The sequence below is a fragment of the Chelonia mydas genome, chromosome 1 (assembly GCF_015237465.2).
Source record: "Chelonia mydas isolate rCheMyd1 chromosome 1, rCheMyd1.pri.v2, whole genome shotgun sequence".
In the NCBI taxonomy this organism is placed as follows: Eukaryota; Metazoa; Chordata; order Testudines; family Cheloniidae; genus Chelonia; species Chelonia mydas.
The window spans coordinates 135,368,406-135,500,266 of NC_057849.1; the positions used below are offsets into that span (position 1 = coordinate 135,368,406).

At 42.8% G+C, this 131,861-nt stretch overlaps 2 protein-coding genes across 4 annotated transcripts; one reads left to right on the forward strand and one right to left on the reverse strand.

Annotated features, from left to right (window-relative positions):
• Positions 1 to 1,420: 1,420 nt before the first annotated feature.
• Positions 1,421 to 60,816, forward strand: TXLNG (taxilin gamma). Of its 2 annotated transcripts, none has more exons than XM_037901016.2 (10): positions 1,421 to 1,825; positions 12,390 to 12,699; positions 13,512 to 13,603; positions 45,718 to 45,888; positions 46,915 to 47,109; positions 50,082 to 50,201; positions 53,843 to 53,917; positions 55,584 to 55,676; positions 56,301 to 56,396; positions 57,365 to 60,816. In XM_037901016.2, the coding sequence occupies exons 1-10, from the start codon at positions 1,685 to 1,687 to the stop codon at positions 57,680 to 57,682; spliced, it is 1,611 nt and encodes a 536-aa protein (XP_037756944.1). In that variant the 5' UTR covers positions 1,421 to 1,684; the 3' UTR covers positions 57,683 to 60,816. The 2 variants fall into 2 exon arrangements, with proteins under 2 accessions (XP_037756944.1, XP_037756952.1); XM_037901024.2 differs by lacking the exon at positions 1,421 to 1,825 and adding an exon at positions 1,836 to 2,062.
• A 22,250-nt stretch (positions 60,817 to 83,066) lies between these two features.
• On the reverse strand, positions 83,067 to 97,774 carry RBBP7 (RB binding protein 7, chromatin remodeling factor). Of its 2 annotated transcripts, XM_037901038.2 has the most exons (12): positions 97,311 to 97,774; positions 96,807 to 96,951; positions 96,065 to 96,210; positions 93,915 to 94,088; positions 93,318 to 93,433; positions 90,646 to 90,806; positions 88,423 to 88,549; positions 88,145 to 88,222; positions 86,726 to 86,802; positions 86,060 to 86,117; positions 84,693 to 84,803; positions 83,067 to 83,623 (listed from the first exon to the last, which is right to left on the reverse strand). In XM_037901038.2, the coding sequence occupies exons 1-12, from the start codon at positions 97,324 to 97,326 to the stop codon at positions 83,555 to 83,557; spliced, it is 1,278 nt and encodes a 425-aa protein (XP_037756966.1). In that variant the 5' UTR covers positions 97,327 to 97,774; the 3' UTR covers positions 83,067 to 83,554. The 2 variants fall into 2 exon arrangements, with proteins under 2 accessions (XP_037756966.1, XP_037756975.1); XM_037901047.2 differs by lacking the exons at positions 88,423 to 88,549; positions 90,646 to 90,806 and having other exon boundaries at positions 97,311 to 97,562.
• Positions 97,775 to 131,861: the final 34,087 nt, after the last annotated feature.

Consider the following 131,861-nt stretch of genomic DNA (forward strand, 5'->3'; position numbering starts at 1 on the left):
ACTACAGCTTTCTCATTTTTCCATATTATAAAGTAAATCAATTGGAATATAAATATTGTACTTGCATTTCAGTGTATACTATACAGAGCAGTACGAACAAGTCATGGTATGAAATTTTAGCTTATACTGACTTTGCTAGTGCTTTTTATGTAGCCTGTTGCAAAACTAGGCAAATATCTAGATGAATTGATGTACCCCCTGGAAGACCTCTACGTACCTTAAGGGATATATGTAGCCCTGGTCGAGAATTATGGCTCTAAGCTGAGGGGAGAAAACTCCCGTCAACTTACCTACAGCTTGCAGGGGCTGGTGTAATTATGTCAGCAGGAGAAGCTCTCCTGCTGACATAGTGCTGTCCGCACAGGTGCTTAGGTCAGTGTAACTGACATCACTGGGGGCATGTGTGGGTGTGTGTGGCTTATTTAAATTCCTGACCAACATAACTTACACTGACCTAAGCTGCAGTGTGGACATAGCCTGTCTGTGGAAACTTTCATCAGTTTAAAATCAGCGTACAACAGTTTAGCTTGCCCTTGTGTCCACTCTGCTGTAAACCCAATTTAAATCATTTTTAAGTGCCCACTAAAAGTTGCAGCACTTTAAATTAGTGCAACGTCACACCTTTAGTTAAATGTGATCACTGTAGGGGCCATCGTTCAGGGGGAGGCGGGGATCCTCCACCAAAGACGCTTCTAACTGCTGTCGGTTGTCTCTATACGAGGGGGTTACGGCGCCATAGCTATGCCCGCATCATCCACCACTGGCCTAAGTCCCTGCACTGTAGTTTTAATTAAAGTTTTGCCACTTTGGCTGCAGGTCGGCCCCATGTTTCTAACTTCAAGAACAAATATCATCTTTCACTGGCAACGGCGCCTCTCGGCTCCGCCCGTCCGGGCAGCTGCACCCTTCCTCTCCCCTTCTAGCGCTCACTTCGCACAAAGAAGAGAAGTGGTGCTGCTGCTGCTCGGGCCAGACGGCCACGTACCCTGGGCGCAGCCGCTGCTCTGGCCTTGGGCGCAAGGGCGGTCGCCGGCTTGGCGCAGCCCCCACACACGCCGTCGGGCAAGGACCCCCACCCCGTCCCCGGCCGCTGGAGGGGGGCCGGCCGACCCGCGCCTGTAAGGTCCCCTAGCGCCCCCTGCCCAGTCACCTTCAGCGCTGCGGGTTCGCGGGCCGGTATCAGGGGCCTGAGCCCCGCGGAGCCTCCGCCTGAGCGCCCGCCGCTCCCCCCGCCCTCCAGCGTCGCGGCGTTGCCAGAGCGCAGCGGACCCCGCCGTCGCCCCGTGCGGGGCCGCATCCCGCGCGCCGGGAAGTTCTCCCGCTAGAGTCGCGCGGAGACTCCACCGCCCGCTGCCCCGCGCGGGGGAGGCGGGTGGGGCGGGGGAATTGCACGACAGCTCCCAGCATGCTCTGCTCTGGCGTGGTCCAAAGTGAGAGAGCCTGATGGGACCCGCGAGCCGCGTCAGCCGCACGGCATGCTGGGAACAGCAGTCCCCCTATCTGGGCTGGCGGGAGCCGCGCTGAGGGCGCCTGGGTCCCGGGGAGGGGGGGAGAGAGAGTGTACATCACGTGGCCGGGAGAGCTGCGCGGTGATTGGCTGCGGGCGGGGCCGGCACAAGCGCTTCCGGTGTCTCTGGTGCGGACGGCGACGGCAGGCTGCTTGTTTGGATGCTGCCGTCACATCATGGCGACGCGCGGAGCCCAAGCCGCGCGCGGAGGAGGCAGTAGCAACAGCCCTGTGGGGTCCGGAGGGAGCCGGCGCCATAGCCCGGGGCCGCGGGAGGAGGAGGAGGTGGCGGCGGCAGCAGCGCGGGGCAGCCCTGAGGTAACGGCCGGCCGCGCGCGCGCCGTCGGGCTCTCCCCACCAGCGAGCGCGTCCACCGCCCCACGCGGCGTCCGCGCGTCGGGACAGCGGCTGGTGCGGGCGGCTCCGGTGTGCGAGGCAGCGCCTCAGCCCCGGCCTGGCGATGGGCTCCGCTCCCGAGGTGGGGGAGGCAACTGCCCCCAGCCTACGGCTCGAGCCCGGCCGGTCCGCGTGGGGCCGGTGGCGCCTCCGCAAAGCGTAAGAGACGGGGGGGGGGGGCCGCCCCGGGCACAGCCTCCGGGGGGCCCGGCTCGCACGGTGGAGAAGGGTCGAGCGCGGCAACTGCGCGTGTGACCGGCGCAGCTGGGTGGCTGAGGCGAGCTCTGTAGTGGCTCCCAGGGGGCTGCGGCACGACCCGGAGCCCGCTCCGCACGCGATACAGGCCTGCCGAGCCAGCTGCCCAACTGGGGTCCCGCTCGCAGGGCTCCACGCCCGGCACCGCCGAGACCCCGTGGGCCTGTCGGCTGAGGCTGGTCACTCATCCGCGTGGGGGCCCCATTAGTTCCTGGCACTTTCCCCTGTGGGAAGGAGGCCCGCCCCCGGCTCGGGGAATAGCTGGGCAGGCTTTAATAGGAGCCAGTATTGTCATCTAATGGGTCACGCGGTCATTTCAGCCGGAGGTTGGGGGGGGGGGGGAATCTGTATTGTAGTTGTAGAATACTTGTGCGTGTTAACTGTTACCGGGTAGGATGGCCTTTGCCCATTTCTCATTTTTGTACCATTTGTTTTAATTACAGGTTTCAGAGTAACAGCTGTGTTAGTCTGTATTCGCAAAAAGAAAAGGAGTACTTGTGGCACCTTAGAGACTAACCAATTTATTTCTCAATATAGTAGTAGAATTGATCCAATATAAAGTGTTCCTAACTTGTGTGAGTAGTCCCATTGAAGTGTATGAGCAAAGGTTGTGTTTCCTGATCCTATTTGTTTGTCCAGGGAAAGTAGACTTTTATATAAAATATGAATCAAAGGGAATGCTACTAGCTTATTTTTCCACATCTTCTAAAGCAAAAAAGGCAACATTCTTAATAAAATCTTACTAAGAATGATACTGTAGCTCAGTGAATTTACAAAGAGAAAAGAAAAGGAGTACTTGTGGCACCTTAGAGACTAACCAATTTATTTGAGCATAAGCTTTCGTGAGCTACAGCTCACTTCATCGGATGCATCCGATGAAGTGAGCTGTAGCTCACGAAAGCTTATGCTCAAATAAATTGGTTAGTCTCTAAGGTGCCACAAGTACTCCTTTTCTTTTTGCGAATACAGACTAACAGGGCTGCTACTCTGAAACCAGTGAATTTACAGTATTCCTTGTTTCTATTTCTTGCAAGAAAACCATAATGCTTCTCTTGTATGGACTTATAAAAACACACTTGTTTGAGGACAGAGTACTCTAAAGATAGAGTGCTGTCTTAAAATCTGCCCTGATGCCATTTGTATATACATATTGAGTGTAATACAACTGTTGATCTAGGTATATTATCACTTCTTCTTTTCTGCTCCAGTATCTCATGTCATACTCATATAGGTTTTCTGGTGGCTGTCATGTCATGTTACCTGTAGTAGGAAATGTAACTTTCCAAGGTGCAAAGTTTTCTGTTGTATCCGGTGGAAAGTTCTCAAGAGGCCGTGAAACTATTCCTCCCCAGAATCACAAGCTATCTTTTCTGCAGCATACTGGTTTTTACTATCCCAGTGAACATTGTGTCTTATGGTTAACTTTATTTTTATATAGTGCCCGTTACCGAAGCATTCAGAATTTTAATAACAATTTTAAAAAGCAACTTGCTTCATAATATTTCCTTCCTCTTAAAATAAGAGCATACAGCCAAACAAAGGAATCAAATTTGATTAAAGAACTGAAAGGTAGAGCAAGAGATATTGGGCAAACAGTAGTTTTAAACAACAGTTGAAAAGCAAAACTCCAAATGTGACAAGCAATTGGGGAAAAACTTGTTATGATCTTTTTTGTGTAAAGAAGGCCTTAAAGGGTTTTTTCATACGCTGTCACTTTTTTACGTTGGAAGCTCAAGTCTTGTCTACCCTGTCTTTGAGAGAGATTTGTGGATGACCGGAGAACTAGTAGGATTATGGCATTAAGGACGTGAAACCTGATTGAGGGAAAGTGAGTCACAGTTTAAAAGTGTTTCAGCTTTTTTGTTAACACCTGTCACAGACATTTGAGTTAAACAGCTAGAAGATTGGTTTGTTAAACATTCAACACTTTGTCTTTAATTCAGTTAAGGTCTGAGAGAGTTCCAGTTGAAGCCCTCTGGGTCCTCCAAAGAAATCTTCTGCAAACAATTGATATTGCTGATATTTGTAATGTAAAAACCCTGAGAACAATGGGGTGCGGGTAGGAGGAACCACCTTTCAGGCCTTCTTTATGCAACATAAAGAAGCAATTTAGCCCATCCCCTTTTTGCAAATCCTTGTTGAACATGTGTTTTTGAGAGGGAATAAAAATTAGATGTTCAGTTTCAGCTGAGTTTCGTACTACAGGGCACATCACAGAAAAAAACCATACTGTTTAGTAGGCTTTTGAGGGAATAGTAGGATCCTTAAACACAAGAGGTGTGTGAGTGCACATACTTGCCTGAACAAAGCTCAAGAAGCAGGCCTTGAAGGTGGGGGTGGAGTCCCAGGGGGTGGTTTGGGGCAGGGGGTCCCAGGAGGGGGCAGTCAGGGGACAAGGAGCAGGGGGTGGTTGTATGGGGCGGGGCTTCTGAGGGGGGCGGGATGGGGGCGAGGGCCAGGCTGTTTGGGGGACACAGCCTTCCCTACCCAGCCCTCCATACAGTTTGCCCACCCCTGGGACAAAGCACAGTTTTCACATGTTATCAGGGTGAGGTAAACATGGCGGGGTCAGGGGGAAGGGATGCCAAGAGTTTACCTCAACCAACTAATGTGTGAAAACTGAACTGTCTAGGATTTTAATGCATTGGCTGACACATGATAAAAACACCTTTTTTTCCTAGTGAAGACCAGGCTCTTGTATAGTCATAAGTAATGCATGTGTGACAGGATTAAAGACAAGTGAGCAGTATAATTGAAATATTCCTTCAAAGAAGTGGCTGAAATAGTATAGTACACTTGCTTTTTGACTGGTGTATCAGCATAAAGGTATTCAGAAATGATTCTGTATACATTGAACAATACAAGAGGTTCAGTCTTTGGCACGTGCTTCAAACTCTTCTGTGATGATGAATTATAACCATTACAGCTCGCTGACTGCTATTGTCTAAATATGACACTGCCTCATTTTTGGACATGCACATCTTGAGTAAGGTCCAGTATGGGTTCTGGCCTTTCCTCTGGAGTTGAGACTGCATTTGTCAAGTTTTGATAAATTAGTCTCCTGGGTTTTGAGAGCAGTTGCAGAGGAACTATCAATCTCTGTTGGTTATCAAAGCACCAGGTTGTCTGTGTGCTGTGCAACTTCAGTCTCCTTCCCCAAAAAGACTTGGTTTGAGAGTGGATTGGTAATTGACAAGCTCTTGACTGTGAAGAGAGATTTTTTTGAGGTGTCTGGTGGTAGCTAGTGTCTCAGTATTTTGGGGCAGTCTGTGATGTTAAACTAAGTGCAAAGATACAGGTAGGTCCTGACTAAACTATAACTTTTACATATGTTATAATCTCGTCAGATGATAAGCAGTATCATAGCCATGTCCTGTGACTTGTATTACTGTTGTAGGGTAGATCAGATTTTAGTTTGACTATAAACAGTGTAGTTGCTGCAAACTGTATTCTGTCCAGTAATCAGTCCTAAGCTTTCAGACATCCTTCTGTTCTATATGGTTTCTGTATAATTTCTTACATGGAGAGTCCTTTGGACTCTGGCACTGAACAGATGCCTGCTTAATTGCCTATGTTTTAGATTGCAATACAGTTGTGTTTGAGAATCTTAAGTTTCTGAACCTTCTCTTTTCTAAGAACCTTTTACAATGTGAGTAGCAGTGATGCCAGCGTAAGCTTGTAGGTAGCCTGAAATGATAACTCTGAGGAAAGTGGGGAAGTGCACTCTGAAGGCTAATTTTCATCATCTGATACATACCCTTTCCCTGGTCAATTCAGAAGTTCAGAGAGCAGCGTGAAAGACTGTGCCTGGAAGCTTTGGGGTGAGCAGAAGGGAAGTTGCTTTCTGACTCCAACCAGTGATTATCATATGTCCTTAAGCATGACGTTTGAACTTTGTATCTCTTTATCCTGACCAATTAACCTGGAGATAAGTCTTATTTTAAAAAAAGTCAGTCTTTTTTAAACACTAAGCTATTTGTCTTGCCAGTAGTGAGTTTCACAGCTTAGTGTGGAAAGAGAGAGATTTCCTCCTATTCTTTCTTAAACTTTTGCCTTTTAACTTCATCAGTTCCCTTTTGCTCTTGTATTATGGGGCAGAGTAAAAAAGTGTCTGATTTGCCTTCTCCTTACTATTCATTTTATGTATCTTCTCTTATTGAAAACTTTCTTAAACCATGCAAACATGCCACCTTGGACTGATCTGTCAGATCTTAAGCCTAGAAGCATCAAATCTAGTTTGAAGCTGGTGATGAGATTTCAGTAGATGGTACTTTGCCTTAATACTGAATTAGCATTTATTAGACAACATGCTGTTGGAAGTGTTGCATATCAGGTATCTGAAATGATTGTGTGTAGAGAGCTTGCAAAGCACTTTAAGATGAAGGACTCTTTTACCATTTGTTGCTCATCAGCTTAGCACTCAAAGCAAATGAACCAATTTCACTCTTTTTCATTTTTACTTTTTAAATAGGTGGCTAGTCATTGCTCTAGACTGTCAAGGTTCCTTTCCCACTCTGAACTCTAGGGTACAGATGCGGGGACCTGCATGAAAGACCCCCTAAGCTTATTCTTACCAGCTTAGGTTAAAAACTTCCCCAAGGTACAAGCTTTGCCTTGTCCTTGAACCGTATGCTGCCACCACCAAGCGTGTTAAACAAAGAACAGGGAAAGAGCCCACTTGGAGACATCTTCCCCCAAGCCCTACACCCCCTTTCCTGGGGAAGGCTTGATAAAAATCCTCACCAATTTGTACAGGTGAACACAAACCCAAACCCTTGGATCTTCAGAACAATGAAAAATCAATCAGGTTCTTAAAAGAAGAATTTTAATTAAAGAAAAGGTAAAAGAATCACCTCTGTAAAATCAGGATGGTGAATACCTTACAGGGTAATCAGATTCAAAACAAATAGAATCCCTCTAGGCAAAACCTTAAAATTACAAAAAGACACAAAAACAGGAATATACATTCCATCCAGCACAGCTTATTTTACCAGCCATTAAACAAAAGGAAATCTAACGCATTTCTACCTAGATTACTTACTAACTAACAGAAGTTCTGAGACTGTATTCCTGATCTGTTGCCAGCAAAAGCATCACACAGACAGACGAACCCTTTTTCCCTCCCCACCCCACCCCCAAGCTTTGAAAGTATCTTGTCTGCTCATTGGTCATTTTGGTCAGGTGCCAGCGAGGTTATCTTTAGCTTCTTAACCCTTTACAGGTGAAAGGGTTTTGCCTCTGGCCAGGAGGGATTTTATAGCACTGTATACAGACAGGTGGTTACCCTTCCCTTTGTTTTTATGACATAGACAAACATACAACAACAACTTTTGCAGATCTTGCAGGTTAATCGTGAACTTCATCTCAGATTTTGCTAACAAATATCTTCTGCATCCCTTTCTTAATTTGTCACCCTCCCAGAAGTCTGGGATAATAAAACTTGAAAGAAGTATGTCCTAAATGTATTTGGATTCTGGCTCTGTTGGACTAACAGTGAGGAAGACTTCAGATCTGCGGGGCCATCCTCAGAAAGCCAGTGCAAATAACTGGGTAATGTGTTTTCTGTGAGAAGCATTGATAAACAGCTCATTTGCCATATTCTGCACTTAGGGGCATTTCCGAATCACCTTTGGGGAATACCCATGTAGAAGACTGTTCAGTAATCCATTCTCGAGTTGAGACAGGCATGGATTACTGAAAGAAGAGGTCATCACCTTCTAGTCACATGCAGGCTTCTGCAAAAGCGATTTCCTTCTTCACAAAAACTGCAGCACTTTGAGGGGTGAATAAAAGTGTAGATGCTTGGTGTATGTAGATTGAACAAACGTAGAAAGTTGAAACTGTTTACTGTCTTTCATTATAAATCTATATGAACAAATGCCAGTTCTTAGAATAGGGGTCTCTGGATGCATTTCCTGATGCCCTTTGATCATGCTGGCATTCATGAGAGTTGCAACTGCTTATTTTCTTTGATCACACTCAGTCTCACTGTCAAGGCAAAACTTCAAAAAGGATCCCCTGTAGAATGCAGGCAGAGAGCAATTAATGTGCATAACATATATTCGGAAAGAGCTGCTGAGGCCAGGACTTAGATTTATAGTGTGTAGGTGCTGCGCAAGTCAACAGTCACAGCATTTCACGTTGAATTACCCTCTTACTCAGACATCAGGCTGCATGCAAATACTCTGGCTTGCAATAGAATCCCAGTCCTGCTGCACGTGTGCATGTGATTTCGTGGAGATCCAAGCCCATCCCTTCAGGATAACAGCTGCTGCTGTGGGGTAAACCGCGGGCAAAAGGAAAATCACGTTATCCATGACTTTTCCCCCCGCCATGACAAATTTGTAGCCTTGCTTACAATTGCCCAAGTTGTGTGTCTGCCCTGCAGTTTGATATGTGCACACTGTGGTCTATACTACTTTGATTGTGCTGAAGAACACACTCAGTGAATGTCTACAATTATGGGGGGGTAGAAGCATCACTACAATTAAGACTGAGACTTCATTACCATTTATGAGTTAATTTTTCTAAGTGCTCTGAAATCCACAGACTTACTCTGATTGTCTTGATTTCTTATGCCTGAGATAGGGTTAGTGGTCCAAAAGTTTGAGGCCATTTGAACAAGGGATTCCCCAAGATGCAGTAGTCTTTTTTTAAAAAAAAAAAAAAAAAAAAAAAAGTCATATGACATCAAAATGTTATTTTAACGTTTTTGCACAGACCTGGGGCTCAAACTATGGCTCGGTGATTATTTGGGGGAAGATCCTTTTCAGGCTTGATTTCAACTAGTGTCTGTCACCCACCATCTCTTTGGGCAAGAAATATTTTAAAAGCTATTCAAGATAGAAGTTGGGTTTACAGCCTGGTTCTAAGATGACAAGACAGATGTGACCAGGTGTGCTGGATTGCAGCGGTACTCAGGTTTGGCCCAGCCACCCCTCTATCATGGTCAGCGGTGTGGAGGGCCAAACTGGAGTGGCATTGCAACCCTGACGCCCAGGTCACAACGCCCGGCGTGGGGAGCTGAGCCCAGCCCTGTGGGACGCAAGAGCTGCCACTGGCCCAGCCCTGGAGAACACAGGAGCTGTATAGTGGTCCAGAAATGTATTAGACATTACAAAGTCAAAGGTGCCACTGACAGGATATTTTGTAGATCTGACCTTGTCAGTCTGTTTGCCCTGAGACAAGAAATGGATTAAATTGATTTGGTTTATGTGCATAGATGAGATAACTATGTTCTTAATTGTTAAAGGGTTTATATTACGGTATGCTGCATCCTATTAATAAACATGCTTATATGCAGCCTATGAGAAGTGTGGTTGAGGTTTAACTAGTTTTTATAGCTGATGACTGGACCTGTGAGGAGTTTTTTTTATTATAGGCATTTTCAGGGCTCTTTACCATAAAATTACAGTGACAGATATTATATCATTAAAACCAAAGGTTATATTTTTTCTTAAGACATAGGAGGAAGCAGAGGTTGAATTATATGTGGACTCATACTGTTAATGATAGCTTATGTTTCTTTGAACAACTCTAGTCATTTTTGTGAAAAAAAGAAAATGGCCTTTTCTACAGAAAAATTTGCACCAGATTATTTAGACCAGTGCAAATCCATGTGTAGACACTTATGTTAAAACATGTTCCTTATCAAATTAGTCTGGAATAAGTCTGATTTAAAACCAAAATGGGTAGCACACAAGCCATTTTGCAACTTCTAAACCTTTTAAAATCAGTTTAAAGTCACACCTTAAGTGTATACCAGTGCAACACTGCATGTAGACATACCCTCATAATAACTTGGTGATACATTTACCCTTGCAAATGTCATGCTGGTTAGTCCGTATCATATTGTACCCCCTGGCTTATTTCTCACCCCTAAAATTGGTAGTCAAGTTAGGTTTGAGACACAGTTTGGGAAAACTTGTATTGCTACTACCCATGATGTACCTGTGCTGTGAAGAATAGACTTCATTACTGTCAAACTCTTGCTTTCCATCACTAAAATTCACTTAAACGTTTTAAAGGGTTTTGGAAGAAGATTTACTGTTACAATCATGATTCCCTTGAATAGCCAGTATGTTATACATGTTGTAATGGCATGATCATGAAAAGCAGGAATTTTGTCTCAACTATTCATTTGCCGAGGTATTGGCCTGGCTCTTGATTAAAGCATACAGGTTAGAATATTCAGGCTCTGATATTGTCTATCCTTAAATGATTATGGTGACTGATTATGTCTGGTTTTTTCATGGATGAGAGGATTCACTGGTAATAGTAGTTGCATTTAGACTTACAATTGTTAAGGGCGTGGCCACCATCTGTTCAATTCCAGAGGTCCACAGTGGGTTTCAGTATGGCACCAAGAGAACTATGTCCCACAAGTGTGGATTTAAGCATAGACCAGTCACCAGAGAGAACTACCGCTTACCTTCCAGTTAGGTGCTGACATTCTTCTGACTTCATATCCGTTTGAGGCAGATTTTTATGAATATTACAGAGATGGCATTGTCTACCCACAGAATTACAGGTAACGTGTCTTTATATTCTAAACCCAGAGCCAATTGGTATAAGTGATTTTTTTTTTTTTTTTTTTTTTTTGCTACTGTAATGTTTTCAGAAAGGTGAAATGTGACTGAAGATGAAATGGCACATACTCTTTTTCCTTCTCCATATTTTTAACTGTTTTTTGTAGCATGAGTTTTAATATCAATTTCATTTTAATTTAATCAGCTTAGTAGTGTGTCTTGCAAACTCTATTACTTTTATTTTGCAAAAACCATAACGTTCCTGTTCCACCATATATTTTCCAGGAGGATTTTTAAACACTTCAAATTATTAAAATGTCCTGTTTCTTCCTCCTCTTTCCCCTCTCCCTCCTGTAAGTGTCCTTGTTCCATTTTTGAACTATTGTTTGAAATGTTAATATCTTTAATCTTTGAAATTGAGTCACAAAGTAGCTGTCAGACTTCAGTAAAGTTCTGCTGCTGGCATTTACTGGTGCTGCAGAGTATACAGGATGGCGTCGACCTGTGTTGTAGTTTAGTCTCGCCTGTAATCAAGGACCATCTAGGTGTGGGTTCAGCATTCTTGCATTTGAGTCTATATATTGTGATTTGTTTTACTAAATTAGGAAAAACAGCTTCTCAAACTGACGCTGGGGATGCAAAGGTCAGAAAAAAGAAAAGGAGTACTTGTGGCGCCTTAGAGACTAACCAATTTATCTGAGCATAAGCTTTTGTGAGCTACAGCTCACTTCATTGGAGCTGTAGCTCATGAAAGCTTATGCTCAAATAAATTGGTTAGTCTCTAAGGTGCCACAAGTACTCCTTTTCTTTTTGCGAATACAGACTAACACGGCTGTTACTCTGAAAGGTCAGAAAGTTTGTGTTTTTAATGCGGGTGTACATATTTTTGAAATTGTTAAATATATGTGGCTTTCTGATTTTTCAGTAATCTTTACATTGTGTCACATTTTGAATATAGGGTGTAGGCTGGTTCATGATTTATTAAATTTCTTGAGGGTCCTATTTGAGTGTTGTTACTTGAAAATTAACTTAATACTCCTGCTTCCTGTGTCTGACAGTGTTTTTCATTTGATTCCAAATACTTTGACCAATGTGTCCTTATTTTAATACTGTAGTCAAAGCTGCTAGAACACTATAGCTTTCTCTCAAATAAAAAGTTAGCATGGAAATATAATTTTAGTATGTAACTCTTCTAATACTCCACTTTTGGAATGACAAGCCATTGAAGATAATTCTTAGCTTGATTCATTCTTAACAGGGTGATGTTTCAGTGACATACTCTCTGTGTTTTGGGGAGTGTCTCCAGGTAGTAACTACTTCACCTGCTCCATGAGTTTAAAAAAAAAAAAAAAAAAAGCTGGAGTCCTGTGTACCTACATTTTTCAGGTTACTTTCTTATGAGAGAATTATTGTCAAGTGTAGTGCCTGCATTACTCCTTAAATATTTGGGGGTAAGTTGGTCATCTTTAGATGTTGCTTTCAGTGAAAAGCAAAATTGCTTGTCTGTGTGTGTGTATACACACACACATACATATACACAATATTAGTTTTTCTAAAAATATTGACTATAGTTTGCAGTTCAACTTAATGATACAGTAGCTTTTTGGATTCTTGTTTAAGCATACTGAAAATAGAGTAGAGGTTTTTTACTTCAAGTAAATTTTTCTTGGTAGCTGATCTGATTACTTCTTCCCCTTTTCTAGTTTATGATTGGTACAACCGGTGAAGCTGGAATTTGTGGGATCGGAATGAATACTCAGGATCAGTTGGTGAACAGCAAATGCGTTGAATCTGGCACAACTTTGCAACATCTGCAGTCCAATTGTGATGGCATAGAAAGTACAGCTGCATTGGAAGATGAAAATTATATCTCAAAAAATAGAAAGCCAGTGGATTCAATGTACTGTACTCAAGAATCACGTGAGGAGACTCCTGGGAGAGAAGAAGCCCGTACTGAGCCACCTGATGGCGAGCAAGATCCAGAGACTGAAAAAAACAAAGAGAAAACCTTAGGTATGCACTGTTTTAGGGTTTGTCTTCTAAATTACAGCAAGTTCTAAGTTTTGAAAAAGATGGCAGTTTTAATGTTTCCTTAAAAATGGGCTTCACATTTTACCCTTGCAATCTCTGAGTTATTCTCAGGAGCTTTAGTTTTGTTGCCAAATGGCATTTTGTCTTCCTTATCATGATGTGTGTTGGGGGAAGTGGGAAGACATGTTTTAAAAGGTCACTGGTTAAAATTAATATTAAAAAGTCCCTCACCTGTTAATATGTTAAAATCTAATCCACTTGTCACAAGTTGTTTTACTTCTTGCATTTCACTCAGTATGATCAATGGAAATAGACTAATCGGTTTAACTTCTGGTTTTTAAAAACTATGATGCTGCATTATTTGGGTTACATACACTGAAGATGACTGTATATCAGACCACTTTTTACTTTTTACTCATGAATATTTTTCTGTATTTCATAACAAAATCTGAATTTTAGGTCTAGGGTTTCAAAAGTGTATTTCTTGGTTTGTATCTTCTGAAAGAGAAATTATGAAAGTCAAAGCATTCTTGTGGTCTAAGGCTCTGTGCATACTGCAGTTGGGTTAAATATACTACCACCCTACATGTTATACAACTCTACAAACAGCAAGATAATTATATGAATTTGTTGTTTTGTAGGGACTTGTGTTGCCATTCTCTAGTAAAACAATATACAGCTATTAAACTAGCATGCCATTAAAAACATTCTAGCTCATCATTAATACAGAACTCTTTTCAGAGGAAAAGCTTTCATAGCATGTTTTCAGTATTTAATTTTTTTTTCATCCATAGGAAAAGAAGTACTGTTATTGATGCAAGCCTTGAACACACTTTCTACTCCAGAAGAAAAGTTGGCAGCTCTCTGCAAGAAATATGCTGATCTTGTAAGTATTATCTATAGTTAACAGATACCAAGAGTACATCTAAATTTCTATTTCTTGTAAAATGGTTTTGGAAAATTATTCATCTCCTTAAGAATGTGAAAATACCTATTAACTATGGAAGAACAGCAGATTTATTTATTTTTTTAATTCAAAGATGTTTTTAACTGATTCAGCTATGTCCTTGCCTTAGCAGAATGTATTGGTTGCAACATCCAGGTTCCTGATGGAAATTGTTGCAGTCAAAATAAAAATTCAACACTTGAAGTCATTTTCACTTTTATCTATGTCTCCACAACTGCTCTATAAATCTAAAGAGGAATTTCATTATAATAGTATTCTGATAATGAAGTACTGCAGCATACAATGATAAAACAGATTTCAGTGCTACTAGCAATAAAATCAACATCTGTAGTCCAGTGGTAATTAAAGTTTTTCTAGTGGGCTAAGAGAACATTGTGCCCCTATTCTGCAATATTTCTAATTTTTTATAAGCTTGTCAATATCTACTTGTCTCATGCTGGAAGATTATAACTTTCCATTGCTGAACACATCAGCTAGTTGTGAATATGATTGATCTTTTCCACAAAAATAATCCCACAAAAATAGTGTCTGGATTGGATGTGAGGCAGGGCAGCATGCTCAAATGTGCTCAGCATACTATAACTTTCCAAGACCATACAATGCAGTTCAGCCATTAGTGATAGAAAATGACAACCTAGTAAAATTTTTGGAAATTGGGAACAATGTAGGTGGACCTTCTGTTTTTCTCCAGTATGTCTTCTGAAGATTTAGTTTCTTCCTTGGTTTTAGAACATTGCCTCAAGTGAATGTTTGTTATTCTAATGACTGTAAATCGCAATGGAAGCATATGGTCTCTTTTTCAGAACCAGCCCCAAAAAAGGAAAACTTTGCCAGTTCACTATCATAGTTTTTTATTTGGGGAGGATACTACACTGGTGATTGGGAACAGGTGTTTATTATAGAACAGGTTTCAGAGTAGCAGCCGTGTTAGTCTGTATTCGCAAAAAGAAAAGGAGTACTTGTGGCACCTTAGAAACTAACCAATTATTTGAGCATAAGCTTTCGTGAGCTACAGCTCACTTCATCGGATGCATTCAGTGGAAAATACAGTGGGGAGATTTATAAATCTTATTATAAATTATAATTATAAATAAATTATAATGTATAGTATTCTTATTATAAATTATTTATAAATCTTATTATAAATCTCCCCACTGTATTTTCCACTGAATGCATCCGATGAAGTGAGCTGTAGCTCACGAAAGCTTATGCTCAAATAAATTTGTTGTTATAGAACAATGTATTCTGACATAATTTGGTACTTAGAGAAGGAATAAAACTGGCTGGCAAGGTTTCTATTTGGATGAGTTTCAACAAGGGCTGTCAAGCAATTAAAAAACTTAATTGCAATTAATTGTGCAATTAATCGCACTAATAAACAATAATAGAGTACCAATTATTTAAATCTCGGATGTTTTCTACATTTTCAAATATATTGATTTCAGTTACAACACAGAATACAAAGTGTACACTGCTCATTTTATATTTTTCTGATTACAAATATTTGCACTGTAAAAAAACAAAAAATAGTATTTTTCAGTTGACCTGATACAAGAACTGTAGTGCAATCTCTTTATCATGAAAGTCGACTTTACAAATGTAGAATTTATGTACAAAATAAAACTGCATTCATAGATATTAAGGTCAGAAGGGATCATTATGATCATCCAGTCCGACCTCCTGCACAACGCAGGCCACAGAATCTCACCCACCCACTCCTGCGAAAAACCTCTCACCTATGTCTGAGCTATTAAAGTCCTCAAATCGTGGTTTAAAGACTTCAAGGAGCAGAGAATCCTCCAGCAAGTGACCTGTGCCCCATGCTACAGAGGAAGGCGAAAAACCTCCAGGGCCTCTTCCTATCTGCCCTTCCCAACCCCAGTTATGGCGATCAGCTAAATCCTGAGCATATGGGCAAGATTCAGCAGCCAGTAACTCAGATTCCACCCTATCTAACATCCCATCACAGGCTATTGGGCCAATTTACCATGAATATTTAAAGATCAATTAATTACGCAAAATCATGTTATCCCATCATACCATCTCCTCCATAAACTTACCGAGTTTAATCTTAAAGCCAGATAGGTCTTTTGCCCCCACTGCTTCCCTTGGAAGGCTTTTCCAAAACTTCACTCCTCTAATGGTTAGAAATCTTCATCTAATTTCAAGTCTAAACTTCCCAATGACCAGTTTATATCCATTTGTTCTTGTGTCCACATTGGTACTGAGCTGAAATAATTCCTCTCCCTCTCTGGTATTTATCCCTCGGATATATTTATAGAGAGCAATATCTCCCCTCATCCTTCTTTTAGTTAGGTTAAACAAGCCAAGTTCCTTGAGTCTCCTTTCATAAGACAAGTTTTCCATTCCTCGGATCATCCTAATAGCCCTTCTCTGTACCTGTTCCAGTTTGAATTCATTCTTCTTAAACATGGGAGACCAGAACTGCACACAGTATTCCAGGTGAGGTCTCACCAGTGCCTTGTATAACGGTACTAGAACCTCCTTATCCCTACTGGAAATACCTCGCCTGATGCATCCCAAGACCGCATTAGCTTTTTTCACGGCCATATCACATTGGTGGCTCATAGTCATCCTATGATCAACCAATACTCCAAGGTCCTTCTCCTCCTCTGTTACTTCTAAATTATGCATCCTCAGCTTATAACTAAAATTCTTGTTGTTAATCCCTAAATGCATAACCTTACACTTCTCACTATTAAATTTCATCCTGTTACTATTACTCCAGTTTACAAGGTCATCCAAATCTTCCTGTATGATTTCCTGGTCCTTCTCTAAATTGGCAATACCTCCCAGCTTTGTATCGTCCGCAGACTTTATTAGCACACTCCCACTTTTTGTGTCGAGGTCAGTAATAAAAAGATTAAATAAGATTGGTCCCAAAACTGATTCCTGAGGAACTCCACTGGTAACCTCCCTCCAGCCTGACAGTTCACCTTTCAGTAGAACCCGCTGTAGTCTTCCTGTTAACCAATTCCTTATCCACCTTTCAATTTTCATATTGAGCCCCATCTTTTCCAATTTAACTAATAATTCCCCAAGTGGCACGATATCAAACGCCTTACTGAAATCTAGGTAAATTAGATCCACTGCATTTCCTTTGTCTAAAAAAATCTGTTACTTTCTCAAAGAAGATCAGGTTGGTTTGGCACGATCTACCTTTTGTAAAACCATGTTGTATTTTGTCCCATTTACCATTGACCTCAATGCCCTTAACTACTTTCTCCTTCAGAATTTTTTCCAAGACCTTGCATACTACAGATATCAAACTAACAGGCCTATAGTTACCCGGATCACTTTTTTTTTTTTTCTCCTTTCTTAAAAATAGGAACTATGTTAGCAATTCTCCAATCATACGGTACAACCCCTGAGTTTACAGATTCATTAAAAATTCTTGCTAATGGACTTGCAATTTCGGGTGCGAATTCCTTTAATATTCTTGGATGAAGATTATCTGGGCCCACGATTTAGTCCCATTAAGCTGTTCGAGTTTCGCGTCTACCTCAGATATGTAATATTTACCTCCATATCCTCATTCCCATTTGTCATGCTACCATTATCCCTAAGATCCTCTTTAGCCTTATTAAAGACTGAGGCAAAGTATTTGTTTAGATATTGGGCCATGCCTAGATTATCCTTGACCTCCACTCCATCCTCAGTGTTTAGCGGTCCCACTTCTTCTTTTTTTGTTTTCTTCTTATTTATATGGTCATAGAACCTTTTACTATTGGTTTTAATTCCCTTTGCAAGGTCCAATTCTATTTGACTTTTAGCCTGTCTCACTTTATCCCTACATGTTCTGACCTCAATAAGATAGCTTTCGTTACTGATCCCTCCCATCTTCCACTCCCTGTATGCTTTCTGCTTTTTCTTAATCAGCTCTCTGAGATGCTTGCTCATCCAGCTTGGTCTACAACTCCTGCCTATAAATTTTTTCCCCTTTCTTGGGATGCAGGCTTCCGATAGCTTCTGCAGTTTTGACTTGAAGTAATCTCAGGCCTCCTCTGCCTTTAGATCCATAAGTTCTTCAGTCCAATCCACTTCCCTAACTAATTTCCTTAATTTTTGAAAGTCAGCCCTTTTGAAATCAAAAACCCTAGTTGCAGATTTATTTTTGTTAATCCCTCCGTTCAGTTTGAACTGAATTAGCTCATGATCACTTGAACCAAGATTGTCCCCTACAACCATTTCTTCTATGAGGCCCTCACTACTCACCAAGACCAAATCTAAAATGGCATCCCCTCTAGTCGGTTCAGCAACTGCTTGATGAAGGAATCCATCAGCTATTGCATCTAGGAAAATCTGAGCCTTATTATTATTACTAGCACTCATCCTCCAGTCTATATCTGGGAAGTTAATGTCTCCCATGATCACGCAGTTTCCATTAATATTTACTTCATTAAAGAGGGCTCTATCCATATCCAGATTAGATCCTGGTGGCCTATAGCATACCCCAAGCACTATCCCCAGGGGAGGCTCTAGTAGTTTTCTTCCCAAGTGTAATTTTTGCCCAGACGGACTCTGTCGTATCCATTCCATCACTTCTTATTTCTTTACATTCTACCTCATCATTGATATACAATGCTACTCCACCACCTTTACCTTTATTTCTGTCTTTCCTAAACAGCACATACCCTTCAATACCTGGAGTCCAGTCATGACTACTATTCCACCATGTTTCTGTTATCCCTATAATATCTGGTTTCACTTCCTGCACCAGTAGCTCTAGTTCCTCCATTTTGTTACTTAGGCTCCTCACATTGGTGTACAAACATCTTAATTTTTGCTGTTTGGCCTCGCTCACATTCTGTACCCTATTAGGCACGGTCATTCTACAGCCAGTATAACCTATTAGACTGGTATCCACCCTGTCCTTCCTCCTTATATACATTCTCCTACCCACGGCTGTATCCTTTCTTACTTCGTTTTCTTCCCCCTCAATGCTAAAATCCAGCATGGAGATTACCTGGTCATCTCCCAACCTTCTCCCCCAAATTCCTAGTTTAAAGCTCTCTTAATCATTTGTGCCAGCCTCCATCCTAGAAGTCTGTTTCCTTCCCTACTCAGATGAAGTTCATCCCGAGAGAACTGTCCTCTGTCCATGAATGCCTCCCAGTGGCCATACATCCCAAAGCCCTCCTTATAGCACCACTGCCTAAGCCATCTGTTCATAGTCATAATCTTGTCACACCTTTGTTGCCCTTCTCTAGGAAAAGACAGAATCTCACTAAAGATCACCGGAGCCTCGATTTCCTTAAGCATCTTCCCCAGCCTAGCATAGTCTCCCTTAATACTTTCCAGCGAGAATCTATCCGTATAATTTGTTCCCACATGAAGGCTAATTAGGGGATTCTTTCCTGCTGCCTTTAGGATCCTTTTCAACCTCAGGTCTACATCCTGTATCTTAGCACCTGGAAGGCAGCACACCCTTCTATTCTCTGGATCATCTCTGGTTACAGGCCTGTCTAGTCTTCTCAGTAGAGAGTCCCCAATCACATAGACCTGCCTTTTCTTGGTGACAGTGCTATTCTTCAGTCTATCCCCTGTTCCCTCTGGCTGCAAGTTCTTTCCATTCCTATTCTCCCTTGTAATCCTCTTCAGCCCATCCTGTATCCTCCTGGGGCTCATATTTGATGTAGTCTCCATTGGCTCTTCCCCTTTTCCTGTAGGACTAATCGCTCTTCTCTTCTTCCTTGCCCTTCCACCTTCAGTGACTACCTGCTGAGCCCCTTCTTCATTTTCCAACTCTGCAAACCTGTTCTTGAGCTCTGTTTTTCCTTCACTAGCCTGTCTTTTCCTCTGCCTTGTTTTTTTAGTCACATGCTTCCACCGACTACTTTTCTCACCCAGTCTCCGCTCAGAATTCCTCAGTCCTGCTTCCATCTGCAAGTCTGAGCTTTTCCCTTCAGATACCTCATGTCTTTGCTCCATAATCTGCTCGAACCCCTTCCTAAACTCAACCAAACTTTCCACCTGCATCTCCAAACCTCGGATCTTTTCCTCCATCAGCTCTAATCAGACGGCATTTCATGCAGACAAAAGTCTTACCAGGTACCCCCTCCAGGATCATGTACATACCGCAGCTTCCACATCCAGTCATCTTCCTTGTGTCTTCCACTACATGGGTCACTCCTACTGCTGCCTCTGTATCTGTCATAGCCTTCCAACCTAAATCCTGTTAATCTGGGAAACACAAACCACACCAAAACACCAGCTCCCACAGCAAAAACAAACCCCAAACAAGCACCACAATACAAACTCCCCTTTCGAGCTCCCATTCAAACTTCCCTGTTTACAGCTCTGTTTGCTGGCTCCTGTGCCGCTGCAGCTGTAAAATTTTAGAGCCTAGACGTCCACTCAGTCCTATTTCTTGTTCAGCCAATCACTCAGACAAACAAGTTGTTTACATTTGCATGAGGTAATGCTGCCCGCTTCTTGTTTACAATGTCACCAGAAATTGAGAACAGGCATTCGCATGGCACTGTTGTAACCGGCGTCACAAGATATTTACATGCCAGATGTGCTAAAGATTCATATGTCCCTTCATGCTTCAACCACCATTCCAGAGGACACGCGTCCATGTTGATGAGGGGTTCTGCTCAATCACAATCCAAAGCAGTGTGGACTGATGCATGTTCATTTTCATCATCGGAGTCAGATGCTACTAGCAGAAGGTTGATTTTCTTTTTTGGTGGTTCGTGTTCTGTAGTTTCTGCATCGGAGTGTTGCTCTTTTAAGACTTCTAAAAGCATGCTCCTCACCTATTCCCTCTTAGATTTTGGAAGACACTTTAGATTCTTAGACCTTGGGTCTAGTGCTGTGGCTATCTTTAGAAATCTCACATTGGTACCTTCTTTGCGTTTCGTTACATATGTAGCGAAAATGTTCTTAAAATGAACAACATGTGCTGAGGCATCATCCAAGACTACTATAACATGAAATATGGCAGAATGCGGGTAAAACAGACCTGGAGACATACAAATCTTCCCCAAGGAGTTCAGTCACAAACTTAATTAACGCATTATTTTTTTAACGAGCGTCATCTGAATGGAAGCATGTCCTCTGGAATGGTGGCCGAAGCATGAAGGGACATATGAATGTTTAGCATATCTGGCATGTAAATACCTTGCAATGCCGGCTACAAAAGTCCCATGCGAATGCCTGTTCTCACTTTCTGGTGACATTGTAAATAAGACGTGGACAACATTATCTCTCATACATGTAAACAAACTTGTTTGTCTTAGTGATTGGCTGAACAAGAAGTAGGACTGAGTGGAATTGTAGGAGCTAAAGTTTTGCAGTATTTTGTTTTTGAGTGCAGTTATGTAACAACAACAAAAATTCTACATTTGTAAGTTGCACGTTCACGACAAAGACTGCACTACAGTAATTGTATGAGGTGAATTAAAAATACTGTTTCTTCTGTTTTATCATTTTTACAGTGCTAATGTTTGTAATCAAAAATAATATAAAGTGAGCAGTGTACGCTCTCTGTATTCGGTGTTGTAATTGAAATCAATATATTTGAAAATGTAGAAAAATATCCAAAATATTTAATTTCAATTAGCATTCTACTGTTTAACAGTGCGATTTAAATTGCGATTAATTGCGATTAATTTTTTTAATCATGATGAATTTTTTTTGTTAATCATGTGAGTTAACTGCAACAGGACCGAAGTAGAGACATTAACTGAAAGTAGATTTGAAAATGTATATTTTTTTTTAAAATCTACAACTACTTGAAAAAACAAAAGATACTAAGTGGTAATGAAAAGAAATGTGGATGGCATAAAAACCCATGTGAAGTCTCCATTATGTTACCTGTGCTATGAATGGAGGTGAAAACAGCATTATGGTTGTGTATATTGTCATACCTAGGCTTTGCAGAATTTAATTTTTATATATTTGATTATGTGGATGTTTATTTTTAAGTATTTTAGATTGATAAAAATCTACTTTTTCACTGTTGAGAGATTATGGATTTTAAGCTTATTTATATCCATTACAATTTTCATTTGTGGGGAATTATGGGGAGGAAGTTCATTGAGATTCAAAAACTTAAAGCTTTAAACCAACTGACAAATTGTCAATGTCAAAATATACAAAGGAAATATCCTTAAATCAACAAGACTTTTTTTCATTATTAATTTGCTAATCCGTTTGTAACCAGCCTTATTCAAAAATCTTCGTCCAATCTTAGTCATAACATTCTGTAACAACAGGTTTATTCCTGCACCAGGATTATTGACAGCACAGCTCTGGAAATGACTTGCTAGCTGAGGCTGGAAAGTGAGCAGATAAAGTAAAAATGCTTTTATAAAAACTGCAAAAATAATGACTTAAAGCTAAAGCAATCTAGAAAGATGACCTCCCTCTACACCCCATTTTTTAGGTCAGATCTGGATCTTAAAACCTTTAGTCTGTACATGTGATCCATTAGTGGTCCAGTCTATCTCCTTCACATCTTAATTCGTCCCATCTGGAGAGTCCAGTTTCTTAGACTAATAGTCACTCTAAGATGGTGGCTCAGCACACCTTGTTTCAAGAAGGGATTTTCTTACAGTTTCTAAACCAACATAGATGCCAGCCTCTGGGGATAGGGAGCTCACGCAGAGATTAATTAAATACAGGGAATTTGAATATTGCAGGAGAGGAAATGATAAAAATTGATTAGAACTTGTGCAATTTGCTCTGACTTGGCTTTCTCCTATGAGTGAGCAACTCCCTGTAATCATGACAGAAATCACCAGTTCAGTGGCCTCCGTCAATAAGGAGGGTGGGAAGGGGTGGTCATCCTTGCAAAGGGTAGTCCACGTTCTGATGCTTCCTGAATGAAGCAAAATCTCCAATCCAGCAGATTTCTACATATTCAAGGAAAGAAATACATCACAGCCAACTGGCGAAGCAGGGAACAGCTAGATCATACAAAATTGTTTCTCCATCCAGAAATCTTTTAGTTTCTAATGAGGAAATTTGGAGTACCAGAGAGAGATCTATTTGCATCGTGAACAAGCCGTGAGGTGTCTCCTTTTCTCTAAAAGTGATATCCAAGAGCAATAGGTGAAGATCAGGGGGGAATAAACACAGATAGTATTAGTGGCTCTGTATTGCGTGAGTTAGGCCAAATGTTTCTGATCCCAGTGGGGATTCCATCTCTGTTGTCAACCCTTTAAGACAGGATCTGTTTTCTCAGGGACTGATTTTGTAACCCAGAGCCAAAGTATCTCATAACTGCCTGGCTTTTGAGCCGTCACACATGAAAGCAAGAGGCTACTTGGAAGACATGGTCTCCACTCGGCTGGTATCTAGAAAAGCTTCCACTATTTTTTTCAATTCTGGAACCTGGCAGAAGTTCAAGCAGTGATGCAAGAAACATAGTATGTCTCCGTCACCATCTATATCACAGACCTTCGAATTTTTCCAGTAGGATCTAATAAAGAGCTTCACAGCTTCAATGTTAGAATATCAAGTGGCTGCATTTTCTAGCATATTTTCTTCCACAGGCAGAAAGAGGATCTCTTTACAGTGGAATATGAAGTATTTCCTCAGAGAAAATTTTCTCTATCATCCTCTTAGGATTCATCGAGCTCCGCAATGGGATCTCAGTTTGGGTAATCTGACTCAGAACCTCTCTGAATCCATCGGAAAGCTATCCTTGTATTTCCTGTCAATCAAGGTGGCCTTCCTGTCTACCATCACCTCCACCCATGGGGTGTCAGAGCTTGGGCTCTGATATTGAGAACAGGACTACATATTCCACAATAAGGTTTTATTCCCCAAACAAATCGACCCTTATCCCAAAAATTAACACAGTTTTTAAGAGCCCTTGAAATCATGCTCCCCACTTGTCTAAAACCATCTCACCCAAGAGAGGAGCTCTGGTAAAGATCTTCTTAGAGCCCTGAGTGTCTGTCTCCATCACACATCGGTTCTAATGCTGTATTTATTTTCTGCCATTGGGCACCTAAAGGAAAGAAGTCAAATCTCCTATTTCAAGATTGTTGAGATGGTGCATCCATTAATCCTATAAGCAGGGTGGATAAAAATCATATTTAATTTTCTTTTTACTATAATCTATTAATATCATGTAAGTTAAAAAGAAACATTCAAGCGGTATATATTTACTGTCAAGTTTTAAAGAAAGTTACGCCATTGAAATGGTGTTGGGCATTAAACACCTGAAATTAAAGTTTGTTGTAGTGGTAGATCAACTTTGACAACGCTAGCTTCTTCTGCAGGTGCAAAGAGCATATTTTCTTCATTTCAGTTTCTTCATCTAGTTCAATTCAATGACTAGCTTATTCAAATTTGAGAATCCAATTGGCAATTGAGCAAAAACAACTTGTTTTATTTTTTTTCCAATCTACAAATAGAAACAAAGTGTGAGACAATAAGGTCTTAGTTTTAAAATCTTTAAGGACAAAGTGACCAGAAACAATCAGTTCAAATCACTAACTGCAGATAATTCTTCCTTTGTTTAATGTATCCATTTTAAATGCAAAACATGTTTTGATAACCTACTTTTTTCTTAGGTATCCAATCCTGTAAGGTAGTTTTATTTTACTAATAAAAATTAAAATGCTGTGCATTTTAAATGAATTCCAGTTTTCATACAAATGCAGCTTTACACAAATCAAGAGTAAAAAATGAATCCTTATCTAGTAAATAAGAAATGCATCATACATTATTTCTAACTGTAAAAATTAAGAATCAGCATAAATCTGCTAAGATATATAATTGCTTAAATAAGTGTGTATAGTAGGACTGTCGGTTAATTGCAGTTAACTCGTGATGTGATTAAAAAAATTAATCTCGGTTGATCGCAGTTTTAATCCCATTGTTAAACAATAGAATACCAATTGAAATTTATTAAATACTTTGGATGGTTTTTCTATATTTTTTAAAGTGTACACTGCTCACTTTATATTTTGTATTACAAATATATGCACTGTAAAAATGATAAAAGAAACAGTATTTTCAATTCACCTCATACAAGTACTGTAGTGCAATCTCTTTATCATGAAAGTTGAACTTACAAATGTAGAATTATTTTTTTTTTTGTTACATAACTGCACTCAAAAACAAAACACTGCAAAACTTTAAAGCCTAAAAATCCACTCAGTCCTATTTATCATTCAGCCAATCATTAAGACAAACAAGTTTGTTTACATTTATGGGAGATCGTGGTGCCCACTTCTTGTTTACAATGTCACCAAAAAGTGAGAACAGGCGTTCTCATGGGACTTTTGTAGCCGGCATTGCAAGGTGTTTACATGCCAGATATGCTAAACATTCAAATGCACCTTCATGCTTCGGCCACCATTCTAGAGGATATGCTTCTATACAGATGATGCTCGTTAAAAAATAATGCGTTAATTAAATTTGTGACTGAACTCCTTGGGGGAGAATTGTATGTCTCCGGCTCTATTTTATCCGCATTCTGCCAGTATTTCATGTTATAGTAGTCTCGGATGATGACTCAGCACATGTTCGTTTAAAAACGCTTTTGCTGCATATTTGACTAAACGCAAAGAAGGTACCAATGTGAGATTTCTAAAGATAGCTACAGCACTCAACCCAAGTTTTAAGAATCTGAAGTGCCTTCCAAAATCTGAGAGGGATAAGGTGTGGAGTATGCTTTCAGAAGTCTTAAAAGAGCAACACTCCAATGGGGAAACTACAGAACATGAACCACCAAAAAAGAAAATCGACCTTCTGCTGGTGGCATCTGACTCAAATGATGAAAATGAACATGCGTCGGTCCACACTGCTTTGTATTGTTGTCAGGCAGAAACCGTCATCAGGATGGACGCGTGTCCTCTGGAATGGTGGTTGAAGTATGAAGGGACATATGAATCTTTAGCGCATCTGGCATGTTGATATCTTGCTACCCCGGCTCCAGCAGTGCCATGCAAACACCTGTTCTCATTTTCTGGTGACATTGTAAACAAAAAGTGGGCAGCATTATCTCCCATAAATGTAAACAATTTGTTTGTCTGAGCGATTGGCTGAACAAGAAATAGGACTGAGTGGACTTGTAGGCTCTAATGTTTTGAATTGTTTTTGACTGCAGTTACTTTTTGTGCATAATTCTACGTTTATAAGTTCAACTTTCATGAGATTGCACTACAGTAATTGTATTAGGGGAATTGAAAAATACTGTTTTTGTTTTTTTCAGTGTAAATATTTGCAATCCGAAATATAAAGTGAGCTGTGTACACTTTTTATTCTGTGTCATAATTGACATCAATATATTTGAAAATGTAGAAAACATCCAAAAATATTTAAATAAATGGTATTCTGTTAACAGTGCAATTAATAACTATTAATGTTCTTAATTTCAGGATTAATTGTGATTTTTTTTTAATCGCTTGACAGCTGTAGTATATAGATATAATGTATCCTCGTGGTTAGCAAATAGTAGTACAAGATTAGGTTTTAAGGATCTATTTAGCTACAGATCAACATGGTTTAATGTTTACCAACCAATGAGAGTCTGCCTTTCTTTAGGAAACTAAAAAGTATAAATGCAAATCAAGATGAAAATTTATTTAAATCAATCCACCCAGCCCTATAGGTCAGTCCTTTTCCCGTAACCAGCATAAAGGGCAGTAGCAATCTCGTGGGCACAGCGATTTTTATACACCATATGAAAAGATCTCTAGAATAGCTATCTGGTCACATCTATTCACATCTTTTAAAACTTTACAAGCTGGATATTCAGGCATCAGCTGATGTTGCCTTCAATAGGAGCATGCTCCACACGGTGGTCTCTTTGGGCTTCTCTACACTACCACTTACTTTGGTATAATTTATGTAGCTCAAAGGTGTGAATATTCCCTACCCCTGAGCAACGTAAATAGCACTGACCTGCGCCGGTGTAGACAGCACTGTGTCGGTCAGAGAGCTTCTCCTGCTGACGTAGCTGCCGCCTCTTATGGAGGTGGAGTAATTAAATCAACAGAAAAGCTCTCTTGTCGGCGTACAGCTTCTTCACCAGATCCGCCACAGGGATGCAGCTTCTGTAGCGCTTCTAGTGTAGACTAGTCTTCAGTAGTAGAGAGAGAGAGTTTAAAACCCTGGGTATATAGTTCTCTTTGAACCTGACTTGAAGGCAGGAAACCATTTTAGGGTTGGACATTTGACTACAGCAATAGTCAAATGACAGTCAAATGTTGGTCAAATACTGTGAAATGTCAAAAAAGTCATGTGTATATTAAAGCACTAATTTTTTAGAACAGTGTAAGAAAGATAAGATGTAGAATTAACCTTATTTAAGCAACTGATTACCTGTACCACCTCTCTTAAGGTTCTTTTAGTTTCAGTTGCATAACTATATAAAAAGGGCGTGAAAGCTAAATTTAGTTTTATAAAGTTTTATTAACTATCCTTAACTGCAAATAATAATAGAGGGTATGAGAAGACAAAAATAGTATTTGGACTATAATTGGTTATAAAAAATTTTCTAGTTTTAGCCATTCAGGTTTTCAGAATTAAATTACATAACCTCAATAGAAAATAACATTTATACTCAATTACTATCTTGAGAAGATGACTTTTTAGATTTTTTTAATAAGGCCATGTCTGCAATATAAACTGTGGTCAACGCAAGCTATGTTGGCATACAGCCACATAAAGCACTCAGGCGCATGCACACTTGGCTGCTTGCGTTGTTGTAACACATACTCACCATGAGTGCTTTTGTTGTTGTTAAGTGCAGTGCAGTCAGAGTAAGTATACCAGTGTGTCACGCCACCATACTGTGCGTTGTCTTTCGGGAAATTTTCATGTTTTGTGGGATACAAAGGCTAGCCCAGGTATCTCTGGGACCTAGTGATCAAGGTCCCAGCATGCAACTTTCTCCATCCAAAACCAATTTTTTTTGTGCCTTTTAGAAAATATCTTACCAGCCTGCTTGGCACTTTTTGGTGCCTGCTATCTTTGACAGAAGCATGGAGTCCGCGGAGCTCTGCATTATCTCATGAATGAACATTGCAAATACAGGATGCACAATTTTCCTGCATTTGCAGACCCAGAGGAGTATCTCAGCAAAAAGGGACATGATGATTTCTTCAGCAAGAGATTGCTGAGGGGAATTCAAGTTTGTTGGGTGGCATTCACAGAGTAGCTTCAGATGGAGCTCCGGTTCTGGGCGCGAGAAATGAGCACTGATTGGCGAGATGGCATTGTAATGTAGGATTTGAACAACCAGCAGAAGCTGCAGAACTTTGGGATGAGAGAGGCTGCATTCCTGGATCTGTGTGCTGAGCTCACTGTAGCCCCCCAGTGCAGGGGCACCAGAACAAGAGCTGCATTGGCAGTGGAGAAAAATGAGTGAGATTGCACTCTAGCCTTGCAATGCCAGATTGCCATTAGGCAGTGTAAAATAATTTTGGAGTTAGAAAATTCACAGTGGGAGCCATTGTTATGCAAGTGTTTACGGCCATTAATCATCTGCTATGTAGGACTGTGCCTCTCGGCAGCGTGCAGAAGGACATAATGGATGGATTTGCAGCAGTGGGGTTCCCAAACCTCAGTGGGATGATAAATGGCATGCATATCCCTATTTTGCCTTGCTACGGAGTACATCAGCAGAAAGGGCTACTTTTCTATGGTTATGCAAGTCTTGATGGATAACCAGTATTGCTTCACCTATCAATGTGGTTTGGTCAGGGAAGCTGGATGACCCTCGCATCTTTAAGAACACAGGACTCTTCAGAAAGCTACAAGCAGGAACGTTCTTACCCAACTGGCGGATTACCGTTGAGAATATTGGAATGCCAGAAGTGATTCTGGGGGACCCAGCTTACTCCTTGTTCCCCTAGCTCATGAAGCCATACGCTGGCCACCTTGACAGCACCAGGGAAGATTCAGTTACCACCTCAACAGGTGCACAATGACATTGAATGTGCTTTTTCTAGATTGAAGGAACACTGGTGGAGTTTACTCACTAGATTGGATCTCAGTGAGAAAAATATTGCTGTGGTTATAGCTGTCTGTCGCATCCTGCATAATATATGTGAGGTAAAGGAGGAAAAGCTGCCGCCCGGGTGGAAGTGGAGCATGTCTCCTGGCCTTGAACAGCTAGATGCCAAAGCTATTATAAGAGCCCAGCGTGGAACTATGCATTTGAGGGAGGATTTGAAAGAGCACCTCAACAGTTAGTCACAGTAGTAACAGTTAGTCACAGTAGTACTCTGTGCTGGAGTGTTCACTGGGCCTGGAGCTTTGGGTGCTGCTAAGAATTGTCGTGTTTGATGTGCATTTATAAGTGTCCAGGTTTTTCCTGAATCTATTAATTTTATGTGGTGTTTGGTTTGTATCTTTCATATACTGTTTGCTTTGTCTGCTGCTAGGCACTCTGAAATATTTGTTGTGAACCAACAGAAAATTTAATTCTCCAAAAATAGAACTTCGTTGAGTGGGGGGAAAACGGTGCAGAAAATCAATATGGGGGTGGCAATGATATACAAACTGTTAACCTAGGTTAAAAGGGTGAACATTTAAAATTAGAAAGGGAGTAAACATTTGTCTATTTGAGTGCACAAATGTAGTGTGATTGTTGCTAGACATACACCGATTGTGTGGTTCTCACAGGTCAGGTTATGTGAAGTTGAGGTTTTCCTTGCTGTCCCCTGGCATAGAGTGGTGTAGGGGTAAGGATTCGCCTGTGATGGGATATGGTATGTTGTGGGACGGGGAGGTGTAGGGAGTGGCCACCATAGTTTTCCAAGGACAGCAAAGGGTGGGGAGTCTTGAATTTTGGGACTTGTAGGTCAACCATGGTCTGCAGCATTTGGTTTGCTGCTGGAGAAGACCCATTATCTGCAGGTGTGTTTCCATCCCCTTGTCATGCTGGGACTCCTGGGCCTTTTTCCTGTCCTCTTTCTCCATGCTGTCAGTCATGTCGGCTTTCCAAGCCCTTTGTTCACAGTCCAGTGCCGCAGTAGTTCGTGTAATTTTGCTGAACGTGTCCTCCCTAGCCCTCTTCTTTCTCCTCATGAGTGTGAGGCGTTCTGCGGGCATGGATGGGGCACCCCTCAAATTTGCCATGCCAGAAGCTGCTGATTAATAAGACATATGTACCATTGGATTAACAATCACCATGGAAAGGGATAGATAACTTTAAAATATCCCTTCCCTTATTCCCATAAACACTTTTAATAAGAAATGCTTATTGACACTTCAGCTTTGGACTCCCTCAGCACTGCAGTGCTCTCCAGCCCCAGGAAGTATGGCAGAGCAAGGGTGAGGGGTAGGAAGGATTTTCTGTTGCATGAAGCTATAAAACTTCAAGCCCTGTTCCATGAGTATAGGGCAGTGACACTGATTACTGGCACTGTTTTCCACAGGGAGCAGTGGTTTTAGTTGATATCTCACTCCTGAGGTTCACAAAGGCACAGAGAACACAGCTGCTACTGGAGTCCTGAAGCTGCCTGTGCCTGTAGCCCATATGCTGCAGTGGTGCCAACTAAACTCATTACTGAGTGGTGTGGGAAAGTGTCCTACAGCAGAAGAAGAAAAAGTGCTGCAATCCCCAAAAACCTTTGGGAGAGGATTGCAGAGTATCTCCATGAAAGTTTCATTGAGATCTCTCGGAAAATAAAAAGGACATCCCTACTAACATAAACAAAGTGCACTGCATGGCCCCTGGCTGCATAATCGAACAGCAGAATGAAAAGCAGCTTCCAACTCTGCCTCTGTACCTTTTTATCGCTTCTTGTGCAAGTAAACAGTGAAAAGTCTATACCTTTGTCTTAACTTAGGGGTGGTCTAGGGGCCATTTTTAAATTTAAACATTCTAAGGAAAAGTGTGTGCACACACTTAGCTGAGCTTCCTCCCTCTACATCAGGCTCATCTATGCTCACCAGACAGGACTGGCTAGACTGCAGCAGAATCTCAAACAGCTCCTGGCTTGTGGTATGGCTGGAGTCCCTTCCCATATAACAACCCCCACCACCTGCTCCTCTTCCTTCCTATTCGCTGTTCACATCAGGAGTGTCTGTCACAGGCTCCTCTGTGGTACCCACAGTGGTCTGCAGGGTGCTCATGGGAGTCTCTGCCAAATATGGCATGCAGTTTGTTGTAAAAGCAGCAGGTCTGTGGGGCAGCACCAGATCTTATTACGCTCACTGACCTTGTGGTATTCCTGGCAAAATTCCTTCTTTCATATGGCACTGTTGCTGATCCCTGCCGTGCCCGTCTGCATACATCTCCTATGTAATCTTCTCATAGATGTTCATATTTCTACATCTAGACCATAGTTGTGCTTGCACAACCTCCTCTGCCCCGGAGATCCAGTAATTCCTGTCTGCTCCTGGTAGGAGTGCTGGTGTGTAGTTGGTTGGGCAGTTGCACACAACGAGGGTGGTCTGATAGGTGTGCTTGCCGAGGTGGGCAGTCAGTGAAAAGGCATTTCTGAAACACACAGGAGGCACTGGGAGGGAGGGAGAGGAGTTGATCAGCGCGGCCGATGGACCCAGACATAATTCCACACCCTCCTCCGAGCCTGCCGTGTCACCGCTCCTCCCCTGCCCTCCCAGTGCCTCCAGCACGCTGCTGAACAGCTGTTCCCCAGTGTGCAGGAGGCACTGGAAGGGAGGGGGGAGTTGATCAGTGGGACCAGCAGACTCCTTGTTTGAGAAACACTGATCTACGCTATCCAGTCCACATTACCTGTTTTTCCAATTAATGAAATTAGCCCTAGGATCACTGACTATCTAACATAAACTCCTACATTTATGAGACTCTGCAGTTCAAAAAGCTTGCACATTTGGTCTCATTTTATGTCTGCATACAGCTAGAACTTGAAAGGCAGTATGAAATACTAACTGTGATAGACATATGCAGTGCTCTGTCATGTTAGTTAATAACAAAAAGAAAAGGAGTACTTGTGGCACCTTAGAGACCAACCAATTTATTTGAGCATAGGCTTTCGTGAGCTACAGCTCACTTCGTCGGATGCATTCAGTGGAAAATACAGTGGGGAGATTTATATACATGGAGAACATGAAACAATGGGTGTTACCATACACACTGTAACAAGAGTGATCACTTAAGGTGAGCTATCATGGTTTTTTTCCCACCGCTCTCCTGGTAATAGCTCACCTTAAGTGATCACTGTCGTTACAGTGTGTATGGTAACACCCATTGTTTCATGTTCTCCATGTATATAAATCTCCCCACTGTATTTTCCACTGAATGCATCCGACGAAGTGAGCTGTAGCTCACGAAAGCCTATGCTCAAATAAATTGGATAGTCTCTAAGGTGCCACAAGTACTCCTTTTCTTTTTGCGGATACAGACTAACATGGCTGCTACTCTGAAACCAGTTAATAACAGTAACTTGTTCAGTTTTAAAACTACTTTACAGCAATCTTTGATTTAAACATGTTACAAAACAAGGACAGACACTATAGCTCTCCAACAGTCTTTAAAACATACACATAAGCATGTGCACTTTCTTTACTAATTACTCAGTTTCAGGAACTGGTCAGTTGACTGACTTGGATCATCACCCAGGAGAAAATCTGTATATTACTTATCACAAGATCTTTGCTCAGCTTTCAGCTCAGTTATCATTCACAGCAGGAGTTGACACTGTTTAACTACTGTATATGGCACATATAATATCAGTGTTTGATATTAATATTTTAATTCATTTACTTATTCACAGACAGGGAAAAAGGGAAGTCTCTCAGTTTTGTGAAAGGATGCTGCAACTCTAATTTCTTAGATTATGAAAAAAATCTAGCTGTTTGACCTTGGGTTTTTATTCTGTTAGCTGTCTGTTCTGTCTTTCTAAAAGGCTTTGATACCTGGGCAATTCTTAAATAGTAACGACTGCTAATTTTGGGACCTTAGTTAATACAGCAGTACCGAACAAGAGTAAGACTTTATAGTCTGCAGTAGGTTTAGTCTTAGATACTTATGCCTGTGTCCAAAAAACAATTAGTTATTTTAATTCAGAGAAATGTGAAATGGTGAATATCACACCAAAAAAAAGTTATTACCTTTTTTAGCAATCTTAGGTTAATGTTTAAATGTTCAATCTTGAATAAGGTTCATAATTGCAAAAGAAAAATGAAATAAAACAAACATGGCAACTATAAAAGAAAAAAGTCAATTTTAAATGCAGTTACGCTAGGTTAGCAACAGGTTAGCACTTCAAGAATCACGCTGTTCATTATCTTTTCATCATTAAGCATCAACTGTTTCATCTATATTTTTGTTATCAAATTCATCAGTAACTCATTCTCCCTCTTAACTTAATATTCTTCAGATGAACTTTTCATCTGTCCTTTCTTTAATCATATTTTGATACATGATCACCAGCTTCCCAGCAGTGGAGGTCTTCAATCTATTTCTGTTTCTTGAATGATGATTCCCCAAACCAACCAGTTTTGTTCCTCACATGCAATACAGTGCACAAGTGTTAAAAGAATATCTGCCACTGTAGCAAGAAGATGAGGAGGATACAACCCTTTCCACCATGATGGAGCATGTTTTTATATTCAGCTGCTGGGACTGCACTTTGCATTGTTTTACAACCGACTGGGCTTCTTTTTTGCTTATATTTTGCTGTCTCCATCATCATTGCTTGTTTGTTTGTATTTCCTTTAAAATTTGCAACAGTCACTGTGAGATCACAAGCTGAATCAGATTCATGGTCAGATTTTGGCCCTGGAAGCATGTGCAAGAGTGATCACTTGATTTTTTTTTTTTTTTTTTTTGGTGATATTATCTTCTCTCTTTCTCTTCTGCTTTTGTAAATAGACTGTGTTCAGTATTCTTACAGGTTTCTTAACATTGAGAAACTCGTTCTTGGCATCAGACAGTGTAGAACTATTATTTTTCATAGTCTGACTTAACTACAATATGAAGCAGTTAAATGAATTTGTCTTTTCACATCCAAAAGACATCATGTCATAAATATAAAGGGAAGGGTAAATCCCTCCTGGCCAGAGAAAAAACCCTTTCACCTGTAAAGGGTTAAGAAGCTAAGACAACCTCACTGGCACCTGACCAAAACGAACATTGAGGAGACAAGATACTTTCAAAGCTGGAGGGGGGGAAAACAAAGGGTTCTCTCTGTCTGTGTTGTCTTTTGCCGGGACCAGAGCAGGAATGCAGGTCAGAACTCCTGTAAAGGGTTAATAAGCAATCTAGTTAGATATGCGTTAGATTCTGTTTTGTTTAAATGGCTGATAAAATAAGTTGTGCTGAATGGAATGTATATTCCTGTTTTTGTCTTTTTGTAACTTAAGGTTTTGCCTAGAGGGATTCTCTGTTTTGAATCTGATTACCCTATAAGGTATTTACCATCCTGATTTTACAGAGGTGATTCTTTTTCTTTAATTAAAATGCTTCTTTTAAGAACCTGATTGCTTTTTCATTGTTCTTAAGATCCAAGGGTTTGGGTCTGTGTTCACCTATGCAAATTGGTGAGGATTTTTTATCAAGCCTTCCCCAGGAAAGGGGGTGTAGGGCTTGTTGGGATTTTGGGGGGAAAGACGTTTCCAAGTGGGCTCTTTCCCTGTTATATTTGTTAGACGCTTGGTGGTAGCAGCAATAAGGTCCAGGGACAAAAGGTAAAATAGTTTGTACCTTGGAAGTTTTAACCTAAGTTAGTAAAAATAAGCTTAGGGGGTTTTTCATGCAGGTCCCCCCATCTGTACCCTAGAGTTCAGAGTGGGGAAGGAACCTTGACACATCATCATCAAAAATGTTAGTGCAGACTACTCAGAGAGAACACCCAGCCACCTCTTCTTCAAGAGCAGCTGTATGAAGTCTTTTTGCATATTTGAAGTTTGAGACATTTAATAGAAGATGCCCATCGAGTAAGACTAGGCTACTCAGTGTGAATGAAATTGAGTGCTATACTAACTGATGCTGAAAAATGTTTGCTGGTACTTGTTGCTTTTGAAAATTTTGACTGCGCTTTTCACTTGTAGCAGGTGGTGCAAAGTTGTCAGATCTTCAACATCGCAAGTGAAAAACTGCATAATATGGTGTGCCCACAAGGGCTGGGGTGGGAGATACCAGCGAAAGGAGGACACTCAGGCCTAAGAATAGTAAACTGCGCGGGGAGCCCCTAGGACGCGCGGAGGGGCTGCAGGGGACTCTGGCTGTTTGGAACAGCTGACCAGGCAGGACTCCATGGGGGGAAAGTCCTCTGCAGCGCTATATTCTCTGTGCTTATCTCGGGGGGTACTTGGGGTCAACAGCTGGTTACATTCTTACATATATAATTTATGCTTATTACATAAACTAACTTGTTTACAGGCAAAAATATGGTGAGCTATGCTACAATATCTTTTGGCAGGGTCTGTCGGACAAAGTTAATTGAAACTGCCTGCATCCTCCGCTTACATCCAGTCACATACTCAGTCCACCACTTAGCTCCTCGCCAATCTTCCGCAACCTTGCCCCTACATATGGGCAGCATATCCATAACACAGAAGTTGTGGATACTCATCAGCAAAACCCCAAGTAGTGTTCATGTTAGCCATGTTGTTGTTCACAACCAAAATAATCTTCTGTGGACCCAATTCACTAATTTTATTTTCTTCTTCGAGTGCTTGTTCACGTCCATTCCACATTAGGTGTGTGCACGCTGCGTGCACAAGCGTCGGAAACTTTTTCCCTTAGCAGCTCCCGGCAGGCCCCCCGAGTGGCGGCACTGCGCCCCACATATATACCCCTGCCGGCCCAACCCCCTCCAGTTCCTTCTTACCGTCTGTGGCGGCATTGGAACAACCTTTCTCTCTCTCTCTCTCTCTCTCTCTCTCTCTCTCTCATAGAAGAGCAGTCCCTTAGCCTTTAGAGTAGCTGTTATTCGTTTGCTTACATATAGATTGTGAACACTTAAGCGAGTAGGTGCTTGGAGGCCTCCAGCACCAGCCGCGGGGCATGCCGCAGGCCCATGGCTTCAAGGCTTGCGCCGCGAGCCGCGAACCTATGCCAGTTAGTGACCCCCACGACTCGTGTCTACGTTGCCTGGGGGACGGACATCAAGCTGAAAGGTGTAGGATTTGCAAGACGTTCCAGCCAAGGACAAGGAAAGAGAGACTTTCGCCTAAAGCAACTGTTGATGGAGGCCGCATTGCAGCCACCGGGCCCGGAGCACCCAACGCCGGCTCAGGCTTCATCGGTGCGTAATGCCCCAGAGCCGTCGGGAGACACGGCACCGGCGAAGCACTGTAAACTGTCAGCCCCGGAGCGCCAGGCTAGGCCCCAGCACCAATCGTCCTCCCTGGTGCGGTCCCCGGCGCAGCCTAAAGGAAGGCTTGGTCATTCCCCGCACAGGAGGGTGGCGCCTCCCAAGGCACAGACAAGAAGTTTTTGGAAAGCGTAGGGGACAATTTCCTGGTGCAAGTGCTAGACGAGCCAACTGGGGGGGAGCTTTTCTTGACCTGCTGCTCACAAACAGGGAAGAATTAGTGAGGGAAGCAAAAGTGGATGGGAATCTGGGAGGCAGTGACCATGAGTTGGTTGAGTTCAGGATCCTGCCACAGGGAAGAAAGGTAAGCAGCAGGATACGGACCCTGGACTTCAGGAAAGCAGACTTCGACTCCCTCAGGGAGCGGATGGGTAGGATCCCCTGGGGGACTAACATGAAGGGGAAAGGAGTCCAGGAGAGCTGGCTGTATTTCAAGGAATCCCTGTTGAGGTTACAGGGACAAACCATCCCGATGAGTCGAAAGAATAGTAAATATGGCAGGCGACCAGCTTGGCTTAACGGTGAAATCCTAGCGGATCTTAAACATAAAAAAGAAGCTTACAAGAAGTGGAAGGTTGGACATATGACCAGGGAAGAGTATAAAAATATTGCTCGGGCATGTAGGAATGAAATCAGGAGGGCCAAATCGCACCTGGAGCTGCAGCTAGCTACTCAGATGTCAAGAGTAACAAGAAGGGTTTCTTCAGGTATGTTGACAACAAGAAGAAAGCCAAGGAAAGTGTGGGCCCCTTACTGAAGGAGGGAGGCAACCTAGTGACAGAGAATGTGGAAAAAGCTAATGTGCTCAATGCTTTTTTTGCCTCTGTCTTCACTAACAAGGACAGCTCTCAGACTGCTGCGCTGGGCATCACAACATGGGGAGTAGATGGCCAGCCCTCAGTGGAGAAAGAGGTGGTTAGGGATTATTTAGAAAAGCTGGACGTGCACAAGTCCATGGGGCCGGACGAGTTGCATCCGAGAGTGCTAAAGGAATTGGCGGATGTGATTGCAGAGCCATTGGCCATTATCTTTGAAAACTCGTGGCGAACGGGGGAAGTCCCGGATGACTGGAAAAAGGCTAATGTAGTGCCAATGTTTAAAAAAGGGAAGAAGGAGGATCCTGGGAACTACAGGCCAGTCAGCCTCACCTCAGTCCCCGGAAAAATCATGGAGCAGGTCCTCAAGGAATCAATCCTGAAGCACTTACACGAGAGGAAAGTGTTCAGGAACAGTCAGCATGGATTCACCAAAGGTAGGTCATGCCTGTCTAATCTAATCGCCTTCTATGATGAGATTACTGATTCTGTGGATGAAGGGAAAGCAGTGGATGTATTGTTTCTTGACTTTAGCAAAGCTTTTGACACTGTCTTCCACAGTATTCTTGTCAGCAAGTTAAAGAAGTATGGGCTGGATGAATGCACTATAAGGTGGGTAGAAAGTTGGCTAGATTGTCGGGCTCAACGGCTAGTGATCAATGGCTCCACGTCTAGTTGGCAGCCGGTGTCAAGTGGAGTGCCCCAGGGGTTGGTCCTGGGGCCGGTTTTGTTCAATATCTTCATAAATGATCTGGAGGAAGGTGTGGATTGCACTCTCAACAAATTTGCAGATGATACTAAACTGGGAGGAGTGGTAGATACGCTGGAGGGCAGGGATAGGATACAGAGGGACCTAGACAAATTGGAGGATTGGGCCAAAAGAAACCTGATGAGGTTCTATAAGGATAAGTGCAGGGTCCTGCACTTAGGACGGAAGAACCCAATGCACAGCTACAGACTAGGGACCGAATGGCTAGGCAGCAGTTCTGCGGAAAAGGACCTAGGGGTTACAGTGGACGAGAAGCTAGATATGAGTCAGCAGTGTGCCCTTGTTGCCAAGAAGGCCAATGGCATTTTGGGATGTATAAGTAGGGGCATAGCAAGCAGATCGAGGGACGTGATCGTTCCCCTCTATTCGACATTGGTGAGGCCTCAGCTGGAGTACTGTGTCCAGTTTTGGGCCCCACACTACAAGAAGGACGTGGATAAATTGGAGAGAGTTCAGCGAAGGGCAACAAAAATGATTAGGGGTCTGGAGCACATGACTTATGAGGAGAGGCTGAGGGAACTGGGATTGTTTAGTCTGCAGAAGAGAAGAATGAGGGGGGATTTGATAGCTGCTTTCAACTACCTGAGAGGTGGTTCCAGAGAGGATGGTTCTAGACTATTCTCAGTGGTAGAAGAGGACAGGACAAGGAGTAATGGTCTCAAGTTGCAATGGGGGAGGTTTAGGTTGGATATTAGGAAAAACTTTTTCACTAGGAGGGTGGTGAAACACTGGAATGCATTACCTAGGGAGGTGGTAGAATCTCCTTCCTTGGAAGTTTTTAAGGTCAGGCTTGACAAAGCCCTGGCTGGGATGATTTGATTGGGGATTGGTCCTGCTTTGAGCAGGGGGTTGGACTAGATGACCTCCTGAGGTCCCTTCCAACCCTGATATTCTATGATTCTATGAAGAGCTGGAAGGCCACGGAACCGGCGCTGACACAGGCGGTCCCAGCGGCACAAGCCTCACCGAGCCCAGACTTAAGTGAACTCAATGCGGACGATGGGCTCAAGCGCATAACGGATCAGCCTTCTATGCCTGGCACCTTTGATGCCGCAAAGGACCCCATCGAGCTGTCAGCAGCGAGCCCCCTCCTGTATGGGGAGAACCCTCGAGCACCCATGCCTCAGGCGCCGTTGAGGGGTAAGCCGGCAATGGTGTGCCGCTCGAAGACATCATCCCGACTCCACTCCCGGAGTTGGTCCGGGTCAAGCTCCGACTCCGCAGACTCGCACTTGCCAGCGGCCCAGAAGGAGGTTGCGGCACCAGCAGCAGGTCAACACGAAGAAGCGCCAGAAAGGGCACACCACTCTCCGGCACCGCCCAGAGACTGGCAGTGGGAGTCGAGGCGGCCCTCACCAGAGGTCCCCCGCAGGAGGTCCTGGTTCAGGGAACACCAGCACCGGTCCAGATCCCGGTCCCAGGGGTACCGGTACCGCTCCCAGTCCCGCTCAGCCAGGAGCTGCTCGTTCTCCCGCCGGCGCAGATTGTTGGCACCACCATGGCCTTCGCGATCGGCGTTGCTGCAGTCTGGTGCCGGCTCCGGCCACTATAGCTACCCGCACCGGGGTCCGGACAGCAGGGACCCTCAGGGGAGCTGGCAACCTCAATGGGGGCCACCAGGCCATTGGCCCTTCTGGACCCCCTGGGCCTATCAGGAGCACCAAGGGGCCCCGTCCAGGACAAGTTACTCAGTGCAGCGGACCTGCTCCCCGCACCGACGCCAGACAGTGCCAGAGGCAACAGTATCCAGTCCTCCAGCATAGACCGGAGAGTCCGGCACTGAGCCCGGTGCTGTCCCATGGACTCCCACCCCGGCCTGAGCCAGGGGCCCTTACCACAGGAGATGGGGAGCAGGAGGACCAACAAGAGGGGGTCAAGCAGCAGCTAACCTCCTCATCTTCCCTCGATGAGCCGGTGGCGGGTACAGAGGTATCCGGCCCTCCACCAATAGACCATAGAGCCCACCAGGAACTGCTGCGCAGAGTAGCCCAAAATTTGGGGTTGCAGGCCGTGGAGACGGTTGAGCAGGAGGACCCCATGGGTGGACATTTTGAGCCCTGAAGGGCTGTCCAGAATAGCGCTCCCGCTCATTAAGACCGTTCAGTCTAACTATATGGCAGATCCCGGCCTCCAGCGCTCCAACGGCTAAAGGAGTGGAGTGTAAATACTTTGCCCCATCTAAGGGCTATGAGTTCCTATTCTGCCACCCAAGTCCATGCTCCCTAGTGCTTTCGGCAGTGAACGAAAGGGAGCGCCATGGACAGCAGGCCCTGGCCCCTAAGGCCAAGGAGGCGAAACGCCTGGACCTTTTTGGTAGAAAGGTGTACTCATCTGGGGGCCTTCAGGATGGCCTGCTGGTTAGCAATCCTCAACTGAACAGGCACAATTTCAACTCCTGGGCGGCGGTGGGGAAGTTTAAGGACAACCTCCCGCAAGGTTCCCAGCAGGAGTTCAAGGCCCTGGTGGACGAGGGCAAGGCAGTAGCCAAGACCTCTCTCCAGGCCTCCATGGATTCAGCAGACGCTGCAGCTAGAACAATCGTGTCAGGGGTGATCATGAAGTTCTCGGCTTGGCTCCAGGAGTCAGGCCTCCCCCCCCCCACCCCCCCCGAGGTCCAGAATACGCTCCAGGACCTCCCCTTCGAAGGGTCTGGGCTCTTCTCGGACTAGACAGACGCAAGGCTGCATAGCCTCAAGGACTCGCGGGCTACGCTCAAGTCGCTGGGTATGTGCACATCCCGGAGACCCAGAGGAAGCCCTTTAAGTTGCAGCCTCCCCCGCAACGCCAGTACCACCCTCGCCATAGGCATGAGCCTTACCGTAGGCGAGGCAGGGATAACAGGCGATGGCGCAACAATAACAATAATGCGCTGGGCCATGAACCAAGGCCAGCACAAACCCTAGCCGGGCACTAAGCCAGGCTTTTGAAGGTTCGCTTGAGGACAGCGTACCAGACCAGCCACCAGATCTGTCCCTTTGTTTCCTGAAGAGCCTGTCCCGTTTCTCCCGTGCATGGTCCACCATTACGTCAGACCGTTGGGTCTTACGCACGGTGCGGAACGGGTACTTGCTGCAGTTCGCCTCCCTTCCAACCCCCTTCCTTGTCCCTCTTCAGGGACCCGTCTCACGAGTATCTCCTAGAGGAGGAAGTCCGCTCGCTGCTACAGGCGGGGGCAGTAGAGGCGGTGCCTCGCGGCCTAAGGGGAAAAGGGTTCTACTCCCGGTACTTTCTCATCCCCAAGGCCAAAGGGGGCCTTCGCCGAATCCTAGACCTGCGCGGGCTCAACAAGTTTCTGGTCAAGGCCCGGTTCTGCATGGTTTCTCTGGGCACCATCATCCTTTCTCTGGATCTGGGGGACTGGTACGCCACCCTCAATATGAAGGACGAGTACTTTCATATCACCATTTTCCCAGCACACTGGCGGTTCCTACGCTTCACCGTGGGCCGAGAACATTATCAGTTTGCGGTTCTCCCATACCTCAACGACTGGCTCCTGGCGGGCCGATCCAAGGCGGAGGTGTGGGGCTATGTGGAGGTGGTCCTGAGATTGTTCCACGATCTGGGGCTCCCTGTCAACGTCCCCAAGTCCACACTCGTACCCAAGCAGAGAGTGGAATTCATAGGGGCGGTCCTGGATGCGGGGCAGGCCAGGGCAAGCCTTCCGGTATCCCGATTCCGGGCTATCCAACAAGCAGTGGCCTCCCTGTGCCAGTTTCCAACAATGGCCAGGTGCTGCCTGCGGCTGCTGGGCCATATAGCAGCATGCATGCACGTGGTCAGGTATGCCAGACTGAGACTCAGGACTTGGCAGGCGTGGCTCGCTCGGGTGTACCGCCCAGGCAGGGACCCCCTGGACTCGGTAGTGACAGCCCCAAGGGATGTGCTGGACTCCCTGCTGTTGTGGCAGTCCCAGCCTGTGGTTTGCAAAGACATCCCCTTTGCCGCCCCACTTCCGCACCTGATGCTGGTGACGGACGCGTCAGACCACGGATGGGGGGCTCACCTAGGGGACCTCATGATGCAGGGGTTGTGGTCCGGAGCACACACTCCATATCTATGTTAAGCAGCTCAGGGCGGTTCGTCTCGCCTGCCAGACCTTTCACGCCACTCTGAGTGGTCACAGCGTGACAGTTCTGACAGACAACACTACTGCCATGTTTTATAGAAACAAGCAGGGCGGGACTCGTTCCTCGCCACTCTGTCGCGAGGCTCTCCTCCTCTGGGACCTTTGCATAGCCCATGTGATTCACCTCGAAGCGTCCTATCTCCCGGGAGTGCGGAACAAGCTGGCGGACTCCCTCAGCAGGTGTTCCCATACTCCCACCCCCCAGTTCCTCCATGGAACCTTAACCTGGTCCTTTCTAAACTCATGGGACCCCCTTTCGAGCCCCTCGCTACCTGTTCTCTCCTCCTCCCTTTCCTGGAAGGTGGCATTTCTGGTTGCCGTTACTCAGCCAGAAGGGTTTCCGAACTGAGGCCCTCACCTCTAAGCCATCGTACACAGTATTTCACAAGGACAAGGTGCAGCTCCGGCCGCACCCCAAGTTCCTCCCTAAGGTGATGTCCCAATTCCATCTGGGCCAGGACATTTGTCTGCCGGTGTTCTTCCCAAAACCTCATACGGTCCCGAGTCACCGCAGCTTGCACACCTCGGATGTGCGTCGAGCGCTGGCGTTCTATTTGGAGCGCACCAAACCCTTTTGCAAGTCCACACAGCTGTTTGTGGCTGTGGCCAAGAGGTTAAAAGGCCTCCCGGTGTCGGCACAGCGGATTTCAATCTTGGATTACAAGCTGCATCCAGGTGTGCTATGAGCTCGCAGGTGATCCAGCCCCGGCGGTCACAGCCCACTCGACCAGGGCACAGGCGACTTCCACGGCGTTCCTGGCACAGGTCCCGATCCAGGAGATCTGCAGAGCAGCCACCTGGTCCTTGGTGCACACCTTCACGACCCACTATGCGGTCAACCAGCAGGTCAGAGAGGACACGGCATGGCAGTTGGCAGAGCGGTCCTCCAAGCAGTTGTTCCGTGACTCCTACCATCATTCAGAGGTAAGCTTGTAATTCACCTAATGTGGAATGGACGTGAACAAGCACTCGAAGAAAAAACGGTTACTTACTTTCTCGTAACTGTTCTTTGAGATGTGGTGTTCACATCCATTCCACCACCCACCCTCCTACCCCTCTGTCGGAGTCGCCGGCAAGAAGGAACTGGAGGGGGTAGGGCCGGTGGGGGTATATATGCAGGGCGCAGTGGCGCCACTCGAGGGGCCCGCCGGGAGCCGCTAAGGGAAAAGATTCCCGACACTCATGCATGCAGCATATGCACACCTACTGTGGAATGGATGTGAACAACACATCTCGAAGAACAATACTTACGAGAAAGTAAGTAACTAACTTTTTTTTAACTGGTCAGCAATATACTGGGCTGTGTGGTGATGCTCAGTTACACACTGGAATAAATAAAACACGGGCTGTGGGGTTATCACCATGAAGTTGATAACACTTTCACTGCGAATATTGTTCCATCCCTCCAGACACTAGAAGCCCATGAGGAGCTTGTGCAGTAAGAACACCAAACTCTTTTTCACATCCTCTGCTTTGGCGTTCAGAAGACTTCTGCAAGCCATTTCCTACTTGGCCCTTTGGATGCAACTTATGAAAATAAATTTAGTGTATAAGGATTTTCGATTATATGAAATTGGAGTATTGTTGGCATAATTACCACTAGCAAATGTATGGGTAAGTTTGTTTTTCTTGTAGTAGGACATTCTCTCCAAAAACCTCTTGATAATGATTTGATGAACATCTGAAGACTTTCCAGGAGTAGGAGTTTTTGATGCCGAAGCAGATAAAGTAACAAAATTCTTATTTGAAGATGAAGAAATGGAATTAGCATCATTTTCATTGCCACTTATATCCCTGCATTCATCAAAAGACACTAGGCTTCATGATACTACTGTCAAAGACAAAGTAGAAAAAGAGTACACAGAAGAAAACAAATTTTGATGTCGACCACTTAGTATTCTTTGCTGTTTGCCTGTAATAATCTTTTGACAGTAGCTGGACACATCACAAGATTCCTCAAGTGAGCGTTCTCCATTCTATCTACCTTTGTCTCATACTCAAGAGAACATAACTTGCACTTAGCTTTAACAGTGTTTCCATGTTCATGTCTAGTGTTTAAAAAAAAAAAAACATACAAATTATTTTGGCTTTCCTCAACTCTGCATAATTTATTATGTTACTGTTAATGTCTCACTACTTCTGGATTTCTGTCTCAGTTATGAAGTATCTCTTGAATTTTAATCAACCAGTAGCTATTCAGTCTTTCTAAGCGCTGCTGATTGGAAGATTCCATCCTGTCAAAATATTTTTGGGCATATTGTCCCCTCCCTCCCAGGACCTTTAAAGACTCCCAGATCACAGGAAGGTAGAGAGGGCAGGCGGCTCCTTCTTCCTACAGCAAACACACAGACTCATAAGCAGCAGGAAGGGGAGGGACTCTACAAAGATGTGATGTCACAAACCCCCATTAACATAGAACTTTCCATATTTCTCAGGAAGGTTTTGTTGGGGATAAGTGTGTGGGGGGAATTGATGGAGGGGGTGTTTGAGGGAGAGAAGTGGGGATTTATTTACATAGGCCTATAACAGGTTGTTTGTGTTGAGGATAGTGGGGTTAATAGGGAGCAGGTTTGATGGCTGTGCATCTTTTGTCTTTGTGTTCGGGGAGAAGGTTTAATGACTGAACCCTCCTTTCCCGTCTCCACCCCCTTCTGAATTTATTTCTGTAGGTTTGTCTTGGCAGTTTAGATTGACCAGGACCAGGGACCATGTTTTTTAGCTTGTTTAATGCGCTTTGTAGACCACAATGAACAATGATGGCCTGGAATACAAATAGATATATGTATAATGTTTGTTCTGGAAGATTACAGCCATTAAGATGATCAACTTTAAGTTAGTTCACCTTTTCCCCAGCAGATGGCATTAGCATGTAGTAAAGTGAGTACTCAAGACATTTCAGTAAGTTTGCTAACAGATGTCACCGTGTTGCAATAAAAAAGCTAGGCCACCACCTACATCTGCGCATTGTTGCTGGAATATCAGATGATATTTGACCATGGTTAAATAGTAGGCTGTCAATTGACCAGTCAGTAGATCAACTTGTTAAACCTAACATTCCTATTACAGTCCCATTGGTTAATGCAGTGGTTCTTAACCTTTATTGCAGCCTACACCCCTTTCGTTCTCAAAATATGTTCACGCACCCCTTATAAAAATCTTTGAAGTAGGTCAGTTCTTTAAACCTACATATATCATAACTACAGAATGAAAGAGAATTATGTATTTTAATTTCACAGTAAAATTAAGAATACATGAAAAATTACACTTTTTTAAGTTTACCGGCTCAGTGACCCTTCTGTTGTTGCTGTTGTTCAATGATGTTCGAGAAACAAGGAACTTTCGCACCCCCAGAAAGGGCATCTCGCACCCCCAGGGAGTGCGTGCACCCCAGGTTAAGAACCACTGGGTTAATGCATCTGAGGACCTTGTAGATGAAAGAATAGGAAAACTTATTCTGAATTACCAAAAACTTTCTTTTTCTGAGGTAAAAGGTACACTGATTCAATTCTCCCATCTTTGGAGAATTTCTTTGGTATGTAGGATTAAAAATCCTTGTTGGTTTATTCATCTTGGTTCTTGAGAGATGCTCTACAGAAGAAATTCACAACTTATTACTGTAACATATATAAATTTACTAGCAAGTTTCAGTCCACGGGGTGTTATCCTTAGCTGTGAAAGCTGTTTAAATTGGTAGGTTTTTCAGAGTGCCTCATATATCTGTGATTGATAGGTCTGGTTCTGCTTGCGTAGCTGCATGCAGGCTGAGAGGCTGTTGGTTAACTGTTCTATAGACCTTGTAACTCGGAGGAAATTTTTGGTAAATCAGAATAGGTTTTCTTAGTTTTATATTCCAAGACTGTCCATTCACACATTTGGGATTAACTTTTCCCCAGGACCAAAAAAAAAAAAACCCAAACAGTTGTTGTAATCTACACTCGTCTTAGTGAAATCTATAGACCTTCACCATTCACTTCTGAAGCTACTTAAAGTTCATTCAATCTTAGTTTAAGTTGTTCTGACTAGGTTGAAAAAGATGGCACACTCATCGCCATTTTCTTAATTATGCTCTCTAACTTTAGTTGGAGGAGAGCCGGAATGTTCAAAAGCAGATGAAGATACTGCAGAAGAAACAAGCACAGGTTGTGAAAGAGAAAGTCCACTTGCAGAGTGAGCATAGCAAGGCCATTCTAGCACGCAGCAAACTGGAATCTCTGTGCCGGGAGCTTCAGCGTCATAACAAGACTTTAAAGGTTAGTTTATTTGTATAAATTGTTTTAAGGTAAACCCTATTTCTGATTGCTATTTAAAATTCATACTTGCTGCTAGCTAGCTGATATTTGCACTGTTTCATGTCCAATACCCAGATCAATAGAGAATAACAACCCTTTTGAGTATTGGGATTGTGGGAATTGGTGTGTTTACATTAGTCAGTTTCCTTCTCAAACTGGTCCATGAATCATACTAGTTTAGACTGCTGTAGTGTCTAGTCTTGCCGTATTAGTTACTGAGAGCTGTGTTGTTGGCTGCTAGTAAAATAACATGAATGAAATCAAAACAGCGTAAAATGACAAAATATAAACAAAGCTTGAATTGGCAGGAGTAAGGGAAAGAGAGGTTGAGATTCCATTCATTTCCCTGTGTTGTTATTGTAGGGAATTGCTTCACCAAATAACTGTTTTGTTAACTTTAGGGTAGCTTTTAAATTGAAGTACAAAAACCTTGGTGAGGAGGTGAACACAAACCATTCAGTTTTCTATTTCAAATGTATCAATGCAGGATTTTTTTGCCTCCTGGATAATCGTTGCTGGCCTTACCAAACCATACTAACATCAGTTAAACTCTTTCTCAAGCCATAAAGACGAATGCTCTTCAAGCATACAATTATAAACCATATCCGTTTTAGATCAATTGAAAAGTAAAAACAAAACAACACGCTAGAGCTTCACTTGCCAATACCAAAATGTATAGAGCATGGTAGTAGACTGCTGAATGTATATTAAAATACCTACATTAAAACACCCAGCTAAAGCCAGAGTGGTTGCAAGACCAGGAACCAGCTTCCCTAAAGAAGCATCCTGATAGCACACTGAATTGGTAAGGATTTAATTGTCAGTTTGGGCAAAACTTTGGTTTTGGTTTTTGAACACACCAATGTTGTAGAAGTATTCAGACCTGAAGTATTTATTTTGACCCATCTCTATCTTAAAGATTGATTATACGGGCATATTATGTCACTTTTGACTTGCACACCATTAACAAATCCTTTTGGATAAAAGGAAGAAAACATGCAGCAAGCACGTGAAGAAGAGGAGAGACGTAAAGAAGCCACTGCACATTTCCAGATTACACTGAATGAAATTCAGGCCCAGCTGGAACAGCATGATATACACAATGCCAAGCTCCGCCAAGAAAATATTGAATTGGGGGAGAAGCTGAAGAAACTAATTGAACAGTATGCTTTACGGGAAGAGGTAATTTAAATTTATGCTTCCATACGTACTCAAATTAGTTTCCTTACTACTTTAAGTGGTGGCTTTCTAAAAACATTCTTCAGTAATTTAAGTGGTAAAATTGCATGGTATACTCTACATAAATAAAGGTAAATGCCTTTTTTAATTTCAGGCCTTCTTAACAAAAATTAGGTGGCTATTTGGCCAAAAATCTCTTCTTTCAATTCCCATCCCATTTCCATGGGGTTCTCTGGATCCCTAACAGAGCTCAAAGGATCTATTTTTCCAGACATTTCCACTGACATTAATGGCCTTATTATAATTGTGCTAAAATGTGTGGTGCATTGTCATTAGCAATTGTGCATTTTTCATTATATTATAAGGTAATGGTTCAATTTGAGTGGACAAAAAAGGCTGTTACATAAATTAAGTTGTCATGGGATAAGAAGGAAGATCCTTTCACGGATTGGGAACTGGTTAAAAGTCAGGGAACAAAGGGTAGGAATAAATGGTAAATTTTCAGAATGGAGAGGGGTAATTAGTGGTGTTCCCCAAGGGTCAGTCCTAGGACCAATCCTATTCAACTTATTCATAAATGATCTGGAGAAAGGGATAAACAGTGAGGTGGCAAAGTTTGCAGACGATACTAAACTACTCAAGATAGTTAAGACCAAAGCAGACTGTGAAGAACTTCAAAAAGATCTCACAAAACTAAGTGATTGGGCAACAAAATGGCGAATAGAAAAGGAGTACTTGTGGCACCTTAGACTAACAGATTTATTTGAGCATAAGCTTTCGTGAGCTACAGCTCACTTCATTGGATGCAAATGAAATTTATGTGGATAAATGTAAAGTAATGCACACTGGAAAAAATAACCCCAACTATACATACAATATGATGGGGGCTAATTTAGCTACAACTAATCGGGAAAGAGATCTTGGAGTCATCGTGGCTAGTTCTCTGAAGTCATCCACGCAGTGTGCAGCAGCAGTCAAAAAAGCAAACGGGATGTTAGGAATCATTTAAAAAGGGATAGGGAATAATACGGAGAATATCTTATTGCCCTTATATAAATCCACGGTACGCCCATATCTTGAATACTCCGTACAGATCTGGTTCCCTCATCTCAAAAAAGCTATACTGGCATTAGAAAAGGTACAGAGAAGGGCAACTAAAAATGATTATGGGTTTGGAATGGGTCCCATATGAGGGGAGATTAAAGAGGCTAGGACTTTTCAACTTGGAAAAGAGGAGACTAGGGGGGGGATATGATCGAGATATATAAAATCATGAGTGGTGTGAAGAAAGTGAATAAGGAAAAGTTATTTACTTGTTCCCATAATATAAGAACTAGGGGCCACCAAATGAAATTAATGGGTAGCAGGTTTAAAACAAATAAAAGGAAGTTCTTCTTCACACAGTGCACAGTCAACCTGTGGAACTCCTTGCCTGAGGAGGTTATGAAGGCTAGGACTATAACCGGGTTTAAAAGAGAACTAGATAAATTCATGGAGGTTAAGTCCATTAATGGCTGTTAGCCAGAATGGGTAAGGAATGGTGTCCCTAGCCTCTGTTTGTCAGAGGGTGGAGATGGATGGCAGGAGAGAGATCACTTAATCGTTACCTGTTAGGTTCACTTCCTCTGGGGCACCTGGTATTGGTCACTGTCGGCAGACAGGATACTGGACTGGATGGACCTTTGGTCTGATCCAGTATGGCCATTCTTATGCTCTAAAACAAGAGTAAAGGCCGTGGAACATGTTTAGGAAGGTCTTTTGTAGATGTATTTTGGGTTGTTGGCCTAGTCGTCATATGCAAACATGTTTAAATGAGTTCTTCTAAATTAGTTTATGGAAAAAGAGTATTTCATTGTTTTGAAACAATGTGCTACTGTTTTCTTGAACTTTTAAGGAGCCTGCTTTGTTTCCCAAGTGTGTGCTGGCCTCCTTTCCATTACCTTTGTTTTGTCCACTTAACTCCTGTTTTCTTGCATAACATCTGCTGAAATAGCACCCTATTTCTAAGATCTTTACAATTGAGACTTTAAAAAATGTAGTATGTTTTTTCAATTTTTATATATAAACAGTAATATTTAATTTATAAATGATATTTATTATAAACATTTCCTAACTTTGCTACAATTTAAAGTTCAGCTTTCCTCAAATTTCAGTGGTTATACATTAATTCTTCAAATGTAACTAGGTGTAGATATGTATTCAAGATAAATATTTTAATTGAGTTCTATGTTAGATTGATACTGAGGAAATCATATTCACTGATTAAGTACACAGTTGTCTGTTCGGAGTGTAGAAAAATAAAATCAAGGTTATTTATTAAACTACTTTTGCATTTTTGTTGTAAATAAAAGAAGTGAGAATGATTAAAATCAGTCACTTTCATAGAGTACTACAGCTTTCTTTGGTTCCCAACCAGCAGCTAAGGCACACAATTGTAGAATAAGTGTTCTCTGATTTTTTTTCATAGTGTGGATTGCTTTCTAATACTGAGGTTGTCATGAACCACTTCTCTCCCCTCTCATTCATGATCACATCCTGTGGCAACCAGAGCAATTGTTTATGTGGAAAAGAAATACTAGGAAGTTAATGTAATTTAGTGCTGTTTAACAGCTGGAAATGAGATGTGACCAGTCAGCTGTTTTTAGGCCACGGTTTGCAAACCTTTGCATTTACTTTCTGGTTTTTAAGATACACTTGGGTCATGTTTTCACACTTCTCTCATCAACTGTGAGAGGCAGAAACTTTTTTAAATGAAAGTTCAAATTCTCCTGTAATCACTTGACTCTGGAGGCTGGGGCTTAAAGAAAAATACCACATATATTGTGATCCAGTGGTCCGGCAACCCTGACCTTTGGATCACCAGGCCTGAATACTAAAACTGTTCAAAACTTTTTTTTTTCATTAAGAAAAATCTTTTATGTTGGCTTAACTGTGTACTGCTCATATTACACTGTCAGGTTTTACTTTTTCCTTAGCATATTGACAAAGTGTTCAAGCATAAAGAATTACAACAACAACTGGTGGATGCCAAACTTCAGCAAACCACACAACTTATAAAAGAAGCTGAGGAAAAACATCAGAGAGAGAGGGAGTTCGTAAGTTGCTTCTAAGCTTACTTTAAAAAACAAAAAACACAGCAACTGAAGGGGCAGCATATTTAGGGCTAAAATTTCTTTTCTACTAGATACTAAGATCCAAATGGTTTAAATTTAAAGGGATCTGAACTGTACCTGCAATATACATCTATATAGGTGCAAACAAATAATGTGCATGCAGCTGCAGTTTTTTTGCAAGAACCATTATCTGTTTGAGGGGGGTGTGTGTGTATGTGTTTGTGTATAGAAATGCATTCTCTGAACACAATTTAGGTACTTCTGTTAGGCTTGGAGATTATTCCACATAGTGCAACTTTTGCAGCACGCTTCCTTGTTCTTCTGATGCCTGAATTTGGTCAGCTATGCACTAAGAAGTGTGAGGTGGAAAGAGGGTGAAAGCAGAAATAATGTAAGCACCTTTAAGAGCACTTGCTGTTACCAGGAAGTGTGTGCCCAGTGTTTTCTGAGCATTTGAGAGAGTGTAAAACTAGGATTTTTAGCAGCTTGGCTGGAAACTACGTAACACTGAAGTCTTCAGTTGAACTCTTCAATTGAAAACGTGCCCTCCTGGTGATGAAATGGCTTTAGACATTATAGGCCTGATCCAAAGCCTTTTTAAAGTCCATTAGAGTCTTTGGATCAGGCCCTAAATATTCACCCCCCTCCACCCAAAGTAGTGACTTTGTTTCCGGAATTTGAACAAAATCTTAGAAGGTGTTGGAGAGAGGCCTATGTCTTTTGTTTGTTTTTATTATGTATTTATAGATAGGGTATAGAAAAAAAACTTGAAGTTTCAAAATTGGCGTGAATATAGTCTTCACTGAGAATGAGTACTTGTGTGATTTGGGATGGAGGGGTCAAAAAATCAAGTAACTTCTGGCCATGTTCACTAATCTTTGAAGACTGTGATTTAAAGATAGAGGATACCAAGCTGTTTTGGTGAAGAATTCTTGCTTAGATTTACAGGTGTGTAAGTATTTGAATCTTCTGTTTTCTAAAAGCTAAGACATACTGATAATCTCCTGATTTTAAATTAGACAAAGTAGATTTTTAAAAAGTTTAAATTTTAGCCAAGTCTGACACAAACTCTCCCACTTTGACATCACTACGCTTTCTCTCTTCAGCCTTGCTGCTTTACATACAGGAGTTGTTAATGTTACTGGCATAGTTTTGTTTCATATAAGACAAGTCATCGAAGTAGTCCAGTTCAGTCTTTGCAAATAACTTCTTTAACATAGGTGACAGGAGAACATCACAAGTGTGAAGCTAATTGTACTATATAATTTTTTTTCTACGCTTGGGCATTTATGTATTTTTGTAGTAGAATAGCTTTTTATTGTACTTCTGCATATCATTTAATACTTAAGGCATTTTACCAGAATGCAGACATAAACTGAATTTTCCCAACTGTTAGATTGTTTTCCGTATAATAAAATCAATTCCAGTATACCAGTAAACGGTTTTAAAATATCAGCTAAGAACTATTAGTTTGTGACAGAAAGGAGAACACCGTGAGTTGTTTAGGTTTCTTAAGTAATCTGGCACAATTTTTACCTGTTTTGTTCTTTAACAAATTAACTTTTTAACCATTTAATGCAAGAGTAGGCAAGAACATGTTCAACTGTATGAAGTTTCACTGTAAATCAAACTTTCTCATTTATATTACATTGTATCAAGCCATGGTTCTTCAAATGATTACATATATCTATTACACTAGGTGTATGCATGCCTTGTGAATGGATGCTGGAGAGTTTTCCCTACCAGTACCTACCCATAGGGGCAGCCATGCCAGTGCTATGGTGTCCCTCGTGTTCTGAGCTGAGGGTATAAAGGGCAGAGCTGCCCTGCCCGTTCTTTTGTTCCTACTTACTGTCCATGATTGAAGCATGCTGGCAGCTCATTCCTCCTGGGAACGTCCCTTTATAGCTAATAGTTTCCCAACTGTAGTTAACAGTAATACTCATTTTGGTCCTTTGAAACCCCTCTTCTTTTTTCTCTTCCTTATTGTCAGTATTCAGCTCCAGGCTCTGCTTGGTACCAGGGGAGACTGTGCCAAGGTCCCCTGGCTTCAAGCCTTGCTCTGGGTGTCGCACACCAATTCCTGTGAGTGATCCTCACTCTCGCTGTTTGAAGTGTTTAGGTGACAGGGTAAATAGTCTTCCAAGGCTTCAAGACCAGAACAATGAAGCAAAGAGAAGATTCTCTCTCATACATCCTCATGGGGGCTGCTCTTTGCCCAGCATCAGAATTTGACCGAGGGAGTTCCTTGACCACCCTTTCCACATGTGCTCCCCCAGCCATACCTGTGGACCGAGACGAGAAAATCTCCCTCACCCGGCTGTCCTCAAACAAATGCTCAGAGCATCCTAAGAGGACTGTTTTGTCTTTGTCAAATCCTCCATATAGAACGCCTTAGTTTCAAAGCTTAAGCCACTCTGGTACCGTAGGTAGAGCGTGCCCTTCAGCCCACCACTCCCCAGTACTGCAGTTTAGTGGCTCTTATAAAGTAGAGCTGTAGAACCATGTCCAGGACTGTCAATATTGGCTACTTTATTGGCGTATATAGTGGAACCATTGCCCCTGCTTGGAGCGGGGCAAAGACCTGTTTCAATACAGACCACTTCAGAGGCATATGAAGTTTGCAAAAGATCTGTTGACCCTCTCAGTATCACCCTCGCTGATCATCCAGATTGACAGTGTCCTTCCAGAGCCAACAAACATGGTGCACGCTTTGGGGTATGTTGTGATGCCTGTGATCTCAGGTCCTGTATTGTTTTTCTCAATGTCTGTTCCAAGACCATTGGTAATGGCTCCACGTCATAAAATGGTACCAATTGCTAGGAAGCCCTTTCAGGTCTGTTTCCCAGCTGCTTGTTTTCTATCAAGAACAAATGAGAGGGCATCCCGTAACAGTGCAGTGGCTTTCTAAGTGGATCACCAGCTGCGTTGCCCAGGACGCCCCCAGAGAAGCTGTCTGTGCATTCAACCAGAGCACACTAAGCCTCCACTGCATTTCTGGGAAATTGTCGCTTTGCAGATGTCTACAATAGGGACAAAGTTGTCTTTAGTCCACACATTTGCTAAACATTACACAGTTACTGTTGCATCAAGGAAATATGTGAATGGGAGGAAAAGAGTCCTGTAGTCCATCTTCTGATCAGACTCCTAGCCACACGTCCATTAAAAACAGCTTGGGAGTCATCTAGTGTGATGGACATGTGCAATCACTCAAAGAAGAAATGGTTACTCACCTTCTCGTAACTGTTCTTCGAGATGTGCTGCATATGTCCTTTATGCAACCCACCCTCCTTCTCCAACGCATTGGAGTCTATCATCCAAGATTCTGGTACAAAGAAACTGAAGGGTGGGTGGTGCAGTTCTTCCGTTTATGTACTTTGTGCTTGCAGCTCAAGGGATGCCTGGGTGCAGACATGGCCATCCCTGTGGGTGCCACTAGGGAAAACTTTCCAGCACTGATGCACGAGGCACACACCCCTAATTTAATAGACATATGCACCACATCTCAAAGAACAACAGCTACAAGAAGGTGAGTAACTGTTTATTCCCGTTTACATTATCCTTAAAATTTTGCCCTTCGATATAATGTTCAATAATACGGTGCCATTTTCTCCACTTTTTAGCTATTAAAAGAAGCTACTGAGTCCAGACACAAATGTGAGCAGATGAAGCAGCAGGAAGCCCAACTAAAACAGCAGGTAACTTAATAAAAATTGTAAATGTACTGTTCAATACAGATGCTCCACAATGAAAATATCAAGAGATCCTTATGGTTTTGACTCAAACCTGACATTTTGAGGAAGTACAAAAACTTGCAAATTAAACTTTCATTAATGGAAATATTGAATTTTTATGGAAACTTAAATTGGTAGCAATTGTCTGTTCAATGAACACCTCTCGCTATATGTACATTGGAGATATTGGTTTTTTAAAATAAGTTTTTCTTTAAATTGCTATTTGGGGCTCCTAGTTCCCTCCACATTACTGGAAAGTGATAGGTGCTGAACTGCTAAGATTGTTTCATTAATTTAAAAGAACACTGCATCCATTGTTCTAAGACTAGACTTTCAGATATTCTAAGGACCAGTCCTATCTGTGGCTTCCACCCTGCTGGTTATTTCACAATACCTCTTTTTTTTTTTTTTTTTCCCCCTGTGGGTGATTTTTCCCTCCTTCCCCCCGGTGACTGCTCACCTGTTAAGAAATGCTGATCTGGATGAATTCCTGATTGACCCTTCTGCCAAATTGGAGAGGGAATGTGTTTTGTGTGTTCAATCCCTGTGCTGAAATTATATGATCATGCCTCTACCAACCTAAAATTTGCAAAATATGCCCCAGCTGTGATAAGATTAGCCTGCAAGAGAACTGAGAGGGAGTTCTATTTGCTGCTTTGAAGTTTTTTCAGGTTACGTGGGAAGCTGCTAATAATGGCTGTGGGACTCCTAATTTGCTTATTCCAATAACAGCAGATTCAAAAATCTGTCCTCTGGATAGAATGTTGTATTTACTAGAAATTCCACAAATGAGGCTACTTCATTGTCCTTACCAAATAATGGTTAGTTCCCTTGCCCAGTTTGTCTTTTATAAGATGTGTAAACAAGGATATTAAAAGGCTTGTTTATTCCCTATCCGATCTCACTTCCTTGGAGTTTCTACTTATAGTGAAAATTTGTTAGGATAACTTAAGCCCCAAACACGTCCCCACTTCGATTCATGTTTGTAGGATCAGAACCTTCGTTGTTTCTTAACCATATCTTTAGTAACAAGACTATGTGGTTGAGAGCCTCGGAGGAGGATGTCACTTCAAATCTGATCTCACTATTACACATGTAGAATTTGCAGTTTGTTACTAAATCTCACACCTATGACTACTTCAACTTTTATTATTCGTTTGATCCTAATTTGCTTTGGTGTGTTAATCCTTCCCTTGTTCAATATTTTGTATCTTAATTAGTTTTTAAATTACATATTTACACCTAAATTTGTGCTTAATTTTTCAAATTTTAGCTGTTACCTTTATTTGTACATAGTTAGAAATGCATCTTTCAAACTTTCATTTAACTGAGATAACAACCATGTCTTAATGCCTAACTTTTGTTAGGATATATTCTGTTGCTTTATAAAGATAGCCCTAGCTCAGCATCCATGCACAATTTGAGTAACCATCTATTTTTATAGTCATGTATACACGCTTTAGGTGAAAATTTACCTGATAGATTAGAGGGGGAATGTAAATATTGTTCTCTTATCTTTGTTGCATTACTACTAGCTGAAATTTCTGATGTACCTTAATAAAGATTGCTTGTGTGATAATATTGCTACAGTTTAAAGATTAAATATTTCCAATTATTTTTTTCCCCAAAGCTTTCTCTTTACATGGATAAGTTTGAAGAATTCCAGACCACCATGGCAAAGAGCAATGAACTTTTTACAACCTTCAGACAAGAAATGGAAAAGGTACTTTTATATAATTATGTTAGAATTTAATTAAAAATATTAGGGGAAAAAAAAATTGGCTCCTTATTAGGCCTTAAAATCCCTGAAGAGGATATAGACTTGAATGCAATTTTAAAAGTAGTTGTAGCTGGAAAAACTATAAAATGGCACGTTAGAACTAGTTATCTCCCTCTGATTCCAGTCTGATTACTGAGAGAGAAAAAATCAGCATAGCTGTGGAAGAACATGATGCAATCCATTCTTCTGAAAACTTGCGTAACTGCATGCCAAGTTCTGATTCCAAAAGCTAATATTAAAAGCAGAAAACAGCTTTTTAAAAAAAAATTGTCATGTGCAATACTTTTAGTTACAAACTACTTTTGTGTGTAAATGGAGAAGTTGATTGTAGACGCTTTTGGGGGAGGATGGAAATATCTTTATAATCACCATAACCTTAAAAGTAATATTTTTAAATGTTTAAGATTTTAATAATTTTTCATAGGACTGACATGAAACCCTTTCCTGTACATTTATTTTATAAGATTACTTTGAAAACTACAGTTCGAGCAACTTACTAAAACATTTTAATATGTGGTTACCTTTATTTTGATCCTAGTCATAAAACTAGCTTTACTATATTTTTAGATGACCAAGAAGATAAAAAAACTGGAAAAAGAGACAATAGTGTGGCGTACAAAATGGGAAAACAACAACAAAGCTCTTCTGCAAATGGCTGAAGAGGTGGGTAACAATCTTCATAGTTTAAGGAACTGTGTAGTAACATTCAAGCAGGGCTTGCCTCTACATGGCCCTTCATTTCTAGATAGCTGGAGATTGTCAAGAAATGCTCTGTAGCTGTTCAAACTATACAACTAATTTTTGTTTTTTAATTACTAACAGTTTGTGCTGCTTCTTTAAATAACTTTTCCCAGGTAAATTTACCATCCTTCTCAAGGCACAAAATGAATTTTGTTTTTTGTAATTGCTATCCATGACATTTGATCTTCATGTCTAGTCAGTCAAAAGCATAGCATAGGAATTCCTGTCCCTAACCTATTGCTTATTAGGTAGAATCTTATGGCAAAATGGTACAAACTATTTATGTCTATTAAATGCTGGGACAGGTGCTAGATTGACAAGCCTGCAGAATCCTTGGAGTTGTAAAACTCACTTAGCTACAACTAGGGGTCAGTGTAGTTCTGCCATGTCTGTTAGTATTCTTTCTGTTCCATTTCTGCCATGAAATCTGGTATATATGTTTGTGTACAAATTGCTTGAAATCAGAAATATTTGGTACCCATTCACTAAAGTTGGCTGAGTTCCATAAGTAATATCCCCGTAACTGTAGTCTTGAACAGTGACAAGCTGTTTGGTTTGTGTGATTTAGTCTCAGTGAGCTCCTAGTGGGCTCTTGTTCACATTAGAAAACACTTGTTCACAGATGGCAGTATGTAGTACCCTGTGTTGCATCTCAGCAGACAGGCCTGTCAACCCCTTATATGTGGTCCCCCTTTGGTTTAGAACATTGGAGGCAGCCTGAGAATTTGCACCAACGCTATATATGCTGTGCCTTTTTGAGGGATTAAAGAGACGACTTTAATCTCTCTGCCTGTCAAAGTAGTGCCTTTTTAAAAGAAATATCCTCCTCTTCCCCCTCCCCCCCCGATCACTTTATTGGGTTAGTCTCTGTTTATTTTTATCCCTTACAGAAAACAGTTAGAGACAAAGAATACAAAGGCTTTCAAATAAAACTGGAGCGTTTGGAGAAGCTGTGCAGGGCTCTTCAGACGGAGAGGAATGAGCTCAATGAGAAGGTGGAAGTCCTTAAGGAACAGGTTTCTGTAAAAGAAGCAGATGTGGATCTAGCAGTGCAGGTGTTGCAGTCATGCACTCTCAATTCCCATGAGGAGCTGGGAACTTCCACTGACACAGAACCAGGAATCCAATCAGATGCTGAATCAAATGCAGCAAATGAAGGAAATGGCTCTGAAAAGACTGTCTCCACCAGTCCTGTTCCTGTTGACTAAAATGAAGTGTAAACACTGTATTGAGAGATATATTTTGTGTATAACTTTCTCTGTTGGTGGTAACTATTGGTTTTGTGGTGAAAATTTTCTTACTTTTTCTACCATATACGTATTTTCTTAGAACTACTGGACTTATGTGGTACAGGAAGCTGCATAGCAGCTTTGAATAGTGTAATCTGTACATTTTCCACAACTGTGTTGCACATCTGCCTCATTTTTAAAAAATATTTTTCCATAAAGAATGCATGTGCATTTCCTCTCCCCTAAACACAAATCTCACCATATCAGTTAAGACTTGTGTAAAGATTTAACATTTCATGGGGAAAGGTGACAGGAGTGTCACTTCATTGGTTTGAAAATAACATTTTGCTTCTGTTAACTGAACTAAGGTTTGGTATACTAATGTAATTACCAAACTCTTCAGTAAATTCTCTACATCCATTCATCTTATGGCCAGTAGGAACTTCAACTATCTCACCTGATTATATATGAAAATAAGGGTCCAGAATATGATCAAGAATATTTTACAGGGTTTTAGTGTAGTTGTGGTATGACAAAAACAGCTTTCAAATATGCATACTTTAATTTTCAGCTGGTAAAACAGGGTGTACAACTTTCTTGCAAACTTCTCAGGGTTGTGCTCTAAGGTTAACTCACAGACAGACTATATTTGCCCTCCCTGTGAATGTGTTAAATTTAACTTGCAAAGAAAGCATACAGGAATGAGTGTTTATGGAGTGAAGTTATCTGTAATGGAATATACACAACTGCAGAAGTGTTAGTCATGTTATGTCCCTTAACATGAAGCCTCAGCACTGCAGAGAATTCATAAAATGATTATTTCTGATTAGAGAAATTGCATTAAATAATCTGGTTATTTTCAAACGAGTTCTTATAGATTTGTTGATACTGTAGATGCTTACTGCATGCAGTGCTTAAGACACCAATCTTTGGTTTGGATGTTCTTTACTTAGCACTGTATGCAATATATTTAAGGATCTGTAAAGAACACAGTTAATATTTGATCATGTGGATTCAAATATATTCCCAAAGTAAAACATTTAACTTGTCACATACCTAACCTGAAAAGACACTGATCAGTAGACAGAGTGCCTTCCTGGTACCTACTGCTTGCCTGGTAAAATTGGTAATTCAGAGGTTTCATGTTAAACTAATATGCCATAAATAAAAAAAAATTACATTTAAAAAAATGTAATGGACTGCAGTTGTGAGCCTTACAGTGTTTCACTTTGAAAACTTGGATATCAAATTTTTAAGGGAACTGTTCGCTGGGACCAACATTTATTTTTAGCAAGGCAGGTAATGTAGGCAGGTCATGTGCTAAGTAACAAGCTACTGTTAACTTTAGCCCACGTATGTTCGCTTTCTAGTTTCAGTTGTTGTCACTTTTATTTTAAGAGATACAAACGTGTAGCTTTTTCTGGTACTTAATGTTCTTTGCACTTAACTTCAGTGGGGGATTTCTGAACCAAGCACATAACTTTCAATGAGCTTCCCTCCCCGTCCCCTTTGTTCTTTTTGGCAGTTTAGTGGCTAAATTACTTGAATGTTCAGGCTGCACTGAGCTCTTGATCCCTTCCCTGATGTAATGGTGTACATTGAAATAATGTAGATGTCTTATAAAGAGAATAAGGTTGTATAAAGCCTGATAAATGTGTTTTAGCTCATACCACTGAACAAAACTGTATCAAACTGACATTTCTTAAATTGTGTAGCAAATGAGTGACATAAATTGGGAACTGGCCAGTTTTTTCTCTTCAATTTGCACAGTCTGTTTTGTATTTGTGGTCCATGCATGGTGAAGTAATGAGAAGGTAGAGGTGAGCAGTCAGAGAGGTTGGACTCAGCTTTGAAACACTAATCACGTTAACCGCATGGCAACAAAAATACTGGAAAGAAGAAACATCCTTTCAAAGTTGCTTCATCAAATGATTTGTCTGACTTTGTGTGTTGTCATGGAATCAAAAAACTAATGGAAGTAAGTTTTTAAATTTCTGCCAAAACTGGTCTTCAGCTAATAAATTAAGTGAGCATGAAATTGTTTTCCTGAGGGCAAGTGAAGATCTTAATGTATCGATTACAGCACAACATACCCTTGGCAAAAGGTACACATTTTGCAAGTGAAGTGGAAAGTGCAGTTTTCTCTTTTTAAAATGTATTATTTGGTCTCCTGTATCTATAACCACATTTCTTTTTATAATGCGTGTTCTGTGTGTAGTCAGGAGTGAACTTTGGTCCCTGCCGCAAGGGCTGTAAAGATATGAGAGACAAATGGAAGGGCAGTACAGATGATACCTAGTTACTGGCTTGCATGTGTAAATGAAGCAGAATGCCTCCAGTAAAGGGTTTTAAGGAATCTGGGATTTTCTTCCTATCTCTGTGTGACCCTGAAGAGGTCCCACATCACACCAACCTTCCTTCTAGCAAAGGTGGGCTGGACGTGGCTTCCTGAAAGCAGTTAATGTCATTCCATGCACTGACCAAAGGGGTGTTGCTATAAAGAGTGCAGGGGATAAGCCCAGCACTCTCACTGATCTGCCATACAGCAGGCTGTTGCACTGCCACTGTTCAGCCAAATTGGTTCCAGTAGGGTTTTCATGGAAACTTGTATTGTGTATCTTCCACTACCACAACTGTTTAATCTGGGCTGTAAATTTATGTAGCCTCTGACGTGTACACCTAATTGTTAGTTGGGCCCATGATTAGGGTGCAAAAAAATAAAAGCTAAATTGTATGTGATGCAAGACCCAAATACATGTAGTAGTGTACACAACTACGTTAGGGCTGTATCTCTCAAATCTGTTTTGTCCTTCCTTTATTCCACTTACACCTGGTTATATTACAGTTTAATTCTCAGGTGTTGCAGAAAATCTACCTCTTCAGACTGTAGATGGAAATAACTGTGAAAAAAGTGATGCAGAAATCTAGTTTGTGCTAAACACACTGCTTTATTTTTACAACCATGTCTGCTTTCATGAGAAAAAAAATTGAGAAATGAACAGGCAGTCTTGTTTTGCTTTTCAAAAACATTTTGTAGGGATTTTTCACTAATGTGAATCTGAAATTTTATCTACTCGATTCTGTATAGATTAAGTAAATATGTATGCTTAATATATCAGACTCTGTGTTTTTCTTTTATTCTTGGAACATATTCATTCCTAACTTGGGCTGTCTGGCATTCTTGCTACACTTGTTAGGAGCTTCAGGAGAGAATTTAGAGGTGTGAAGTTTGAAATTACTAAAGGTATATCTATGCTACAGTGGCACAAACAGCACTATAGCTATGCTGTTGTAACATAAATTCTTCCTACATTGACAGAACAGGTGTTTCCACTGATGCAGATAATCCACTTCTCTGAGAGGCAGTAGCTGCATTTACAGTTGGAGGTTAGGTTGACCTAACTCTGTCAAACAGGGAGCTAAATTTTTCACAGCCCTGAGTGATGTATCTAGGTCGACCTATGTTTTAGGTGTAGACCAGTCCTCAGGTTAAATGGCAACTGCTAATTTAAAACAGCAGTCTTGAAGTTTGAGCTTTTTAAAGCACAGAATTGCTGTTTCTTTGATGGAAATCTTAGTTATGTTCAACACTGAACACAAATGGGCTGAGTTTCTAATAAATTAGAGGCTTGGAATGTGAAGTGGAGAACTTTTGAGGTTTTGAATCTCTTCACTACAAACATCAGTTACCTTTTTCATTACTTCGCTAAATGGCATTATTTTTAATGGTCATAGTTATGTGCTACTCTATTGCTTGTGGGAGTGGGTTGGCGTGATTGTGTGTCTTGTCACCTTGTGCCAGCTAGAAGAAAACAGGATTTTAGGCCCCCCAGATTGGGTGGTGTTTTTAACAGTTTGTTTTCATAACAAGCTATGCAAACTTAATCAACCACTACATAGAGGAATGTTCCTGCACAATAAGACTATTACATTGTAATAGCACCCAAAGTGTCCATAATGCTTTCCAGACATAGTGGTGTGCAGTGTCCAACTGAATGGTGTAATAAAATGTGTAAGTCTTGCTCAGTGATTTTCCTGGAGCAAGAAGCTGCTTGGATACTGTTCTAGTGCGAATAAGACTGCTAACTCTTGAGGATCCAAGGAAGTGTACCTTCAAAATTCCCAACCTCTCTACACTCAGGAAGTCTCATGCTAGGCTACTGGGGTCTCTATGGAAAGGCTTGCAAAGGGACCAGGTAATACTTTTCAGATATGTCTACATTTGGGTGAAACTTGTAAAAGGTACAGAAGTGTTAGTAAAAAGAAAAGGAGTACTTGTGGCACCTTAGAGACTAACCAATTTATTTGAGCATAAGCTTTCGTGAGCTACAGTTCACTTCATTGGATGCATACTGTGGAAAATACAGAAGATATTCTTATACATACAAACCATGAAAAAATGGGTGTTTACCACTACAAAAGGTTTTCTCCCCCCACCCCACTCTCCTGCTGGTAATAGCTTATCTAAAGTGATCACGGCTGTTACTCTGAGAAGTGTTAGTGAAGTTCTGAAACAATTTGATTCAATCCTGTCACGTGGTATCAAAAATGCTCTCTTGATCAGACAAGCAGTACTCAGGCACTCTCATACAACAACAAAATAGTGTGAATCAAGTCAATACCTGTTTCCCTAGGATGCAAAATAGATTAAGGAATAAATATAGCTTTAAAATTAAATTCCGCTATTTTATAAATTAACTGATGGTCCCTGCATCTTCAGAAATATTTCAGTGTAAATCCAGAGCTTTATGGGTGAGGTATAGTAATAGGATAGAAGGTCTTTTGTGTTTAAGGTGCTGGTTCAAATCTAGTCCATGTTGGTGATCAAAGTTGCTACTCCTTTCTTGTAAAGGAGTTAAAAGCTGAACATTGATTGGATATGGAAAGAACTCAGCTTAGTCGTCATTACCAGGTGAGGGCTGCAGCATGTTGATGAGGCAATTTAGAAGGGAGGCTTATGCTACTGTTGCCCAACTGGTACATATGCCATGTTTCAACTGAGGACTTTATCAGGGATCAGTTTAGAGCACTGAATTCTTTGAGTTTGTAAAGTATTACATATATGTATTGGGTTTTTACAAAGTTAAATTGCTAGATCTGGCATTTAAGGGAGGAAATTCTGTAAATGAAAGCTGTTTTTGAAACAGTAAATGAAAGCATGGGTGCTCTACTCTAGGTGTGTGCCTTTGATCAGAGATTACTTATAGTAGTGTCTGTTCGGCCCACACATGCTAATTAGCCTCATGTCCCGTTCTATTGCTATACAGCATTGGGCGGGCAACGGTCCTCTGTTCCTTCTCAACTGCCTCGGCCTGAGGCAGAGCTCTGGTAGTTGTCCCTGTTGAGATTACTTCAACTGTGTCCTGGTTTCTTATTGTAGTAGGTAGTTGTAAGTGTAAATAGTACGTAGTAGTAACTTTAGCTTCCTAGTTTTAAAATAAATATATTTAAATCATATACTTAGATATTAGTACATGGCGTTCACTGGGAGTTTATGCCCAGTTCTTCTGGTTTCAAACCTCATCTGTCATGCCAGAAGGAAATCCCAGTAAGCGACAGGCAGTCCTGGTCCATCCGTTGCTTTGGGAAATCTCACTTCTGGGCAATATGCAACTTCTGTCTGGCACTGAAATCTAGAGCTGGAAAAAAACAGGGTGATCAAACTTCATCTCCTAATGAACGGAGATCTCCCTACACCCAGCTTCTGACACAGGCAAAGGGACCCTCTGTACGCTGGTCTCTGCTGCCTCCACTGTATCTGAGCTGCACTTCTCCACCGAAGAGGAAGACTCGACTCCTCTCATCAGTCCTCCAAAAGACTGTGCCCCATGCTCACAAGGCAGGAAATCTACCTCAAAAAAGCCAAGGTTATCAGTGTTTTCAGCCACCTCAGCACCATCCACTCTCCAATCAGGTACCCACTGAGAGTACTGCTAGACCGAAAGATTGCAAAGTCTTGGACGTGGAGAAATCATTGGTATCAATAGCAGACTGAGATAGCAAGAAGAGCTCATCCTTTCCTTCCTCTGTACCAAAGAAGCCCACTCTGGCTGTGACTGTACTTCCCTTGGAGCAGATGAGACTCTGGTACCTTCAGTGCCCTCAGCCACTATTACCTTGGTGCAGACCATGGACTCGGTACCGACAGCATGCTCAGAACTATGGGAGTTTCATTTTCCCTGGGACCTGGCTGTATCTGTGACAGCTGATTCACTGCTGCTCGGCTCTGATATATTTTCAGTACCAAGGACATTGAGATTGCCAGAAGTTCACCTGGTACCAAGAGTTTCACCTCAAATTTCTCCAGGCCTGCCACCATTCCATAGTGAGTTTGAGTAAAGGGATTCTGATGAATTTGCTTCAGTTTCCCAATTATCGATCCAGGGCTCTCCTCACCCCTATAGAGGCCCCTTTCTAGAAGTCTCTGAGTCTGACCACTTGTGACACAAGGTTGCAACCACCATCTTCCTGGTATGAGCACCACCTATGTGTGCCCCTCCTATGCCTCATTTATCACTTCCTTGGCTATACTGGGTCCCTTTGGCAGCTTATCACCAGCTATTTTCTAGGGCTTTGAGCATCACCCGTTGCAGAGATAGGCGATGATGGTTGCCTGCTCTCTCTAGGAGACTGATCCTCAAGAAGAAACCTTTGAGCTGGAAGCTAGAGCCAATGAAGTGGTCTCTCCTCTAGCCAACATCTCGTCTTTATCTCCAGATGAAGTTGTTGTGCCGCCTCCTCCATCCTTGGCGGGTGATTTTAAGCAGTTTAAGGATCTGGCCAAGAGAGTTGCTGAGTCCTTGCAGATCTCTCCCGAGGAGATTTGAAGAACCTCATCATAAGCTACTTGATATCCTTCATTCACCCTCAGCTGCGTGCATAGCTTTGCTGGTCAATGAGGCCCTTCTGGACCAAGTGAAGATCGTCAGCTACCCCAGCTACCATTCCACCTACATGCAAGAGAGTGAATAAGAAATATGTTCTAGTAAGACTGTTTTTATTTTCTCATCCCTCTCCTAATTCTTTGGTTGAAACAATTAATGAAGGTGGAAGGCAGTACCATGCTAAATCCACGCCCCATGAAAAAGATCGTAAGTGAAAATCTTATCAGCCTCCTTACAATTTAGAATTGCCAACAGGCATTTATGGCAAAATATAATCATGTAACTTGCACAAAACTGAACTCTCTTTTTAACCACCTACCGAAGGAGCACAGAGATCAATTCCAGGCGATTATTGTGGAGGGCCAGATACTTGCCAGAACATCTACAAGCCTCCCTCAACGCTGCTGATAGTGCTGCTTGTTCAATCTCTACAGCAGTAGTTATGAGAAGGGCTTTCTGGCTCCCAGTCTCCAGATTTCCAACAGCGGTCCAGAATATGATGGAACACCTTTCTTTTGATGGGTCTAAACTGTTTGCCGACAGCATAGATGAATCTCTGTGCACGTTAAATGACTCTAGGGCTACTTTTCATTCTGTTGGGATTTATACAGAAGAGAATGTTTAGCAAGTCCCAGATGGCTCAGAAATCCTGTCCTGCCCAATTCCTGACCTCCCAGAGGCTATGTGAACCATATCAAAAGAGAGAAATTCCAGAGAAGGAAACAGTCAACCTCGCACCCTTCCACCTCCAAGGAGCAATTTTGATGGGGTAGTCCTCATCCTTACCAGCTGCACCAATTCACCTGCCTCCCTTCGGTGACTGCCTTTACCACTTCAGGTGGGCTTGGGAGTCTATCTCCACAGGGAACACCATCCATTTTACTTCTCTTCTGCCATCCACCCTCCTTCCTCTTCAGAGAGCTTGCTTCATCAAGAAAGTCTCTCTCCTACACTTGGTGCTATAGAACCAGTTCCCATGCAGCACAGAGGAAAGGGGTTTTAGTCCAGCTATTTCCTGGCACCAAAAAAAATGGCAGTGGGAGACCCATCCTAGATTTGAGGCTACTCAACATTTATGTGAAGGCACCCACATTCAAAATGGTGACACTTGCAGTGATAATTCCCTCATGAGATCAAGGAGATTGGTTCTCAGCCCTCAACCTTCAGGATGCATATTTAAAAAGTCATGTCAGTGGTAGCAGCCCAACTCCATAAGAACGGTGTTTTTAGTGTTCCCTTACTGGACGATTGGCTGCTGAGAGGTCACTCCCTGGAACTCACATCATGGGCAACTTCCAAAGCCATAGATCTCTTCCTCAGCTTGGGTCTACAATTAAACATTCAAAAACCCACTTTGACCCCTGTGCAAAACTTAGAATTCATAGCTCATTTCAATTCAGTAACAGCAAGAGCTTACCTTCCTCTGCACAAGTTTGTGGCCCTTTCCAACACAGCCAGTACAATCCAGCTCAGCCCCCAAACTCCAGTTATTGGGGCACATGGCAGCCAGTACCTTTGTCATAGACCAGACAAGACTCTGAATGCGCTGCTTTCAAGGGTGGCTCAGAACTGGTTATTCACCAAGCAGACACAGCTTAAATATGCTTCTTTCCATACCGACCTGCATAAAACTATCCCTCAGTATCTGGAAAGACCATCACAACATGTGTGCAGGAGTCCCATTTGCATGTCCTTCCCCAACAGTCGTCGTAATGAGATGCCTCCCTGCTAGGGTGGGCAGCACATCTGGAAACTCATGGCCCAGGGCAAGTGGACATCGCAAGAGACCGCACTACACATTAACTTGCTGGAACTCAGAGCAGTCAGATACTTGTGTCTCCAGTTTCTATCATTAATCAGGGGCAAGCACATAAAGGTCATGATGGAGAACATATCATGCATGTTTTATATCCACCAGCAAGGAGAAGCAGGATTCCCCCTCACTGTGCGCTGAGACAGACGAGCTTTGGAATTGGTGCATATGCAATCAGGCTGCTGTGATGACTATCTTCCAGGGGTTCAGAATGTGACCGTGGATACAGTCAGAAGGCACTTCTTCAAAGACCACGAGTGGGGAAACAGATTCCAGCATATTACATCACATATTCCAGCACTCGGGCACCCCCCAGATCGACTTGTTTTCCATAGTTATATACAAGAAGTTTGCCCAGTTTTGCTCCAGAAGGGGACTGGGTCACTGATCCCTGGGGATGCCTTTCACCTGCGTTGGTTGTCGGATCTACTGGATGCATTCCCCACCGACTCGTCTAATAGCCAAAGTTCGGCTCAAAATAAAAAAGGACAAAGCCAGTCATCCTAATAGTTCTGACCTGACCCAGACAAATGCAGTTTCCTTAGCTAATACAGTTGGTCATTTGCTCACCAATCTCTCTCCCCATTACACCTCCTCACTTCTCAGCAAGGCAGGAGGATCCTTCACCCCAATCTCGCAGTACTTTGTTTCAATGCATGGTTGGTGGATGGTTCACAGGACTAAAGATAACCAGCTCAGAGAAGGTAAAGAGCATACTATTATACTCACTACACATACTCTCAAATGGACAAGATTTGTCTGTTGGTGTGAGCTCAGACATATTCTACTGATGACCTCATTGCTGCCAGATATACTGGACTATATCCTAACACTGTAAAGTTCAGGGCTATCGCTGAGCTCCATTACAGTCCACCTGGCAGTCATCATGGCTTTCCATTCTCCACTAGAGGATTATTCCATTTTTGTCCACCCAAAGATAGTGAAGTTTCTCAGGGCATTTGGAAATGTCTATCCGCCAGTCAAGCATCATCCTCCTGTTTGGGACCTCAGTCTGGTTCCTAAATGCCTGACAAGACCACCGTTGGAACCAGTGGCTACCTGCTCACTGCTCCATTTATCAATGAAAACAAAATTCCTGATAGCCGTCATGTTGGCAAGATGGGTTGGGGAAATGGTGGCCCTTATGGCATTCCCCCCCTTTCACAGCAGTTTTAAAGGACAAGGTCATGTTATGACTCCATCACAAATTTGTACCTAAAGCTTCTTCTGGGTTTTGTATTAACGAACCCATTCACTTGCCAGTCTTCCACACTGAATTTCACCTAGATACTCAAGAGGCACAGTTGCACACCCTTGTCAGGAGAGTCCTGGCCTTCTATCTGGATAGGACTAAACCCTTCAGAAAGACCCCCGAAGCGTTTGTCTTGCTCGCAGATAGATCAAAAGGATCTGCAATCTCTAATCAAAGACTTTCCAAGTGGATATCGGAGTACATTAATTCTTGCTACGACTCTTGTAATAGTCAAGCAGCTTCAGACATACATACTCACTCTACAAGGTCCATTTCCACCTCTATGGTATTTCTCAAAAACATGCCCATTATTGAAATATGTAAGGCTGCTACTTGAGCTTCTGTACATGCATTCGTTGAACACTATGCAATAGCTCAGACTGTGCTTCCAATACTGTGTTCCGTGTGGCTGTACTTTCTTTCATACTGGACTCTACTCTGAAGCCCCCTCCACCTTAGAGGGTACTGCTCGATAGTTGCCTAGAGTGGAGCACCCATAGGGACGCTACTTAGAAGAAATAGTTACTCACCCTGTGCAGTAACTGTGGTTCTTTGAGATGTATGTCCCTCTGGGTGCTCCTGTTATATCAATAAAATAAAAACTAGCAGGATCTTATCAAAGGGGAAGAGGCAAAATGCCACATTCATTGTGAATACAGAAAGAATCATAGTAAGCAGTTATAGCTATAACATTCCATTCAATTTCATATTTATTCTCTCACACACACACACACACACACACACAGGTTCTGCAAGGTTGTTATCATAGTTACCAGCCTTAGAGTTGCTCATGCCAAGCCACTGGCCAGGTGGCCTGGACACAAGGAGGGAGCGGGGCCTTGTCAGATGCTCATCTGATGCTCCTGGAAGTTGGTTTGCAGAATCAGACCCCAAAGTTCTCAGTTTCTAGAGTTCATTTTTATAGGAATTTATTCCTATGCCAGTCTATATGGGAATTGCTTCATCATGCTGTTGCTGAATCAATCAGCAGATGGCACATTCCTGATGGCTCCGTGCTGCCAGATGTTATCTTGTTCTTCGGTTGTCCCATCCTTGAGGCTGTTAGGTGGATTCCAGTCTGCCCTCTGGGGGTCCTCTGGTTATTTCCACTTGACGCCTTCTTCGGCCGATCAACCCTGGATTCTTAGGCTGGCACCTCCCTGGTCATTCATTTATTATCCACACCAAGCATCCATCCACATACATCCTCTATCTCTATTTTAATCACAATTGTTAACAAATCGAGATAAATACAACAAAAGGACGGGGAGTCTCTCTGTGCTGTTTGTTGTTACAAAGTATCACTTTGAGTCTCTCTATGAGTAGTTGTTACAAAGTATTGCTTTGAGAACAGACTCTGTCTTAGGATGTGCTAACACAATTAGCAGCTTGCAAGTTTCACACAGAGGGAGAGAAATAGTAAAAACAAGAGACCAAAAACCAAGAGATCTCTTAATTAGTAATACCCTGGAACTTAAACTATGGGGAGTCAAACTCATTTGTGATTTTATTACAGAACTTCTTTAATATGATCCAACACTCCACTACCCACTTTCCTTCCCCTCTGTTTTGGTGTTCTCTGCTATGGGGCTTCACAATAGACAAGGAACTGAGTGTGGTTCACCCATGCAGTTCTACATAACAGCATGGGGCATGAGGCTGACTAGCACGCGTGGGGGGCCGAATGGATGCTGCTATGAGAAATCTCCAATCAAAGACACGGGGCGATAACACACCTAGAGTTTAGCCCACATAGGGCTACATATCTCGAAGAACCACAATTACTGCACAAGATGAATAACCATTCGTTATGTGAACTGGCACATTTCAAACCTTGTGAGTTATACCTTAAGACTTTTTAAGATTTTTGTGGGTTTTTTGCTTAATGTAAATGTGTGCATCTTGGTTAACATTGCCAAAACCACCTTAAGATTTGGAATGTCTTGACTTCAGAGTACTTGATCTCTCATAGCATTCAGAAGATTCTTCAGATACTTTCCTCTTTTGAAAAAGTTAGTAGAAAAATTAATAGAGGCTCATGGGATTTCTCAGCAGCTATAAGTTTGTGCTTCTGGAAACCCCTCTTTCTTGTAGGCCTGGAATGTCAAGAAACTGCCCTTTCCACAGCCAGAGCAAGGTGAGAGAGGATTCAAACGTTAGACCTCTACTAGTTGAATGTCTGTATGAAACATGCAGTCCCTGAGTAGGATTCAGGGACAGCAGAGAGGTAGGAAATCAAGCACTGTCCCTTCTTCCAGCAGCTGGGGTGGGAGATTGGCTTCTTATCTGGACTTTGCCCTTGGACATGTTTTTTCAGTCTTTGGCTAAATAGTCCTCTAGCTTTAGGTATTTCTACATTTTATTGTGAGGGACAGATGGTGTAGGCCTGGTTTGACATAAGTAACTTGCCTCATTTCTTGGTGGGCGTAATTGGGAAGGTGAATGGAAGGTTAAGTTGTAAATAGGGACTGGACAAACTGTATTCTGGAGTCAGGATGTCTGTGCTAGATAAGATAAGCAGCAACACCTTGATGGTAGGGACTATGGACAAGATAAACCTGGAATGTAAAGATCAGGTTCCACTGAACAGCACATAGACAAAGCATACTATACAGGTATTGATTCCTGCAAAGCAAGACAAGCCAAAAAATGTGTGGTGTAATGTATAGCAAATGCAATGTGTAAATGTATATAAAGGAAGAGGTTGTCTGTGTAACTTTGGATGTGTGGTATGCCTTATACTCACCCCCTGTGCTTGAGTCTGATCAACAGTGTAGCTTATGCTTGTATGCCAAATAAAGGAACCTGCGTGATGAAATCAAGAGTCAAACTGAAGTGTTTTGGATCCCAGAGAACTGGAAGAAGTGTTCTCCCAGAACTGGACAAAGTGTTCTGGATAAGCTGAATGGAAAAGGTCTTGGAGAGAACTCCAACAGCTGGGGTACATTAGGAAGGATAGTACTGATAGATTTATTTTTTTGGAGTGGGGGAGAGGAGGAGACTGACACAATATAGGGAAAGGAGATAAGGGAGACGACAAAGCAAAGGAAAAGATGCCTAAAGGCAACATATGTTATGATCCACACAGGAAAGAGGGGAATGAAGCCAAGGCAGGAAAAGCTATGATACAATTAACTTGCATCACTCTAGATTTTCATCAGTTACAATGTTTCAGTTGAAATACAGTGCACAACTTCTTATTCCTTTACATTTTCAGGGGGCTTGATCGCCTAGATTCTTGGCTAGTGACTTAATCCTTGGGTTTAAGCATCAGGTAAATTTTTAAGCTTTGATCCTAACAATTCACAAAAAGGAGGCTAAACTCCCAAGGCAAGGTTGAGACACACAAGTGGGGAAGCACGTACAGTCACTGTCTTCTCTCCTTGTAAATTACTGACCATTGTTCCTGAAGCATCCAATTAACATAATTAGGCAGTGTGGCTGGTCATGAGCTGTATGTAGTGGTGGTGTAGCCATGTTGGTCCCAGGATATTAGGGAGACAAGGTGGGGAAGGTAATATATTGGACCAAATGCTGTTGGTGAGAGAGAGAAGCTTTTGCACTTACACAGAGCTCTCTCAATTTTCTTGAAAGGCTGGTCTGCAGGTTTTAAATATAGTTTTCAGATAGCTGCATTTTTTTTCCAATTTATCCATAATTACCTGCTGCTGTTTCTTTCAGTTTAAAAAAACAAAGTGGTGTTACATTGTCAGTTTACAGGTGTGCATTTCTGCAGCTCAAGGGATTGTACAGGCTTCCTATAAGACTTCAGTGAACATAATTCAGCCCTTAAGCTAATTATAAATTTGAACATGCAACCTTATGTGGTATCAATACCGATGTCAGGCCAATGGGGAAATCACCCCAACTCTGAAATCTGCCATTTCAAAGGCCTGCTGATTACTATTATCATCTCTCCCCAGGAGTGTCTGAGGTTCTTCTGGAAATAGTTTAATGTAGCAGAGAGAGAGGTCCAAAAACTCTACACCCAGCTCCCTTGAAAATAAGAGGGAATGAATGGGTAGCTGTATCACTTTTTCTCCGTCTTCACCTTGGGTAGTAATCTGCAGGAGTAGCAGAATTGATTTAACCAGGTACATTTACTAACCAATGTGTAAATGCATTTTAAATTATACTGCACTAAAACACTGCTGTAATGCATATACAAACCTCTTGATTTAAATATACCTTGTTGCATGTGGTGTTTTGGACCCAGTGCTATTTGTTTGACTTAAATCCTGAAAGACTAAGTTTGAATCCATTCATTTTTGACTTTTTTTAAAGGGGAGGAGGGATCTAAAGTTAGTGTCTGGAATTCCTACTGAGAAGCCTAAATAATAAGTGGTTGGATCTTTAAAAGTGATGAGCACCAGCAGGTCCAATAGTTTGTGTGTTGCCTTCAGTTATAACATCAGCTTCATTTAAAACTAAATGCAGTACACATACAGTGGGAGTTACTGGGACTTCACGGTCCTTTTAAAGATCCAACCACTTAGGCATCTGAATATGGATTTAGACATCAGAAAACCTTGGCCTTTTTTATATTATTTCACATACAAATTACATTCACACTTTGTAAAAACACAAGGGGCAGCTGAGCGACCAAAGGGGAAGACACTGCACTGATATGGGTAGCCAGCCACAGTGAATCTTAGAAACTTTGGGATATGTAGGAACCCACCTCCAAGTCTGATGAGGATGCTGCTGCTCCTTAAGACCAAGATTGTGCTGTACCTGTTGGTACCAGGGAAGGCTCATACTCTGAAGAAAGGGGAGCTGGGGATATAATCTGGGGCTTTCCCCTAGATGGCACCAGCCTCACGGATACCCTGATGGCCACCTCTGGAGGTGCATGCTTGGTGCAGAGGTGAAGGTGCCGGAGGCGGTACCCCAGATACTGGTGGCAGGTGAGACTCTTGAACCACTGTTGAACCAAGAGGTTTAACAAACAACGTGGGAGTGTAAGGCACCAGGAAGATACTCTGTGGTGCAAGGAGATGTCGATGCACATGCTTGGGGAGCTGGTCTTGACAGGCCAACACTGCCCTCCAGAGTCACCGAACTCCCGTTTAGATGTGTACCCTGGGGAGTGCTTCCTCTTAGAATGCTCTCCTGTGTCCCTAGCAGAGCTCATCCTCTTTTAATCCCTCAACAGCCCCAGAACTGGATCCACTTTCCAATGCCTCTTCTTCGGGACCAGGTACTGCTGGAGGTGTGCTACTGACCAATGCTGAAGTGCTCAGATGGAGGCTGCAGGACACACTCCAAGAGCAGATATTTTAACCTGTTTGCCTTGTCTCTTTTTGAACAAGTCTTAAAGCCCTTACAAATGCCTCACTTCTCACTCACAAGCCTTCCCAAACACATAAGGCAGGTGAGGTGAGAGTTGCTATTTGGTATGGCCTTGCCATGAGAGCAACAGGGCTTGAAACCTGGATGGTGTAGCATACCTCCATTACCAGAGCTGGTAACCCAAACTGGGTGACAGAACCTATACAGACAAAACAAAAAACTTTTTTTAAACTCTACATGGAAACTGTACACTGATAACGAGAGACTTGCAGAAGCAAGGACAGGGAGCTCCACCAATTGTCACGGGCAGCAGGAAAAAACTGAGAGGGGAGGGGATCTGAGATGGCTCGGCCCTTTATGTCTGTGAGACAGCAGAGGGCATTCAAGCCACCTTGACAGGTACTGGAAAGGGTAAAAAGTCTCAGACAACTGTGCACTGAAGTGCATAAACACCTAACATAGAATGGACATGTGGAATCACTCAAAGAAGTAAGGTGTTCCTGTTGTTCTGCGATAGTAAGTCCGGTAAAGAACGTAATAGTTTTGGTAGACATACTGGTAGAAGCATCACCCTTGGGTACCAAAACTTCCTCAGCCAGACAGGACCTTGCAGCATCTTCTCCAATTTTCCTGAGCACCTTGGGAATCAGAGGGTAAGCACGTCACCTGTGGGGATCACTGCATAAGGAATGTGTATGGTGGGGATCTGACTTTAGATCTCCCTTGGAGCAGAAACTGAGACATTTTTTGTTCTTGAGTATTGCAAGGTCTATTGATGGATGACCCCAATCCTAGAAAATGCAATGGATGACAGAATGCTTGATAACCTAAACATGGGCTGATTAAAATTATCTACTTAGGTGTATTCTGTAGACATGTGTGATGTATTGCCCTGAGAGATACTTAGTGCTGAATATACCAGTTCCATAGTCAAACTGCTTCCTTACGTAATCAAGATGATCACCCCCCCTTGGCTGTTTATATTGTTACGAATTACAGCTGGTAGGACACGCACACATGTGCTACGAATTACACCTGATAGGACACGCACACAAGCGCTACGAATTACACCTTGTTAGGACACGCACACAAGTGCTGCGAATTATACCTGATAGGACACGCACAGTTCAAATCTAGGCTGAGGCACAGAAATAAAGTCCACAACTGCAGAGTTCCCAAAAGGCACTAAGTTTATTACGCTCGAGCGTGGTGCCCCCCTGCTAGCCAGGAGGGGACCCTGAATACAGATTATACAAAGGTTATATACTTTTTAGCAAAGCATGTTGCCCTCGTGCATCGGAAACCTTAGCCAATAAACAAACCCTTGTCTTATCTACCACCTATCCCTGCTTGGTGCATTCCTCGTGCTATACCAGTGTGTTAATTATACAGCATGGTCCTAAAGCCATGCATCAGTAACTTTTATTATCAGGATGGGAGGCCTCACATCAAGGCCAAGAGACAGGGAGTTAGAGGCTGACAAAAACCAGATACTGCAAATCAAGGCAGGCTGGAGACAAGGAGGAGGACCTTCACACGGATTCAGTATCTAAGGATTACTCCTCCTGGTGTATGATGTGCTGGCATTTAGACAATGGTGGGCCCCAAACCAAAATGGAGTCACATGTGCTAACTTTTCTTAACAATATATAAAGTGGCCATTGTGTTGTCAGTCAGAACTTAATTGTCAGACCTGGCAGAAATGCAACGCAGGCTCTATGAACTCTTCTGAGCTCTAATTAATCTTTGCATAACCGTCTTTCACAGGGATGCGTCCATCATTAAAGTCTTGATTGGGTGGACTGGAATAGCTGGTTCTTTCCATCAATTTAGTGATGTACAAATGTCAAAGGATTAGAGGCATGTCAACGTGGTATCTGCTTGATACATATACTGACTCTAGCCCACTTTGTCTACAGTTTGTAGAGACAGTCTGGCATGCTGTTGTGACAAACACGAAGGAGACCACATGCCTGAGCAGACTTAGACAAGTGCAATAGTATGAGGATGTTTAGAAGATGAATGATGGGGGTGGACATGGCTTTGAATCTGTCTTGGAGCAGATAAGCTCTGGCTGTTAAGTCTAAGGCTGCCCCTATGAATGCTTTCCTCTGTATAGGTATTAATAGGAACTTCTCTGTTGATCTTCAAGCTGAGGGAAAGAAAAAGTTGAAGAATCTAATTAATGGACCTTTCCACTTGTTGAGATTTCCCTTGGAGCCAGTCATGTAGATAAACTTGTCTTCCAAGGTGGGCAGCAACACCTCCTAAAACTTTGATAAACACCCTTGGCACTGGAGAGAGATGGAAGGGCAGTACCCAGAACTAATAATGATTCTGTCCCACATGAAATTTTATACTTCCTGTGTCCCGGGATACAGGGAGACGTGAAAGGTAGGCATCATGCAGGTCAAGAGTCACAAACCAATCTTGTGGATCCAGCAACAGAATTATGCAGGCTACGGTTACCATTTTGAATTTGAAGAAGCAAATGAAGGTGCGGAGTCCCCTCAAATCCAGAAACTGGCACCATCCTTACTCGCTTTTGATTTGGTATTAGGAAATAAATGAAGTAAAACAAACCAACCCCCACACAACCCCTTCTATAGCTCCAGGAGACAGAAGGGACTTCACCTCCTGATGCAACAGGGAAAAGGGATGGGAAGGGGTGAGGCATAATACAGAATGCTAGAGAGTATCTGACAGACTCTAGGACCCAGCAGTCTGATATCATATTCCAGGGATGGCCAACCTGTGGCTCCAGAGCTGCAGGCAGCTCTTCAGAAGTTAATATGCGGCTCCTTGTATAGGCCCCAACTCCGGGGCTGGAGCTACAGGCGCCAACTTTTCAATGTGCTGGGGGGTGCTCGCTGCTCTGCCACAGGCCCTCCCCCTACTTCACCCCTTTCCCCAAGGCCCCCACTCCTTCCTGAGCCTGCCATGCCCTCACTCCTCCCACCAGAGCCTCCTGCATGGCGCAGGAGGCATGGGAAAGGAAGGGGAGACGCTGATCAGCAGGGCTGCTGGCAGGCAGGGAGGAGCTGATGTGGGGGCTGCTGACGTATTACTGCGGCTCTTTGGCAATGTCCATAGGTAAATTTTGGCTCTTTCTCAGGCACAGGTAGGCCACCCGTCATATTCTATGATTCCTGGAAAAATTAAATGCCATTCCCAATTGGTGGAGAGGAAGGGTATATATCCAGCAAACTGACAATAGAGCAACTCTTGATCACCCTTTCAGAATGATGATACACGGTACATTAATGATCTGGAGGATGGTGTGGATGCACTCTCAGCAAGTTTGCGGATGACACTAAACTGGGAGGAGAGGTAGATACGCTGGAGGGTAGGGATAGGATACAGAGGGACCTAGACAAATTGGAGGATTGGGCCAAAAGAAACCTGATGAGGTTCAACAAGGACAAGTGCAGAGTCCTGCACTTAGGATGGAAGAATCCCATGCACCGCTATAGACTAGGGACCGAATGGCTCGGCAGCAGTTCTGCAGAGAAGGACCTAGGGGTGACAGTGGACAAATAGCTGGATATGAGTCAACAGTGTGCCCTTGTTGCCAAGAAGACCAATGGCATTTTGGGATGATTTAAGCAGGGGCATTGCCAGCAGATCAAGGGATGTGATCGTTCTCCTCTATTCGACATTGGTGAGGCCTCATCTGGAGTACTGTGTCCAGTTTTGGGCCCCACACTACAAGAAGGATGTGGAGAAATTGGAGAGAGTCCAGCGAAGGGCAACAAAAATGATTAGGGGACTGGAACACATGACTTATGAGGAGAGACTGAGGGAACTGGGATTGTTTAGTCTACGGAAGAGAAGAATGAGGGGGGATTTGATAGCTGCTTTTAACTACCTGAAAGGTGGATCCAAAGAGGATGGATCTAGACTATTCTCAGTGATAGCAGATGACAGGACAAGGAGTAATGGTCTCAAGTTGCAGTGGGGGAGGTTTAGGTTGGATATTAGGAAAAACTTTTTCACTAGGAGGGTGGTGAAACACTGGAATGCGTTACCGAGGGAGGTGGTGGAATCCCCTTCCTTAGAAGTTTTTAAGGTCAGGCTTGACAAAGCCCTGGCTAGGATGATTTAGTTGGGGATCGGTCCTGCTCTGGGCAGGGGGTTGGACTAGATGGCCTCCGGAGGTCCCTTCCAACTCTGTTATTCTATGATTCTATGATCTATACTTTGAGCTGCAGGTGTAATTCCTAGCTCATGGAGATGGAGCTAGTGTGCTAAAATAGCCTAGCCATGGCAGTGTGAGTGGTGGGACAGGCAGTGGTGAGCCGGGGCCGGAACCGGTTGTTAAATTTAGAAGCCCTTTTAGAACCGGTTGGGACAACCGGTTCTAAAAGGGCTTCTAAAAATTTAACAACCAGCCAAAAGTGGCACTTTAGGCACCGACTCTGTGGGTGCTCCAGGGCAGGAGCACCCACCAGCAGCTCCCTTCCCCGCCCCGGCCCCAGTTCACTGCCGCTCCGCCTCCGCCCCCACCCTTGAGTTATGCTCAGCCCTGCTTTGCTTCTCCGGCCCCCCTGGCTTCCCGCGAATCAGCTGTTTGCATGGGAAGCCTGAGAAGCAAGCGGTGGCTTCGCGCTCAGGCTCAGGGAAGCAGAGGGGGAGTGGAGGTGAGCTGGGGCGGGGCAGGGCGGAGCGAGGAGGGCCGCCCGCGCCACAGCAGGTAACCTGCGGGCGGTGCAGAGGAACCGCTCCTGGCCCCAGCTCGCTTCTGCCTCCCAGGGCCTGAGCGCGAAGCTGCTGCCTGCTTCTCAGCCCTCCCAGGCTTCCCGCCAAACAGCTGATTCATGGGAAGCCGGGGCAGGGGCGGCGAAGCAGAGTGGGGCGTTCAGGGGCGGAGGTGAGGCGAGCTGGGGCTGGGTGCGGGTGGGGAGCTGCCGGTGGGTGCTCTGCACCCACCAAATTTTCCCATTGGTGCTCCAGCCCCAGAGCACCCATGGAGTCGGTGCCTAAGGCGCTGCTTTTGATGTGATCAGTGGGGGGAGCGGCTGCTCCCCCCCGGGTATGCTCCCCCGCCCCTAGGAGCCAGAGGGACCTGCTGGATGCTTCCTGGGAGCTGCCCCAGGTAAGCACTGCTGGGACGCCCCACCTTGCCCCCCGGCAGGTCCCTCTGGCTCTTAGAGGTGGGGTGGGCACCCCCTACGGTGGCCCACGAGACCCTCCTGCCCGGTTCCAGGGCAGTCAGGGAACAGGGGAGGGGGGTGGATGGGGCAGAGGTCCCAGGGCGGGCATCAAGGAACGTTGGGGTTTGGATGGGGCAGGAGTCCTGGGGGGCGGGGGCAGGCTACGACCCCCTTGTGGGGTGAGGAGGGAACCAGTTGTTAAGGTTTTGGCAGCTCATTACTGGGGACAGGTGTGTCACCTTGAATATGCCCCTAGCATCTTGGACAGGAATGTACTTTGGGAGGCTAGCCCCTCCTACCACTCACTCTACTGTGACTAAACTATTTTTAGTGTGCTAGCTCAAGCCGAGTGAGTACGGGTAAGTCTCTGCGCACTGGGAATCACACTCCCAGCTTGAAATGTAGGCATAACTCGAGATACAAAATGGGATAAAGTTGTAGCAGAAATGAAAGGTCTTTTTCTCAGCAGCTTTGAAGCATTCTGGTGGAATAAGGTACCAGGTGCTGGTCTTTAACATACATGTGTGTGGTCGTCCCAGTTCTTTTGTAAAGTGTAGCCCTGGAGTCCTTCAATAAGTAAACAGCCTTGTCTGTTTTTTGAACTAGAAGTCCAGGCCCTCAAAAGGAAGATCCTCCATGGTCATTGGCTGCACCTCTCGCAGGATTCCAGAACTGTGGAGTCAGGATACTCTCCTTAAAACAATGGCCTTTACTATGGGTCAAGAGGCAACAGCTGGAGCTGCCTGGATGGACATCTTTGATTTGAGGGAGAGTTAATAGCAAAGATTTAAAACTCCTGTTCTCTTGTGGGAATTTGTCCATGTCCAAAATATTTATTGTAATTTAAAGTCATATTCTACCCCTAATGCCTGATAATTTGCAATCTAGAATTGTGGGCTTACAGATGAGTAACTCAACCATCCAAATAAACGGAGCCACTTAGATTGAGTCATCTGTGGCTGCTTTGTGCTCTTTCCATTAGCTACCACAGCCACTAGCAGTCCAGGTACTGGGTGCATGTATACTTTGCTCCAGTGGAAGGCAGCTGATAGCTCTTATCTGTTTTATAAGGTTGAAGTTACCGTCACTGGTGTTTGTCATATATTTAGGCAAATCTCCATATTTGTAGATGGGAAATGCTAAATGGCCAGGCACAGAGGCAGGAAGAATATCCAAGAGCTCATGAGGTCTTTTGTACCTCCTCCAGGGTATATTGAGGGAATCAGCTACACATCTGAGGAGATCATAAAAGCTCTTGCCCACCTTGCTGCCACACTGTGCTGAAAAAGGACCAGAGATGGGTAGTCAAATAGCAGCTGCCCCTACTCAGGTCTCTGTACTGGAGGCAACTGATTCTGATTGCTAAGACAGTGCCAAAGGTTTAAGACCATGCTCCCTCACAGCTTCAGCAGTAGACAGATCAGGCTTTGGAGTCTTCTTGAATCAGGACCACTTTTAACTAGGAATTCCCAGTGGGCATTTGCCCCTGCTCTTCTCAGAGGAGAGATGCTTCTTTTATCTGAGGTTCTGAATCTCTGAAGATAGAGCCTGGGAGCTAATGGATCTGGAAGTCTGAGGCTAAGGTGAAAGTAACTGGGGGGAATCTGCCTTGTGCAGAGCAGTGGCCAGCCAGCTGCGTGGAGCAGTCCTATAAAAACATGAAGGGCATAGCTTCCTTCCCTTCAAAGGGAAAGGACTTGTACACGGAGTATGTATCAGGGAAAGGAGCTTCCCAAGACAAAAAGTGGTATTAAAATACCATCGTTAATCAGTATTGTTTCCTCACAGGAGTGGCAACGCCTAAAATTTATGATTTAGTATGGGATATCCCTAAGCCCTGGTACTAGCAGGCAGTTCTTGACCAATGAAAAAAAAATTTAAGGTAAACTACCAAAAACTTACCTGTGGGCAAACTATTCTGACTAAACGGTACCAGTACAGACAAGTTTTACACAAGGACTGTAGAAAGACTATATTGAGACAGACACTAAGGAGTTTTCTTAAATGTAGGGAGGAGGAGGAACTGAATGATGGTTGGGCCCATACCCATTACTGGCCCTAATGCACATGCACATAATGCCCAACAATACTGCTTTAATAAATAAATAAATAAATAAATAAATAAAAACAAAAACACACACACACACACCCCCACAGGAAGGACACATTAGACTCCACTGATGGGATTTGAAATATTGGAACTAGGGAACCAAAAATATTTAAGACTTTACTGTTTATTAAAATGTCTTCAAATGGAAAAATTAGTTTTTAATATCACATGGTTTTAGATTTTTACTTGATGAATGTAAGACTTTCAACCGTTAGTGGGGAAAAAAATCTTTAATGTAAGAAAACATTATGGTGCATGAACACTAAGCTCACATATTACAACTTCTCAGAGGGTCAATTCCACAGCTACTGCTGCCTCTCCTGACCCTCAAGAGGCAATGTGTAACAACTATTAATAGTTATATTATATAATATAATTAATTATATTATATATTATATAATTATAAAATATTAATTAACTATAATAGTTATATTATAACTTATTAATAAACAGTAAAGAAGAATATTTCATAGTATTTAGGATTAGCATTGGGCTACAAGAGGAAGATGTGAGAGTTATGGTGCAACAACTGGGTTTAACATTTGTGAGATGTTAAATACTTGGTGATTAGAGAGGCTACAAAAACAGAAAACTCATAGTAGGTGATTTCAATTATTCCCATAGTGATTGGATACATGTCACCTCAGGACATGACGACGAGATAAAATTTCTAGACACCATGAATGACTGCTTCTTGAAGCAGTTAGATCTAGTACCCACAAGAGGTAATTCTTGATTTAGTCTTAAGTGGCACACAAGCTCTAGTCCAAGAAGTGAATGTGGCTGAACCACTTGTTAACGGTGATCACGATGTAGTTAATACCAAAGAAGCCCACCACAGGAGCATTTAACTTCAAAAAGGGGAACTACACAAAAAATGAGGAAACTAGTTAAATAGAAATTAAAAGGAACAGTCAAGAGTGAAATGCCTGCAAGCTAACTTTTTAAAACCACAATAGAGGTTCAAATAAAATGTATACGCCATGTTAAAAGAAATCAGTAAAGGGGTCCAAAAAATGCCACTCTGGGTGACTTGACAAGAATACAGTAGATGAAATTCAATATTGATAAATGCAAAGTAATGCACACTGGAAAACAATCTGAAATATATATATACAAAAAATGACAGGGTCTAAATTAACTATTACCACTGAAGAAAGATCTTGGAGTCATGGACAGTTCTCTGAAACCATCCACTCAGTGTACAGCAGCAGTCAAAAAAGCGAACACTGTTAGGAACCAGTAGGAAAGGGATAGTAAGTATTAAAATGCCACTATATAAATCCACAGCATGTCCACATCTTGAATACTGCATGTGGTTCTAGTCGCCCTCTCTCAATACTTAGAATTGGAAAAGGTACAGAGAAGGGCAACAAAAATGATTAGGGAAATTGAATAAGTTCCACAGGAAGAGAGATTAAAAAGAGTGGGACTGTTCATCTCGGAAAAAAGAAGACTGATGGGCTATATGACAGAGGTTTATAAAATCATGAATAGTGTGGAGGAAGTGTTATTTACCCCTTCACAAACACAAAAAGCAGGGGGTCACCTAACGAAATTAATAGGCAGCAGATTTAAAACAAACAAAAGCAAGTACTTCACATAGTGCAGTCATCCTATGGAGTTCATTGCCCAGGGATGTTGTGAAGGCCAAAAGCATAACTGGGTTCAAAAAAGAATTAGGTAAGTTCATGGAGGATAGGGCCATCAAGGCTATTGGCCAAGATGGTCAGGGATGCAACTGACTGCCAGATACTGGGACTGGATGATAGGGGATTGATCACTCATTGCCTTATTCTGTTCATTCCCTCTGAAGTGTCTGGCATTGGCCACTATCAGAAGACAGGACCCTGGTCTAGATGGACCACTAGTCTGACTCAGTATGGTCATTCTTGTGTGTGATATGGGCCCACCAAAAGCAGAGATCCTTTCTCTTCACAGAAACTCATACATGAGTGAGGATAGGTATCTTTTCTCTATTAAAACAGTGAAATTAAAGAGCTTACAGGTAACTCTAATTTAAGAGACAGGACTAGATTATGTAACTCCTCTACAGCTAAGGAGACACTTGCCTCAAAGGCTGATGCATCCAAATTCAATAGAAGTGTTTAGATGTATGCTGTATCCAATTTAGTTAGCTAAAATACATTGTTTACTCCAACAGTTAGATGCCATTTCAGATATATACTGAGTGAATCATCCGCTCTCCTTTCCTAGGTCTATTTTTGTATTTCACTCCACAAAGTGAGGATGCTACAAAAAGGTATTTCACTAGCCAGATAATATAGCATGCACTATGGCCACAAGTATGTGAATGATTATTATAATAATGAGGTCTTTCTACATAGCAGTTTATAATATTTGTATGGGGCCTCGCCCATGATACCTAAATACCAACTGTTTTTAATATGAAGATTTTGGGTTTAAAGTAACCTCACAGACAGCATTGCTGAAGACTTACACAAGGACATGAAAGTTGACCATCTAGCCACAGAGCAAGATGTCCTTTATAAAGTTCAAGTACAAGAAAAGGTGTCTTTTTCCAAGAAGATATCTACAGGTAACTTGTTTTGACTTTCATTAAAGTGCCTCTGTGATCAGAATCTCTCTCTCCACCCAGATCTCATTTACACTTTAGCCCTATAGCTAAATATCATTAGAAATACTAAGAGAGGGAACAATGGGGACAGCTGTTTAAGTATTAAGCTTTAACATCAGGCAGCAGGTAACTCCCATGCCCCTCCACACAACCTTCTACATCTATGCAGACAAACATGGAAAGGTACCCACCCTATTCTTTGGAGAGCACTGCCACTACGCAGTAGTTAAGATTTTCTTCTTCAATTAATATACCAAACATTTTCTTCAAAAAAGTTTATTTATGCAAAGCCAATAAGGAAGCGTTCTGTAAAAGTGAAAAGCTCATTTTACATATGATAAAAACATTTATGCATTTAGTCTAGGAAAAGTGAGGATTTTGAGTTGTCTAGTCATTTACAGGAATCTGCAAGCTTGTTTTAAAAATAGACATTGGTATTCAGTCACTTATTTTTCCCAATATCTAAATGCTGTACAGTTTGCTATAGCTCACTTCAAGGTGCCCCCCCCCCCCCCCAAAAAACAAATAAACCAGGGATATCCCATTAAATTCAACTATACAAGCTTTGTGCTTGATAAAAATCAAGCATTGATATAAGCATTACATTCAACTGAGAATATTTTGAATGTATATAGTAGTCAAAAAAAAAAAAAAAAACAACCAAAAACCAACAATAACATAATTTATATGAATGTCAGCCACTTCACAAACACCCAACATTCTTGTCTTCCTTTTCCTAATGAGAAAGTTATGTTCCTTGACCCTCCAGTTCTGACGCTGCTATATCTGGTTCTTCATCATTGTAAATGTTTTCAGCCTAGAGACACAAGTTATTGTATTACAAGTATCAAAAAGTGGTAGGCACATTTGATTAATAGTATTTTTTCAAATCTTAGATGTCATATGATTGCAGAACTGAGGAATAGACACTGAGAAAAGTATCCCTTTCCCTAACTTTAAAGAGGGAAGTCAGTTTTAAGATTACGTAAAATGGCTAGACTAATCAACACTAATATTAAAAGTATGTATATGATATTTGAAATTGATGCACTTTAGGCTAATCGTAATCCATTTAGCTCTTTACCCAAAAGATTTTGTCCCTATCTCATACCCAGTTTCAGTCTTACTTTAAAACTACTATCCCAGTAGTAATTTGCTTCCAAAAACACACATCCTTCAATTTACAAGGAAAAAACTCAAGTTGATAGAAGGGGAGTACATCTGTATATACATTTAGTTGATGTTATTTAAGTAGCTGTGGTTTTCTGGCTAAACTCATGTGGTGTCAATTTCTATCAAATGCATGTTGTTAGGCAATGGTCCTGCCTTTACAGGGACTCTGATAATGTAGGGCTTCCTCTTTTACTACTAAGATCCTATAACTAACTAGGATTAAAGACTGCCAACATGACTCCCAGAAGTCTTAAAAATGCAGTTAACTTTGCAATTAGGAGTTCTAGAAGCCATTTGTAAAACAAAAGCTTAGATTCTGGATAGCATAGCATAACATAAACCTGCAATATCTGCAAACTCACTCTGAAGATCTATTTTTCCTTCTTTTGAAGATACTAAAATATCAACTTAGCTCCAGTTAACTCATCTGTTGAAATGGATATTTTTGGTATATATTAGAAATTAGCCATTTTAGTTCAAGATATTCTTAATAAAATTCAAAATGATATACAAGTCATAACAGATAACTTTTTTGTATGAATATTAGTCTTAATGTTCAGGTCATAAGTTAAATGCATTTAGTTAGAGGAAAAAGACTGCCTACATGAGACATGGTCTGTCTTTTTTAAAGACTTTTTTAAGAGAAGGATAACCTCCTTTTTCATTTATATAATGAAGCAGAAAGCAATACAGAAATTAAGTTTGACACTCACCATTTGCCATATTTGCATTATGTTGTCCTCAGATACAGAGCAGATTACCCAAGGTTCGTTAGGGTTCCAACTAAAATCTGAAATCTTTGCAGTGTGTCCTCCATGAATAAACTATTAAGAAGATCAAATTTAATGACCCAAGACATCTCTAGACAATTACTGAAGTAGTGAAATATTTTAATTTACTATTCTCATTAGCTAACAAAGTAAAACGAAGGTATAACTATGTACAGTAGAACCTCAGAGTTACAAACACCTAGGGAATGGAGGCTGTTCGAAACTCTGAACAAAGCGTTATGATTGTTCTTTCAAAAATTTACAACTGAACACTGACTTAATACAGCTTTGAAACTTTACTATGCAGTAGAAAAATGCTGCTTTCCCTTTATTATTTAGTAGTTTACGTTTAACATGGTACTGTCCTGTATTTGCCTTTCTCCCCCCGCGTCTCTGCTGCTGCCTATTCCAAATGAGGTGTGTGGGGCTGACTAGTCAGTTCTTAACTCTGGTGTTCGTAACTCTGAGGTTCTACTGTAAGTGGAGATCTGAGGTGCAGTTTTAAAGAAGCTGCCTTAACACATACTCCACAAACAACATGTAAATGCCGCCCACACACACACTTCAGATCAGGACTGTTGAGGAGAAGGCAGGAAACACCATTTTAAAAAGCATTCTTGCTACCTGTGTTACTTGGCACAACACCCTCCTGCCTTTTCATAAAGCTCTATATTAGGTTATTTTACTCAGAAGCAAGATGAAGAGTTCTTACTGGATGTGGAAGTCAACCAATAGCAACTGTTTTCCCACATAGTTGTACACAAAATATAGTGGTCGCTTGTAAATCATTTGATGGAGAGCCTAACATGAACTAAAGAAGCTATTTCACAATATTTCCTTTCCTCCTGTAAGGTTGCTATTAGCAACACAGCCATTTATAGTAGCATTAAGTTGCTAAGACCTCTAAATGACTATCTACCTAGGAAACATTAAACACTATACTTTGTTTCAATGATCACTTGAGGTAGTAGTTTAGCTTTGGTTTATACATAGTTAAAAGTATAACCTACAGCTGTGTTTTCTAGACTCTACCTGACCTTGGATATAGGCAACATTGCAGCAATGGCACTCTGCGCAGCACTTATACAAAGGAGCATTAAGAACCGCTGCCTTAAAACTCACTTAGCAGTTGAGAGCCACAATCAAGTACCGAGAGATAGTGGGGCGTTGAAGAATTTGCCTGAAGTAAAATCCTGGATTAGACAGATTATTGGTCTGGTCTGCTATTGCAGTTCTTTAGTCTAAGAATAAAGATATAAGTTCTTATGAGGCATCAACAGGTCTTCAAGCTAAAGACAGCAAATACATACCAAAAGTTCAGGAGGCCCATCTTCTGCATCCTCTGCAGATTGCTCTTCTCCAATTTTACTGTAAAGAAAACAATGCTGTTTAAAGGAAGTATATTTAAACCCTTAATCTTGAAGTAGTTAATCTCACTGAAGCAAGCAAGAAGCCAATTTGTGAATTAAGGTTTTAAAAAAGTAGTAAAGTAAAAAATAGTAAAAAAAATGGACGGTTATGCCCTTCTCCTAGCAGGGGCACTCGCGCTGAGAAAATATCTTTGTTTTCAATTCCTACTCTTGCTACTTATTCTTCACCAGAAGTTTTAATCCTCAAACATGGGTCATCACAACTGGTTACTGAAAAAATCAGATTCTGCAGATTAGATCAATAAAGGACCCTTGGGGCAGAGATCACTTATTACTAAAAAGATGGGGGGGGAAAGACATGCAGAGTTGTTCAGAAGCTTTCCCCCCCCTTCTTCCCCCCCCCCATCATAACTGGCAAAGATCAGTAAAAAGACAGTATAGTATTCCTACACTGAAGTTTGCTAGTTTTTAAATAGAAAAAAAGCTTATCCCTAAAAATAATTAAGCCTACAATTTAAGTACAAATGCAAAGCCTACTGCATATATTGGATATTTGTCTGCTACCTACACATAGGTTTTAAATAAAGGAATAGAATCACTCTTTACCTTAGATCCCATACGTTTAGCCGACGATCAGTACCACTTGAAGCAAGAATTGTTTCATTATGAGGAGACCAGTGAACCTGTAAGAAGAGAACATCTCTCAAAAATGGGAGCATGAAGTTACTGACTTTGCATGTATTCTGAACTAGTAACTTTAGATGTGACCAACATTGCCAGTTTTAACTATAAGTGCTTGCACTGCTACAGCCATAACTGACCAACATTTTTAATAAAAAAAGGACAAGTTTAGAGAAGTTAGACTCAAAAATATATAGACTACTTCTCACTTCATGTACCCCAATATCAAGGCTTTCCTTCAATTCAGAGGATCTTAAGTTTCCTCATGGAAGAAATCCAACCACAAGAAATATACCATTAAAAACTGTTATACTACCATAAAGGGTCAGTATTATTTAGTTCCATTTTCTACAATGGTCAAGTGTGTCCACAAGTCACTTTTAAACCTGCCTAATCATACATAAAATGAATAGTAACTGAATAAAGTCTCACAGCTTTAAGGGAATATTTGGAATTAGAATTGCCTTCTGTTTGTGAATTTTTTTTGGGAAATAAATATTTTAGGAACATGAGTCTGGGTCAAGCTAAGTCTTATACTCCAGACCTCTATCATACATATCTTAGGAGATTTTTTTGACTCAAACAAAAAGACAGCTTCCCTGTGCATATCTTCTCAGGTGCACATGAAAGCAATCTTCTGGATCTACACTGGCTGCTTAGTTACCAGTTGATTTTGGAGAGCAGATTGTCATCTATAAATCCATAAATGGCTTGTGATCTGCTACTGTTAAGAACCATCTCTCCCCGCATGCCGTGCTACAGCTAGTGCAGAGTGCTCAAAGCTGGAGAACCCTCTGAGAGGAAACTGGTGCCCAGGATTTCTTTGAGAGGGATCCTCAACTTCAGAATCTATTCTTTACCCATCTGAAATAGCCCAAATCTGTTATCTTTCAGGGCACGCTGAAGGATTTGGGGGAGGCACAGATACATAGACAAGAATTGTTTTAAAATTCTACTGAGAAAAGCTGCTGGGCTTTTATACTTGCCCTATAAATTTTATTTTAACCCTAGTGAGAGAGCATCTAATGAAGCATTTCCCATAGAACGCCAGTTTGTGTGCTGCTGTTAAAGCAGCAAGTTAGAAAGCCAGCAGACTTGTGAATATACTTTGGGGGAGAAGAGGAAAAGTCTACTCACATTACCTATGTTGCTTAAACTAAGGCTTAATAGTGGCATTAGTTCAGCTATTAGTTCTTGAAACAGATCTCAGTGATCAGATATATTTCAATTGATCACAATATCAGAATTCCAAACCAAACCATATTCCCACCTGATCCGGAGCTCTCAGCAATATGCACAACCTTATTCTAAAACCTTCAAGTTATTCATTTTTCTTGTGCCCACCTGAAAGATTTCATCCTTATGAGACTCAAAAGAATGAAGTTTTAATTTAAGGTTTCGCAGATCCCACAAAGCCACAGTCTGTGAGGGAAAGGGGGAAAGAAAAAAAAAAAGATACTTTTACTCCAAAAGCCTCTGAAGTTACTCAATTTTCAATTAATACATTTTAGCTACCCTTTGCACTTGTTTTATTGGCATTTGTGACTAGTGTCTAAGCACACTTTTAGGAGCATATACATTCAATTTGTATAGTATGTTAAAAATATACATAAGTAAAACACCTTGTCAGCAGAACCAGTTGCTAGAATGAACTCGCTGTAGGGATTGAAGGACAGGCAGTTGACCTCGGCTGTATGGGCATCTACAGAATGACTTGGCTTGGATGTAGTATTGGACCTCGTGTCCCAACTTTTTTGGATGAAGGGGTGGGAAAAAGGAAGAACACAAAAAAAAAATGCCAGTCAAAGGTGGTAGAAGGGAGAACCAGTTCTCACACACTAAACCCTATTCAGCACTGACTTTTGCAGCAAGAGTTCTGTTCTTGAAACAACCCAGTCTGAAGACTTGCCTAAATGAACAGTTTGCATCCAGCAAGCTAGGGTGTGTGGATCTATAGCACACTAGTATGCTGCGCACTAACTTTTCATCTAAACAGGCCATAGTGGAATGAACATTGGTCACAAAGTTAGCACTCATTTCATACTACATAAAAACCGTACACATTAAATATCTGTACAAAGTTAACAAACGTTACTTTGGGACTAAAACATTCCTTCCAGACTGAAAAGCCTGGTATACAAGTTTCAACATTTAAAAAAAAAAAAAAAAAAAGGCAGGGGTGGGGATTGAGAGTCATTTGTCATTCCATACTGGTACAATCCCATCTGTTTTAGAACATACTAATCAGTTAGAAGATTTATAGCAGCCAGGTATTTCACTTTTTGGCAAAAACAAAGCATTCACTGTACAACCTCAAGAGTTTTCCATTTTATCAAGAGGAACGATTAGTCTGTCAAGTAATTTGTTAGAGTAAACAGTTATGATTGGATTCCTCACATCCCTGAAAAAGTTCAGAGCACTAGATTAATATTTAGTCAGTCCACCTGACCTGATGGTATTTGCAGCTTGCTTTTAAATAGAATTATCAGGTCAATCAAGGGGAAGGATGATCCAGGGGTTAGGGGACCAGCATACGACTTAGTGAGGCCTAGGTTCAATTTTCTGCTCCACTGCAGACTCCATGTGTGACCTTCGTCAAGTTACTTAGCCTCTCTGTGCCCCTTCTACTGTAATTCCTGGGTATTGTGAGGATAAATACATTAAGATTGAGGCACATAGCCTTAGCTTAACAAAAGGACTTGAGGAAGGAACAGCAGTGACAGCCTCCCTTATAACTTTTAGCCCCCGTTGGTTAGGTTACTCACCTGGAATATGGAAGACCCAGGTTAAATTCCTCCTTCCGCATGATTATGGAGAATGGATTTGAGCAGGGTTTCCCAATTCTCAGGCAAGTGCCCTATCACTGGACTACAGAGTCATCCTCACTGTCTCTATATTAAAACATTCATTGGGCTAAAGTGGAACAGCTTCAACAGGCGCGACTGAGAAACACTCTCTCCCTACCCCTCAGTATATGCCATAACCAAGTGGCTGTTTTGTGCTCAGATCACACACATGCCAGATCCGGCCCACAGGAGAGATAGGGAGGGCAACACAGATCTTCACCTGGTTTGAGAATTGCACTGGGGCTTAGGTGTCCAGATGCCTACCTAAGGCAGCAATGCACATATTTGGAGGTAGAAACTTAGGTGCTAAGGAACTTTTTACAGCACAAATTTAGGCGTCTAGTGATTTTAGACACCCACAAGATTAGGTGGCAGCTGAGCAGGGGTTCTATGGATCACAGCAACATGGCTTTGCACCTACAATGATGGGACCATAAAAGAACCCAAAATTTGTAGGTCACAAGAGAAACTGTAGAATCAGGATTCCCATTCACCATTTGTTTAACCACAGATCTAGATTTACAATGTAGTCTTAGTAAGAAAATCAACACTGAACAGGTTTCAGAGCAGCAGCTGCCTTAGTCTGTATCCACAAAAAGAACAGGAGTATTTGTGGCATCTTGGAGACTAACAAATGTATTTGAGCATAAGCTTTTGTGGGCTACAGCCCACTTCATCGAATGCATAGAATGGAACATATAGTAACACTGAACAGTAAGACAAATAGAAGGAAATGCACATTTAGGATTATTCCTATCCAGATTCCTAGAAATACAAGTAATGCTGTAAAATCTAGGTTATTTAACTTCATGTTAATGCAACAGAAGGCTAGAGTATTTTAGGATTGCAGGCCACCTCATAGCCTGAATAGATATCTTTCTTTAATTAAGCAGTGTGCAGTGCTTGTCTAGACTGTTGCATTGACAAGCAGGCAAATAATTATAAGTTCCAGAGAACTGCTCAGCTTCTCCCCACCCCCAACTCTCCTCCCAAACTTACATCATAAGCTTCTGATCATCAGCAACTGATCCAAATAAAGATTCATGAAGCAGATGCCATGCCACATCTTCTACTACTGCAGAATGTCCCGTAAAGATTGCTTTAGCATCAACAACTTTGCCTTCTTTTGGTCCTGCACTTATATCCCACAGACAAACAGTCTGCAGACAAAAGTCACATTTTAATACAATGTAATTTATTGTTCAGACTTGCTTTCCTGGTGTAAATCTTTCAGTATATGGATAGTAATTTAGTTGTATTCCAATTATGTTGTCTGATATCAGAATACAAGTTCAATATTCAGAGGTTTTAGAACTGTTAACATAGTTATGCCACACTGCTGGCATTCATGTGTTTTCTGTAACTTGAGACCATCATTCTTGTCTTTTAAAAAGCCTCATTTAATGAAGTTATGCCCTTAAACACCACCATCATAACTGCCTATAAAAAGAAAACTTACTGAAGCCAAAGGAAGTCTATAATATTCCTACTGGGGTCTCTGCCCAGACTTTATTAGAATGTAGTTTTTGTAGTCCACCAAATACTTCGACCAGCCTCAGAGACACAAAACACTGCAGGGGGAGGAGGGCTGGCGTGCGTGCCTGTGTGGGAGACATTGATCACTGTCAGGGGGCAGGGTTGGATGTGCGTGCATGCCAACAACAGAGAGACCGGTGTGGAGGGGTAGGGCTTTTTATTATGCACAAGGCAGGCTCTGTCCCTGAGGCAGAAATGTAGCAGCCTGCCTGCCTAGAAAAAGGCCAAGATTCTGTATGGGGATGATCCCAAAGTTTTAGAGCACCCAGTAGTAGTACAGAGGGCTGTATTTCCCAGTTCATGGTGTTCCAGATAAATAAAACAGACTTGGCCTCTAGTGATAGTTTTTAAAACTTCATCTGGATTGATTCTGATCAGTACATGTATGACTACATCCAGTATCTTTCAGTAATCAGGAAGAGAGTTGTCAAGTTTCGTCCTGGAATATATGGCTATTGACCTGACACATTCAAGAAGTTTCTGTCACTGTATTTGCATGGAGCTGTGTAAGATTCTACTCAAACCAAAATCCTTCAAGTTTACTTTCCACTATTGTTCTTTCATCAGAAGATCGCACAGCTAAGCAAATGAGATAGTATACTGTTCTTAAATGGAGTAATTTAACGGTTTAAAGCATAACAATTTTTGAAAATAAAGACTTAAATTAAAAGAAAAAGCAACCATTGTTAATGTTGCTGTTGATGGTTAAATTGATCTCATTCTCTGAGGCAGCAATATAGCAGCAGCCTGCCTGCCTAGTAACTATCAACTTCATGCTGTTAACACAGAAGGGGTAGAACCAGTGGATTCAGTACTAGCGGACAGATGTCTGTATCTCAGAGAAGATAACATCACAGAAGGTAATTGCACTGAGGAGCTTCTGCGAAAGGCCAGAGAAACAGTTGAGGAATATTTCATAGCCCCACCAGGTAACATCCCTTTACCAAAGCTACAGGAGCGAGCTACTTTTCTGCAAGTCTCCGAGTGAAAGTCAAGGTCTGGAATGCCGCTTCAGCTTTTAAGTCATCTGTGAGAATTGGCATATATGCAACCATGGCTGTGGAGTATCTTGATGCAAGTGTCTAATCCCAAGAATAACACCCTCACATAATTATTTGCTTTTTCTTCCTTCCTTTCTTCTGTAAGATTACTTTGAAATTAAAGGTTTGGTGTATTTTTCCAGTATTAAAAAAACAAACCAAAAAAACCAACACACATTGGGAACAGTTAACTAACAATAAGAACATTAACATTCTTAGTCAATTCCCCCAGGAGCATAAAACCTGTAAAAGTTTTAAGGCCCCTACATTGCCGGAATGATGTAAAGCCTTATAAATGACAGTCAGGGAATCAGCTAAGAAGATCTATGTACTTTCTTACTTTTTTTCCTCTGCCAAAGTGGCACAATAGAGTTAGATTACAGCTCAGGATTTATTTTACTTACCCATTAAAAAAAGACTGAGGGCAAATAAAACATTTACCAAGCAGTCAATAAAATGTCAGGACAATCAGAACCAAGCACTTCCCAAAGTACCCAGCCAGGTCCAGGACAATGATTAGCAAAACTGTATGACTTGTGTGTGAAAATCTGAGCAATTTAAAATGAAATTCTACTTTTTTTTTTGGCTGTTTGGTGTTCTGTAATGTAATTTAACTGGAATGCAGGGTGTTAGCTACAGTGTTTGCAACTTTCATGTTTTTAGGAAATGCTGAATAGTTTAGTGACTTTTTTCTGTATTATAGTTTAAATAAATTACCAAAACAATTGAAACTGGTGTGATTATATTACATTATTTTGATAGATAAAATATGCAGAATTTTTAAAAGCAGAAGTTTTTAATTTTTGTGTGTGAAGAATACCCCAAAGAGTAGCTATTACAGGATAGGCATTAACTAGCTATAGAGGTGTCGCAACCTCCTTCTGTTAAGGATGATCTGTCATGGTAAGCGGGCTTTCAGGGTATAAAGGATAGAAACATGAACATCTAAAATTTAAAATATGAAGACATTTTGATGCACGCGGGATGGAAAAGACCAGTGGAAGAGATTTTATGGAGAAAAATACTATTGGGCCATGTGAATCAGCAACTCTTCCTTTTGTTTTGTATTAACAAAGGAGGAAGTTAGTTTCTTACATGATCATCAGATGCACTGAGAAGGTGTCCACTCAAATTGGAATTCCATGATAAACCGTAGCCTTCTTTTTGGTGTCCTCTTAGCCTAAGGTCAGGATTACATTCTCCACTTGGGTCTGAAAAAGAACCAAACCATTGTTTAACTCTTAGAGCTCCTTTAAACAATAAGAATATGATGGATTATAATTGATGGAATTTTTATTTTTTGCATTGAAAAATAAAATAAAACTGCAAAATTGTCTGCATATGCTTACTACAAGGAGAAACAGGATTTGCTTTTCAATTTCCTGTTCAGAGTGGGTTACAAGACACTTGATGATAGCTAAAGATAGAGCAGGAGGACCCTCTGTGGCTATCACCTCAAGTCTGAAATACCTAGACAAAATTCCTGAGCTTAATTACCCCAAGCATATTCTAACTAATCCAAATTGTTTTTAACTAGCACGGGAGTTAAGGCACCTTCAGACACGTAGTGCTTTCGCATCACAATACAATAAACCAGACCACTGTCAGACTCATGTTATTACACTTTGTTTCTAGACTACATGTGTTATACTAGAGAAGATACTGTATACAAATTCAAGCAGTTTGACCCACCTGGTTTAGATGGATGTTTGGTGTAATCAAAAACCAGCACATCAGAGGAAGGTGTTTTTGTAGCAATGATGCACGGGTTCTGGGGCATGTAGCGAGCACGATTTACTTCACCTTCATGGTTAATTTTAATTTCAGTTTCAATTTTACCAGTTACAGATCCAAAGCCACCAAATTCTAGATATTTTTTTTAAATACATATAAAAAAAAGTTTTTGGTTAAAATCATGTGAACTATTTCAAGTGTGTTAAGCCAGTGTTCTCAGGCTCTTCATAATCGCAAGTTGTTTAACGTGGTAATACAAGTCACATGGAAGATTAATTACATTACACCCCTTTAATATAAAATCTTAAAAGTGATCTTATCTTGATAGCAGTGAAGTATTCTTAAACTGAACAGGTCATCACAATAAGTAGCGACCAGCCGTAACACCTTCAGAGGGGTACATCTCTTGCTCAAGCTAGTCTACCAGTTTGCTTTAGTGTCACAAATGAAAGACCTAATGAAGTCAACATTTATGTCCAATACAGTAACTCTTCACTTAACGTCCTCCCACTTAATGTTGTTTCGAATTTACGTCACTGCTCCATTAGGGAACATGCTCGTTTAAAGTTGTGCAATGCTCCCTTAGAACATCATTTGGCTGCCTGCTCTGTCCACTGCTTGTAAGATTCTGTCAAAGAGCAGCGACTTTGCAAGGGAGCACTGAACAAGTTCCTCTTCTCCACCTCCTCCCTCCCCCTCCCAGAAAGTCCTAAGCGCTGTCAAACAGCTGTTTGGTGGCAGGGAAGTGCTGGGAAAAAGGGGGAGGAGCAGGGACGTGGCGTGCTCCAGAGAGGAGGTGGAGTGGGGGTGGGAAGAGGCGGGCCTGGAGCATCCCCTGGCAAAGTCGGCACCTATTCTTCTGGGGGAAAGCTGTCGCTGCTGCTGTGCAAGGTGCTTCCTAGTGTCCTCGCCAGCAGCGGGCTGTGCCTGAGTGGGGTAAGCCAAGGGCACCTCCCAACCACAGTACAGTACATAATGCCTTTTGTCTGCCCCCCCAAAATGTCCTTGGAACCTAACCCCCCCCCACATTTACATTTAATCTTATGGGGAAATTGTATTCATTTAACGTCGTTTCACTTAAAATTGCTTTTTTCAGGAACGTAACTACAATGTTAAGTGAGGAGTTACCGTAGAAGACTTTTGCAGGAGGTTCTCCAATACTGACTTAACGTGAATTGTTATCAGCTTTCAGATTTTTTTAAAAAGGGTCAGTGTAAAATATATTAAGGCTCTAGAACAGTGGTTCTTAACCTTTACTGCAGTCTGCACCCCTTTGGTTCTCAAAATATGTTCTTGCACCCCTTATCAAAAATCGTTGAAGTCGGTCAGTTCTTTAAACCTAGACATATTTGTTGTTTGTATATTACAGTAATGGTTAAAAAACATATGCTGTTAATAAATACATAGATTTGATGAAACAAAGTAGTTGTACTTATGTGCCTGTGCTTAATTTGTGTTTTCGATGATTTACCTTCTAAAAAAACTGGCATGTCTCACACCCCCAGAAAGGCAATCACACACCCCCTAGGGGGTGTGTGCACCCCAGCTCTAGAACTACACTATATACCAGTGGCACACGTACCCATGGGGGTATGCAGAGGTCTTCCAGGGGGTACATCAACTCATCTAGATATTTGCCTAGTTTTATAACAGGCTACATAAAAAGCACTAGCGAGGTTAGTACAAACTAAAATACAGACATTGACTTGTGTATACCGCTCTATATACTAGAGACGGAAAGGTAAGTACAATATTTATATTCCAATAGATTTACTTTATAAATTATATGGTAAAGATGAGAAAATAATCAATTTTTCAGTTACAGTGTTCTGTGATACTTTTGTATTTTTAAGTCTGATTTTGTAAGCAAGTAGTCTTTTAAGTGAGGTGAAATTTGGGTTATGCAAGACAAATCAGTCTCCTGAAAGGCGTACAGTAGTCTGGAAAGGTTGAGAGTCACTGTTATATACAATGAACAAGTTTAGTATACAAATAGACTCTTAAGAAAAATATTTTTAAAGTTAAAGTTAGAACGCAATTAAACAAGATATGTACTGTTTAACACTGCTGCTAGAACACCACAATCTAAAAATTCCTGCAATACTCACCTCCCTTCTCACTATCATAGTGAGACGCATCAAACTGAGCATCATCATTAGGAATCTGGACCCTTGCAACAACCAAATGGTTTTGTTCATCGGAGGTATGTGTTCCCAACACTAGCCAATGAAGGGCATAATCCTTTCCTTCAGGCCTGTTCAATAAAAGAGACGGTCTTACAAAAAATTGAACACAGTTATACTATACTTGTAAATATTTTTTAGAGGCAAAGTTCTTCTGTATCATCCCAATTTCTATGGGAGACTACAGATTAATTGGGAAAAACACTTTCCCCTACCATATTAGGCATATCAGCATATATGTTTACAAGTAGAACTCCAGGTGTTCTTGACATCAGTAAATCTGACAAGTACATCTTTAATAAAACTGACATCCGTCTTTTAGAGCGTTTGTCACTATTGCTTGAATAGTATAAACAAGACTTCTATGCGCACATACTTTAAGTAGAGGCATTTTGACATCAGCCCCTGCTATGGTAAATCCATGTTAATGCAGGTAAAGGCTTTTGACATTGAACAGATTTTCCAGTTTTGGTACTCCAAGCAGTGAGCTCTTTATTCTGCGGTGAAGCAAGACAAGTAGTTCAGATACTGAAGACAGGACTGACTGCTTAAATAGAGATTATGTCCCTCTTGCGAGCTTCTACCTTTACTGGCACCCTAAAAGTTTATCCCCAACACGGCACAGGAGGGTTTACGCAGGTAACGGGAGTGCAGGCAGGAGTCTCACCTCGTCACATCAGGCAGCCACTGCACCGTGAGGCTGGGCCACTCGAGGGCGTGGGTCATCACCAGGTCATACAGGAATGGGGTGTTCTTCTTCCAGATTTTGTACTCTTCGTTGATGACACGCTCCTCCACGGTGTCCTCGAACACTGCACGGACGGGCGGACAGACAGACAGGCAGAGGCGCGCTAGGCGGGCGGCTCCCAGGAGCCGGGGCGGGTGGGGGGAGGGGGGAACACCCGCGGCTTCGCGTTTTAATTTTTCCCCCCTAAGCCGACGCCCGCTCGCTTCGAGACCCAGCGGCGGCTCCGCCCGGCCACGCGCTCCCCTCCGCGCGCGCTGCGGGCCGCTCAGCCCCGCGGCACCGGGATCGCCCCGCCCCGCCGCCCGCCCCGAGAGACCCGGAGCTGGGAGACGCCCCCACCTCGCCTTGCCCGGGGAGAAGAAACCCGCCGACCCCCGACCCTCCAGCCCGAACAGGCACCGGCCGGGCCCCGCCGTCTCTTACTCTCTTTATTCGCCATTTTGTGCGTGGGGCTCCCTCCCGCGCTGCGCTCCCCTCCCCCCGGCGGAGCTGGCGCCGCCGTCTCCGCCGCGGATGAAGCGGCCGCTCGCGCGCCGGCCCTGGGGGTCCCAGACGGCCTCGTTCTCCCTCCAAACCGTTGGCTTGGACTCCGAGAGACTCGCCAGCCCGCGCCGCCGCCAGAGCGCGTGCGCAGCGACCCGGCTGCGCTCCCGGGTCAGACCGCCACGACCCCGAGGCAGCGCCCAATGAACGGGGTCGGCGAGGCTGAGCCGAGCGGCAGCCCGCGTGCGAGGCGGGCCGCAGCTCAACAAGCCCGCCCCCCGGCCACCACCTCTTCCGGGGCTCGCTCAGGCAGCCAGGCAGATGGGCGCATGCGCAGGAGGAGAGCGCCCAACAGCGGGGGGCGGGGCAAAGGACGGGTGGGGAGGTGCCGAGCGGCCCAGCAAGCCCCTCCCCCCGCCTGACGCGGCAAAACAAACCGCGTGCCCCCACCCCTCCCATTAGCAGTGACGTCAGCGCTCCTCAGGCCCCCGGGCAGCCGTGAGGCCGAGCGGCCGGAATGCCCAGGCGGCTGCTCCCCCCCGCAGCAACCGTTCCCCACGCCACGTGCTCATGGGCCAGCGCCCCCCCCCCCCCCAGCAGAGCGGGAGGTTGGCGTAAAAATCATCCGTTTCCTTAAACAGAGACAAGGGGGGCTGGGCAGAGGGGGAGGGCGTATTTTGATTGACTCCCTGGTTTGTGACGCTTCAGGCCTGGCCGATAAAGGTTTTTATCCCCGCCCTGAAAGAGAAACGTCTCTTTCAAACCAGGCACTCAAGCCCTGAGCGCGAAGAGCCTCAAGGACTCTGCCCTGGGGGGCTGCCAGTGAAACACAGGGGTGAGACTCACTAGGTTTAGGGAGAGGTTTCAGAGTAGCAGCCGTGTTAGTCTGTATCCGCAAAAAGAACAGGAGGACTTGTGGCACCTTAGAGAATAACCAATTTATTTGAGCATAAGCTTTCGTGAGCTAGAGCTCACTTCATCGGATGCATTCAGGGAGAGTTGGCAACGGTATATATCAGCATTACAGGTCAGCCTGCCAATACCAGCACTCAGGGTTGTTCAGACAAGGCCTGCAACAAGTAAAACCAGCTTGATTCATATCACAGAGACACCCACTGAATATGCTCTAAAATGGAGAGATGTGAGCGTCCTCATACGTTTATCAGGAATTTTAAGTTTGGCAAAAAAACCTCTTCTTTTCTGCTACAAAGAAGCCAGTACAGTTCAAATCATTCTACAATATAAGCAAAGTCTAGGGTCCTGTTTTAATAATCCGCTACTCCAATTAGACAAAGCACCAACAGGAATGTATACGGCTACAGTTCTCAAACACTACAGTGTCTACAAGTTCCAGGCACAGTTACAAAACACATCCACTCGCATATAACATTTTCCCCAGATATTATACTAATTTTCTATAATGGAATATAACCCTACATCCACATCATACACACTATTGTAATAATCTTTGTACAAAGTATGTCTCATAAGTTATCATTTGAAAACTCATAATTTGCTGGTTAGTATTTTCCTGGTAAAATATGTGTGGTAACATTGCATGAGAAGTTACACAGTTCCTCTTTATGATATTTTTAACACATGTTCCAAACCCTACAGCTCTGCCTAGGCAGAAATCAGATCTGTTCTCAACAAAGGAGGGAATCTCTGCTTGCCTTAATTTGCATTTAAGCAGTAAACAGAGTCATCAAGTAGGAGAGAAAACGAAGTTCAAACAGGTGGGAAAAAAACCAGCAAGGACTATGCTTATACATAGACTCTTTGTCTCCTAGGTTTCAGTTGGAAATGTTTTCCAAGAGGGGGACTGAAACTATAAATAGGAGGGGCAAACACCCCAAAGGAGCCTCCTCCTCTCTCCCTGCCCACCTCAATCTTTGCACCTGAGAAGATAAAAGGAACAGTCATTGGACTATAGGGGAGGGGTTCCGACCTGAGAGTGAGATTAGAAACCTGTTGGAGTATGTGGTGAGACAGTTTGCAACTAAGATAAGTTCTTAAACGTTAGTAAGTGTTTTATTTTTCCTGTAACCATTTCTGACTTTCATGCCTTATTACTTGTATACCTTAAAATTATCTGTTTGTAGTTAACAAATTTGTTTTACTTAATCCAGTATGTTTAAATTAGGTTATAAACTGGCATATTATTCCCTTAAAGGAATAATGGGCTTAATATATTTGCTCTGCCTAGGAGAGGGCTTGGCAGTACAAGACATACATTTCTGGGGGAAGATCTGGGATGGGGGTGTGTGTTGGGGTCACCCTGCAGTATTACAAAGGCTGGTGAGAGTTCAGGTACAGCTGGCAGGCTGCAGTTATACACAGGCACTCAGGGTGTGGCTTATATGCTGGAAAGCTGTTTGACTGGCCCAGGGTGGGAGCTAACACAGCAAGGCATTGTAAGATCCCCAAGATTGCAGGGCTGGGGTGACACAGCCCCCCACTAGTCTGGATTGTGCCTCTAATATGTCAAATGTACATACCACTGGAATAAACAACCACCCCAAAAACTGTTCTTCTAGTCACTTAAAAGAACAGAGGGAAAAACAACAAATTACAGTGTTATAGATCCCTGTGTAAAATCATCACATTAGTAAAATGCACAGATATAAGGCAAACTTAACAAATACAGAATTGTCAACCATCAACTCAAAGTGGAAAAAATCCAAAAGTAATATAATAATATCTAACTCTTATATAGCCCTTTTCAGCTGTAGATCTCAGTGTAAACACAGAGAGGAGGAACTATATAATCAATGACAGGATAAATTAAAACAAAAGGATACTTCCTATAGCAATGTCCAAAACACAAGGAAATGCAAGAAAGATATTCCCTCCAATTAGCAGAAATAGTACTAGATTTCCCATTTAAAATGTCATGAGGAAAAGCTTGGAGAGAGGAAAAAGACAGCAGAGCAACATGCTGTTTAGTAATCTCTCACCGAATGAGAAATAGATAGTAACACTTATAGCATGCTAATAAACTGAGTTAATTAAATTGAGAAAATGTAGTAGGACTGGCAACAAAAAGGGGAAGGGGTAAAGGGGGATGGGAGATGTAGAGGGAAGGACTGCAATCTTGTGCAATTTAGGACTCTGGCCTGTAGGTGGTAGCACTCCGGCACCGATGAGAGAGCCCGAGCAGCACATAAGAGGATCAAAGAAGTAAGGAGAATTCTCCTCTCAATTACTTGTGAAAGATGCACAGTATGAAGGGGAATAACTTGTCTCTTTTTCATCCCACTATATCCCGTGCTGAGGTGGGCTGTCTCCAATATAATGTTTGTAGAAAATGAAACATTTTGGCTTTGGGACTGAAGCAGAGTCCTGGGAGATCAAAATTCAGTTGGACAGTTCCTCTGCAGTTGAAACCACCTTTTGTTTGACAAAAAGAAATAATGCTTTGCATGTATGCAGCAATCAGTAAGCTCAAAATTACTTTCCAAAAATAAATATTAGACCCACTTTTCAAGTATGGAAACTGGTAAAAGATTAGAGTGGTCACTGTTAAAAAGTTAATATTTTCCAACAGAGGTATTGGAAAATATCAGTTTTCCTGCACTGAAATAACTGTTGGAACGGTGTGTTAGAGTAATAAAGCTGTCACACAGGAATGTTAGTAAGAGTCTGAACTTCATTCCTTAGCCCCAGTTACATGATATGGGTCAGGTTTACAAAAGGTATAATATGCCCGTCAGATAGCACGGTCAGTAATATTCATTGACTCCTGTAGTTATTGTTGTATCTTACTTTTTTAAAAAAATCAATGCAAATGAAACCTAACACTAACCAAATAAATTATAACCACCACAGGCTAACGTAGCCAGTAAATAAAATATACTATTGCCCCTTTTTGGCCTGAGCAGTTAGCTGATATTTGGGGTCATGCTGGGCTGTTTTCATTAGGAGGAGAAATTGATTAAAAGAGTCTTTGGTGCTACCTTGTTTATTTACAAAGAATGTACAAAGCCCTGTTTCCCAGAACTGAACATTGATCAGCTTTAACCAGGTCAGTAATTGATGGCATTCATTAACATAATAATGCAAACAAAGACATCTAGGACGGACATGATGATAGACTAATGGAGTGCTCCTGACAGATCAGAGGATTATTCTGCCTCTTATTGGACATTTCTCAGTAACAGTCTCTGAATTTCATTGGTTTTCTGATCACATGACACTTTCTCAGAACAGTTCTTGCTCCAGTGCCTCACTGAAACTTGCTAAGTTTGAGCAATAAGAGTCACCAGCTTGCTAAGATTCATCAAACTGAGCCTCACAGGAGGTTTGTGTGATGGCTAAATTAAGGCCAGGTCTGCACTATGAACGATGTCTCTCAAAGGTGTGAAAAATCCAGTGTAGACAGTACTATATTGATGGGAGGGCTTCTCCTGTTGACATAGTTACTGCCTCTCACAAAGGTGGAGTAGTACCTATATCAGTGGGAGAAGCCCTCCTGTCGGCATAGGTAGCATCTTCACTGAAGCGCTGCTGCAGCATTTTAAGTGTAGACCTGCCCTAAGTCTGTAGTGATGTTGCTTAATCCTTGCTAGAACTGGGGCTAGGACAAGGTTAGAGGGGAGAGGGGGATGTGCAGCCAAATTGTCTGAGAACCGGAACTTGCTCTGGGACTAGATTCGCCATCTAATGGACTTTCTGTGGTTCAGCAGACTGGAGCCCATACCAGGAGAGGCAGGGGGGTGAGGAGAGGGAAGGCACAGAGGCAACTAGAAGCTACCAAAAGTTGTAGTATGGGAACCAAGAAGCAGTACTGGGTTTTACAATGGCGCCAATGGTGCCATCGCACCGGGCCCATGCTCAAAAGGGGCCCATTATGGTTGCTAGGCAGGAGCACTGGAAGCTCCCTAGAAGTGGGAGGGCCACTGGCACCTGGACCATGCTCCCCCCACTCCATCTTGAGGAGTCTCTGCTCGGTCTCTTCCTCCCCCCCCCCCCCCCCGACCCTGCCCTTGCTCCACCCCTTCCCGCCCCCGCTCTGCCTCTTGCTGCGAGGCCTCGTCTCTGCCCTCTTTCCTCCCCCCTCCCCCCCAACTCACTCTTAAGGCAGGAAAAAAAAGGATGGGGCAATGGCCCACCTGCCCCTCTCCTCCCTTCCCCCCCCGCCCCCCCCCCCCCCCCCCCCCGGTTCCAGGTATCCGGTTTTTGACTGGAAACTCCAGGTGCTGGAAAGTCTGGTTGAAAAGTGGACCAGTGCTGATTGGACACAAAGTCCGGTTACAGGAGTAACTGCAGTTAGTCTCCCCAGCAGGAGGGTGGGAACAGCAGCAGCTGTTGCTGCCTGGAGAAGCTGCAGTTCAGCTGGAGAGAGAGACCCAAGGACTCATCTCCGGAGAGAAGTAGGTACCGGCTCTGTGCTGCCCTTGGGGAGGGGGGGGAAGCCTGTCCATCACCCCCTGCTGTGCTTGACCCTGGCCCCTGCCTCATTCTGGGAACTGAGCTCCCTATCTTTTACAATTGTTCCCTCTGGGGGCTGTCTCACAAATGTGTTTGGCACTGGGTCCCCAAAAGGTTAATCCGGCCCTGCCAAGGAGAAAGACAGGCCAGGAGGGATAGGCAGCCAGCTTTTGAGAGGGGAAATCCTCTGTAGTGAACATTGCAATATTGGCTGTGGTGCTGAAAGATAAAATTGTTATGGTGAAGAAGCCAATAAGTATTTTTATTCTCCCCTACCGCTGAAGAAATTAGAAACTAAAATTATGCATTTCATACTTAATTCAATAAATCCTTCTGTTTTAAATTTTTTTATAAGTTGTGTACTATCTAGTCTGCTGCACTGGAGTGCACTAAATGCAGGGGCCTTATCACAGAATTTAAGTAAAGCTTGCTACGACATACATTGCTATGACATACTTGATCGTGATACATTTTCCCACTCTATTTTCCAACTATGGCATTTATTAGTTGTGTAGATGCCTGCAGCTGCCAAATATAGGCCTTATCGTACAAAGTGCTGAGCACTTGCCAGAAAATTGTGAGCTCCCTCAACTCCCATTGAGGTCAAGTTAAGGGCCCCGTGCAGGATCAAGTCATATGTGAACAGTTGTGTATGGGGGCAGGGTATGGGTGTGAGGAAAGCTGGATGCAGCATTTTACTGTATGTAGGAGCAGATTTTTTTTTTCCAGATTGCTTATCTGAGATGTGATTATTTAAGTGCAGTTTATTTCTGAAATGTCTAAAATTGGCATTGTGAGATTCTGTTTGTTGTCTCTCAGTGATGTCCTATAAAGCTTGCCTAATTTATAAATTAAAAGTTGGATTGTTCACCCTAAATGCTCGTCTTGCAAACTCAACTTCAGAATCAAGCTGGGTTCTTAATGGCTCAAGCATTATTAGTAAGAACACTTTTGCAGGCCAAATTCTGCCATTCCTTATAATTCTGGATCAAATTATACCCCAAGTGATGCCTGTGCAATTCCATTCTCTTCCCCTCTGCCAAGTTATACTTGTATTCACTTGCACAGATAAATTCTGCTGTCAAATACATTTAAGTACACCAGTGTCAATCAGTATTCCCTCTAATTTTTCCCATACATTTGTGGAATTATTATGTGCACCAATATGGAGGCGATATATGATACATGACCTCTATATTGGTGCACAGAACAATATTCACGTGGCGAGGGTGGGGACAAGCGGTTTGGGGTTAGGGTGCAGGGGGGGTGAAAGCTCTGGTTGGGGGTGTGGGTTGGGGAAGAGGGGTGAGGGCTCTGGGGTGGGGGCCAGGGAGGAGGGGTTTGGGGTGCAGTCTGCCCCAGGGCTACGGTGGGGAGAGAGGACTCCCCACAGCTCTCTCTCCCCGCAGCAGCATCTGGGCAGGGGGCGAGAAGAGGCACCTCACCCCACCAAGGCAGCGCTGGGACTGGGGCCGCAGGAGAGGCGCCTCTCCCCTAGCCACAGCAGGTCCAGGCCGGAGCTGGGTTGGGGCCGTGGGAGGGGCGCCTTTCCCTGCCATGGCAGGTCCGGGGCCAGGCGTTAGGCATCTCGCCCTGCCCAGGGCTAGATTAACGCAGGGGCTTTAGGGACTGCAGCTCAGGGCCTCAGGCTAAGGGGGGGGCCCACAAAAATAAATCCATAATTATACACAATTCAGTGGTCACCAACCCGTTGATAGCGATCAACTGGTCGATCCTGGAGCATCTGCCAGTTGATTGCGATCTCTGGGATGCTAAAAGTCCGGCAATGCAGCAGGGCTCAGGCAGGCTGCCTGCATGCCGTGGCCCCACACCGCTCCCAGAAGAAGACAGCTGCTGACATGTCTCTGTGGCCCCGGGTGGTGGGGGAGGTGGCTCAGTGAGCTGCCCTCACCCCCAGCACCATCCCCGCAGCTCCCATTGGCTGGAGACATTGGGACAGGGGCACACAGAGAGCAGCCAGCCGCTTCTGGAAGCTAGGGAGGCAGGCAGGCAGCCTGCCTGAGCCCTGCTGCGCCACTGGCTGGCAGCCGCCTTTGGTAAGCACCTCGAGGCCGGAGCCTGCACCTCGCACCCCCTCCTGCACCTCGCACCCCCTTCCCAGGTCAAAATCCCCTCCTACCCTCACCCTCTCCTGCACCCCAACACTCTGCCCCAGCCTGGAGCCCTCTCCTGCACCCAAACTCCCTCCCAGAAAGAAACTGATATAACAGCTGTTCTAAGGTAAGAAGTAGGGTAGTTTGAATTAACTTAACTCTATTCTATATGTTTTAAGACTGAAATGTAACAACATAAAACCATTCTGTGAATTAAAAGGCAAGTTTAGTATAGCATTAATAGCCTCGTTGCCACAATTGTGATCATTTTTTGTTTTAAATTAGGAAAAAGACTTGTATACAGGGGCCACTCAAAATCTAATAGCCCCAGGCCCACAGGAGAGTTAATCTGACCCTGGCCCTGACCCGCCTGCGCGGTGCTTAATAGGCTGCTGCGTGGCTGCACAGTTTAGAAGGAATTTAGATGTAAATCCAAAGTATCTCTACTGTCCTTGCCTTGGCAATCCTGATATAATGAAAATATTTGACGTCTTATTTTTGAACAGTACAGTTATTTAAGAATGCTAAGAGGGGCAGCATACTACAGTATGTCAGGCTATTTACAATTCAGTGTGGTTATCTGTGGCCATAAGTTAAACATATCCTTTGATTCCCAGATTTACATAACAAATAATTATACAAGGCCATTGTTCATGTAGTGTATGAATTTGGCATCCGATTTCACTGTAGCAGATGAATTTTAAACTGATTTTAAATTTGTGAAGCACAATCACTTGAATCATAGGTAATCTTAGTAAACTATACTTGCTTCAAACACAGACAAGAAAAACTCTATTACCAATGTGTGTTTCAGTGGTGGGGGGGAAATCATCTTCTAGATGTGCATGCGGCACATCTTGCATCACTGCACCAGATATATGCGGAAAGAATTATTTGCAGTTATTAATTTTCAGCTTGAGTAGAGGTGCGCTTATTTGTTTTATTATAAAATAAGTTGGCTTAGCAGAAACTGTACCTATTATACGTTATGTGGCGCTAATGAATATTCATAACATAACTCCGCAGCTAGGCTTAGATGTTACTGCAAATCACCATTGCAAACAGAAAGCTATGTTTAAAGGATGTTAAGGCTGCAAAAGTACTCAAGTCTGCAAATATGAAATCTAAGATCACAAACACAGCCTTAACTATGTAATAAATGCATCCATAGAAGGTGATAGTCATATGATTTTTCAAGTGTAATATCATCCAAGTTTTCTTTAGACACCTGAAACTCACTTTTATTAAATATGCATACAAACAAAACTTGGCTCGAATGAATGCAAAAATGTATTTAGAACTTGATGAAAGGTACCTGAATAATTTCTCACTATTTCCCCTGCTCTTCTTTGCACTTATGTAACTATTTTTATCTTTCAGGTGCAAACAGTAGCTAATCAATCATCACAACAGGTAAGTGCTAATACAGGTGAAGATGCCATGTATACTTCACTTTGCTGCCTTGTTATGAAATCTTTTAGATTACAATTGCGGCACTGGTGTGGTTGGGATGTAACTACGGTCCTGGTCCTGCAAGCTGCTCCATGTGGGTGTACCTCTGAGCCTTATTGAAATCAGTAAAAATGACAAGTCCTTGAGTTAGTATTTCTCCCCACTGTATTGAACCCAAATGCTCTTCATATTTTAAAATAACCAAAGGGTAGTAATAAAAAGTTGCAAGATGACATTAACCTGCATCCTTCATATTGGTGCAATGGCAAGAGTGAGGCTGATGTGCCATAAATTCAGTCATGGTGCATTAATTTCTTTCATGCCACTAACTGTCATCTTCTAGTGCTGTGAGCAGAAGTGATATTGTTTTCCTCCTTGAGGGTTCTCTCAGCCCCTGGCAGGAGGCAGTTGTATTTAATGAAGAAACCAGTACTTCAGTATGAAGTGCATAATTCATGAGCCCCTTTCTCTCAAGTGGTACCAGCTGCTTTTATCTCATTGAAAATGGTAAAAACAAAATGTAATTCTTTTATTAAAATGCAGCTGTTGCTTTGAAAAGCATCTGTTTGCCAAATAATATTACAAGAGAATAACATCCTCAACTACTGCTGGCAGTCACCAGCTGTAGCAACTGCAAAACAACAATGCAGCGTAGTGATTAGATACTTCTCATTAGTGAGAAACAAGTAAGTCTGCTTTTCATATTACAAAGTCTGATCTACAGTACTGTGTGAAAATCAATATGCCAAAGGTCCACATACATGAATCCAATTAGAGGACTGGACCTTTGTGACCGAATGCCCCCTGTATTCACACCATATGCACTATTGTAATCTTTGTACAAAATATGCCTTGTGGGGTATCATTTGAAAACTCATAACTCCCTATTCAACAATATCCTGGTTAAATATATGGAGCAATGCAAGCTGAAATTATGACCAAAATGTGTTTACCAGCCAAGTCTGGGGAGTGGATAAACCTGTTCTTCAAAATCAAAGGATAAGCTGATGCCTCTAACCAGGTGTCATCAAAATTAATTGGCAATCACTGGTCAAGTAGCCATTCTTTGGCAGTGAAGGGGGGTGTAACAGGGCACAGACTCAGCCAGCGGCATCTCCTGCTGGCTGTCTGGGAATTAGCTCTTTTTACCAGCTCTGGAGCACCCTTTGCCGGTGTCTCACTGTTGCTGGCCCCAGTGTCCCTCCTGGACTCTAGTGCCCTTTTACCTGGGGTGCTGCCCCTCCAGGCAATACCCCACAGATCTGGGTCTCCCCTCCCTGGGAACCCCCCACCCTCTATCCCCACCTTGCCTCAGCCTATGGGCTACTGTCAGTCACCATCTAGCCCCCTTTCACTGAGGCCGACTGCAGTCTGTATAAGCCAGTCATCATAGGCAAGGGGGGTTTGGACCTGCTGCCTCAGCCTACCCATGGGCTGGCCTGTTGCAACCCCAGTACCCTGTCTTAGGCCATCTGCCAGGCCTGCAGCCTGAGGCTTTTCCAGTCTGGAGCCTCCCAGCTCATCTGGCCTTCCCCAGCCCTGCTTCACCTCAGGTACCCTGGTATGCTCCCCAGCAGCCAGGCCCATCTCCCTCCACAGCTAGAGGAGACTCTGTACTCCTGGCCCACTGCCCTCTTATAAGGGCCAGCTGAGCCCTGATTAAGCCAAGCCCTGATTGGGGCGTGGACCCCGGCTGCTTCTCCCAATCAGCCCCGCTTTTCCTTCCCTGCCACAGCCCTCTCCCCAGGCTGTTTTAAGCCTTTTAAGGCAGGAGTGGGTGACCACCCTGCTACAGGGGGCAGGAACAGATTGATTTGCATTTTAATCTCTATTGCTCCAAGAAGTGGGAAGGAACTTTATCTAGGGGTAACCATTGGGAAAATGCATCTCAAAGGATGGATTGGACTAGAAAATGAGGGGCAGAAATACCTAAAGTCTCTTTCCATCTTTCTCCCAATCACTTGCTCTTTCATCTAAGGGCATGGCTACACTTGCAGATGTAGAGTACTTTGAGTTAAACTAGCCTTCAGAGAGCACGGTAGGGAAGGCACTGCAGTCTGTCCACGCTGACAGGAACAAGCGTGCTGGCGTGGCCACATTTGCGGCACTGGGAGCGGTGCATTATGGGCAGCTATCCCACAGAGCACCTCTTCCCATTCTGGTGCTGTGGCTTGTAGGAAGGGGGTTGGGGGTGCAGGGCATTCTGGGTCCTGTCCCAATGCCCTGTGATGCATGGGTTCGCATCCCAGCAATCCCTGTGCTTCCGTCCACATTTGGCGCCATCTTTCAACGTTTTTTGTACTGCGAGCTCTGTCTTCCCTTTCAGTCTGCGGGAATGGAGCCTGAACTGCTGAGGAGTATGCTGACGAGTCTCGCCAGCACGTCACATTTGGCAGTCGAGTTATTCCTTATGATCCAAAGTGACAGTGAGGGCTCCGACGATGATATCGACTCGAGTAACGCATATGACACGAGTTTGCTTGTGGCACTCACGGACATGCTCACCACCATGGAACGCTGCTTTTGGGCTCGGGAAACGAGCACTGAGTGGTGGGATCACATCGTCATGCACGTCTGGGATGACGAGCAGGGGCTGCAGAACTTTCAGATGAGAAAAGCCACTTTCGTGGGACTGTGTGAGGAGCTCGCCCCCACCCTGTGGCGCAAGGGCATGAGATTGAGAGATGCCCTGATGGTGGAGAAGCGGGTGGCTATTGCAATCTGAAAGCTGGCAACTCCAGACAGCTACCAATAGGTCACTAACCAGTTTGGAGTGGGAAAGTCGACTGTTGGAATTGTGTTGATGCAAGTTTGCAGGGCCATTAATCGCATCCTGCTCAGAAGAACCGTTACTCTGGGTAATGCGTGTGACATTGTGGATGGCTTTGCACAAATGGGTTTTCCTAACTGCAGAGGGGCGATAGATGGCACAGCTATTCCAATTCTGGCACCAGCCCACCTAGCCTCCAAGTACATTAATCGGAAGGGGTATTTCTCTATGGTTCTCCAGGTGCTTGTGGATCACTGTGGGTGTTTCATTGACATTAATGCAGGCTGGCCCAGAAAGGTGCATGACACATGCATCTTTCAGAACACTGGCCTGTTCAGGAAGCTCCAAGCCGGGACTCTTTTCCCAGACCAGAAGATCACCGTAGGGGAAGTCGAAATGCCGATTGTGATCTTTGGAGACCCTGCTTACCCTTTAATGCTTTGGCTCATGAAACCCTACACAGGGAGCCTTGATAGCAGCAAGGAGCGGTTCAACAACAGGCTGAGCTGGTGCTGAATGACTGTGGAGTGTGCTTTTGGCCATTTAAAGGGCCGATGGCACTCTCTGTATGGGAAGCTGGACCTGGCTAATGACCGCATCCCCACAGTTATATCTGCGTGCTGTACCCTCCATAACATTTGTGAAGGGAAGGGTGAATGATTCACTCAGGCATGGAACTTGGAAGTTCAACACCTGGAGGCTGAATTTGAACAGCCAGAGAGCAGGGCTATTAGAGGGGCCCAGCGCGGGGCTGCAAGGATTAGGGATGCCTTGAGGGAGCAATTTGAGGCTGAAAGCCACCAGTAATGTCTGGTGCCCTGCGCGGGAGTGAAGTGCAGTGGTTCCAATGCTAGTAGGAATCTGTGTTTGCTACGCTGACTTGCAGTGCCTGTTTCTTTCCTGGGCTAAGGTATATTTTACTTTATGCAATAATAAAGAATGTTTTCACCAAAAAATTCATTTATTGAAAAGAAACACAACTGCTTGGGACACAGAAGGGGCAAGGAGGTGGGGTGGGGAATGGTAGAATCACAGATTTGCGTATGTCCTGTTATCATACTCAGCCTTCCTGTCTGGAGTGCTGTGCAATGAGTGCTGCACTTCAGGATGGCTATACTGCATGGTGATGGGGGGTGAGTGCAGTGGGTGAGGGTCATAGTTTTCAGGGCTGGGTGGTGAAGCTACAGGTGTTGGAGGCAGCTGGTGGCGGTAAGAACCCGGATGTTGGGGAAAGTGGGTTGGAGGTGACATGGGGGCACAAGGGAAAGTTTTGGGACAAGGGCTGCAGGGAGGGGTGGTTGGGCATGGTAGTGCTCCGCCTGCATGGCTATGAGCACCTGGATCGAGTCCGCTTGGCGCTCCATTATGCTTATCAGTCAATCCATGCTTTGCTGCCGGAGCACCGCGCTTTTGTGCCGGTGCTCCTCATTCTCCTGGCAGATCCACCTTTCACTGTCCCGCCACTCCTGCACTTTTCGATTTTCCTTACTTGAATGCTGCATTACTTCATGCAACATGTCTTCCTTGCTTCTACGTGGCCTCTTTCTGATTCTTTGGAGTCTTTCGGCCGGTGATAACACGGACGGCTGAGATCTCAAGGTTGCATCTGTAAAGGTAAAATGCAACACTTAACAGAGGCAGCATTGTTCACACCAGACAGAGCAATGATTCCCCCGTACTTAAGGGCAAGCACAGTCTACACAATAGCATAAGTTGCCCGTCCCAAAGCGAGCGCGCACAACCCATGGGAGCCCCAAAATGGTGAGTAAGCACAGGGTCAAGCATGACTGATTGTTTCACAGCTGTACTGTCCTCTGGGTTTCTGTGCCTTGGGGAGAGCTAACAGTGGCAGCGGGCCCCTATACTGAACGCTGTCCCCACATTTTCCACAGGAGTTCATCTTGGATGATATCTTGCTTCCCAGATCACCCTCAGCAGCGAGGGAGGGTCTTCTACTGCAATGCGGATTCTGGCCTGGTCTATAGGCAACTTGCCTGTGTGCAGCAATAGTCCCTCATACTGAGACTCATACCGAGAATGAGGGGCGATCAGCAGGTTATCTCAAGTGCTTATATACAAATGCACAAAGCCTTGGAAACAAGCAGGGAGAACTGGAGGTCCTGGTGATGTCAAGGAATTATGACGTGATTGGAATAACAGAGACTTGGTGGGATAACTCACATGACTGGAGTACTGTCATGGATGGTTATAAACTGTTCAGGAAGGACAGGCAGGGCAGAAAATGTGGGGGAGTAGCACTGTATGTAAGGGAGCAGTATGAATGCTCAGAGCTCTGGTACGAAACTGCAGAAAAACCTGAGTGTCTATGGATTAGGTTTAGAAGTGTGAGCAACAAAAGTGATGTAGTGGTGGGAGTCTGCCATAGACCACCGGACCAGGTGGATGAGGCTTTCTTCCGGCAACTCGCAGAAGCTACTAGATCGCACGCCCTGGTTCTCATGGGTGACTTTAATTTTCCTGATATCTGCTGGGAGAGCAATACAGCGGTGCATAGACAATACAGGAAGTTTTTGGAAAGCGTAGGGGACAATTTCCTGGTGCAAGTGCTAGAGGAGCCAACTAGGGGGGGAGCTTTTCTTGACCTGCTGCTCACAAACCGGGAAGAATTAGTGGGGGAAGCAAAAGTGGATGGGAATCTGGGGGGCAGTGACCATGAGTTGGTCGAGTTCAGGATCCTGACGCAGGGAAGAAAGGTAAGCAGCAGGATACGGACCCTGGACTTCAGGAAAGCAGACTTCGACTCCCTCAGGGAACGGATGGATAGGATCCCCTGGTGGACTAACATGAAGGGGAAAGGAGTCCAGGAGAGCTGGCTGTATTTCAAGGAATCCCTGTTGAGGTTACAGGGACAAACCATCCCGATGAGTCAAAAGAATAGTAAATATGGCAGGCGACCAGCTTGGCTTAACGGTGAAATCCTAGCAGATCTTAAACATAAAAAAGAAGCTTACAAGAAGTGGAAGGTTGGACATATGACCAGGGATGAGTATAAAAATATTGCTCGGGCATGTAGGAATGAAATCGGGAGGGCCAAATCGCACCTGGAGCTGCAGCTAGCAAGAGATGTCAAGAGTAACAAGAAGGGTTTCTTCAGGTATGTTGGCAACAAGAAGAAAGCCAAGGAAAGGGTGGGCCCCTTACTGAATGAGGGAGGCAACCTAGTGACAGAGGATGTGGAAAAAGCTAATGTACTCAATGCTTTTTTTGCCTCTGTCTTCACGAACAAGGTCAGCTCCCAGACTGCTACCCTGGGCGTCACAGCATGGGGAGTAGATGGCCAGCCCTCAGTGGAGAAAGAGGTGGTTAGGGACTATTTAGAAAAGCTGGACGTGCATAAGTCCATGGGGCCGGACGAGTTGCATCCGAGAGTGCTAAAGGAATTGGCGGCTGTGATTGCAGAGCCACTGGCCATTATCTTTGAAAACTCGTGGCGAACGGGGGAAGTCCCGGATGACTGGAAAAAGGCTAATGTAGTGCCAATGTTTAAAAAAGGGAAGAAGGAGGATCCTGGGAACTACAAGCCAGTCAGCCTCACCTCAGTCCCCGGAAAAATCATGGAGCAGGTCCTCAAAGAATCAATCCTGAAGCACTTACATGAGAGGAAAGTGATCAGGAACAGTCAGCATGGATTCACCAAGGGAAGGTCATGCCTGACTAATCTAATCGCCTTCTATGATGAGATTACTGGTTCTGTGGATGAAGGGAAAGCAGTGGATGTATTGTTTCTTGACTTTAGCAAAGCTTTTGACACGGTCTCCCACAGTATTCTTGTCAGCAAGTTAAAGAAGTATGGGCTGGATGAATGCACTATAAGGTGGGTAGAAAGTTGGCTAGATTGTCGGGCTCAGCGGGTAGTGATCAATGGCTCCATGTCTAGTTGGCAGCCGGTGTCAAGTGGAGTGCCCCAGGGGTCGGTCCTGGGGCCGGTTTTGTTCAATATCTTCATAAATGATCTGGAGGATGGTGTGGATTGCACCCTCAGCAAATTTGCGGATGATACTAAACTAGGAGGAGTGGTAGATACGCTGGAGGGCAGGGATAGGATACAGAGGGACCTAGACAAATTGGAGGATTGGGCCAAAAGAAATCTGATGAGGTTCTATAAGGATAAGTGCAGGGTCCTGCACTTAGGACGGAAGAACCCAATGCACCGCTACAGACTAGGGACCGAATGGCTAGGCAGCAGTTCTGCGGAAAAGGACCTAGGGGTGACAGTGGACAAGAAGCTGGATATGAGTCAACAGTGTGCTCTTGTTGCCAAGAAGGCCAATGGCATTTTGGGATGTATAAGTAGGGGCATAGCGAGCAGATCGAGGGACGTGATCGTTCCCCTCTATTCGACATTGGTGAGGCCTCATCTGGAGTACTGTGTCCAGTTTTGGGCCCCACACTACAAGAGGGATGTGGATAAATTGGAGAGAGTCCAGCGAAGGGCACCAAAAACGATTAGGGGTCTGGAACACATGACTGATGAGGAGAGGCTGAGGGAACTGGGATTGTTTAGTCTGCAGAAGAGAAGAATGAGGGGGGGATTTGATAGCTACTTTCAACTACCTGAGAGGTGGTTCCAGAGAGGATGGTTCTAGACTGTCCTCAGTGGTAGAAGAGGACAGGACAAGGAGTAATGGTCTCAAGTTGCAGTGGGGGAGGTTTAGGTTGGATATTAGGAAAAACTTTTTCACCAAGAGGGTGGTGAAACACTGGAATGTGTTACCTAGGGAGGTGGTTGAATCTCCTTCCTTAGAAGTTTTTAAGGTCAGGCTTGACAAAGCCCTGGCTGGGATGATTTAATTGGGGATTGGCCCTGCTTTGAGCAGGGGGTTGGACTAGATGACCTCCTGAGGTCCCTTCCAACCCTGATATTCTATGATTCTATGATTCCCCCCGCCCCTCATGGCATAGTGGCATGGACAAGTTAGCCTTACTGGGACAAAGAACACAGTGGCTCTCCCGAGAAACCTGCACAAGCACATTGCCCAAGTTCTGGATGAGACCTTTGAAGAGATCGCTGAGGCCATAACCACAATGTGAGACAGCACATAAATGTCCTATTCCGCATCTAGGCATGCATGCAGCCCTAACCCTCCTCGCCCCAAGAGCCCGCACCAAATAACTTCCTTCCCAAAATAAAAGCCACTTACCGGGAACCTCCTCTGGTGTTTGTCCTTCCCCAAGCACCAGCCGCCGCAACTGGTTACCTTCCTCCTAGCTTGAGAACAGCTCCTGGCTGCATGCATCTAGGGATTCTGGGGCGTCTTCATCTGCCTAGGCACCCTTGCTCCTGCTTCGCTGCTGCTCCTCCTCTTCCTGCTTTGTTGAACTGGGCTCTGAAGTGTCCACGGTGGTACTCAGAGTGGAGGTGGGGTCGCCCCCAAGTATTGCGTCCAGCTCTTTGCAGAAATGGCAGGTCTCAGGGGCAGCACCGGAGCGGCTGTTTGCCTCACGGGCTTTGCGGTAGGCATTCTGCAGCTCCTTCACTTTAATCCTGCACTGCAGTGCGTCCCGGTCATGGCCCCTTTGCATCATTTCCCTTGATATCTGCCCGAAGGTATCGTAATTCCTATGGCTGGAGCGCAGATGGGACTGGACAGCTTCCTCCCCCCAAACACTGATGAGGTCCAGCACCTTGCCATCGCTCCATACTGGGGCTCGCCTGGTGCGCGGAGGCATGGTCACCTGCAAAGATTCGCTGGGAATACTCCACACCTGGCTGAGCAAACAGGAAGGGGATTTTCAAAATTTCCAGAGAATTTAAAGGGCGGATCTGATGGTTGGTCACCTGAGGGCAGGGCAGTAGAGTTCAAAGTGATGACCAGAGCGGCTAGAACAGGCATTGTGGGACATTTCTGGTGGCCAGAGTGCACTAACAGACCAGGGCGTCCACACTGGCGCCGCACTGCTCCAGCAGGGACAAACAAAACGTTATTCCACTCGCCGAGGTGGAAGCGGACCAGCCGTGGAGTCACAGCGCTCTATGTGCCTTGCCAGTGTGGACGGGTAGTGAGCTAGTGCGCCCGGGGCTCCTTTAATGTGCTCTTACTCGCAAGTGTAGCCAAGCCCTAAGACGACAAAGGAACCAGCCTTTTGGACGTTGAGGTCATATCCTGACTTGAGAATTTGGTTAGCAATGTGGCTGGAACCTGTGGTGGGGGATTTTACTTTGAATCAAGTCTAGTTTAAGTCTTAGCTACTAGGAAGTGTTTTATCTTTATTTCTCTTGTAACTATTTCTGACTTTAATGCATTGTGCTTGTACTTGCCTAAAATCTACATCTCTGTAGTTAAATAAACTCCTTTTATTCTTTAATCAAAACTAATCCAGTGTTGTGGTTAAACTGGGGTGTGTGGTAACTCCAGTTAAAGTAGCAAACTGATTTAAAATATCCACACTGTCCAGGAGAGGGCTGGATAGTGCACAACACCGGAAAATCTGGGAGTGGGTTGGGGTCACCCTGCAAGTAGTAACCAAGGCTGCTGGAAGCCATAGTGTGGCTGTGTATAGCTGGCAGGCTGCAGTTATACACAGACACTCAGGGTGTGACCTGCATGCTGTTTGGCTGGTTGTGAGTGGCCCAGGTTGGGAGCTGCAGCAACAATGCATTGTGAGGCACCCGAGGTTTCAGGGCATGTGGTGACACAACCCCCCTCTAATCTGGATTGCACTCTGGAATGTTATAACCTCAGACCCATGTGGCCACAGGGGCATATCCACACAGATCCAGGTGCAGGATGGGGGGCCTTAGGGTATCATTCTTCATGTCAGGGACCATGTATATGATTCTGCACTACCTTCTGCCTTGTACAGTCATTTATAAGCCTGAGCAAAGTGGTTGTAAAATACTAGCATATCAGAACTGATTTATCATTGTCAAGGTTCCTTCACCACTCTGAACTCTAGGGTATAGATGTGGGGACCTGCATGAAAGACCCCCCCTAAGCTTATCTTTACCAGCTTAGGTTAAAACTTCCCCAAGGTACAAACTTTTACCGTTTGTCCTTGGACCTTATGCTGCCACCACCAAAGTGTTACACAAAGAACAGGGAGAGAGCCCACTTGGAAACATCTTTCCCCCCAAGCCCTACACCCCCTTTCCTGGGGAAAGATTGATAAAAATCCTCACCAATTTGTATAGGTGAACACAGACCCAAACCCTTGGATCTTAAGAACAATGAAAAATCAATCAGGTTCTTAACAGAAGAATTTTAATTAAAGAAAAGGTAAAAGAATCACCTCTGTAATCAGGATGGTGAATACCTTACAGGGTAATTAGATTCAAAACATAGAGATTCCCTCTAGGCAAAACCTTAAGTTACAAAAAGACACAAAAACAGGAATATACATCCCATTCGGCACAAGTTATTTACCAGCCATTTAAACAAAACAGAAATCTAACGCATATCTAGCTAGATTACTTACTAAATTCTAAGACTCCATTCCTTTTCTGTTCCCGGCAAAAGCATCACACACATACAGACCCACCCTTTGTTTCCCCCCACCTCCAGATTTTAAAGTATCTTGTCTCCTCATTGGTCATTTTAGTCAGGTGCCAGCGAGGTTATCTTAGCTTCTTAACCCTTTACAGGTAAAAGGACTTTGCCTCTGGCCAGGAGGGATTTTATAGCACTGTATGCAGATAGGTGGTTACCCTTCCCTTTATAATTATGACAATGATTATGATCATATATGTTCTATTACCTGTTTACATTTTTAAAAAGTCAGTTACAAATAAACAATCTATGCAGTTCAAAAAGTCAACATTCCTGAGACGTTAGACTGCACTATATGTACGCAATCTCACTGACGCTCCTGGACCACTCCAGATGCAGGAGAAACACAGAGAGACTGGCTGCTCCAGGAATATTCAGAAAACAACAGTATTCATACAAACATTAAGTTCAGTTATCAAGCCTAACTAATATTTTCAAATGGTTGTATCTTCTGAACGGTCAAACATGAAGATAAGAAAATATGTAATGACAAAACCTAATATCTTAGAGCCAAGACTAGACTGGAGTTACTCCTAATTATACTGATGCAGTCGAGATCAGTATCTGGCCTCAAATGTCTCTTGCAAACTGGAAGCTAGTTTTCTTTTTGTTTCTTTCTTGTTTGTTTCTTTCAAGAAATTTGTTCCCCACTTTTAATGTGACTAATAACATGGGATTTGACTACCAGCTGCTATGCTGACTGATCCTAGTAAATGTGTGTTTTTCCGGTTACGTGTGGTTTTAAGTTTCAGTGGATATCAAATAGAGACATCAGTAATATGGTTTCTTAAGTTGTGCAAAGTCTTTTTGCCTATATTGCATGGCAGAACTTCTGTATATTGGGGGGGGGGGGAATTGATAATTACATTTTCATTCAATGGACTTGATTCTCCAAGGCACTGCTAGTACCTTGGGTAATACCCTGGGCAAAGTGAATGCATGCAAAGCGATGCTTCTCCCAGAGTTAGTGGAGAATTCAGACCTGATAGAGTTTTACATCCACTTAGCACAGGAGTAAATAAATGCATAAGGTACAAAGTAGTGATAAATCAGACCTGATGCCTTTGGTTGTGCAAGCAATAGTCTCTTCAATTAGGACTGTTTACATTTTTCACCTGTGTATTTGTTGATAATTTAATAAGTTCTTCCCATGTCTGTAGGATCCAGTGCCACATCAAGACTTAACATATTTGATATTAAAAAGGTCTATAAAAGATATTATAACTTAATCTTCCCTAAGCACACCATCACCATCATTTCTGCTATGGTCATTATTTTATAAGTACTCCAGCTAGTGGCTTACCTCTAAGTTGCCTTTCACTATGTCAGAAAGGAATTGGTTTTTGTTGCAGGTTTCAGTTGTCTAAACTTTGCTATCCAGCACTTTTACTTTTATGTTTTCTGGAGCAAGATTTTTCCTATATAGATAAATTAGAAATATATATAGATCACATCCAAAAGATACAGTTTTTTTTAAAAAAATCTTGATGGATTTAGCAGTCCTCACAACTAATCCTGCAAAATAAATGCACAAACTATGAGTAGTTCCAATGAAATTAATGGCACTACTCATGGTAGTAAAATTAAGCATGTGCATAAGTGTTTGCAGGATTAGGGCTTTGGAGTGCAAGGATTATGTCTTTGTGTATCCGGGCTAAGCTAAACAAATAATCAATCATAAAAATGAAAACCTACACAATAGAATTCTGCTCTGTTTTCAGCTACACCTTGTATCTTCATGGTTAACAAACTTCTACATCTTATTTTATCTCATTATTATTATTTACCAGTAAAATGTCATATTGACCTAAACTGCAGTATAGTATATATGAGAAATACATTAACACTTTTGCAGCAGCATTATTGAACAGCCTTTGGAAAGGATTTTCTTGCATACCTTGAATACCCCAGAGTAAAAAAAAAAAAAAAAAAAAAAAAACACCAACCCTAAAAAAACAAAAACTCAGCCAAACCAAAACAAGCTAGTATATTCTTTCAAATCAGTTTACTTTTATTAAAGGTCCATTAAACTATAATTGATACACTAAGTATCCTTGTTTGTAATCCATCTACAGCCTTCAGGAAAGGAAAACTTGCCAAATATATAGAGTCTGTCTGTACTATTTAAACTATAGTGAAAACACAACAATGTTCATTGTTCAAAAATACTTATCAGCAAACTAAAAATACTACTATAACTATGAACCACGGAATGCCAATAACGATAGCCTCACTTTTTTGATTTAGTTTCACAATATTTTATTTTCTTTCCCACAAGATTATGAGATATGGAATTTGAGGATTCCTAAAATAATTGATATATGGAAGTAAAACACCACAGCTTCCTAGGATTCTTAATTTGGGATGGCAATATTATGTAAACCTGTCTATGGCCAGACTCTGTGCAGAATAATAGTGAGTTTTATTATAGTGCGCTTGCACCAGGAAGATTTGAGGTACAAAATTACTGATAACTAGAGCTGGGGCTCTGTTGTAGGAAATGTTTGTAAAGAAGTCTGTCGCACATGGAGTGGACTAATTGTTGTTGTTTTCCTAATATCTGGGGTGGGATGGTTGACTCAGCACACCTTGGAAGGCAAACAGAGTGTGGCATCTACTGCCCTTGTTCTGTAGTAATGAGCGAGAGAGACAACTGCAGACTGAGTCGGGTCCCCAGCTAACCTCCAGTGTTGTGAATCTAGTCATCTGCTGATGGCGAATGCAAAGTATAGCTGAACTGAGCAAAGGTGCACTAAAAGAAGGTGATATCTCATTCTAAAAAGTATAATGTAGTCCCTCTTAGAGCTCCTCTGCAGGGTGGAGTGGCTCCACATTGCTCCTATAAGAGCAACAAAGAGCAACCAAATCACATTAAATTGGTATAATTCCATAGAAAAAGATTTCACCAACAAATTTTCTCTTAGTCATTATTAATCCTGTATTCAAGTTCACAGGAAATCAATGTCAAGAATAAAATCTATATCTCCTAACTCCACAGCCTGCACTGAATGTATTTATTTGAACCCCATCACCATAGGATCTGAGCACTGACAAATATTTGCTAAGTCTCACAAGACCCCTGTGAGGCAGGGCAATATTATCTTCATTTTACCGAAAAAGAACTGAAGCACAGATTAAGTGATTTATGTAAGGTCACACAGGAAGTATAGCAAATCTGGGAATTCAACCTACATTTCCTACTCAAGTGCCTTAGCCACAAGATCATCTTTCTCATATGTACTGTCAGAACCTTCCTTCCCTACCACAATGAGCTTTAATAGCTAAACTCTACTGGATATAATAATGCTGCTTTTCTGTCAGCTTCCACAAATTCTCGCCTCAGACAGAAAAACTAGCAATATAAATAGTGACAAATAAATTGAGTTTGTAAACCTTTGGTGATATTAGTAATATGAGTGATATTAGTAATACAAGTAAATAATTTTTAATATAAAATTTTCAATCTGATATTGATCCTTTAACCTAAAATTTATACATACAAATACAAGCACTTATCCAAAATTTTGGACAGATCATATTCCTGCTTTAAATGCTGATGTTATGTATCCTGAATGGAAATAAAAATATAAAGGAGGTTCAACATGTAAATAGAGGAAAGAAAGGCATTGGAAAGTTATCTGAAATATAGGCGCTGATTCAGAGGCTAAAATAGGGGGAAAAAAAAGTTAAAAATTACTTAGACAAGTTAAAGGTCTTCAAATCCCCAGGGCCTGATGAAATACATCTTAGAATACTCAAGGAGCTGACTGAGGAGATATCCGAGCCATTAATCATTATCCTTGAAAAGTCATGGAAGATGGGAGAGATTCCATAAGACTGGAAAGGGCAAATACAACGCCAATCTATAAAAAGGGAAATAAGAACAACTTGGGGAATTACAGACCAGTCATCTTAACTTCTGCACCCAGAAAGATTAAGGAGCAAATAATTAAGCAATCAATTTACAAACATCTAGAAGATAATAAGGTGATAAGTAACCGTCAGGATGGATTTGTGAAGCACAAATCATGTCAAACCAACCTGATAGCTTTCTTTGACAGGGTAACAAGCCTTGTGGATAGGGGGAAGTTGTAGATGTGATATATCTTGACTTTAGTAAGGTTTTTGATATTGTCTTGCATGACCGTCTCATAAACAAACTAGGGAAATACAACCTAGATGGAGCTACTATAAGGTGGGTGCATAATTGGTTGGAAAACTGTTCCCAGAGAGTAGTTATCAATGGTTCCCAGTCATGCTGGAATGGCATAACAAGTGGGGTCCTACAGGGATCAGTTCTGGGTCTGGTTCTGTTCAATATCTTCATCAATGATTTAGATAATGGCATAGAGAGTACACTTATAAAGTTTGTAGACGATACCAAGCTGGGAGGGGTTGCAAGTGCTTTGGAGGATAGGATTAAAATTCAAAATGATCTGGACAAACTGGAGAAATGGTCTGAAGTAAATAGGATGAAATTCAATAAGGACAAATGCAAAGTACTCCGCTTATGAAGTAACAATCAGTTGCACACATACAAAATGGGAAATGACTGCCTAGGAAGGAGTACTGTGGAAAGGGATCTGGGGGTCACAGAGGACTACGAGCTAAATATGAATCAACAGTAGAACACTGTTGCAAAAAAAGCAAACATCCTTCTGGGATGTATTAGCAGGAGTGTTGTAAGTAAGACACGAGAAGTTATTCTTCCGCTGTACTCTGCGCTGATTAGACCTCAGCTGGAGTATCGTATCCAGTTCTGGGTGCCACATTTCAGGAAAGATGTGGACAAACTGGATAAAGTCCAGAGAAGAGCAAGAAAAATGATTAAAGGTCTAGAAAACATGACCTATGAGGGAAGATTGAAAAAATTGGGTTTGTTTAGTCTGGAGAAGAGAAGACTGAGGGGGGACATGATAACAGTTTTCAAGTACATAAAAGGTTGTTGCAAGGAGGAGGGAGAAAAATTGTTCTTCTTAACCTCTGATGATAGGAGAAGAAGCAATGGGCTTAAATTGCAGCAAGGGCAGTTTAGGTTGGACATTAGGAAAAACTTCCTAACTGTCATGGGTGGTTAAGCACTGGAATAAATTGTCTAGGAAGGTTGTGGAATCTCCAGCATTGGAGATTTTTAAGAGCAGGTGAGACAAACACCTGTCAGGGATGGTCTAGATAATACTTAGTCCTGCCATGAGTGCAGGGGACTGGACTAGATGAACTCTCGAGGTCCCATCCAGTCCTATGATTCTCTTCCAACTTCACTAGTGTAAATCAGGAGCAATTTCAGCAACTTAATGTTGTTACACTGATGTATAAAGCTGGTATATTAGAGGTGAATCAGGCCCACACTACTTTTTAATGTGCTAGTTATATTCCTCCCTGTATTCTATTAGCAGGAGAGACCAGTGTCTTCTTAAGGCTTGAACAGGGCCATTGGAAAGTCATCTTGATCATAAATGTAAGAGTAGCCTCCCTGGAATAATAGCTTGTATGGACACCAGTATTTTGTGCCCTGGCGCTACTCTGGCCCTGATCATGCTCTGTAGATACTTGCAGGAACCCTTTGTGTTTAGATCTCTCCAATTCTGTGTGGAATACTGTCCTCAGCAACCTCTATGGCATCATCTCCTTCCCATCACTGAACTCTGGAGAGGCCTCCCTTTGGGCCCAAGTGTCAGTACAGGGGTCAGGAGGTAAAGGACTCGATGGATGGGAGGGAGAATGGATGGGCTAGAGGTGGTATTAGATGAGGTGTAACCTCTCCATCCTCACAGAGACTAAATTTCAATCTCAGTCTGTAATTTTTTTTCTGTGGCACCTCCTCCCTGTGATGTAAAGTGCAGCCATGCTCAGGGCAGGGGTATTCCTGGTAGTATAGCTCCATTACACAGAGAGGGAAAAGGAAGCCCTTTGCCTACACTGCTCAGGGAAACCATGCTAGAACCTTGCTAACAATAACCATGTCTGAACATAATTGTTGCTAGTGTGGTTTCAAATGCAGTATGCACAGGATAGTCATAGCAGCTCTTGCATCAGTACACTACAAATTGACAGTTTTCTCTAATACATCATTGAGTTCTTTAACTTTGTATATGCAGAGTCCAATATCACAATGCATTCACTCTTAAGCTCGGACTATATTAGTGGATCTTGTTGCAAGCACCATTAGAAGGGTCTACCATACTCGAAATACACTTCATGTTCACACACAAAAGTGCAGCTACACACAAGTGTTGCCAGCACTAATTCAATTGCTGATAAAATTCAGGCCTGTGATTCACCATTGGTGGTAGCAACAGTAGAAGTTATAGTATGGTGCAATTTGCTAAATTAGACGCGCTGTAAATGAATCCAGAAATCAATGTGGGACAGACTGAGGATTTTGCTCAGGTTAAAGAATACAAATCTAGAAATGGCATAGATGCACGGTATTTTCCTTAGAGCAGGGGTGGCCAACCTGAGGCTCCGGAGCCACATGCGGCTCTTCAGAGGTTAATATGCGGCTCCTTGCATAGCCGCTGACTCTGAGGCTGGAGCTACAGACGATAACTTTCCAATATGCTGTGGGGTGCTCCCTGCTCAACCCCCTGCTCTGCCCCAGGTCCTGCCACCACTCCACCCTTTCCCCCGAGCCTGCCATGCCCTCGCTCCTCCCCCCTCCCCACCAGAGCCTCCTACGCACTGTAAAACAGCTGATTGCGGTGGGCGGGAGGTGTGAGGAGGTGCTGATTGGCGGGGCTGCTGGTGAGCAGGAGGTGCTGGGGACTGGAGGGGGGTAGCGGATGGGGGGATGCTGGCATATTACTGTGGCTCTTTGGCAATGTTCATTGGTAAATTCTGGCTCCTTCTCAGGCTAAGGTTGGCTACCTCTGCCTTAGAGGAACTCGCTTGTTCCAAAACTGTGTGTGAAATGTGAGAACTATCCATGTTATTTTTAAGGATTGCCAATCTCCTACGAAAAGTCATTACTTATGTATGGAACCAGTGAATTTAATATTGACAAAATTAGGTAAAGCTACTAGAATTCATTGTCTTTCTAGATGACCCCCTTCTGATTTGTATACATCTCAGTGCTGAATAATACTACAGAATATTTTAAAGTCTGAAAGAAAAAATTTGAGGGGCAAGCCAGCTGTACAACGTATAGCAGAGTGAACATGCAGTGATTTGTGTTTGAGCTGTTGTTGCTTTTAATGGAAAATGTGTGTTCTACTTTGCTTTAATGCCTTCATTGTAATGATTAATGCATCCGCATTTTTGTGTGATTATTTTGTAATTAAATGTTTTGTTGTTACTAATTGCCCATTACAAGGAACAAGTTATAGAACATTAGTCTGTTCATCTTACTGAGAAATTTAACTCCATTATAATCAAATCATAAACGAGAAGGAGCTGCTGGCAGGGAGTTCTCTATAAAGGCCCCTTTGGTCTGGAATTACTTCCCCCTTGCTCCACCAGAATGCAATTTATTAACTTTCCACACATGTTGCAAGGTCCATCTTTTCTCCCAGCCTGCAGGCTGGGTGGGTTGGGAGAAGGGAATAGGGTACTGTGCAGTTTCATGTGCTATAAGTAGTGGCACCACAGAAGCATCTGTTTGAGTTTGAGTTGCTTAGGGTATTAAGCGATTGACTTTTTTATCTACATGGAAAAAGTAAATATAAGTAAATAAATAATATTTCAGAATTTAAAACAAAACACTAAACATGTTGTTCTTTGAATCTCCTATAAAACTACTGTAAAAGAGTAAACTCACAGGCCCTGGGGGAAATAATGACAGTACACAGATGAGGACATACTTTCCTGGAAGTCTAACCCACAGAAGGTTATCAAAATCATGACAATATCTCAGGCCTGATGCTGCAAAGAAGTAAGCATGTGCTTAACTGTTTGCACTGTGAATAGTCCTATTCACTGCCCACACAGTATGTCTACACACAGGTGTGATTGTAGCTTGTGTGGACATACACAAGCAAACTTTCATGTAGATATACACTCAATGTGTAAAATTAAGCACATTAATAAGTCTTTGCAGGATCAGGACCTTAGTTTGCATAGAGCTAGAAAAAATGTACCACATAAATCAAAATTTGTCAAATATGAGAACATGCAGTATTAATTTTATGTTGCTACATACTGGAAAGTGACAAATGAAAATGTTTACTCACAGGGAAACTGACATTAACCACATTTTCCTTGGTCCCTTCAAAAGAGGGATTTTTCATAATTTGTTACCTAATTTTTCAAGACAAGGAAAAAGTCAGTGTTGGAAAATAGCTTGTTTTTAGGCATTTTTCATGTTTTAGTTGTATTTAACAAGCAAGCTGGGAACCTAATTCTACAGCTCATTAAACATTTTCCATGTTTTGTTTAAAACTGAAACATCTCAAAATACAAAACAATGAAAAGAATAATAAAGGATCTGTTACACCCTGTATGAAGTGTTGACTCACTGAATTAATATGTAAAGCAACAAGCTTGTCAATTACATTCCAAGCATGCCTGATATAATGGATATAAAGCCTGTTCATCTGCTTAATTCTCTCATGACTGTCTTCTTTTCTTCAGCATAAGAAAGCAGATAGAAGAGCTATCATTATGAACAATGGGCCAGATTCACTCAAATTGGTGCAAGATGTAAATTACATTTCCCCAGTTACTTCCCTTGCCCCTCAGAGGATACACCCAGGAGTAGGAAAGGTGGTGTTTTCATGACCACCTTCACTTGGGATTTTCTGCCATGGAAAAACAGTTTTTAGTACTCCTGCCTTAGCCTGCACTGCTTTAAATCTATATGTTGGTCTTATATGATTGTAGTGCTAGAACAGCCATACTATGAGGCCCATATAAAAACACAGGTAGATTGTTTAAAAAATGGAAAAGTTTTATTGATTAGACTGTACTGTACAAAAGTAAAGGAATATTCTTTAGGAACCATTAAGTTCTGCTGCAAAGTGAATTATTTCTATACTGACAATTTTTAAAACTAAAATGCAAAAAATATATAGATACATTCAATCATGTTATTATTGTTCCTGTTAACAAACCCTTGGAAAGAGAATCTGTTTTTTACTGAAGCTTTCCCCCTTAATCACACATGGATTTGGAGGGCAGCTGTTAGCACTTTTTGTTTGTTTTTAGAAGAAGGCATTGAATTCTTTATTTTTGGGAACAAGGGAGATAGACACACATAAAATGAACTTTGATAGGTTACATTTTAGGCCTACTTACCTAATTAATATTATTTTAATCAGAAAAAGGGCACAATAGAATACTAAACACCATTTTGACTTACGGGTGTACAGTTGTCTATACACAACTTCTGTTTTGGGAATGCTCACAATAGAGGCCGAACTCAAAAGGGAGCAGCTTGGCTCAGTTTACATGGACTGAGCAGGAGAGCAGTTATGTGGTGCAGGCTTCTGCCACCAGGCCACACCGCCAAGCTGCTGCAGGCCCTTCAACTGCAGAGGACAGCAACAATGAACCCCTACTGAGAAAGGAAGACTCTCCGAGAGGATTCCAGGGGAACTCACAAGGAAACCAGAGGCATTAGCAGAGGAACTGAAGCCAGACTAAGAAGTGGCCCAGGGAGTAGGCTTGGGGCGCCCACCCGCCGGCTCTATATTTTGAATTATTGTTTTATTGGGCCCTGGGTTGGAACCTATCGTCGGGTGACGCAGCTGCAGACTCCCACCACTGGTGACACAGCCAAAGTATTGGTACTAGGTGGTACTGCCAGGCATGGCCACCAATCCTTCCCCTGCCCCACGACACAGTTCCTCTCCTTAGAAGTACGACTTATGTTCTTTGTTCCTAGGTTTATGACCTGGTATTTGGCGGTGTTAAAACACATGCTGTTTACATGACTCCACATTACCAAACAATCCCCGTTGTTCTGTATAACTAGGGCCCTTTGTTTTCAGTTTTTACTTTATTTAATTTTCCCCAGGATTGTATCGGTGTTTATTACTACAAGAACAAAAAGAGATGAAAATTGGTGGAAAAAACTATTAATTTTTCTGGGTAAATATCGGGGTTTATTTTGGTGGACGGAAGGACGGGGGGAAAAGTATTCAGTAGATTAAAACTTTGATTAATAGAATTCAATGTAGTTTGTTGCAGAACTAAAACAGAACACAATGCCACCTCTAAGTTTAAGAAAACAATATATCTCTAATCCCCAAATAAAACTTTTCATTTGAATAAACAGTTTACTGTTGCAGACTTAGAACTATTAGCTTATAAATATTTACCTTCAATAATTGTCCTACACCATCTGAGTGCACAGACTCAACCTCATTCTTTTCTCCTGTTTGTTTTTTTAAAAAACTTTTGAATATTTCTTTGTGTTCTGAAACGTATTCTCATACAGATTTTCGTTTTCTTCTCATTTTAGTGTGTCAGATCTTTAAACTGTTATCTGCTAACAGCTTGAAAGGTATATGCATGAGATTCATCAGTACGTTTAGATGCACACACACTTCAGAGCTTGCATGAGTGCCTGTTTGTTTATTGTGTGTATCTTCTAGACCAGTAGTTCCCAAACTTGTTCCGCCGCTTGTGTGGGGAAAGCCCGTGCGGGGCCAGGCCACTTTGTTTACCTGCCGCATCCGCAGGTTCGGCTGATCGCGGCTCCCACTGTTCTAGATTAATAAATAGCCTTACTTCATCAGGGAGCTTTGCATATACACATAGGCTAATGTATTATCATAATACATATATCTCATGCAATCTATTATATTTTCCTAATAAAACACATTTTTTATATATTTGAATGATACAAAAGTAGGATAAAAATTGGGGAAAAAAATCATACATTTGGAAAACCTGAGATTTTATTCTGTAAAAATCGATTAAAACTGAAAATGAAAGGGCTTATGTATAACTGACCTGTCTCCATCATTATTTACCATTCCACAAAGTATCGCCTCCCTCTCTATACCCACATATGTATTGACTCAGCCCCACCCAACAGCCCTATTTCATATCATGCTTCTCCCCCCTTTCCCTCCACACTCCTAGTTCACCCCACATTCAGCTTTTAAATGTTAACCAGTGTTTAAAAGGTGAATTTGGTAGGGGCATATTGGGACATGGTGGGTATCAAACATGTGAGTGGAGGGAACATAAAGGGAATCAGGACTGGGGGTGAGGGCAGAAGGAACATGGGAGCAATGTAAGAGGAATGTCGAAGTATAAGTCTACAACAGGTCTTTGAGATGGTATTATATATCAGCTTTGATAGCTATCCAAGTCATAATCGCTTTCAATGTTCATATAGACATCTTAAAAAAATGGGAAATTCCACTAAACAAAACAAATCTTTAATAAAAACCTGTTAAGTTTGCTCAAGTGCATATTCCATCAACAGAGCCAGGAAATCACTAGTTAACTCCTCACACAACCCTTGCAACCTATAACTATGATTTCATCTTCTACAACATATTCCCTCCACACCCACATTCCCCATCCATACTACACAGGTCTGCTCCCTCTACCTCTGCGTAAAACATGCAACCTTCTTTTCTATATAGGTTCTTATACTATGCTAATCAGCACTGTATCTGATCAGCTTCCAGTAGTGCATTAAGTGATATGACTAATATATGTCATGTGTTTCTTCTCTTATCATCTCCGCAGGGCAGAGGTGTGGGTAGTGAAGTGTTTTGTTTTGAAAGTTTTTAAATGTTATGCACATGCGCATGTGCGCACACATTTCTAGATATTTGTGTGAGAGAAGGCAAGGTCAAAGAAACGTGCCTTGCACTTGGAGCAGAAGGTGGCGAAGTTTGTGATAATCCATGGTTCCTCTGGGAATTCATTCCACAGTCTTGGACCAGCCTCTGAGAAAGCAGTGTCTCCTGCCCAGGTGAGTTTTACTTACTGTAGAAAGTTCCATGTGGCAGAGAAGCAAAAATGTTGGCCATGGACTCCATTCCATAGCTTTAGTTGAGCTTTTAGATACCTGCAGCCCAAGGCCATTGAGTGCCTTGAAGATAAGGGCCGAGACCTTGAACTTGGATTTGATATTCTATGGGTATGGAAAGCCAGTATAGAGTGTGGAGGACAAGTCTGGTGTGCTCATGGTGGTAGCCAGTATGGCTGAGTAGATGCACTTGAGAGTTCTGTACTAGAATCGTAGAAATGTAGAGCTGAGAGGGACTTTGAGAAGTCATCAAGTCCAGCCTCCTATGCTGAGGCAGGACCAAGTAAATTAGTTACGGTTTCCTAAACACTGAAGGCTTCTTTCCCAGGAATATTGCATAACTGTAGTAATGCAGCTAAGAGATGGTGAGGCATGAATAACAGAGGCCAAGTAATCATTCATCAGATGGGATGGTGTTTCCTAGCTCAGCGGTTCTCAACCAGGGGGCCATGAGCCAGTTTCAGGGGGGTTCACAAACCCAGTGTCCCATATGGGTGGAGTTGGGGGGGAGACACTGGGGAGGTGTTGCCAAACTCCCCTTCCCCAACTGCAGTGCCTTGCCCTTGGGATTGCCCCATTCTGGTTAGCTCCACTCACATTCCCCACCTCCCCCTCTCCCTTACCCCTGAGGTTCCCCTCCCTGGCCAGGTCGGAGTCAGAAAGCCAGAGCAGGGCAGTGCAGAGCAGCTGCTGCTCTGGCTGGTGCCAGGGAGTGAGCAGCTGCTGTGGCATTCCCCCACTCCCATCCCGTCTCCTCCTTCTGCTGCTGGTGCTTGGGGCTGCGGCTGCTCCTCAGCTCCCAGCCCCCTTTGACTGCTCATGCAGCTGGTAAGAACTGCCTGGGCAGGGGGACCTGGCTCTGGGGCTGGCACAGCACTCAGGGAGCAGCAACCCTCCCAGCACACTGCACCCTGACCTGCATCCCTGCTTGCACTCTGAGCTACCGCCTGCCTGCACACAGCCCCTAGCTACCCCCTCCTTGCACCCTGAGCTACCCCCTGCCTGCACACAGCCCCTAGCTACTACGTGCCTGCACCCTGAGCTGCCCCCCATCCACACACAGACCCTACCTACCTCCCTCCTGCACCCTGAGCTACACTCTCTCAGCGCACAGCTCCTAGCTGCCCCCTCCCTGCACCCTGAGCAGTTTTCAGACTTTTTGAGCTGAGCTCCCTCTTTGAATTATAAAAAGGTTGAGAACCCCATCCTAGCCAACTTGAGATGGTAGAAAGTGTTACTCGTGGGTACGGCTATGTGAGAGTTTAGCATCAGCATGGAATTCAGGAGCACTCCTAAACTACACACTCAATTGACCAGTTGTGGGGACTTTCAACCAAAGGAGACTGCACTTCAAAATACTTTCCTCTGTTCAACATCATTACCTCTGTCTTTCTCGATTTCAGTTTCAAACAGCTGTTCTTCATCCATGAGTTGATTTCTTCCAAACCATCCTGGGCCATCCTGATGGTCGTGGTGTGGCTGTATGTGATAAAGGATAGCTGTGTATCATCTGTATATTGCTGGCACTCAAGTCCATGTCCTCTGACTAGTTCATGTAGCTGTTGAATAGGACTGGAGAAAACTGATCCTTGTGGGACTCTACATATGAGGGGTCTAGTGGTGGAGGTAGAGTTTTCCATCACTACTCATTGGGTGTGTCCCTCCAGGAAGGATTCAAACCATGGTAGTGCATTACTCTGGCCTCTGCCACCTAAAAATCAATCACTGAAAAAACAATGCTGTGCCTCCTCATTGTAAAACATAAATAACACTGCTTTAAACAATAAATTCTAAAACTGATAAATGCCACTGCAAACCTCTTTCCTTATTGAACAAAGATTTCCCTCCATTAATAGTCATCCAATGCTATCCACTTAAATATAACCATTAACTAAAAACCTACCCCATACCCACCAACCAACTATTTCAATTCTAATTCAACATTCCAAACATTTAGAAAACATCCACTTTTATTCACTGTATATTATAGGAGTTAAAGGTTGTATGTTTTGTGCAAAGGTGGAGGGAGTAGTTATATATGATGTGGGGTAAGTAGGGTAGTTTGGAAATAAAATGATGGTTGTTGGTTGCAAGAGTTGGGTGAGTGATTAACTAATGATTTTCTAGCTTTTTATGAGTTTTTTGGTGGCAGATGTACTTGAGCAACCTTAATATTTTTTCAACAATATATTTTGTTTGATGGAAATGAATTAAATTTGCATGTTATGCTTTTGCCAGAATACCAAGAAAACCCCCATCCATCTCTCACATGATTTTCTACCTAAACTACTTATACATTGGGGGTGGGTGGGCGGAATGACTAGCAACATCATCCTGCCTAGTATTTGTACTGTAAGTAAGTGCAGGTGGATACCAGGTGTCCAGAATTGTCTTGGGCCAGACATTGTACCCTCACCAGAAGCTGCTGAGGTCACAGGTCATCAGGATTTACAGAGGTCACCTAAACTGATAGCTAAATTAGTTTCATAGTTAATTGCCTCATCCCTTAAATTGCACCTAAAAAGAATGTATTGCTGTCTGAAAAGAAAATACAATTCATGGTTGCTGACATAAAAAAGACTAAGGTCTAAAAATATCCTCTCTGCTGGGTTCAGTCCCATACTCCTAATTAAGGCCCTGATTCTGCAAACATGCACATGCTTAACTTTATTACTGCAAGTGTTACTGGGACTACTCATGGTAGGAAACAAAGTTAAGCACATGCATAAATATTTGCACAACCAGGCCCCTTAAGGAAGACCCCATATTGCCTGCTCTAGATCCCTGTTGAAATAGTCGGAATTTTGTCTGAATGAAGAGTGCAGAATGAATGGGGCCTTTTACCTGTGTTATCTACACAAAACACCACACTGTGGACTGTTTTTCTACTAACCATTCACTGTTGGTTCATTAAGCCTTATTTTAGTTTATTGAATGATCTTATACACAGCACTCGTGGCATTTTTGACAATGGGTGGTACTATTTAAAAAGGATTTTGACTGTAACACATATCCAATAAAGTGTCTTAAAAAAAAGCAACTAAAATAGAAACATATGAATGCTGTCTCCAAACCAGAAATAGTATACAGAGAATGCATATTAGCTTTTTTTGTCAGGAACTCCCCTTGGTTTGACTTCATAGGGAAGGTGGGCAGCTCTGGTAAGGGTGGCTGGCTGAAGCACTGCAGCCAAATGCACACACAAAACCACTGCCAGCATTAGAGTGGCAGCAGTGGGAGTGTGACAAGTCAAACTGTTAACTAAGTTAAGCTAGCCTAGTTTGATTT

Coding starts and splice junctions, on each gene's coding strand:
- RBBP7 (XM_037901038.2), bottom strand. Junction 84,804..86,059: donor ATGGGCCTCCTGAACTTTTG/GTATGTATTTGC, acceptor TCTTCTTAATAG/TTTATTCATGGAGGACACAC. Junction 83,624..84,692: donor TAATGCAAATATGGCAAATG/GTGAGTGTCAAA, acceptor TTGTGTCTCTAG/GCTGAAAACATTTACAATGA.
- TXLNG (XM_037901016.2), top strand. CDS start 1,685: ATGGCGACGCGCGGAGCCCAAGCCGCGCGCGGAGGAGGCAGTAGCAAC. Junction 13,604..45,717: donor GCAAGAAATATGCTGATCTT/GTAAGTATTATC, acceptor CTCTAACTTTAG/TTGGAGGAGAGCCGGAATGT. Junction 45,889..46,914: donor GTCATAACAAGACTTTAAAG/GTTAGTTTATTT, acceptor TTTGGATAAAAG/GAAGAAAACATGCAGCAAGC.